This window comes from Cnephaeus nilssonii (assembly GCF_951640355.1).
Source record: "Cnephaeus nilssonii genome assembly, chromosome: 10".
In the NCBI taxonomy this organism is placed as follows: Eukaryota; Metazoa; Chordata; class Mammalia; order Chiroptera; family Vespertilionidae; genus Cnephaeus; species Cnephaeus nilssonii.
In genome coordinates this window covers 53115262-53237157 of record NC_137081.1, presented here as the reverse complement: position 1 = coordinate 53237157, position 121896 = coordinate 53115262, and the positions used below count along the sequence as shown (strand labels likewise).

Below are 121896 nucleotides of genomic sequence, written 5' to 3'. Positions count from 1 at the left end.
TACATGGAATGAAACCTTTTGTTTCTTATTTGAGTTTTACATGTTATCTCAAAATTAATGAGTGATAAAAATAAAATACTAAACTAAGTTGTTTATTACAAAATTTATGGAACCATCACTGATCTTTCCCATGAGCTTAGTGGCTTTCAAAAAAAAAACTATTTAAACTAAACACAAGAAACATCAATGTGTTAGAGAAATTTTTTGGATTCATTTATCTAATGAAATAAATCCTTTGAAAGTTATAAGTTGAAATTTTAAAATCAAGAGGTTATTGATATTTAGTATGAATTGTGCAAAGTAAAGTCATGCAATTATATACCTGGGTCAAATGTTATGAAAAAAAGTAAATTTAGCAGTAGAAACCTTAGTGTGGTACTGAATTGATACTAATCTCTGGTGAGCAACCCCGTTCAAGTTAACAGTAAATCAGTTGTTTTGATCATTTTAGTATTATACAAATCCTTATAGCTTGATAAGTTACAATAATTTCCATGACCTGTTAAGATATTCAAAATGAAATAATTAACTATTCAGCAGTCCATTCATCCTATACATAGTCAATAAAATTCAAGCCCTCAGAAAAAAACAGCAGAAAACAGGAATAGCAGAAGGAGATATTTAAGTTGAAAAAATGTTCATCTTTGATTTATTATTATATATGTATATAACTAACTGAATTAAACATTTAAATTTATTTCGTGTCAAAATGTCCATTTTTTTAAATTATTATATAAAAAATAATATACTTCATCAGATTTATTCAGCTTAAATAGTGGCCCAAACATATCCTAATAACTGCATGGTTATCTATTACTTCCTATAATCAGTCTGTCCCTCTTCCCACACTCCCACATAGGATCTGGCCTTTAACTTGGATATAAAAATAATGTACTAAGAGGGCTCACCATTGTCCAATTTCATCTTCAAATGAAATGCATATGGAATGATAAATTTTGTGTCAAGGGGAACTTAGTAATATTCTGTGAAAATTTTCTAAAAATTATTATTATTAGTTTAATATATTTTTATTGATTTCAGAGAGGAAGGGAGAGGGAGATAGAAACATCAATGATGAGAGAGAATCATTGATCAGTTGCCTCCTGCATGCCCCCAGCCTGCAACCTGGGCATGTGCCCTTGACTGGAATTGAACCCGGTGCCCTTCAGTCCACAGGCCTATGCTCTCTCCACTAGCCAAGCCAGCTAGGGAAAAATATCTAAAAAATATATAAAAAATATCTGCAGTGCTTTCCATATGTATTCTATATTTTATAACCTGTGACCTGAGGGGAAAAGTTTAGGGAATTAGAAACAAATAAAAGGCAACCACCTCTTATGCTGGACCAAAATTCCTGGACATTAAATCCTCATTGTAGCTACACCGAACACATATTCATAGTGCTCGTGTTTCATTACAACCACTATTTACTTCTTGGGATAAACCATCTAGGCTAAATATTGGATGTGGGGGCTTTTTATTATCAAGTGTAGGTCTAAAAATTTTCTGTTGTTATGCTATACCTACAGCTGTGTTACAACTGCTGCTGCTTTTCTGACCACTCTTACTACTACATTCCATACATTAATGCCTACTAAGTGCCAACTGCTGGGTACGTTCCAGGCCATACCTAAATTCTCATGCCAGTCCCTCTAGGTTGGTATTAGTTCCCTACAGTCCCTGAGAGGTTACGTGACTTGCCCAAGTCACAAAGCCAGTGAGGATTCTCTCCCCACAAAAACTAAGTTACAAAATTGTATCTCTAGTACAACTAATTAAGGAGAATTTCACAAACGGAATAAAACAAAAGCTTATAGTCATTCCAAATTAACTTCATAACTCTTAGAAGAAAATAAAATAATTTTCTTATTTTTTCTTTATTACTATGACTCATGTAATTGTTTACCAGATTTTGGAAACGAGCACTTTATCATGCTCAGAGTGAGTGAGCATCACTTTCCTTGTATGTTCTCTCCACTCCAGTTCTGAAAAAGTGAACTATGTTAGATGTTGGGAGGTGACACAGGGGTTTTGTTTTTGAAGAACATAAAGGAAGGCTGCTGACGAGGTGGTGAAGAAGGACTTCTAACCATGTGCAAAGGACCACATTTGAGAATGGATCAGGGTGACAAGAAAAGACTGTAGCAAGAGCATTTGGTAGAAAATATCAGTAACACCCAGTAAGCAATTTACTTTGAGGTTGAACATTACTCATATTTCTCACTTTCTTCCTCATCAGCACATAAGTGTGTTCAAGTCTCTCACGCCTTCAAAGCAACAATGATGAGAAACTCCAAATCCTCTTTGGCTTTACATTCAACTGAATTGAAAGCATTTCCCTAAGGCATGACTCTCTGATGTGGGAAATATTAAATTGCAGGGAGAAAAATACCTCTCTTCTAGCATTTTTCACTTTCAGCAATTGCTTATGACATGCACTAAAATCAAGCTATTTATATAAACCGTGAGTTACTGTATTTTAATTTCATATGGTCTCCAATGATCTCAAACTTTTGGTATAAACTTTTTACATTTCTTATTCACAAGGTTTACTTGGAAATACATGTTGTTCTAAAATTTCCTGACTTTCAGGCCTTTCAAACCTGCTTTGAGACATGTGACTCTAGCTAGCGTATCTGTTTTGTGAGACCCCTTTAGCTGCCTTCATACTCAGCAAGTGTTAGACAAACAAGGACTTAAAATAAAGACGCCAGGGAGCCAGAAGCATGGACTAGGAGAATGGCGGAGTTATAAGAGACCGTCGAAATCATTTAATCCAATCTCATTTTCCAGGAGAGGAAGCACAGGTCCTATGAGATGAGGTTGAAACAGAGGCCCTGTGACTGGAAGTTGCTCAACGTCAACTAACTAGTTTTATGGTGACAAAAACTTGGGAATTCCAACTGCAGGCTGATGTCTGCATGTCATGAGCACATTCTGTAAATGACCGTAACATATTATAGGTAGTAAACTGTTCAATAACAATCAATCAAAATGCTACAATTAGCAATTGTTTTTTAATGAAATACGTTGCACCATGGTTTGAGTTTCAGGTACCATCACATATTAAGTTTTATACTATTCAAAACATATATTTTAAAACTTTGAAGTAGAAATAACACTTATTTAAAAATTAGTGGAAAACATAGATGAAAAATCCCTGATATTTGTTGACACCTTAAAAACCGTCTACATATGTTACAGTAGTACATTTAGCTATGTTATGCATTTGGTTTCTTGCATAGTTTTCAAAGTGTTTTAGAAGACAGCAATACTTTAAGTGGAGTCAGCTGGAGTTTTAAAAGGTATTTTAAGAAACCACAATCTTCTTTTGCCCTCTTGCATTCCCAAGAGCTCTGACTGGTTAATATTCACCATTGCTTATGTCCTCTTAAGATTCAAAGTTACTGTTAGACTGAATTTAATGAACCCATCAAAATCACAGAAGAATTTTCTTTTGCCTCCTCCTACACCTTGTTTCTCCTTAGTCAATGGAGATAAATGCTTCTGTGCAGCAGAACACGGGTGAGACTGGGTAAGTGTGGTTGAAATGGTCAGCTGTGGCTTTGTCTCAATCATGTAGCTCTTCTATGCCTAAAGAGGCTGCTTGTCTACTAGGAGAACATTCTAGAGTGCTAGACCTTGCATCCATCAACTAATGGGCACACTTCATTCAGAAACACTGAAAATGTCACAGCACAAGAGTTTACTCTTCTGTCTTGGGCTAGGGGTGGGGTGATGAAAGTAGACATTTTTACTTTATTCCCTAATAACATCCAGCATCTGCTCCTTGCTAAATCCTTTGTGAACCCTGGACATCTCTATTGACACAGGTGATCTTGCAGGTTTTAATAACTGGTCTGCATTTAACCACCATTCCTGTGATTAGGTAATTTTTGAGCATAGTGTCATGTTCATGGAGGGAAAACTGAGGAAGCAAGTCTTAAAACACCTGATGCCACATCATTTTTTTAATATATTTTATTGATTTTTTATAGAGAGGAAGGGAGAGGGATAGAGAGTCAGAAACATCGATGAGAGAGAAACATCGATGAGAGGGAAACATCAATTCAGCTGCCTCCTGCATGCCCCCTACTGGGGATGTGCCCGCAACCAAGGTACATGCCCTTGACCAGAATAGAACCTGGGATCCTTCAGTCCGCAGGCCGATGCTCTATCCACTGAGCCAAACCGGTTAGGGCCAGATGCCACATCTTAATAATATCTTGCCTTTTATGGCTTTTCAAAGTGCTTTATATGTATACATATATCACTTATTAACAAAAACTGGGCAAGTGGTGTGGGAGGCAGAATTCTAGGATGGCCTCCAAGATTTCTGCCTACTGCTACATATGCCCTGGACAATCCCCTCACCTCAAGTGTGGGCAGGACCTGGGGATGGGATGAGATAGTAAGCCATGTGATTACAGTTAAGACTTCATCTTAGCAGATGAGAGAGAGAGAGAGAGAGAGAGAGAGAGAGAGAGAGAGAGAGATTGATTCTCCTGCTGGCCTTGAAGAAGCAATAGCTGTGCTGTGAAAGGGCCACGTGGTGAGGGAGGCCCTCGCTCAGAGTGCTCCCAGAGGACAGTTAGTAAGGAAACAGGAATCCCACTCTACAGCTGCAAGCAAGCAACAGCCAACAACTTGAAAGAGCTTGGAAGTGATTCTTCCTGACTGTGTTCAGATGAGAACATCGCCTGGCTGACACCTTGTGAGACCCTGAGCAGAAGACCCTGCTCAGATCTCTGAGCTACACAACACCTGCACTAATAAATGGGCATTGTTTTAAGTCACTAACCTTGTGGTAATTTTTATGCAACAATAGAAAACTAATAAAAGCAAAGACAGACAATGTTACAACCATTTCACCAATAAGAAGACTTGTTCAGAAAGATGACTGGTTTGCTTAATTTTATTTTGAAAATTAGTGATAGGACTGAAATTGGTACCTTAGACCCTCATTTATACTCTGACATTTTTTCCACAGTACTCCCCACCCTACTGCTCCACACTAATGAATATTATTGATAGAATTTCTTTACCCCTGCCCATAAATAAGATAAATAATGAAAAGTATGATATATTGTTTTACTCCATACAGCTCATCTCAAAGTACAATTATTTTATTAAATTTTCCCATCAGTTCTTTAGTAAAATAAAAAACATTAATCAAAATCTTATTAAGTGTTACGTTGACAATGTTTTAAAAGAATCTTCAACCAAATGTCAATCTTCATCACTAAACAAACAATATTCTGAATAGTCAAGATCAGGAAATGTGATAGGTAATTCTACCCATTTTTTGTATTGTTTCTTTGTTGCATTACTTTTGAAAGACACTACAAAATTCTTTATTTTGAGACAAGGCAAATCTAAGCCTTTGTGCACCATCATCGTTCCCCAAGCCTGGAAAACAAAAAAGAGAACAAAAAGCAAAATTAGAGAGGAATCGGCAGGACTACTCCAGCCATGAAGACAGAAGAGAAGCAGTCCAGAGATGGAAGACTCTGATGTGGCCTTCCCATACTAGGAGTTAGCAGCTGTGCATCACTGCAGGTTGCGCAGGACCAAACCAGACAGAGTCGGACCTGCATTACCACCATTTGTCCACCATCCAGAACTGAAATGTCAGTGCTGACATGTACACATAAGGAACTGTTGGACATTGAAATTGGGTCTCAAAAGAACTGTTGGCCCAGAAAGAAACTCACTACACATTGATTCATTTGCCTGTCACCATAACCATTATTGCTTGTCTCATTTTCGGTTCTTATAAGTGTATTTCTAATAGCACATGATCTCAGTCATCTAGGGGAAATAATGAACAACATAGACTGATGAACAAGAACAGAACCAGAAACAAGGAGGCATGGATCAGACTGTCGGGCCTCGGGGGGAGGGTAGGGAAGGGTGGGGGTAAAGGGGGAGATCAACCAAAGGACTTGTGTGCAGGCATATGAGCCTAACTGGCGGTTAAGGACAACAGGGGGGTGGGGGCATGTGTGGGGAGGGGGGTGGGATGGGAATGGGGGGACGAGGACAAATATGTGATACCTTAATCAATAAAGAAATTTAAAAAAAAGCAAAATTAAATTTACATTAAATTAAGAATTCCTTTTGGCCAAAGTAGGAATGAACTCACAGCTATATACTCACCTGGCCACATGTTTTGCAGATAATCTCGCCATTTGTTTGATAGTCTGCAAACTTCTTTTGCAGTGCTTTGTTTTCTCTCACAATGTAGAGTTCCCTAAAATTATCAAGGCGTAAGAAACATCCCTGAGAATTTGCAAATGACCACTATGCAGCCCACAGGTGCATGTTGCTGAACTTGACACTCATCCTCAGCCAGATGCCCCTTCCACATCCACCTCTCCAGGGGCATGTTGCCTTTTGTGGCTTCTTTCAATCTGTTAATTATTTTAACTTGATTTAAGTTGTTCAAAACTTTGAGAACAAATATAAACATACACACACTGACATGCCTTGGATCAAAATGGCTTGAAGTACATATTACACTTCTCCCTCCCTCCCCAGTGCAGTATATTTGAAAAGTAGACATTTGAAATAGAGATACAACTTGGGGAAGTTAAAAGAAAAAAGTTCTGAAAAATAATAGATTCAATTTGTACTATTTTGGAAGAACATTTACAATACAACCTGCTTCACATGCTATAAGGAAATGTAAATGGACTCTCCTTGAACTTACTTGAATTCTGGTGTCATATTGACGTGGTGCATTTTCTCAATCACGTGGATGTAGTCTCCAGTGCAGGCGACCACACTGCAGTTTTTGCAGAGGAGACTTATTAACGATGGGTTTTCCTTGTAATGCTTTGCGATACTTCTCTTGACTTTCATTTTCTTTTCCATTATACTTTGCATCTGCAATTCCAAAATCTGCATCGAGAAAAGAATATTCTGTGGGTTTTTTTATTCATTGTCTCACTGAAGTAAGATCCTTGAATTTAGAGACCATAGATAGTTGTGAAAACATTCTCTTGGTTTATGTCCTAAAGTTGAAATAATGAGGCAATGGCCCACATACAACTTAGTATATAGACCTTCATGTAATCATGAAAATGTGGGACCCTCAAAAAACAACCCCTTCTATTTTTAAAAAAGTTCTATTGTGGGAAAGTCCTTAGCAATATTTGGCAAAAAAAACAAAAACAAACAAACAAAAAAACTCTCCATCTACCCACCTTGTTAGTTTTAATTGTTTCATAAAATAAATCTAAACTTTCTTCCATATGAATCTCTTTAAGAACTAAACATTGTTATTACATCACCATAGTCTTATCTATGACAAACCCTCCAGTTTCTTTTGTTGTTTCTCATTTAACTTCTAGACCCTTCGTTATCTTAGCAAATCTCCTTAGCGACATCTCTTCTTTTCATGTTTATAACAGAAACTACCAGTTTACAATCTAGTAGCCATTTTTCCTAGGAACAGAACCATAATTTTATTCTGGGTGGAAATATGCTAGCTAAATGATTATATTTCCAAGCCAGTGGTCAACGAGACATAAGAAAATGTTAAGTGGTGTTTCTCCTATGTATGTGTACTTTTGCCTTTTCCATTTCTTCCTCCTTCCTGCCTAGAATGAGGATGTGGCAGCTAAAATTCTAAAAGCTATCTTTGACCCTGAGAATGGAAGCCAAGTACTAAAGGGTGGAGAAGACAGAGAAGAGGCCTGAGGTCCTCCTAACATCATGAAGCTATCATATGACTTTAGATTGTCCACATTCTTGATTCGAGAGAATAAGCCGTTATGCCATGCATTCCAGGCTCTGTGACTAGAGGCCAAACTTATTTCATCACATAAACCATCTAGTTTATCAAAGGCAGAAAACTTGAAGTAGGGACTGGTTAGTTCTCACACTTACACAACTTCACAGGAGAAAAATGTGGTTCTTAAATAATTTACCTCCAAACTGAATCTCTTCTAAATGGCCAAAATGTATTAAATTGTGGAGGAAACCATTGTTTTCCTTAAAACTTAGCGAAAACTTTTAATTTTCAGTAAAAGTAAAGTATCAGTGCTGATGAACGAAGCTGAATAGCCCATCTCTTTGGTTCTTGCCTCTGTTTTAGGCCTTGACTCAGGGTAGCCATATTTGGCACAGAGAACAACTCCTTGCAAGCAAACCTACAGGCTATAGAATAGTTTAATCAGACAAATACAAAGACTAATTTCCTATGCAAATTACAACAATATAATAAATTAGCCTGGCTGGTGTGGCTCAATAGTTGAATATTGACTTATGAACCAGGAGGTCACAGTTGGAATCTGGTCAGGGCACATGCCTGGGTTGTGGGCTCGAATCCCCAGTAGGGGACGTGCAGGAGGCAATGAATCAATGATTATCATCATCCATGTTTCTCTCTCTCCCTCTCCCTTCCTCTCTGAAATCAATAAAAATATATTTTTAAAATAACATAATAAATTAAAGTACTCTGATTCCAGTTGTTCTTGAGAGTTATCTATGGTTTAGTGAGCTGATTAAATGATGATCTGGCATAGGACCACATATATATGGGCAATTAAGACACACCTATGAGTTCAATGGGAAAAATAAAAGTAAAACCAAGATCAATGTATGGATATGTAACCAGGACACCAGAAACTAAAAGATTAGCCCTAAAATAGTAAAGCATATAAAATAATTAGAGGGGGAAAATTATGATAACTATGACAGGCACAGCTACAATCAGACTGTCTGTTGAACCTCAGAGGGAAGGCAGGGGAGGGTGGGTGGGAAGAGATCAACCAATGAACTTGTATGCATATATGCATAATCCATGGACACAGACACTAGGGTGGTGAAGGCCTGGAGGGTGGGGGGCTAGAAGTCAATGGGGGAGTGAAGGGGAATTATGTAATACTTTTAGCAATAAAGATTTTTTTTAAAAGTCCAAATAAAATGTAATAATGTAGTAAAAGTTGTTGGGTCAATGACAGGGAAAAGTTTAACATCTCCATTTTTAGAAGCTTTCAATTATGTATAAACTCTGCATCAGACATGGGAACTCACCTACGCGTCAGCTCTTACCATTAATTTGCAGTTACCCAGCACTGAGTAAACACGGAGGATTCCCAAATTAGAGGAAAGGAGAGCTGTGACCTACTAGTAACATCTACTATGGGCTTTGAACAGAGAGTGGTGGCAGGTGCCTCACATCATTTGCCATCCCTGCTCTGAGTTCATCCACCTGAAGTGGTTTTAGGAGAGCGGATCACTTAGTCAAAAGAGACCTAAAAAGACAGTCCATTCTGGAGTCCCTAAAGGGACTGTGTCTTCTTCTAGATATTGTCTGGACAAAACTGACTCAAACTCCAGATTCTGTTCTAGAGTTTACCCAATACAACTAGTCTCGAAACATCAATTTTTGAAAACAGCCACTTGGTCTCACTCATTTAGGATGTTAAATGTAAGACAATGACTTTCCAGTGACATTATTTGGCCACAAATGCTTGATTTGACACTACAGCATGTTTGGTTTGCCTTGTATTTTAAAAGGGTTTTAAAATACACGTTGTGTGTAGAAACCTGGCCAGGAAACCTTGGAGTTGGTTATAGCAGTGCACACCAATGTGAAAGCAACCCTTTCGTGAAACTCTATTTAGGGTAGAGCCAATTCCAATGTTAAGAAACTAACATTCACACCCATATGCAAGGGTGTGAATTTTCTTCTAAATGGATTGTTTGCTATTATAGTACTTACAGTCTTTAATTCAGTGGTATGGGGGATTTCCTGAAATATTGCAGAAATACTTTCTTCTTTCACGGCATTCTTCTCACCACCCAAATAACTCTATGTTAGTAAACTGAGATGCTGCTCGATGACATAATATGTATTTTCTTTTTATTGAGATGTAGCCTAGACTCACTCCCTCTAAGAGGCCTTTCCCAGCTATTCCGTCTAAAGTACCTATCTAGTGACTTTTTCCACATCATCCCTTCCTAATTTTCCAGCACTTGTTTCTACATGGTATAGTTCTTGCTTCATTTCTGTTTAGTATTTCTCCTCTTCAAATCCTCAAATCTCACCATGTACACATTAGAATATAAGCTTCATGCTGCAGGGGCCTATCTTCGTTGTTTGTCTATCTGTTTTCTATTTCTAGAACGTTCCCTGGCACACAGGAGGCATTTCATAAATATTACTGGAATGAAAAAAAAAATGCCTGTGCAACCATATTGAACCAAACCAGAATTACCAGGTTGTGTTGAATGGATGAGTTACACTAGTCCTTCCGGATCGAGGGCAGCTTAAATTTATATTACCAAAGTTTATGGCTGGTTCCACTGGAATGGCTCCCTGACAATTCCTGCCCAATATAAATCCTGATTCTTTGTATGTGAATCTGGACTAAGCGTAGCTCATCAAACTGGAACTCATACTTTGGCACATTTTCTGTCTGGAGACTCGGCCACAAAGACATCGATGGTCAACCACATGCAGCCATTTTAAAGTGAAAACTAAATTCAGAGAGGCCCCCAAACAGTACCTTATGAGCATACTCCTCTGGCTTCATATTTTGAACACGGTCTATAGCTTTATACATCATTTGCTCTCGGAAGTCATTAACTGTCTCACGTTCAACAACTCCCGAGCCGCTGTGGGCAACCAGGACGTAGGTGCTCTCATCGGCTCTGGCTCGACCGCGGGCCTGAGGACAGAGGGAAATCACGTAAAAGAAAGGCTCTGCCTTGCTGAGATCTCTCCCTTTTTTGTCCTGGAATGATATTCACTGCTCAGTGTGCCAGCCTTCAAATGCTCTCTTAATTGTCAGTAATGTTTATAAGTCCATCATTCAAAACTCAAAATGCACTTGAATGCAGAAACAATGTTCTTGCATGATGATGGTTAGGTCCCCACACAACCCTTAAAAGCCTCAATAGCACAATACCATCCTGTCCAGCCTTTTGGTACCCTGGGGTCCCTCTCTCAAACCCTAGGAACCAGCAGCAGTGATTTGGACTAGGGGAGCCCACTCCCTCCCACCAGTGAGGATGGATGGATGAGCAGAAGGGGCCTCTCTGACCTTGACACCAGGGCCCTGGCGCGTGCAGCTCTGTTCCAGCACCTGACACTGGATTCTGAACACATTTCCCCATGAAAACACACTCAACACGGTGATAAACTTCCATAGCCTTCTTCATAAAGTGATATTCAGATACATTTCGAGTAACAGAAAATTGTGTGGCCTGGCCCAGGAACCTATCAACTCTCATACTAGACTCATGAAAAATGCATTCTGAGTAACAACTAACAAATCAACTCCTGCAATATAATTACGTCCTGATTTGGTGCCTGCTGAGAGATCTTAGTCCCCCAGGACTTATCTTCCATTCAAGATGCAACTTAAAGTATAAAACAACCCTTTTATTGCTTTTATGGGAAGAATATTAAGCACAGCTCCTATGCTTACTCAACAAAAGGTAACAATTGTATTGTTAACATAATGTGGGCAAAAGATAAAGTAAAATTGAATGAAAACTGGGACATTTCGCTTTTTTCTCTTTCTTTGCATATATATATATATATATATATATGTCTGCCTCCCACCCATCACCATTTTATTATGAAAAAAATTAAACGTACAGAAGTTGAAAGAATAAAAAAGGAAAATGCAGAAACAGCAGGGCTCCCTAAGGATTCACGTGTTACTTTGTTGGACATTCGTGGGATGCTGTGCTTTAGACTCCTGGCCCAGCTGGGAGCTCACAGACATCCTGGAAATAAGAAGGCCTACTTTGATTCTTCCAGATGGGGCCAGTGCCATGTTCCTAAAAAGTCTTAGGTCACAGAAATAACAACCAAAGAAGAGTTTCTGTTTAAAAAGACAACAGGTATCTGGCTGTGATATGAATTAAACAAAAGGCAGTAGTGCACAACCCTTCAAGATTTCTCTCTTTTTGTTTAATTGAGGTATAACTGACATGTATTACTTTTAGGTGTGCAACATAATGATTCGATATTTGTATACATTGTGAAATGATTTCTCTTTTCAGAGGAAAACAGCTATATTCAAAAAAAACCTATGTGTGCTGTTTTACTAAGTAGAACAACTAAAATAAAATAAGAACACACAATTTTAGAATGAACAGAAAACAAAGTTTAAAAATTAATAGATTAGAGGTATTTGAATGTACCTGGACCATGGCTATTTCATTAGTGACGAGACCATAACGGATAACGATATTGCATTCTTTAATATCCAGACCTTCTTCTGCCACGGTGGTAGCAATGAGCAGATTTATTTTTCCTGTGCGAAATTTACTAATGACTTCTTTTTGTTCATTCTGTAGAAACATTTTAATAAATTAAATTTTGTGATGCTAACCACATTAAAATCATCTAATTAGGAGAAGAAATAATAAATTGCAACTGGTCAGTGTAAATCAAAGGATTAGATCAGACACGGATTTGATGCCATCTGTTTTTGTCATTGAACAAAGACATGATGGTGAGACAACATTTGATTCCCAATCTGGGATTATCACACAATAACAAAAATATTTCCGTCTTCCAGTCTGGAGGTGGGAAGATCATTTATGCCAAGGAAATCAATTGATGGGCAACTTGGGAGGAAGAAAGGAAGAGATGGAGGAACTTAAAAGGGCTTTGCTTTTCACTACATTAACTTCAGAATCTTTAATATTCAAAGCATAGCATGCAGTGACACTTCTGAAAATGGCTGTGTCTTGAGTCACCAAGAAATACACACTGTACACATTTGATCACACTAAGAGGCATTCAAGCCAGAAACGTGTGGAATATTCCTGGAAGGACACGTGAGAAACTGAAAACATTGGATGCCTGCAAAAGAGGGAGCTAGAAAACTGGAGGACAGTGATGGGCCCTGTGCCTTATTAATTTTCAAAGAAGTAAATATAGTATCTGTTCAAAGGGATGACACAAATAAAAATGAAAGAATAAGTTATCAAAACACAATGAAAACAATTATATTTAAATTTAAAAACCGGAATTCTGAAAGTTAACATAAATACAGAAATTAATTATGCTTTCTGGCCCTTGCATCAGAGGAATGGGGGAGCATAAACCTCGCCCCATATGGCTAGCATAGTTTTATTTTCATAATCACTCTCATCAAAGCTGTTGGTCCAGTTTGCCTATGGTGCACATTCACACCATCTCTTGCCCCCATACTGCAAGCAAAAATAAACATGTCAGACTGACAGTGTTCTCCCGTCCCTTCCTTTCTTCTCAGAGGCAGCATGTGCCTTCATCTGACTCTTAACTGATGCAGAATCTGCAGAAAGCTCCCTACCCAGTCTTCGATAATTTCTCCCTCTTGCACATATGTCTACTGATAAAAACTTACATGTCCTTGGATTTTAACAGAAGATGTCTGTGCCTTAATTCAAAGGAGTAACTTTAATAAGAAGAATTTCAGACACAGTGTTAGACAACACCCCCCCCCCAAAAAAAAAAAGAAAAAACAACCATCAAGAGTTAGGAAACTTCTCTCCCAGTAAGTTCAGCTCAGTTTACAAGGGGAGGCTGTGGGGAGAGAGGAAAGGGGTGTGTGCTATATTCGCATGCAGCCCCCAAGTCCTAAATGAATCAGTAGCAAAAAGTAGCTTGAAAATATACTTTCCATTTGAACTTCACCCTTTTTTTCAAAGAGGAACTGAGGCCATATATGAAGTCATCGCACTCAAACTAATATAATAGAAACATAAAAACAGGACCAAAAGTGACCAACTATCGATGTAGTACTTGTAAGAATTAACACAGAGGCTGTGAGACTAAACTTCAGTTTTTCCTGTAAGATTCCTAGAATCTAGGGCAAAAAGAGACACATATTAACTAAACTAGCTCTCATCACTAAGAAGCAAGCTCCTTACCCATGAAAACCAATGCTTTCTCTGAAATTAATTTGAGAGGCAATTTTAACATGAGTCCATGTAGAGAGTATATTAAAAGTTATAGTGGACAATTTCAAGAACTTTTCAGCAAAGGCTGAAACAAATTTACTTTGCTCCATTGGACCAAATGGTGATGAGCATATCAGAATTGAAGTGCCCTGTTGTCCAGCAAGATTCAGGATTAATATGACTTTAGGAGAACATTTTACTCTAACAAAACACGTGCGTGTAACGTCTACAAGTGCCTTTTTTCTCTCCCAAGTGTTTTTTACTGTGCACATGATAAGTAGTATAATGAAATGACAACAAAACAAAACAAAAAAAATTAAAAAGGAAAAGCTCTCATAATCCCAAATCTCTAACACATTAAATGTCTTAAAATTTTCCAAGTTCCCTTACAGATCTCATCCTATGCAAACATATTTTACATAGTTCTAATTATAATGCACATATGTTTGAGGAGACTGGATTTTTCCACTTGATAATTATATTGCAACCATTTTTTCTATCTTGTTTCTAAGTTTAAGTGTCAATCATTTTTGCAAAGGAAACTCACTTTAGAAAGTTCCTTCAAGTATGTGGATTAAAAATGACTCCCAGGACAATGCTTAGCCTGTTGAATACCACAGGTTAGATTGCTATGAAACTCACATTTTACTTCAAGAACAAATGCTTCATTCCATAATATTATTTGTGGGTGGTGAGAGAATGGATGACAAAAAGGACAACACGTAGTTTGTGAAGAGTAATGACAATATAAGATTAGCAGTCCAAAAAGATGTTTATACCTGGGTCATGGGCTTAAACTCACTGCTGTGTCCAGCTCCAATCAGATGGTGGGCTTTGACTCCTACTTCTGCAAATTTTTCATTTTCAGTAATCCATTGGGAAAGGGCATATGCACTCTGTCGTGTTTTTGTGAAAATTATTCCTCTCGCTGTCCCCGCAGTCCTTGTATATTGTTCCATTATGGTATTTCTTAATTTGGTCAGCTTTTCATTTTCATAGTCTGGGTTTTCAGCCAGTTTCTTCAACATTTCCTTGTTATCTTTAAAAATAATTAGTTTAAATTAGTAAAATATATGAGTAGTTACAGTGGAAGATTTTATGTAACGATGCACTGAGTTCAACTATAGCTAATCTTTTATCTATATCTAGTTAATCAGGCTACTTAATAAATAAATGTGCCCAGCCAGCATGGCTCAGTGGTTGAGCATTGATCTATGAACCAGGAGGTCACGGTTCAATTCCCAGTCAGGGCACATGCCCAGTTTTCTGGCTCAATCATCAGTAGGGGGCATGCAGGGGGCAGCCTATCAATGATTCTCTTTCATCACTGATGTTTGTATCTCTCTCTCCCTCTCTCTTCATCTCTGAAATCAATAAAAACATATTTAAAATAAATAAATGTATTGCAGTCATCTTGACCAAAATTCACATGATCATATTATTGACTGTGATCATACAACTCATGGCTACTCTGGTCATATCAATTAGGAATAGCCCCAATATGAGTGGGAGTTCTTCTTTCAAAATGAAGTATGTTAAGAGGGCCTTTTGGAGAGCTCTTAAAAAGCAATAATTCACACCAAAGAGGTAAGATGCATGAGACCATGAAATAAATGTCACATTGATTCTTACCAAAAAATAAATCCATGAGAAATGTATCGGTCTCATCCAGTTTCAAAGGTTTCTTTCCATCATTCTCATCTTCATCACCATCATCGCTATTGTCACCACTCTCATCACTATCATCTAGGACTGCAAACTTCTTTTCTCTCTCATCTTTATAGAAAGTTTCAAGGTGATTATAGGCATCAATCATTCGGATTGTGTCATTAATTTGCAGGGCCTCATTGTACTTCCTCAAATGCTCTGTGCAGAGACGGTCTTTGCGATTTCCTTCTCTTGCAGCTATGAAAGAATACATTATGTAGAGTGAAATAATGATCAAACACACCCCTTAATGCTGTGCTGTGGACTTAAATATGTTTAAATACAACTCTAAAATAGGTTTCACCTTATTTCTGAAATAAGAAAGCAAGACTCAAAATGTGCCGAGAGCTTAAAAAGGGGGCAAGTTTTCCAACTCCTACACTTGCTGTTTGAGTTCTGCATCAGTAAGAACACATACCTGATCCAAGCAGAGTCAGAGGAATTGCATAAAAAAACATATTAGTTGAGTTTGCAACTGGAGACAGAGTTGTTAATATTTATCTTAATATTTTAAATATACAATAAGCGAAAGACTGGTGATAAAAAGAAACTGGATGAATTGATGCCTCCTTCTTTAGATAAGGAACTAGGACATTTATCCTCGTCCTACTTAGAACACAGAAATTCCATTTGCTTTCAGTCTGCTTGGGAACATGTGACATAGTCATCTGAAATCTTGGCATAACCATGGGATAAACTAAATGTTATGTCAAAACCCCAATTACCTTTTTTTTCCATTTGAATGGCCCATTGTTCATAGGGTTGAGTTCCAAAATCTGACATTGGGCTCATTTGGCAAAAAGTTTGAATCTTTGTCATTATTTCCAGAAGTCTGTCTTTAAATGGATCCTAAAAATAAGTTATACACTTATTCTTATATTGTTAAAGGAATAACATTATCTTTGTGAAAATAATTCCCATCTATATATATAAAAGCACCCGGGGACAGATACTCAATGCAGAAGCTGGCCCCTGGTGGTCAGTGCACTCCCACAGCCAATCTCCGGTGGTTGGCCAGCAGCATCAGCATCCATTCCTTCCGCGCTTGGCCCCATGACCGTTGCCTCCTCTCCTGACCCCGCTGGGGCCTTTGGCCCAGGGCTGGGATGGGGAACGAGAGATGGGTGGCTCCTGTCCCAGGGGGGATGAGGGTCAACTCCCTCCTTGGGGCTGGCAGCCAACCTCCCATGCTTTGTCCCTCCTTCATCCCCCAGCAGCAGGCCCCAATAAGCCCACGGTCCCTCCCCCATCCCTCCCCCAAGCCAGCAGGCCCCGAATGCCAGCCAGGCCTATGGACCCCACACGTGCATGAATTCGTGCACCGGGCCTCTAGTGTTATAATAAATTTTATTCAGATTCTCTGTCTAGGCAAAGTAGTAAGTTAATCTCTGATCACATCTTTGTGCATTTATTTTTTATTGGTTTTTCTTTTAAGAGTCTCTATCTTAAGACACATCCACACCAACACCCTGTACCACTTCTGGAATTTCCAATTTAAAAATTTTATAAAAAAGCCCTAGCTGGTTTTGCTCAGTGGATAGAGCACTGGCCTGCAGACTGAAGGGTCCTTGGCTCAGTTCGGGTCAAGAGCACATGCCCGGATTGTGGGCTCAATCCCCAGTGCGGGGCGTGCAAGAGGCAGGCAATCAATGATTTTCTCTCATCATTGATGTTTCTATATCTCCCTCTCCCTTCCTCTCTGAAATCAATATTTTTAAAAATTTCACAAAAGAAAAATTAACGAGTGATAATATTGGATGCTAATACTAATTTTAAAAAACATTATAGTAATGCCACAATTATTTAGAAAGCCTACAATCCAATTTAAGAAACATTTCTCTTGGAAGAACTGGTTTTAGCATTATATCAGAATTAAAAGTGAAGAGAGTTTTAGAAAAAGATAGACACAGAAAATTGCTTACTGTATGATTTCATTCATATAAAGTTCAAAATCAGTCAAAATCCATCTTTAGTGTTAAAAGTCAGGATAGTAGTTATACTTGGGGTATAGTGACTGGAGGGGGCAATGACGAATTTCTGGGGTGCTGACAATGTTCTGTGTATTGATCTGGATTTTGGTTATACAAATGTGTTCTGTTTATGAAAATTCAGTGGTCTATATTAGACACTTAAAATTTGTACTTTCTTATGTGTGTTATAGTTCAATAAAAAGTATACTAAAAGTTAGGTGGCATATTTTTAAATATATATATATCCTAAGTCACATCCAGCAATTTAATCCCAGCCCATTTCCCTGAAAAATAAAATAAAATAAAATAAAATAAAAATGTCCTAAGACAGTAGAAAAGTGCATTTAAACTTATCAAGTAAAACTGAATAACAAAAGTGAAGGGAAAATGGACACAGACACTGGGGCAGTGGGGGCTAGCCCGGGGTGGGAATGGCTGGGGGGAGGTCAATGGGGGGGAAAGGAGACATATGTAAAACTTTAGACAATAAAGAAAAAAATCATAATAAAAAAAGTGAAGAGAAATAAAGTATATCAAATGTGCTAGTTCAGCTGGAATAGATAAGTACTCTTCCAGAATTAAAACACACACACACACACACACAAAACAAATCACAAAACTGATCAATGGACAATGGTCACCAATTAGTTTAGTGCCTACTACATTTCAAACACAGTATTATTTATTACGCATATTTCATGTAACTTAATCCTAATATCCTTATGAGGCATATTTTCAATGATTACACTTATTATCAAGTACATATAGGTAAAACTTATCATGCTTCATAAATTTTATGAAAGTATTGACATATGCACTGGTCATAGTCATCTAAAAAACACAATCAAAGTAAGTATTTCACTTCTTTGCCACATCAGTGTTTTCCTAAGAAAGTAAATATGCAAATTAGATAGGATTTCTATGATCATTGCCAACTGTAATCTGGTAACAACAAAATGGCTCTGTGGAATGTCAGAAAACCAATCCTGGAATTCACCACCCACCTCCCATGGCTCATATTAGTCAATCAATTACTGAGCTAGTCTCTGTAAACTGGAAAACTAAAAGAAGGATGGAAAATTAACAGCAGTGCTTTATGGCCTAACCTCAATAAACAAATACAAAACTGTAACTTCTTTGCTAAAAATTTAAAACAATATTATTCCGGTGGCCAATATACAACCATCTTTGCATCTTTCAATTGAGTATGATATCAGCAGTCAGTTAAAATGACATTTTAAACACATACTTCTCTGGTGTCATCTGCAATGACAAACTTTTTGCATGGCTCTTTTATTTGGTCTTTAAGTTGACAGATGTTTTCTTTCACTGTTTTAATAGTAAATGCATCAAGATTGGCACATATCTGGAAAAGAAACATTTTTCAATATTTAAATAATTAGTTTTCTCCCTCACAATTGATTCAATGTAGGTCTGTGTGTGTGTGTGTGTGTGTGTGTGTGTGTGTGTGTGTGTGTGTGTAGCATTTTAGTATTGCTTTACTGTGGATCTGAATAACCAATAATCAATAACATTTGTCCTGATAAAGTAAAAAGGAGCTTCTAAATCAAGTTGGTGGATAATACCAGAAAAGCGTGTTTATTTTAATTCTTTACATTCTATTTTCTAGCTGGAAAAACTGACATGGAAGGAGTGTAGCAACTTGCAGAGATTAGCAGAGAATGTTAATGAGAAAACCATATTGCATGAGGCATTTTAAAGGTCATTTTGACATCCGTGGATCATATTACCACCCTCTTCTACAGTATGAAGCTAGGAGCAGCTGAAGCCCATGTGCCCGGATCTAGATTAGAATTTGTCCTTAATCCCAGCAATAAAATATATCTTGGAGCCAATAATTGTACCTCTGTCTACTCTACATGATTTTTGCTGTATCCAACTTAAAATAGGGACTTAAAAATACAAATGCAATTGACCTTGATGCCAACACACTTCTTGGGTTATTTTGAATTCATTTAACACTTGAGATCAACAAGAGTACTTTATGTGTTGTTACTATTTGGGGGCAGCTGATGAATAATACATTTTTAATTACAGATCTGCATATCCCCAGTTTCCCATTTAATTTGGATTATCCAGAATCTGAGAATTACATAGAACAAAAAAGTTAGCAGCAAAGACATAATTTGAAATAATCATTGAGTATGAAAATAAGAAACATTTATAGCTTTATTTATATTCCAATATCAAATACATCATTAACTTTTACACTAGGAGGAGATATTTAAAAGAAGGTATTCAATTTGCCCCCACATTTCATTAATTATATCAGCTTTCCATAATCTTTGTGATTTGTTCTGTCATAATTGTTTATTAAGGCATATTACTGTTTTGTAGAAAACTGAATATACTTACTTTAACTAAAGCAAATAGATTTTATTTAACTGATGATTCTGGAATACCTCCTTGAATGCACTTGAACCTGAACTTACTTAAAAAAACCAAGAAAGCCCAGCTGGTGTGACTCAGTAGTTGAGCATCAACACATGAACAAGAAGGTCACAGTTCAATTCCTGGGCAGGACACATGCCCAGGTTGGGGGCTGGATCCCCAGTATGGGGCTTGCAGGAGGCAGCCGATCTATGATTCTCTCTCATCGTTGATGTTTCTCTCTCTCTCCTTTGCCCTTCCTCTCTCTGAAATCAATTAAAACACACACATTAAAATAATAAAGCCCAAGAAGTACTGGTATTTTTTTAAACTTTGGTTTTCTTGTTTATCCATAAAGTTAATCACTCACTTTTAAAATGTGTTCTTCAGCTTTGGCTTGCTTGGTGGCCCCTCCAACACCCGGTGAGGCTGTTAGTCCCAGGATCTGAGGTAGAGGAACCACTGGCTTGTTTTCTTTCCTGAGCTTATTGTTTTTCAACTTCTGTTTCAAATAACGCCTCATGATGTTATTGTAGACTGCTTCTTTGTTGGTGTGATGGCATTCATCAATGATGATGAGGGAAAAGTCTTCAAAGAAAATTCAAATGGTTCATTTGTCCATACCAACAAGGTACGGTAAAGAAAAACAAACAAAAAAACCCCACTAAGTTTATTGTCCAAAATTCTCAAGATTATGCTTTTGTTCTTTAATATAACGTTTAATTTTAAGTGGGTGAATTTTGCATTTATTATGCCAAATTAAAACTACACTATTCAAAGAGGGAAAATTTGGGCATGTTTTAACATTGCATTTAATTATTGTGATTATTTGTACTTATTTCCCTTCCTCTCTCACCTTCTCTTCTAATTCCTCACCAAAAAAAGAAAAGATTACATATTTGTTCTATGGAGCAGAAGGCAGATCTAACAGGATACACTAGCATATAAAAAGAACTCGTCAGAACCTAGAGTAAAGAAGTAAATGGAAAGTCTAGTGGTTACTTGATGTAATAATGATATTCTTATGCAGAACAGTGATCTACAGTAATTAAAAACTTTTCAAATTTTTGTCTCCACAAAGAAGTAAAAGGGTTTTAATAAAAACTTACAAGAATAAAAGACAATATAAACCAAAGTTAATCTTTTTAAATCAACATTTACACAGCCTCTATTACTATCATTAATATTAATACTAATTAATATTAATTAATTTTTTCAAAAATAAACACTTCAACCAACCTGACAACTGGACACCATCATCTTCTCCTTTTTCTGAGTTTAAAAGGGAGTTTTCAAGAATTTGAGCTGTACTGATAATAATGTCATAGGATTTGACAAATTTTGGAAATGATATTTTCATTTGGGTATCACCACTTAATCTCGTAATGCGATACCATTTCTTCAAAAATTTTTGAAACTCTTTACGGAAGAGCTGTTCAACTAGTGGTACCTTTAAAAATGCCAAAAGTAAAAGAGAGAGAGAGAGAGATTCGTCAAAGCAAAAGGAGTATTGATCAAAGGCCTACTATGCGTTAAGCATTAACAAAGGTGTTTACATAATCAGTTCATTAGACATAACAACCTATTCATCATTCCATTCATTCATCTGGTAATAAGCACTTATTGAATGCCTATTAGGTGTAGACATTGTGTCTGGGACACAACTATATTTAAGATATATTCACAACTTTCAGGAACTCAGTCTAGCCGAGTTCACAGACCAAGACTGAAAATAAAACAAATAAATACAACACCATGTAATAATTCTCTGATGGAAACACATTCAGAGTGACAGCAATGAGAAAGAAGTAATTGACTGCTCAAAAGAAGGGCTTAGATGGAATTTTAATATTGTAAGCCATGGGTCAGTGAAGAGATAAATTAAAACTGAGGCTGGAGAAGAAATAAATTTTGAATTGATGGAGAAGGACCAGGCTAAAAAGGGCTGTGAACACCAAGCAGAGTATTTTAAATTTAGTGTAACAGTTTACAGAACCTTTGTGAGTTGTGTTACATTTAGGGTTGATTTATTACAGTTGTTTGGGGATCAGGCAGAGGCAACACGCCTGAAGAATTGGAGCAGGGAGGGAAAGTGAGAAGGTAAGGCATTGCCCAGGAGAGTGGATGTGAAGTGAAGAATGAACTGCTGGAATAGCTTTGGTGGCTGAGAAAGAACAAAACAACAGAGAGATTTGGCATAAAAGGTGCAACTCTTTCAGAGACAACTGGCATTGTCTAGTGAGAGTGTGTTGGCTTTGAGGTGACTTGATTTGACTGGTGATTTACAGTATCTTCTCCTTCACTAACACATCAAAAGGCAAATCCTCTGAAGGCCTTGAGCTGCAAGACCATCAACATGGAACCCACTGATGCCATGGATAACGTGAGGGCCAGTGCCAGGATGAAGAAGGCATCCCCGGCCTGGCCAACAGAGCTCATCTTTGCAGGCCAGCAGCTGGAAGATGGTGTCACTCTTTAAGACTACAGCCTCCAGAGTCAACCCTGCACCTGGGCCTCTGTCTGAGGAGTGGCTGTATTCTTACGATAAAGTAAGCGAAAGAAAATGTTAATAAGAAAACCATAAGAAAGAGAAATACATTTACAGTATTTATTGAAAAAAATCTGTGTATAAGTGGACTCATGCAGTTCAACCTCCTATTCTTCAAGGGTCAACTGTGTTTTTTTTTCATTCCACTAATGCAGACAGAGGTGATAATCTAAGAAGGAAGTATCCTGAGGAAGAGACTGGGGATTAAATTGAATGAAAAGAGAGCGCAATCCATAGCAAAGAAAGTCAGCTCTGAAAACAACTACAGCAGCTACTTGCTTATTATGTGATCTTGGACAAGTTACTTAATCATCTCAATTTCCACACTAATAAAGCGGGGGTAATATCAACCAGTGGTGAGGTCACTGTGAAAAATTAAATAACAGCTGACATATTGCTGGTACTCAGGAAAAAAACTTTCCTTTTATTCTAGCAGTGAGTATGGTGGAAAGAGACCAGTTGACTTCAGAAGAAAAAGGTTCAAGTCTCAGATCTGCTGATAATTGGCTGGATGACCCCTGGGACTAATTAAAGCCTCTGAGTCTCAGTTTTCTGATGGGTAAAAAGGGGATAATTACAGTTACTTCAAAAAATAGCCAGGTGGTTTTAATGAGATAATATAAAGTACAATACCATATTATTATATTATTAATATATATCTTCATCTCCTAGACTGTAATTCCTTGGAGACATGATCTGTATTTCATTTGTTTTTATTTTTTTAAATATATTTTTATTGATTTCAGAGAGAAAGGGAGAGGGAGAGAGAGATGGAAACATCAATGATGAGAGAGAATCATTGATCAGCTGCCTCCTGCATGCCCCACACTGGGGACTGAACCCGAAACCCTGGCATACGCCCTGACCGGAAATTGAACCATGACCTCCTGGTTCATAGTTTGATGCTCAATCACAAAGCCACACCAGCTGGGCTCATTTGTCTTTAAATACCCTCATGCTACCAAGAAATTTAATATTCTTTGTTCCATGAAATGACATAGAGAACTAAGATTCTATCCATAAAGGGTGAGTCAAAGCATCAGCATCTTTTCCTCTACAGAACAAAAAGAAGCTGTCACAGGAGGAAGCAGGTGTTGGAAATCCTGATACTCACTCCGGTTGGCAATGACTTCCTGTTGAAGGACAAGAGAAAGCCAGATGCAAGTCTGACATGGCTAATTGGGAGATGTGTGGTCCTTTTGGAGCTTGTTCCTGAGATGTGACAGAGTGCCTGCCAAGACCAATCAAACCCAACTGCTACCCACTTCTGCTGAATCATATGGGCTGCACCACGGCATCTGAAGGAACCTGGGATTTATCTCTCATGATGTGGAAGCCCTAGATAGGAAATAGAAAGTCTGGAAACACAGGTGGTGTTTTCATTTCTCCCTGCATTTGAAGGCGATAACTTTGGAAAGGATGGAGAAAGGAAGATGAAAGTAAATGGTATTAGGGAACAGGATTTTTCCTTTCTAGATCAAGGGTTATAATACCTTGTTCTTAGGCCAAATACAGAATGCAGGTTAGGTTGACTTACTGGGCCACAGATTTCCTGACTCAATAAAAAATAATTAAAATTACATTACATTAAAATTCAAAGAAATGGGATAATAAAGGAAAACATTATGACATAGATGAAAGAACTAATGAAGGAATTTCTAGTAATTCTTAAAGAAAAAGAGTAGGGAAACAGGAATTAGATTCACATCTTTAAATATCTGCAGAACAGTGCAACTGGATATGAATAATTAATTATGATAATTTAACATTTAAACATGGCTACAAATTTGATTTCATACGAATCACCTAGGTCCAGTGGGATGAAAGATTTGTAACAAGAACTTAGCACTGAGAGGACAAGTAATTACTACAAAAAGGAAGATGCAGTAGATGCATACAAGAACACAAATCCTGAAATGACCAATTAACATAATATCTATATATCTCTATATATATAAAAGCCTAAGTGACCATTATGACCTAGCGACCGGAACAACCGGAACTACTGGAAGGACTGGTCGACCAGTCACTATGACGTGCACTGACCACCAGGGGGCAGATGCTCAATGCAGGAGCTGCCCCCTGCTGGTTAGTGCACTACCACAGCCAACCTCCTACAGCTGGCCAACCTCCCGCAGTCCCTCCCCATGGCCAGCCCCAATCACCAGCCAGGTCTAGGGACCCCACCCGTGCACAAATTTATGCACCAGGCCTCTAGTGAAGAAATAAATATAAGTAATTGTATTTAGGCTCAAAAATTAACTGCACAAACATAACTTAAGAGGTCTAGTCTAACAGCTTTTTCAAATGAACTTAGGCTTTTTAGGTTATAGCAAGCACAGATGAGTCTCTGGGTGACAAAGGCAGACCCAGTCACGAGCTAGGTGTTACATCTCATCTCTCCTAAACTCTGCACTGTAAGACTATATCTATAGCATTTTGTTTAACACTGGACACTGTGTGTTAAGAGGGTCTGAGATAAAAGTCTGGAAAAGTATGAGCACACAGGATGATGGAAAGTCTGGAAACCATGATATATAAAGAACAGTGACAGGAACTGGGGATATTTATCCCAGAGAACAAGAAGAAAAATAATGTAAATGCTGCGTGATGCTTGCTGTCTTCTCTATGTGGAGGACTGTAATAAGACAAGAGAATTACAACTTAATTTACTCTTTATCATCACAGATGAAAGAACTCTAACCAATGAGAGTGGATTCCAGAGAACCAGATTTTGATGAATACATGTTAGGCTTTCTAACAGTTTCAGCTGTTCAAAGAATATATGGTGATATCTTATTAGGAGGAAGACATCCTTGATGTTAGAAGTTACTCAGCAGAGGTGAGGGAACCACTTGGCAATGGATGAAAGCTGGATTCTAAAGTCCTCCTTCAACTCTAGTACAGTAGTCTATGACACTGAGCCTGATAAGGGAAGTGAAGGAAGCAGATAAAGAAAAAATAACTCCTAGCTTTTGAGGCTATAGGCTTTGGAGGAGGTGGTATAACAGATAAGTAGAGTAGAAGAGCTCTTTGGAAGGGTAGATGGGACTTAACTTAAGTAAATGGTGAAGTTCAAATGATATTAAGAACATCAACTGAAGTGGTTTTGAATTCAGTTAACTTTTTTTGTTTTGTTTTGTTTTTCTGGGCCTGACACTGCTCACTGGTTAAAGAATACGAAATTTCATTTCATTCATTATGAAGGTGAAGAAGAAGGAGAGGGAGAAAGATCTAATATTCACTAAGTTATTCCTAGGCTTTAGATAGATCATCAAATTTAAACTTCTAAACATCTATACAGGGTAGTGTTATTTTGTTCCTTTTATAGATGAGGAAACTAAAGTCAGAGAAATTAGTAATTTGTCCAAGATCAAACACTAAATTTATTGTATTCCAAAAGACGATAGCCGTAATAAAGGGAATATATGAAAAGCTATATGAAAATTTTAATTTATCACCATTACCACAAAAGAAATCAAACTGTTCTAATTATGTGCATACAAGTATAAAGGAGAGGTCGTTAGGCATAGCACATATGCATATAAAATGCATTTGGAATGACATAATGGAAATCATTCAGATCATGGATTCTGAGTATGTTTCTTTAATACTGAAAAGCAGGTTGCATCTAAAACTGTTATCATAATAGAACTACAAAAAGATATGGTAAATTTGCATAGCCTATTGCTACATTTTCTATAAAGAAATAATTGAAAATCTAGTTATAACTAATGGAATAAAAAGACTTTCTGATAATGGAAAAATATTCTCAATTTTACTCCATAAAATGATAAAGATTACTATCCACAATTTATAAGTTTATAAATTAATAAACTGTCATTTACCTGAATAAAGCTTAATAACTACACTGGTTTAAACTGGAGACTTATACCTGTATATAAAGATGGCTTTCAAATGCCCCAAGATATAAATTATTAAAGACCTGTGTTGCATTTAATAATATATATATTTAATATATATTAAATCTTTGAAAACTATTTACCTATTTAACTTGATATAAATCAGTCAAATATTAATTTTCTCTTTCTCTAAAAATTATATATATATATATATATATATATATATATATATATATATATATATACACACACACACACACACACACACACACACACAAACACACTGGATAGAGAGCACTTGCCACCTTTGACTAAGAGCCAATGGTTAGAGACTCTAGAGGACAATATTTGATCCTAGATTCCAGTAATGTTTTGGGGTCATTTATGTTCACATGCAATGATAACTTAACATAGTACCAGTCAATCTTAAAGAATATGTGGGTAAATATATTTTTATACATAAGTTATAGCTAATTGACTTAATCTGGTTTTATAGAAAAATTCTATTTTAATGGCTAATAACCAAAATTTTACTTATAACTTGAAAAGCAAAGATTTAAGATAAAATAACTAGACATTTTCCCTAATAAAACTAAATCTGTGTGGTCTATGGTTACAAATGTCACTATGCAAATGTTTCAAAATAATAAAATGAAAATAGAGAATGTTATTTTATATGCCACTTGAATACCTTATTGACAAGGACGATAACTTTTCTCAGTTCAGATGCTTTTTTCTTGTCCAAGTGATCCTTGGCAATGTAAACGGCCACCCTGGTTTTCCCACTCCCAGTAGGGAGGCATATAATGATATTCTTTCCCTCCAAAGCAGGCTGGGCAACTTCCATTTGGTATGGCCTGAGATTCAGTTCTGGCTCAGGAGATGCTCTTCCTGCCCTTTTCTCTTCATCTGAAAGAGGTGAAAAGAAAGAAAAATAAGGGAAATCCTATATAATAAAAGCCTAATATTCTAAGTGTCCAGTTGTCCGTCATTCAGTCAACCAATCAAAGCGTAATATGCTAATGATATGCTAAAGTAGCTCAACTGCTCACTATGACATGCACTGACCACTAGGGGGCAGATGCTCCGACTGGTAGGTTAGTTTGCTGCTGTGGTTCAGCCAATCAGGACTGGGCAAGATGGGCTGGACATGCCCTGGAGCCTTCCTGCAGTCCCTCTCCAGCTGGCCAACCTCCCAGGTTCCTCCATGGCCCCGATCGTGCACTGGTGGAGTCCCTCCACCTGGCCTGTGCCCTCTCACAATCCAGGACCCCTCGGGGGATGTCAGAGAGCTGGTTTCAGCCTGATCCCACAGGCCAGGCCGAGGGACCCCACTGGTGCATGAATTCGTGCACAGGGCCTCCAGTAAATAAATAAAGGAATGGGCAACAAAATGACTAAAGCTAAGAAGCCCTCATACTGAACATATGTCTCTGTGTTTAAATTGCTTTTCATGTATGGTCCAAACCAATTCATTTTCTAATGTCTGTACCAAATGGGCATAGCTCTGTTTGTATTTGCAGGATTCAGCCCAGGCCCTCTGTCCTGGGGTGCAGAGGGAGTGAATTAACAGGGTAGAGGACTGGAAGGGGGCAGCATCCGGAGTCAAGGGCAAAGTACAGAAAGGTGCAATATTTGCAGTTATGGTTCTTAATGCATCACACTTTCCATCTCTTTGTTGGGCCATTATGCCTTACATGTTTCTATTAGGTCTTCCACCTACAAATCAAGAGGACTGGGTAAGTGGGAACCATCAGTCCTCCTTATTCTGTATCCCTCTTAATTTTTACTGCAAAAATATATTATAGCTGAAGCTACTTCCCTTCATTTGAAAAACTTTGTTTGACAACCAAACACCCAAAAAAAAAGCCTGCACATTGATCTATCCACTTATCTATCTATCTCAAATATCTAAAAATGGCAGCCTGGCTGGTGTGGCTCAGTGGTTGGGTGTCAATCTATGAACCAGCAGGTCACAGTTCAATTCCCAGTCAGGGCATATGCCCAGGTTGAGGGCTCAATGTGGGGCATGCAGGAGACAGCAGATCACTGATTCTTCCTCATCATTGATGTTTCTATATCCCTCTCCCTTTCCCTTCTTTTCTGAAATCAATAAAATATATATTTTAAAAATATGTAAATAAATAAATTAAATTAAAATGGCAAAAAAAATCAAATTTTGGGCATTTGAACCAACCAGATTAAGCAGAATCAATATTTATGCAGAAAGGGAAAAACTCCTCCCATACTAGCCTTTAATGTATAGATTTTCATTGAATGACAAAAAAATTTTGTTAGTTTAAACTGCACTGTGACTACTTTTTTTTTTTAAATATATTTTATTGATTTTTTACAGAGAGGAAGAGAGAGGGATAGAGAGCTAGAAACATCGATGATAGAGAAACATCGATCAGCTGCCTCTTGCACAACCCCTACAGGGGATGTGCCCGCAACCAAGGTACATGCCCTTGACCAGAATCGAACCTGGGACCTTTCAGTCCACAGGCCAAGGCTCTATCCACTGAGCCAAACTGGTTTCGGCTGTGACTACTTTTGCTATTTAGTTTTGAACTGTGATCTTTATTGCTTCTTTATTGTGTATGTCTCTATATATTCTCATTCTCCTGAAACTCAAAGCACAGTAAATTTTTAAAAATTCTAATAACATTTCTAAATTTAAAATACTGATAAAGTACTAACGCACATGGATTTTATAGACATTTGGATAAAATTATTATACCATATCTTGGTTTAAATATGTTTGGTTAGAAGTGACCATATTTATCCATATTAACCAGGGAGGAAAAGATCTAAAAATGTATAACTTATCAGTGGAATGCAGAAAAGTAAATATTATATCAATTTAAAAGCCTAACTTATGCTTTATGTAAGCATAAGAAAAAAATGACATGACAGCAATTATCAGTATTTCATGACACATGAAGTAAGTGTTCTTTCTCTTATCAATGATCGTAATAAAACTAAGCTAACATAATCCCATTAACTTCAAAAAGGTTGCTGATGGTTCCATTTCGGCAAAGGGATGGTTCCACTTAACTGCGTTTTAACTTGTTGTGATAGTACCATCTGAACAGGTAGGAAAATTCACACCAAACACCACTTAGCAAGAGTCATCTACTAACCTGGCAGGAAATTTGCCTTCTGTATGGTTGAGTAAACACAGATGCAATATATTTAAGATATCATTGGATCAGGTGCTGATTCATCTAATATGATTTTCAGAAAAAATCTTTCAAAATCACCAACATTTAAAAATATTCATTTACAAGTTTTCTCCCCATCTTACTTTTGAACTCTATATCAATTATAGTATTTCAACTTCTATTGTATTTATGAAAGCCTCAAATTTATTTAAGGATATCATTACTTCTCCTAAATGGCTTTTATAGATTATCAAAATATTAATATTCCACCTATATTACAAGCATTTATCACATAACTTTTCTAAAAGAGCCACAATATTTGCAAAGGAAGATGTATTTTAAATTATGTGTAACACCACCATTCAGAAATTTACTTTTGCTAAATTGCTTTTTAATCTAGAAAGTTTGTCAAATGATATTAGCAAATTCCCTGTTTTTAATTTCACTTTAGGTACACTTTTGCATAAATTTGAAAAATAATAATAAAATTCTGCTTTCCTCAGAATAGCTGCATGTACTTTTAAAAATTATTATTTCCCTTTTGTTTTTCATGCTTATTAGTAAAATCTTGGGTAACAAAAATTTCAAAAAAAACTTAGAAAAATTTCCAGAGTCTCTATCTGAGGAATCTAAAACTAAATCAAGTGCATAGAACATCAATATCTCTTATGCATATTAATATTGTACTAATAAATTTAAGAAAATTTAGACAACAGAAAGGGCTGGCATGTTCAAATTTAAGTCTAGAATCAAAGTATGACATTTCATTGCTATTTAACTAGTCATGTACTATTAATTCATTCTGCAGTAATTATTTACTGGGTGCCTATTATACTCATGTGCTCTCAAGAATACAGTCCTTGTCCTCAAGGAATTCAGTGTCTAGGAAAACTATACTGCTGCCACAAAAAATATCTGGGTATTAGATAGATAGTTTAATTATCTTCCACATTTTTTAGTCAAGTCTAAGAAACTTGATGGGTGTCCTCAAGTTTAACAGAGAAGTACAAAGTGAATATGGAAAAAATTAGAGTTGGATTCACTGTGAAAATAGCATCCAAAGAAAAAGGGCTGGGTGAGTGCTAAATATTCAACCTGATTCTTGCCTTATCACATCCTCTGACATAGGGATAGAAGAATTTATCCACATAAGCAATAAAAAGAGAATTTTCTCTTTTCTGACACCAGAAGGAGAGAACTGGACTCGTGTCAATGAGCCAGGAGCCAATTTCCTTTATAAAAAAAAAAATGTTTGGGTTTTGTTTGTTTGTTGTTGGTTTCTTTTTGGCTCTCTTTGAAAAGAAAAATCCATTAAATGCAATGATAAAAATGGTATTTAAAATATGCACAGGTTTTGAATTACTTTGCACCCTTCCTCTACAACAAATACTGATTAAGGACCTTAAAATTATACTATTCATATAAATGGTCAAAAAAAATGAAACAAAATAGGGCTTAAATAATAACATTCTATTGGAACTACACCATGTGGCAAATTTCATTCTCACATTGATTTTGACAGCTGAGTTATTCTTGGAGAGAAAAGGTCTGTCACTGCATGTGTTTGAAATTGAAAAAGTACTCCTTTACCTATAGTATATCACCACAAAAACATGCCATTCCAGCTGGACAAATATTAATAGGTATTACCTTGAAATAGTAAGGAAACACTTTCTACATATCAGGCCAATGTGTATTCCAAAAAAAAAAAAATTGCTACTTTATGTTCAGCAGTACATCTCTCTGAAAATGAGAAACAGAAAAACAAAATGCCTCCCATAGTATAATTAGTATATTAAAACTTAAAAATCATCAATAATTATCTTTTGCTATGGCATAATAGTTTACAAAGAAACATGTTACGATATTGGGTCATGTCCATGATCCTATGGCCCATTATGTAACCTTGGAAAATGGACAAAGGACAAGTAAGTGGAAGAACATCCCTTGGATGTCAGCCTCAAAGGTGAAAATAGAATCCCAAACATTGTAATTAATGCTTTTCAGTGATTCCATATGTGTTTAACAATTAGCAATTCATCCAAACCTTTTTTAAAAATTGATTTCTATTTCATCCTATATCATGTACTTAAGGGGAAATATTTTCATTATTTTATAATTTCAAAATTCTACTACCCATTATGCAAAGTAATTCTTTGTCCTAAGCACTGACCCCATCTAAAACGTCAATGGATAGCCTTTGAAAATGTGTTTGTCTTCACATGTATTTGCCTTTGAAAATGTATTTGCTTTTTAAAAGTAGGTTGCATTTAGATTTATCACGTCTTACATGCCACACTGAGCACTGAAAATCAGTAAACAGTTACATTTGCTAACAGCTCGAACTAGACAAAATGCCCTGCACAGAGAGGATGGCCATGAAATATTTATTGAATGAATGCTCTTGAAAAGCCCTTACATAGACAAACAAAAATTAGGACTAGTTCCAGAAGTTTAAAACTACCCATAAAATGATACATATTAGCTAGATTATACTTTGAGTTCTAGAATCAATAGCATTTAATTTTAAAATCATAATTAAATTAAACAATTGGATAATAGGCATACAAAAAACTAAATATAATCCACAGAAATAAGCACATGACAAGAACTTCATAAACACTGACTGAATTGAACAGAAAATGAATTAACCCTTTTTAGTTAATGTTAATGTTATGACTGACATTTGATGAATTGGGTTTCCTCAAACCAACTTGTTTGTGACAAGGGATTCAGAAGTCTTATTGAGAGAAGTGATACACTTCAATTTGGAAAGCTTTTAGGGCAGCTGACCATCTTATGTAAATTATTTTGACCCTTTAGATCTATTGTGGACCTAAATTTCTATAATTCTTCTGAGGACGGAGGACAATCTGAAGTACACAGTATTTTCTAAGTGTTTACTACAACTCAACCACAAAACAAACAAAGACTAAAATAATTTGTTTCTTAATTTGCCAATTCTCTACTGCTTCTTAGCTGGCCACATTGCAAAGCATTTTTAAGAATTTGTTAGTTTTAATGATGATATGTTGTAAACATATAGACAAATATAGAAAGGTGGGTAACAGACATCTAGGGCCCATCACCCATTTTGAAAAGATGTTACCATTAGCTCAGTAATAATAATGGAAACACACATTCAAAGAACAGAGATTTGAAATTGATCAGATGGGCAAAAGTTAGGAGATCTGACAACAGAAGGTGTTGCTCACGTGTGCTGAGACAGTTATTTATTGCTGGGGGGACATTCAACTAACGCGGAGAGAAATTTGGGAAACACCTAGTAAAATTCTCATTTAGTGACAAGAACATTTGCAAACTCTGCTCCTATGCAAGAGATATTCATACAAATTGGAACTCTTTAACTGCATATGTAATTTCTAGTTCTTCATTTAAAGAAGAGCTCTTAAAGTTTTTATTTAAAATGTATTTTAATTAAAAAAAGATTAGGGTTTGGGAATAAATGTACCAAATTGCATACAGATTTTAAAACAGTCAAATTAATTGAAACAGATTTCATAAATAAACTAGATAACATGATTCTATGGAATGTGGCATATGCCAGACCAAAAAGCTATGTACTAGATCAAAATTAGAGAGCTTGATTCTAAGACTTTTGTAAGTTGTACTTTTAAAGGATGTGAATGGCAAAGTTCCAAAACTCCTTCACTGTAGAAAAGAATTGCTTTAATTGCATAAATACATTAGGGAGGGTATGAACAGCCCCCATGCTTTCCACTATATGGTGTCTTATTTCACACTTGTTAAGGTTTACACAACAGTGAGGCAGTACCTGAATCACTTCCCATGGTGCCTGAATCACTGCCCATGTTGCTGTTATGTCCAAGACTTTCATCTAAGCAGTTGACACTTCCTTCTGCCAAACTTGTGTCTGATTCTGCAAAGGAAAACATTTTAAAATATTTTAAAAATATTTCTGAGAATAAACATATTTTAACTACACACCTCTACAGCACACAGTACATACAGTTCAGTGCAAGTAAGGAAGGCACACCCAGATAATTATGCACAAAAGGTAAGAGTTTCTGGCAAGCTACATTTAAACACTCCACTGTGGATGAGAAGCTGCGGGTAGTGAATCGAGTACATATATCTACTTAAAGTAGCATACATCCAATATGAGAGCTAATGCAAATTGGTAAGGATTTATGATTTTTGTCAGCCCCCCCCCTTCTTATAAATTTCGTCCAAGAAAAGGTCTAGGCTTGACAATGTCATTTAAACAAAAATTTGTTTTATAGAAACCATTGAGTTATTTTCACCTAAAATGGTAGGTAATGAATAATGAAATTAATAAAGAACGTGGATTTACTCGTTAGTTATGAAAACAGCAGTTCAGTAACAAACATAACTGTAAAATATTAGAAACAATTGGCTCGGGAAGAATATCATTAAAGCCTGGCACTGCAGTTATACTGGAGCTTATGTGAGGTTGCAAATAATTTTTTTTTACTGTAATTAAACTGTGCTTCTGTCAATGGGTTGCAGTTGATGTGAGTGGCAAGGGCACACCATTCATGTGTTAATCCCAACGTTCTGTTTTCAGTACTCAGTATCAGTTCTATTTGGAAATCTTTCCAAGGGAAGACTTCCCTCCTTGCAGTTTATCCCCAAGGATGTTTGTAGTCCAGTCCTCAAGGATCAGAGCTATTGCTACACTGGTAACAGCACAGGAAAGATGGTTGCAAATGTTGGCTTTGGAATCCGAAGGATCTGTGACATTTGCTGTTGCAGTTGCTCTGTTTAAAATGAGGCTAGTACAATTTCCCTCATCGGGCTGGATAGTCATTCACTAATGTAGGCACAGTCAGCTCTGAGCACTTTAGCTAAATTCTGATGATTAGAAAATGAAATAAAATTCAAGCATCTGTCGTACTACTAGGGCAAGAGTTTCATTTAATAATGTTCTTATGATTAATAACATTTCACAATACTTACAATTGCTAGATAGCTATGATTTCATGCTAAAGCTGCTAAATGCACTAAATAAATTACGTATATGAATGTAGTCTTTACCCACTGAAAGGAGTCTGGGTGTCACACATTTGGGCTGGAAATAGAAATGGGTGAAAAACATACACATAGGATGTTATCGACAAAACTTCTCTGGAAGGAGACACTATACAACTCTCTCAAACTATACGTACCTTCTCTTACTTTAGCCATTTATATTTTTAAAGTCAGGTGTCGTCAATTTTACTTACACACTGGAAGTGACTCTTTTTAGGTATATAGTTTGACAAATGTATACAGTTTGTCACCACCATCACCGTCAATATTTTCCCATCATCTATGAAGACCCCTCACCCGCCTCTGTAGTCAGCTCCCTCCTGCTGTCCTCCAGCAGTCGCGGGCTTGGTTTCTGTCCCTACACGTTTGTCTTTCCAAAATATCACATCAATAGATCTATGGAGTGTGTAGCCTTTACATTTGGCTTTAACTTAGCGTAGGCAGTTCGAGATGCACCCATGTTGTTCTTTCTATCGGTAATGTGTGCCTTTTTATTGCCGGCTAGTATTCCGTTGAGCATCTGTGACATCTATGACCTCCTCCTTGCAACCTAGGTAAGCCCATTTAGCTTAGGAAAGAATGGAATTACAGCCAATGCCAATCAGAGGTATCTCCCTTCAAAGTTAAGAGAATGCTATTAAGAAATTTGTAGGAAAATTCTCAATGGACACACATACTGTTTAAGTACATTAGCACAACATAAATATACTAATGTGAAAATACTGTGCTTATCAGTTGTTGTAGATTAGCTCTAAAACTCGGATTTGAGGAATCCCTTATGATCACACGGGGAAACCTGTACATCTCACTGAGAGATTTTAAATATGGCACTTTGCAATTCCCAGAGGTATGCCTTGTTAGGAGCTCGGAGGCGAGTGCGGGATAGAGCTGTCAAGGAGAACAGTGTTTTGGGCAGATGTACTGATGAAAAGAGAATGTGATTTATAAGAAAAAGGCAAGGTGTAAAATGAGATGGGGAAAATACCATTGCAAGGATAACTCCCAATCTTAGATATATAGACCAAGATATTAGAGACAAAAAAATTAATTTTGACATGCTTTTCATTTGCTGTATTAAATGTGGTACTGAGACCTGAAAACAATACCAAAAATATGGATAAATACTAATAAATATTATCAAAAATCTAACACTGTAAAGTTTCCAACTAAGTGTAATCCAAGTGGAAATTACATTTGATTTCTATTTTGTTTTCTAATCACTAACAGTTAAACCATAAACTTAAACCTGCTCCATGTAAGTGTATAGTCAAGATTTTTCCCCAAGCTTTGTTCTAACATGCACATGATTGGGGGAACCTATTTAATGCAATGCATGCAAATAATTAGTGAATATTAAAGACAGCTTCTACCAAAAATAGGGTATGATTAATTAAGTTTGTGATTTGGATTATTTTCATCTAATCAATAAATCTGCAATGTGTCACTGAGCTTTGTGCTTTCACAGATGTAATATAAATTACACTTTAAACTCTCAGCATCCTATGTGGTACATACCCGTTATCACCTCCATTTTATAGGTGAGAAACCACAGCTCAGAGAGGCTCAATCATTGATTCAGATCACACAGCTGGAATAGGGCAGAGCTGGAAGCCCCTATTATCTGATTCTATGTCCAGTATCCCAGTGCCTTTACCCAACACTAGGCATGGCTGATAATCTGAGCGACGCTTTGTAAACAGGCAGACAATCCTGTAGCCATACTTCTAAGTGAAATAAAGTTGTTTTTTTAAGCATCTAGACATTTTCACTGTAATGTCAAATTTTCTATCAATCTTGAAACAGCTTGTCTTTGCAAGAAAAGTTAGATTGTTTTATTTTGCTAATATTTCTGATTTCATCCATAGACTTTTGTTTACTTTACATTGAAATATCCACATTTATGTTGAAACTATTTTCTGCACATAAATAAAAGAAGAATACTTGCATCCAGTTGAAAAAATTAATTGCAATAATTCTGCTAGAGAACATTATGAAAGCGAAAGGGAATATCAGAGGTCTATTTGTTTGTCATTTTAAGGATATATGTTTCCAGTTTCTCAGTACAAAAATAAGTCTGTTTCCTAGACTGCAAATGCTTAAGCATTTGACATATTTTTATTTCATAGACATATAAGTACTCTAGGAAGTAACTTTAATAATAGAAGAAAGCATATTGTATCTCCTATAACATTGAGAATTTCTTCCCCAGAGATTTTCTTCCTGTATTCATTTTTAAAAGTTATATTATACACACACACGCACACACACACACATACACACACACACCCCAAAAAGCCAGATCGAGAAAGTGCTTAAGTGATACCAAAATTAAACCAACCTATTGAGTTTATAAGCCAAGAATTCCTGCAATGGACTATATAGGAATATCTTGTTTCACTCTGTGCTTTTCACAGTGTGTCAATCTGAACTGATGTCCTAATGGATAAAGTCATGTGTCTATGATTTTAAAATAGATTAGATAAAATCGAGGCAATTGGAGACTGAGGATTGCCATGAAAAGAGTACATGCTATGGAGTCAGACAGATCGGTCTCCAGATCTACTCTCAGCCACTGCTAACAAGTGATTTAACCTTTTAAAAATTTGCAATACAAATACTAGTTTCTACTTTCTCATTTATTGTGAGAATTTATCAAGAAATAAATCACGAAGAGAAGCATCTGAAACTTTTGTGAAGTTGCAGCTTAAAGAGGCTTTGAATATTGGAGTTTTCTTACATAATACATTTAGCTAACTTTTATATAGGTCTTATTTCCTCTAGGAAAAATACCAAAGCTAGTTATGAAACAGATAAGAAAATGCTGGTTATTTCTGTTAAAGAATAGCAGTTATTCATATCAAACTGTATGGAAATGAAGGAAAGTGTTACTCATCCAGTTAGAAGATAGGATTGTCTGTAATAATTTTGTAAACAACACAAAAAGGAACAGCTTTGCTCATGGCGATAGTGTCTATGACCAGTCCATAAGCCATAAGAAAAACTGCTTCTCTGCCAGCAGAACTTGAACATTTTTATTACTAAGAAGGCAGAAATATTAACTGGAATCTGATAAATTTCACATTTAATATCCTCTGGACCTTAAATACTTTGAAAATATTTAAAACCCATTTAGAAACCAAATATTTTGAAGTTAAAAAAAAATCTATTAAAAAGCTCTTGATGGAAGGCCTTTCTCGATTTATTTCAATGTAAAGTCTGCCCTCTGCTGGAAGATGCTATTATAACAATTTGTTGATAAGGGACATTGTGTTTTGAACCTAAGACCTAAGTCTCATTAGGTAAGATACAAATTACTTCTCACTTCTACTCCTACGGGTGGTGCCCCTCCTATTTTCAGCCTCGATGCACCTGTCAGTCCACAGACTATTTCTCTCTGACCGCTGGCCTAGGCCGTCCGGCGTTCTCTTTGTTGGGACGTGGTTTTGCATCACAGCAGGAAGCGGTGCAAGGGGCCGTGTGCCCACCGAGGAAGAAGGTCATCAACAGACCCCGTTCTCCTGAGAGGCAGTGCTGCCAGGGTCTGCAAATAGTCTAGTTCCACTTGTCACGGTCACTTTATATTTATCCTGGTTCTGACCTCCTGATGCATGTGAGCTTCAGGTCCTTGGCCATTCCTCCCTCCAGTTGCCTACCCCCGCAGCCTAGCCTGTCCAAGACCACCCCTAAGACTTCCGACATGTGCACACAGGGGCACTCACACAGAGCCAGCGTGGACTTCTGGAGTGGGCTTGACTTTCTCGCTACTAATAATACATATTTCCTTTTCTTTTGACATAATCTTTTTTGAGAGGAAATAGATGACTTTTATTTTCAGCTAGCTCTATGTATATGGATGTGTGCGTGAGTGCGCGCGCGCGCGCACACACACGCTCACATTTTGGTCTGTCAGATTTTGCTCTCCATGCCAGGGAACATGTGTTCCCACAGAATGGAGAGAAGCCACCTCCACCCACCTTGCATATTCTCTCCTGGATCCAAGCTTCTAGGAAATGAGTTTCCCAAAGAGAAAGAGAGAGAAAAACACACATACAAAAGCACTCCTAGAACCTTAGCCCACATGGCTATCCGAGGAGCTCCTTGCTCCCGTTTATAGAATTATAAAATTTATACGCTGAAATGTTCCAGTCAGAATTAAATTTGAGTTGTGTGTAAGGACATTGGCGTACATTGCATCTCTATGCCCTTTAGCCTTTAGAGTTGGGTCTCAGATAGAAAGATCGTGATTAAAGTACGGGGTTGTGAGGATAACAAACCCACTGGAACAACCCATTCATTCACTGTCAGGCGAGACACAGGCAAAAGGTCCTAGGGCAGAGTCAGTTATGAGTGATGAGTCAGAAGACCACAGGGAAAGCAAGTCTTGGCAACAACAAGGTTTAGGGGTGGCAAGGTAGGAGGTGAATTGCAAAGTTCTTTAGCTGATAGGCACCCTTCAAGAGAAGCTGTGCAAGTGAAGCAGACATAAACAGACTCATGAGGAAAGTATGTGGAGAGATACAGTTATGGGTGTCCTGGTGAGTGTTCAGAATTTGGGCTCTTATTTTAGGAGGGGGGAAGCCACAATGTAAAAGTGTTAGCCAATGTCCAGTGTAAATATCCCCACCGAGGCTCATTTCAAGCTGCGGTGTGATGCCACAGTGTGGACTTAGGGAGTCATGTGCCTGTCTGGCTCCTACAAGCTGGTATCAGACACTTCCCACACCCCAGAGGAGGATACATTCCTCTAATTATGGGCTCTCCTACAAACATCATCTGAGATAATCACATATGCTTTATGCTAGTACTTGGTCATTGTTCAAGTGATGAAAGATAAACTTTTTAAAAATTGATTTTTGAGAGAGAGGAAGTGAGAGAGAGAAATGCCAATGTCCGTGCAAGCCCTACAGGAGCTTGAACACACAACCCACGGATGTGCTCCGACCGGGAATGGAACCGGCGACTATTCGGTGCACTTGTGAGGATGCTCCAACCAACTGAGTAGCCCCCGCCAGAGCATGAATGATAAACTTCTCAGTGTGTAGTTTTTTTTTAAAGCTGTGATACATTTACAAAATGGAATACTCCTCGGCCATAAAAAAAGAAGGAAATCTTGCCCAACAGCATGCATGGACCTGGAGAGCATTATGCTAAGTAAAATACGCCAGGCAGAAAAAAAAGACAAATACCACATCATTTCACTCATATGTAGACTCTAATGAACAAAATAAACTAACAAACCAAATAGAAACAGTCTCCTAGATAGACAACAGACTGACAGCTGTCAGAGGGCAGGGGGTTGTGAGGCTGGGTGAAAAAGGTGTAGGAATTAAGAAGAAAAAAAAAATAGACACAGGCAACAGTATGGTGATTACCAGAGGGGAAAAGGGTGGAGGGAGGAAGAGGAGATATGGGGGCGATAAATGGTGATGGAAGAAGACTTGACTTGGGGTGATGAACACACAATACAATATACAGATGATGTATTATAGAATTTGTATTAACCAATGTCACAACCAGTAAATTCAATAACAAATAGAAATAAAAGCGTCTTCTTTTGCCCTAGAAAAGCATTTGTAAAAATCAGAGAGAAACCCCTGAATTCTCAGTGATCTTCGAAATCTTCTCTGATACCACTCTCCTCCATAAACCCTCCCCTCTAATCAAACTGTCCCCCTGCACACATTTTGTTATGGCATTTTTCTGTGTTTAATACAGCTGGAGAATGATGCTCATTGTATATAATAAATATATTATATAACTGTATTAATTAATCTACTCCCTGCCCCCACACAGGCATAGCCTCCCTTGTTTTCCACATCTCCCACGCTGAACACATTTTGCACTCTGCTATACCTGCACTTTTGTTCATGATGTTTGTGCAACCTAAAATGCTGCCTGCCACTTCCGGTCACAAACCCAACACAGGACCTTCACGGCTCAGCCGAAATGTCTCATATTCCTACTCTGGTAAGCTTTCTCTGTCTTCCTTTTTTTCGCAAGTCTTCTCTCCTCATCCTTTAATACTTTCTATTTGGCTATAGATAGATTACTATGTCTCTTTGGGACCCTGTAACTTGTGTTCTTGAATTGTATTATAAACACTTTGAGGGTGAGGCCAATACCTCAGTGCTTGGTTCCTGACCAACTAACTCCTTTATTTCCACTGCGCCAGTTTCTAGTCCTCATTCACACACCAAAATAGAGAAGGTAAGGTCTAATAATCAAGTTAATATTAGAAGCATCATCTTTGTTAAAATGTGCTAAAATCCCCCACAAATAAACAAAAAATACATATTAGATTTGTAGCCATAAAAGGGATGTCATGAAAATAAATCTAGCATGTATTAGCTGAACACTAGGGAGATTTCTTTTCATCAAAATACCTTTGTCCTCATTTCTGAGAGATGAATGGTAAACCTCCTAGAGCTATTATGCAATTGTAAGTCATATAACAGACCTAGATGGCTCGTGGCAGGTTTCAAATAACATAAAAACCTATACTATTCTTTAAAAAACACCAATATCAACATCAGCATCTCTCTCTCAGCTCAAATTCTTATCTGCCTTTTGGATTGCCTCAATAGTATAACAAATTAATGTAACTAAAATTAGAAAAATATAGGCGTAAAGGAGAGCTGTCTCAATTCAAACCAATGCTGCAATCGGATAGGCAAGTCTGACACAATATTACTGCATCCTTTTCTTTCCCACTAAGATCCCAACTGCTATATGGTATTTATTTGTAGAGATTCTAAGAATTTCTAAATTTCTAGAGGTTAGTGCTATAGAACATTATTCTTGTCCTCAAGTGCAAGGATAAATTTTGTGGCATTTGAACAGAAAATAGTTTAGACCAAATCTAAGATTGGACTTCGGTCTATAAAAAGGCAAAACAAAACAACAACAACAAAAGTGCTGGAACAGATTGGGCCAGGGAGAAGGAGGCTGTTTTATAAAGGTCAATTTTTAAACCCCTCCTACAGAACATGATCTATGCAAAATATATCCACAATATATTCCAAAGCATAATGTCACCGGATAAACCTAAGGAGTGGAACATATGGGGGAATATGAAAAAGAAGGTATTAAAGTCTGAAAACAAGCAGGTTGGTAAGCTCATTAGCTGGGGTGGAATTTTAAAATCTTCACGTGAACGAATATGTAAATCAAAATATACACATGCATTCATAGTCATGCGCACCGTATATTCACACATGGCACCGTTACATTATACTGTTACATTATACTAGAACAGTGACATTCCAGTCTCGTTATAAATGTAAAAGCGCCCTCTGCTGGCCAATCTGGGGTATTTGCATTTTCTAGTTTGACAACAGGAAGATTCAACATAGTTTCTGCGAAACTCTGCATGACAGTAAACTTATTCCAAATACAATACTTTTTTTAGTTGTGAATCTTATTTACTTCACTTTTATTTTATTATAGAGCATTAATTTCTAAAATAGTATAATAAAAATATCGATGCAAAATAACTACTTACTTGCAAAAAGCAACAGTAGCAGACAACTAAAACTGATTGTAAGATTGATTTGATTGTACACTTAGAGAATTTTAAAAATCCAGATAAATATGTGCTTGCTCTAAATAAAATAGTTTTAATAGAAAAAAAGGAATGTAGGCTTTATGCCCCTCTGATGTTTTCTAGGGAAGTGTGATTTAGAGAAATATCAAAGTTTTTCAATATTTTCTTGTTATAAGATAACCAGTGACTTCAGAAAGCAGACCTACAACACCCAGCATTAAAATCATACTAATAGTCTGAGAACTATTCGAATATTCTTTAGAAATTATTGTGCTAACTTGGAAAAAGAAAGGACTTTTATTGACCACCTTTTTAATGGGAAGCCGTTGGAAGGAGGAAGGAAGAACTGCCAGCCCCCAACGTGGAGACCTGATGAAATCACCCTCCAGACCTACCCTGGGGAATTCTGACATACCGCTCCTAGGATGAAGGGGAGATGTGATTAAAACTGATTTCGGGACAGGCCACTGTTATTAATGGCAATCTGTCTCACCCATCAGATGTATTAAGGAGTAAAAGGAGCCAGAAAAATAATATATGAAGAATCTTTGCATTAAAATTATACAAAATTAACATTTGTATGCACTATACAAATATTTTAGAAACTGGTTCAGAAATAAAATTACAGAAGTCTTCATTTGAACTTGGAAATAATTCAAGTCAATTTTTTTCTTTCTGCATATGAAAATTCATATGTACAGATTATGTGCACCTTAAGTAAAAAGTTTCTTTTGATGCCATTTTGGTAACCGTATTTGAAACCTTAACACAATACATTAGAATTAAAAATAAAGATTATACATCATCAGTATCAATAAGATACACAAAACATAATTATGCAAATGCATATTAGAGACTATGGAACGCTTTCATATACTTTTTGATTGTTAATTCTCTCAAAGAATGCCAATGTAGGCAAAAATCCTTTCATAGTAAATTTTGCAACATAAAATTCAATCAACAGAGCTCCAACAACTTCTTTGGGTTACTGGTATTTTACAAGTAATTTATATCAGTACTTTCAGTTCTGTAGAGCAACAAGAAAATGAACAGACATTTGGATTAATCCACAGCAGCAGTGTCTATGCCCTAAAGCAAAGGCACTCTATTTTCATAGATAAGGGATTGTACAAATCTGCTCCCAAATCTACATCACAAAGATCTTCTAGACTAGAAGATTGTTAAAGTCTATGTATTGGATGGAGTCCTCAGATTTCTGTATATCTTATATATATAAAATATATTTTAATTGATTTTAGAGAAGAAAGGAGAGGGAGAGAGAGAAACATCAATGATGAGAGAATCACTGATCAGCTGCCTCCTGCACACCCCACACTGGGGATCAAGCCTGCAACCTGACTGGGAATGAAACTGACTTACTAGTTCATAGGTCAACGCTCAACCACTGAGCCATGCCTGCTGGATAACTATTATATATTTTAATTGTCTGTACTTTCCTTTCACAGCACTTACTATAGCAATATTGCATAGCACTTACTATGCAGCTAATATAGTAACTAATGTTTTCCCGACACACCCATCAGTTGAAAGCACCATAGGGCAGAATCAATTTCTGTTATTCCCCCACTGGATTTACATTCCTGGGACATGATCAGTATTTGTTAATGAAACAAGTGAAGGGAAGAGAGGAAGGGAGGAAACCCGAGAAGAAAAGAAAACCCATTCTGTTCCCTATGGCCATTATGAAGATCCAATTTTTTTTCCAAAAGATGTAGCTTTAAATTCTAAGAAAATAGAAATTAAAAAAAGTTTTGCTTTTAACTTTGTCCACTTAGAGACTCAGACCCCTCCATACATAAGGCACACTCTGATGAGATGCACTAGGCAACCTTTGAGGAAAAACCCTTATTTGAGATGCAGGATCATTTCCGAGTCTCTATCCTGTCTTCAATTCTTTCCAGTGTGAAATTAAAAAATAGCCACCGAGATGTCAGATAGCCTACCAAGGAAATGTAATAAAAGGTGAAAACCCTAAAGTCAGGTAGTGGGTATTGGCATTCCTACAGAATCAAGATTTCTGAAGGAAAACGCAACTGCTCAAATGAAAAAGGAAAAATCTTCTAGGGTGCAGGTTTGAAAGCTTTGCTCTTCTACACATTAAATCTCGCTGTTTAACGGGTGGTCTAGGACCAGCTGAGCAGCATTGGCTGGGAGCCAGTGAGAAAGGCAGAATCTCAGGTCCCACACAGGACCTACTGAATCAGAGTCTGCATTTCAACAAGACCCCCTTCTCCAGTTGACTCCTGGGGACATTCAAACTTCAGGTGCCTTGCATGAAAAAGCAAGCACCATGTACAAGCCTAAATAGCAGACAAACTAGAAAAAACATTGGTATTATTCAAGACAAAGGATAGCTATAGATAGTTCATATAAACCAGCAAGAAGATTATAAAGAACCTCTTAGAAAAACAGATAAGTGATTAAAAAAAACAACAACAAAAAAGAATGAACTTGTAAACATATTTTCCATTAGGAATTAAAAAATTCAAATTGAAATAATAAAATATTTGAAAATATTACCCACTCTGGTAGAAGAGATTTCAGGGCAATAGGTACTCTCTATATTGTTGGAGGACATGTAAATTGATACTAGTTCCTGGTGTAAAATTTGATATTACTGAATGTCTTAAAATTATAGAAATCATTTGATCCAGAAAATTCAATTATGTCATATGTTTATAAGAATCAAACTGAGACATGTAGAAATTTGGAAGCACCTTAAATGTTCAATAATTAAATAATCTATTTTAATGCATCCAGTGGATGCAATTATTATTCTGCTTTTATAAGTCATTCTGTAGAAGAACATCGAATGAACACAGGAGAAATGTCCTTGTAAGTAAACATCCAGGTGTGTACACCGACCAGAAGGCTACACATCCAACTGTTAAGAGTGATCTATATTGCAGGAGAATGGGCCACTTTCTTTGTATGTTTCTATGTTTTCAAGTTTGCTGCAATGCAGCCATATTACTTTTCTGAGTCAAAAATAGTAAACTTTGCTAGTGGTACACTGGAGTCAGCTTAATACCAGCTCACAATAGCCAACTATTAAATTTTGAGAAATTTTGTGAGCCAGCTGTTAAGCACAGCACTTTAAAAAATTAAATTACATAAACTTACAATTAAATAAATTACATTAAAACCAAGGCAATAAATACTTAAAACCCACCATTTCCTGATCATTTTACTGTATTATCTAAGCCTATTGCATCTGTATGGTGGAAATGTTACCTAATGGTGTGCTGCTGCACATCTCTCCCCAACTTTGTACTCAGTGACATTATGATGGAGGCTTAAAATCAGCCTTATTGAGAGCATTTACACCAGGGACATTGGTATACACTGCCAATCAGGGCTTTTTGTTTCTTTTCCCCAGAGAGCTACTTGTTAAAAATTTATCAGCACACCACAGACTTTACATATTTCTTGAGAAAATAGAACGTGGCCCTTTTGAGGAGGTAGGGGAGGAGAGAAAAATCCTATCATGAGAAAATTAGGGAGAGGAACAAAATTAAATTGGTTTGATCCTTCCAGGGTTGTTTCATATAAAAAGGTGGCCATGAATGCTCTCCCTCCCTGAGAGCATACCCACGCCTTTCTTCCCTCGGAGGCCTGCATCTCTTCTTTTCTCTCTTAAACCCAGGAGACTTGCAACCAGGGGAGCAGAGGGCAGCGGCAGCTCACCCCGCACTAACCCCCTGAACCTGTCTCCAAGGCCTCCTTTTCTCTGAGTTTTCGGTGAGCCAAAGCAGCCCAGCCTAGGCTCTCTCCTGTTGCTTCTTCTATCCTAAGCCCTTCCTTGTTACACTGTCCCCAGCTTTAATAAACATACTCTCAAAATAAATAAAAATAAAAAGGTGATCGATCAGATGCTCAAACCTCAGAGGGAAGTGGGAGCGATCAACTTGTATGCATGCATATAAGCATAAGCGATGGACGCAGACAATAAAGGTTGAGGGTGAGGATGAGGGTGAGGGCAGGACTGGGGGGACAAGGGGACAATTGGGGGATAATTATTTCTTTATTAATAGTATAAAAATAAAGTTAAAAAGTTTAAAAAATAAAATAGAAAGGTGGATATAGTGGTATCAGTTCTCACACCAATTAAATATTGCAATTCAAGCCAACACCATTTTAGCACCTGTTCATCTTCCTTCCTACAGCCTTGGTTTTATGCTACAATCCAGCTGAACCGGTCTGTAAAGTAGGGAAAAAGGTAATGGCCTTACTTAATTATCAGAGCTTTGCATGAAACAAGCTGCTCAACAAATGGGACATGTTCTGAGAAATGACTGTAGGTGATTTTGTTGTTGTGTGAACATTATAGCGTTCACTTACACAAATCTGGATGGGATAGCCTACTACACACCTAGGCTGTATGGTGTAGTCTATTGCTACCAGACTACAAGCCTTTATAGCATGTTACCATACAAAACAACAGAAGACTAAATCAAGCACAAGGGACAATGATGCAATCTAGAGATGCAGTAAAATGAGATGTATGAGGCTACTGCCAGGATAACGCGGCATACTGTTTTAAAGTAAACTGTTTTATTTCCAAGTAGAAAGAATACACTCTAAAATAATGATAAAAAGTATAGTACAGTAAATATGTAAAACAGTAACATAATCGTTTGTGTGTTGTTTTTTTATCCTCACCTAAGGATATTTTTCCCATTGATTCTTTAGAGAGAGTGGAAGGAAGGGGGAGAGGCAGAGAGAGAGAAACATCAATGTGAAGACATGAGAGAGAGACACATCCACTGGTTGCCTCCCGCATGCATCCTGATCAGGGCCATCCAGACCAGGGCCAGGGATCGAGCCTGCAACCAGGTATGTGCCCTTGACTGGAATCGAGCCCAGGATGCTTCAGTCCATAGGCCAACACTCTATCCACTGAGCCAAACCGGCTAGGACACAGTCATTTTTTAACGTGTTATGTACTGTCCGTAATTGTGTATGTTACACCTTCAGATGACTGGCAGCTTTTTGTTTCCAAGAGCATCATCACAAATACCTGAGCAGCGCATTGCACTACCACCTTACAACAGCTAGGACTAAGACGTCACTAGGCAATAGGAGTTTTTCAGCTCCATTATGATGTAGTGAGACCTCTGTCATATGTGCGGTCTGTCATTGACCAAAATGTCCTTATGTGGCACATGGCTATAATGTATTTGAAAGAACTTTGAAAACCATGAAAATATGGGACATGCTTATGATATTTATCACATTAAAAGGCCCACAGATGTCTTATAAAGTAAAATTAGAACCAAATGTGTTCATATTCATAACATATTAATATTGCATTAGTTTTGAAAACATTTTTAACCACCAAGAGGAATTATTCTAATTTAATCTCTTCTAAAAATATTATTTTAATAAAAATGTTCACAAGACCCCAAAAGCCCAAATTTTATCCCTCTGCTTAACAGACCCCAATATCATCGATGCCCCAATTGATTTTTTTGTGATGTAGTAGTTAGTGTACAAAACGTACGCATGTGTTCCAAGTACCTGAAACTACAGAAGAATCCGTAAAAGATGATTCCACTGAATGGCTGTGTAGGTCCCAGGCATCTTTCTCTGGACTTGACTGATCTGTGGCCAAAAGAGGTGGCTCTTTATCTTCAGGACCATCTTCTTGTGATAAATTCTCATTTTCTAGGAATAAAAGCATTAGAATGTAAAACATAGCACAATGCAAGTTTTTATACCATGTACATAAGACCATTACTGTTATTTTGAAAATGAAATGGGGGTTCCTAATAGAGATTTGCTTGAATATGCATCAATACCTCGAAATTCTAATCAGAATGTAAATTGTATTGCAATGGCAAGCTTTTGTACACTATAAATGCCTGTTATTGTTACTCTGAAAACCAAGTGGGTGTTTCTCTTAAAGATTTGCCCAAATGTACTTCAGTACTTTCACATTTTGAAAGGCTCGGGATATGTTTTTTGTTCTTTTATTATTAATATGGACATAATGAGTAATTCTTTGCAATGATCAAATTTTGTCTAAGAAGACTACATAACATTATACTAGTCACAGGAAAAGTGTGTGACGATTTCCTATCTGATCATCACCTTTAGGGAGTAAGCCACTTACTCAGGGATGCAAAGCCACATTTAAGGCTGAATTAATGAAAATGCAAATTGGGTGGTGGTTTTTCTTTAGCTTGTGCTCTTGCCATTTTGTTCCCTCGCTGTGTGTTTTACAGGAGATGTACATATGCTTTAATGTCAGCCTAAATGCATGTATTCTGAATTTCTGGAGATATTTAAAAATTCAATAAAATATTCTACATCCTTTCTTTCTTCTTTCCTTTATTTCCAATGTCTGGCCTTGCTTCCTTCAACCAACATATATTGAGCATTTTCTTATGGGACTACATGTTTACAAATAAAAACAAGATTTTCTGTCCTTCTGAAGCTGCAATCTGTCAGAGAAGACTGGTCCCATAAAGAAAAAAATTAAGTATCATTTTGGATGAGGTCATCTTACAAAATAAGGGGCAAATGAGTCATGTGTATAAAGAATTTCCTGAAAAACTGTTCTGTCTTTGGACTTTGTCTTTGGCCAGACAGCTTGGCAATGTATACAGCTACATATTAAGTATGTTTGTAGTTTATAATCATAACAGTCAATTGTTTTGGGCTTACTATATAAGCACTTTGCATAGGTTAAATAATTTAATCCTCAAAATAACCTTAATAAATAAGTAACATTATCATCACCATTTCACAAGAGAAGTAAACTGAGGCACAGAGAGGGCAAGTACCTGGCCAAAGTCACACATTCAGGGACATAAAGGAGCAAGAACTCAATAAGCATAAGGATTCAGAGCCTAGGCCACCATAACAAAATGTTATAGATTGAGTGGCTTGAACAACAGAATTTCATTTTCTCACAGTTCTGGAGATTGGAAGTCCAAGATCAATGTGCTAGCGAAGTTGGTGACTGGTGAGAGCTCTTGCTCTTTATTTAGGTTGCAAAAGGTCACCTTCTTACTATGCCATCAGAAGAAGAAGAAGAAGAAGAAGAAGAAGAAGAAGAAGAAGGAGGAGGAGGAGGAGGAGGAGGAGGAGGAGGAGGAGGAGGAGGAGGCCACAGTCTTATTGGATAAGGGCCCACCATTTTTACCTAATTTAACCTTAATTATCTCCTTAAAAACCCTATATCCTGATACAGTCTCATTGGGAGTTATGAGAATATGAATTCAGTCCATAGCCACTCTTACCACAAGAATAATTACAGCTAACTTTCTGGTCACCAAGACCTATAAGAAAAATGCTTAGATTCCCATGATAAGATGTACTGCTTAGCAAACAACACTGAAATTCCTGATCTGCTGATTAGATTTCCTTAAGAAATAAAAATTAAGTCCTACTTGTTTGGAATGAGTTGGTGGGGGGGTAGAAGAATGCTGAGCCCCAGAAAGAGATCAGTATTTGCCATTTGACCTTCGAAAAGAAGCTTAGAGATCCATGTCTCTTCTCCTTGCCCTCATAAGAGCCCATGTACCTGAGTCAACATCCATCATCACCCACTTTGGTCAAAAGAGGGAGAAATCCCAGCTGTGAGAGGACCCTGCCATGGGCCCAGGGAGGGATAGAAGGGAGAATTGGTGTCACTGTTTTTCTCTTCACAAGGACTCTCCAATTTTATCAATGTTTGGCCTGGCCAACCAGGATACTAGTATATACATGAGCTGACAGAATCTGGATAAACTAGTCCCTAAGTCATTCTGAAAGAGGCATCAAGACAAGGTTATTGCATATAATGAGGACAGTAACGAGGGAGGTATGTGAATATTAGCTGTATGTGATGAGGTGTATTATAACACAGGTATTACATGAGATTTACTATATATACTCTCCATAGACTGTTATTGTTCAAAGAACTATAATTTGAAAAATTATGTTAAACTTCTAACAAGGCACTTTGTAAAGTAGAATTTTAAAAAGATCTTAGCAAGAAATATTGCCAGACATGCTGTCTATGTCCGGAGAAATCTAGAAGACACTTTGTAGCAAATCTTCTAGACCCCTTCCTAAACAATTATGTCACTGAACACAGCTGCAAAATGGAGAGTACCCTCTAATTTGGGGGATGGATATGAGAAGGTCTTTTGTGATTTTAAAGGCTGCCCTTTCTAATATCCTTTGATACACTGAGGCCAAAATTTCCCTGGAGGTGAAAGCCAAACTGTAGTCATTTTTTTGAAGTTTAAGTCCTAGAATGTTTGTCCTGAATGGAAGTGTTTGCATGGGGTCTTGAAGGAAACTCATCATGAGATGGGTGCTCTGGACTGGGGTCCAGCTCATCCATGAGGTGTGTAGGAAAAAAATGGCGCCATCGTTGTATGTAGCTTTGGTTGGAAGTATCTTTAGACTTAGAAAACTGGCCTTGGAGATATGCTATGGAAACAATGGCTGGGCTTTAATGTATAAGTGCAAAAAAATGTAATCTTTATGTTGCAACTGAGGCCACTTCAGAGAACTGAAGCAAAGTAAAGATGCTTCTGACTGAGAAGAAAAATTTTTTTAACCAGTTGACAGTCTCGATTTGGTTCTTGGGTTATAGTGTTCCAACCCTGACCAATTTTCTATACCAGATCATAGACTTTTTTATTTTATTTTTTATTTTTTTTTTTTTTTACTGTCTACTGAAGAGCTTTTTTTTTTTTTAATTTTTTTAAAGTATTACAAATAGTAGTACATATGTCTCCTTTTCCCCCCCATTCACCTCTTCCTGGTCTCCCCAACCCCCCAGCACATGCCCTCACCCCCCTAGTGTCTATGTCCATTGGTTATGCTTATATGCATGCATACAAGTCCTTTGGTTGATCACTTAACCCCACCCCCACCCACCAACCCTCCCCTGCCTTCCTGCTGAAGTTTGACAGTCTGTTCGATGCTTCTTTGTCTCTGTATCTATTTTTGTTTATCAGTTTATGATGTTCATTATATTTCACAAATGAGTGAGATCATATGATATTTATCTTTCTCTGACTGGCTTATTTCACTTAGCATAATGTTCTCCAATTCCATCCATTCTGTTGCAAATGGTAAGAATTCCTCTTTTTTACAGCAGTATAGTATTCCATTGTGTAGATGTACCACAGTTTTCTAATCTACTCATCTGCTGATGAGCACTTAGGCTGTTTCCAAATCTTAGCTATTGTAAATTGTGCTGCTATGAACATATGTCCTTTCTGATTGGTTTTTCTGTTTTCTAAATAAAAGACTTAAACGTAAGATGGAAAACCATAAAAATCCTAGAAGAAGCCATAGGCAACAAAATAGCAGACATTTATCGTGGCAATATCTTTACCAATACAGCTCCTAGGGCAATGGAAACTAAGGAGAAAATAAACTAATGGGACTACATCAAAATAAAAAGCTTCTGCACAGCAAAAGAAACCATCAACAAAACAACAATATGTTCTGCATGGGAGAACATATTTGCCAATGTTATCTCTGATAATGGTTTAATCTCCAAAATTTATAGGGAACTCATACAACTTAACAAAAGGAAGATAAACAATCCAATAAAAAATGGGCAAAGGACCTAAATAGACACTTTTCGAAAAAGGACATACAGAAGGCCAAGAGATATATGAAAACATGCTCAAAGTCACTAATCATCTGAGAGATGCAAATCAAAATGACAATGAGGTACTATCTCACACCTGTCAGAATGGCTATCATCAACAAATCAACAAACAAGAGCTGGAGAGGATGTGGAGAAAAAGGAACCCTCCTGCACTGTTGGTGGGAATGCAGACTGGTGCAGCCACTGTGGCAAACAGTATGGAGTTTCCTCAAAAAATTAAAAATGGAACTCCCATTTGAACCAGTAATCCCACTTCTAGACTCTTCTTTTTTTTCAAATATGCTTCCATTCATTCTAGAAAGAGAAGAAGGGAGAGGCAGAGAGAGAGAGAGAAGCATTGATGTGAGAGAGAAACATTCATGGGCTTCCTCCTGCACACCCCCTACTAGGGATCAAGCCTGAAACCTGGTCATGTGCCCCAACCCGGAATCAAACCAGCAACCCTTTGGTGCACAGGAGACCGCTCAACCAACCGAGCCACACCATCCAGGGCTGAGAAGAACTTTTTATACAGTTAAGCTTTGCTGTGGAAACAGAAGCAATGACAGTAGAAACCCTGGATCCTGCTTGTGGACAGATCATGGAGTTACAGCCTGGATTTTGAAAGCTGGATTGACTAAGTTTGACTGAGCAAGCACTCTCCCCACCACTTATTCCTTCAATAATTCAAGATAGAAGGGATAGCTTCAAGGCCTCTTGAGATTTTCATTTTGTGGCAGTCTTGAACATATGACACTGCAAAGCACTGGGGTGAAGATAAAAGAACTTACCCACAAATTTTTAGAGCTTTTTAATACCTCATAGTAAAAAAATATTGTTATTTTCTCTTTCTCTGTCTCTCTTTATATATGTAGATAGATAGATATAGATATATATATACATCTTTATGTATATGTATATCTGTGTGTGTATTTCAAACCACTGGGCAGTATTAAGCAATTTACTTCATCCTATCTAATAAAGAGGGAATATTCTAATTGACCCTCACACCATTGCAACGATGGCGGCGCCCACAGCCAATAAGGAGGGAATATGCTGACTGCCCTGCCCTCAAAGATGGCAGCACCCACAGCTACAAGATGGCAGCGCCCAGTCCCTTTAGCCCCCCCAGCCACCCAGGGCCGGCCTGAGGCACAGACAAGCCTCGGATGGTGGCTGCCCAGCCGCCCAGGGCTGCCCGAGGCTCAGGTAACCAGGGCTGGCTGAGGCTTGTGCTGCCGGCAGTGGCAGCAGCAGAGGTGTGATGGGGGTGTCACCTTCTCCTGATCGCCGGGTCACCTCCTGCCCCTGAGGGCTCCCAAACTGTGAAGGGGACTGGGCTGAGGGAACCCACTCCAGTGCATGAATTTTCATGCACCAGGACTCTAGTATAATATAAACATATAACATACTGTTAATGATTTAGTAACTATACTTTTATTTTGCATAGATAACTTAGAAAATAGTTTACTGGGTATCTTATTCCATTAGAAAGTGTGGTATATGGGGGTAGGGAATTTGTATGTCTCTTTGAAGTCATGTTCTAGCCCCTACAACAGTGTCTGGCTTATACTTGAAGTGTTAGTTGAATGGCTGACTAAATGACTGAATGAGTTCACATGAGCTTGAAGTGGTTCTAAGTCATCTGTATCAGTTAATTCCAATTAACTTTCAATTTGTTTTACATGTATTTTTTGAAAACATAGGATATATACTCTCAAAAAATATGGCAGTTTAAGTTTTACAAATAATACATATAAAATGCTATAAAATGTTAACTCCTGTTATTATAATTGAGTAATTTTAAAAACTCACATGAAGTGATATTGAAATATTTTAGTTATTATAGACATTTTATCAAGTATTTAATAAATTCCTTTAAAATGTATATAAATACTCAAGAGACTGTGTGGCAGAGTTGTAATACCATTACAACATTTTCTTCCCATTTATGTGTGTACTAGAGGCCCGGTGCACGAAATTCGTGAATGCGGGTATGTGTCCCTCAGCCCAGCCTGCACCCTCTCCAATCTGGGACATCCCTCTCACAATCCAGGACTGCTGGCTCCCAACAAGCACTGCCTGCCTTCCTGATTGCCCCTAACTGCTTCTTCCTGCCAGCCTGATCACACCCTAACCATTCCCCTGACAGCCTGATTGATGCCTAACTGCTCCCCTGACAGCTTGTTTGCCCCTAACTGCCCTCTCCTGCAGGCCTGGTCCCCCCCAACTGCTCTCCCCTGCAGGCCTGGGTCCCCCCCAACTGCCCTTCCCTGTAGGCCCAGTTGCCCCCAACTGCCCTCCCTTGCAGACCTGGTCCCTCCCAACTGCCCTCCCTTGCTGGCCATCTTGTGTCCACATGGGGCAGCCATCTTTGACCACATGGGGGCAGCCATATTGTGTGTTGGAGTGATGGTCAATTTGCATATTACTCTTTTATTAGATAGGATTAGATAGGTTAAAGGCCTGGTGCATGGGTGGGGGCCAGCTGGTTTGCCCTGAAGGGTGTCCCAGATCTGGGTGGGGGTTTCCTTGGGGTGTGGGGAGGCCTGGGTGAGGGGCCTGTGGTGGTTTGTAGGCCGGCCACGCCTCCTGGCGACCCAAGTGGAGGGCCTGGGATCTGGGATTTATTTATCTTCTACAATTGAAAGTTTGTAGCCTTGAGCGGAGGCCAAGGCAGGACAGGGCTGCTGGCTTCCTCCATTGCCAGGGAAACCCAAGCCTCCTGTTCTCTCCGTGGCCACAGCCATCTTGGTTGGGTTAATTTGCATACTCGTTCCTGATTGGCTGGTGTGTGTGGCTTGTGGGTGTAATGGAAGTGTGGTCAATTTGCATATTACTCTTTTATTATATAGGATGTTCAATGTTAAAAATGTCTCAATAAAAATTTCAGGCAATTGCCTCATTACTCAAATAAGATGGCTAGTGGAAAGAGTGTTGGACTGGGTGTCAGCTGCCAATATTCTCAACCATTTTGTTGATTTTGTGGTTTCTGTAAGTTAATCTTTTCCTCATTCGTAAAGAGGATAAAAGAGATGATCTCTCAAATCCCTTTCCGTTTTGAAATTTTGATTCTAAGTATCTTGGTGTTTGGCCTTGTGTCTACGAGCTTCATCAAACCCTTAATCACCAGGCAAAATGTGCAAACTCTTTCCTGTAGAACGAAATGTACCTGCATTGCTGTCGGTGCCTGTTAACTCCTGGGCAAGTGCTTCGTTCTCCGTTTGCCTCAGAACAGTCACAAACGCAGAAAACCAGTTTTCTTTCTGCACAATCCTTCTCAGTAGCTCTCTCACACCTGCCTCATTCCCATTCTTTTCTGCAGCAGAAACCTGTTTTAAGAGAAAAGCAGAATTAAAAAAGATCAAACATCCTCTTAATGAATTTAAAAAGGAACTAGCCTTTAGAAAAATTGAGCAATTAAGCATAAGTATAAATAAAGACTTATTTCAAACACTAAAACAGCAGGGCCACTTGTAGCAGTAAATATTTTGCCTCAGTTATTCTGAATAAGGGGTGCAAAAGAAAGGGCCTTTAATCTCTAGCCATTTTATGTCTGTTTGCATCAATCTCTGTCTGTATCTTTAGGGCCTGATTTTTCATTTTAACTCTCAGAGTCTGCAAATGGGAAATAAAACATGGTATTTATTTCATATCATGAGAACATTTTATTTCTATATCTATTCCTTTTTTTTAAGTAGGGAGCAGAATTATTTCTACATCTATTTGTTATAAACCTTAGCTTTCATTAAATTTCCCTTTCAGATTAATCTAAGCAAATCTTTCTACATGTGGATCATTTATGGAATGATTATCACAGTGCATCTCCCCAGTTCGTAATATAGCACCAAACATTTGGAGAAAAGAGTAATGCAAGCCACATTTAGACCAGAAAAACAATCAGACAGGACATTATCAGCTTGCTGTGCCATTAGGCAGGCTACTTTATCTCTCTGGGCCTCAGTTTCTACATGTGTAAACTGAAGCAACTGAAAAGAAATGTCAGGCATTCTCCACCCTTGATGTATTAGAATCACCTGGGGAGCTTGGAATCACCTGATGTCTGGGATCTACTCCCCAAAATTCTGATTTATTTTTGTCTATTCTGGGAAACTAGAAAAAAATTTTTTTTTTAATCCTCACCTGAGGATATTTTTTCATTGCTTTTTAGAGAGAGTGAAAGAGAGAGGGAAAGACAGAGAGAAATATCAATGTGAGAGAAACACTCAATTCGTTGCCTCCTGCACACGCCCCGACCAGGGTCCGGGCTGAGGAGGAGCCTACATTCCTTTGACCAGAATCGAACCTGGACCCTTCAGTCCTCAGGCCAACACTCTATCCACTCAGCCAAACTGGCTAAGGCTAGGAAATTTTTTAAAAAGCTGGTTTGGCTCAGTGGATAGCACGTTGGCCTGCAGACTGAAGGGTCCTGGGTTCGATTCCTGTCAAGGGCACATGCCTGGGTTGCGGGCTCCATCCCCAGTGTCGGGTGTACAGGAGGTAGATGATCAATGATTCTCTCTCATCATTGATGTTTCTCTCCCTCTCCCTTCCTCTTTGAAATCAATAAAGATATATTTTTTAAAAAAGCATTTAGTGATTCTAATCAGCAGCTTAGATAAGAAATACTGACCTAGATACTCTCAAAGGTCTTTTTCAAGATTTGCTTATCTTCTACTAGTACATATGTAATTTGGATTGTTTAGCTAGATTAGTTTTTCTACAAAATTTATGTCTTTCCTAGTCCCTATAAATATATGCATAAGCTTTTAAAGTCAGGGATTTGTACTCTTGGAACAATGTCTGGCACAAATTCAGCTATTGTTATGGATGACCAGGAAAAACACCTACCTTTACAAACATTTCACCAGCAAACACTACTTCGTACGTAAGTGTACAGCATAGTTTCTGAGGATATTTTAGTCTTATTAGCTAATAGTTAATAATCTACATATATAAAAGCCTAACATGCTAAGTGTCCGACCGATCGGTTGACCGGCTGGTGGACTGCTCGATCAGTCGCTATGACATGCACTGACCACCAGGGCGCAGATGCTTCGACCAGTAGGCTAGCTTGCTGCTGGGGTCCAGCTGATCGGGACTGGGCGAAATGGGCTGGACACGCCCTAGAGCCCTCCCTCGGTCCCTCCCCGGCCTGCCGGCCCCCATCGGCCCCAGGACTGGGCGAGATGCCTCAATCGCTGGCCAGGCCAAGAGACCCCACCCATGCATGAATTTGTGTACTGGACCTCTTATAAAGGCTTTGTATATATTAACCTAGCAACCCTAAAGAATGTAACAATATTAACCCATTTTACAGATTTAAAAAATCCAAGTTGCAAACAAGTCCAGTTACCTCCCCAGGGACACACAGCTAAGAAAATGACAGAGGTAGAAGTGGATCCCAGCAATTGACTTCAATGCTATCTTCCTGTACTATAATTATAGGCAATAGTTGTCTCTAATTTTAAGTTCATTTTCTGGCAAGAAGGTTTAAAATGCCTACTTTAATTTCAGAAATTGTAGGTGATTTCAGTTCATCTCTCCGACAGCATTTTCTAAGCAGATTATTGCTTATTTCTTACCTTTTTCTCTAACTTCATTAATCTCCTAATAAAAAATCTTTGTCTTTGATGGTGTTTGTAATCTCCTTATTATTATCAAGTAATTTAATCACAAAGAATTTCTCTAAAAACAAGTCAGGCACTGTAATAAATACTTTGATTAAAAACCTAAGCATTTTATATCCACTAAATTTTCTTTAACTGTTAATGAGTTGATTTTTACTGTAAAATTACATTTGTCAAACTTGCTTTGCCCTTACTGAGTTCAGGCATTTAAGGATCCTTATGTCATTATTTCCTATATGTATTTTTATTATCTGAATGTAGAGCTACATATATACCTGTGCAATTTTGTCACCTTCATCAAGATTCTTAGTTTTTAAGGAATATCCCCCTTTTGGGTGTTAGAAAAAACATCAATACCCTTTGAAGCAACCACCCATTTCTTTTAACTTAATCTGTTCTCCTAAAACACAGTAAAGATACTAGATTCCAACACATGATTGCTGAAATTCTTGGGAGGTAAATATTTAGCTTTGAAGCTGCAACAGGATTCCAATCTCCATACACTAGTCCTTCCTACCCATATATCACAGCTTGTAAAAATGGTCCTAGGTTTAACTTTGTGTCCCATGATTACCCAAAGAAACTTATGTAATTGATTTACTTATTCATTGATTTGGTTTAAATTTATAGACTGGCACAAAGGTAGTGAAAAGGTTGGAGACTAGTAAAGTTCGGTGTTTTTATGGAGCTTATGCTGCAGTGTTGATCAGTGTTCATTTTTCCAACAAATAGTGAAAGAATGTCTAGCTTATACTATACTAGAGGCCCAGTGCACAAAATTCATGCACGGGGGAGGGTGTCCCTCAGCCAAGCGGGACACCCTCCCCCGTGCATGAATTTCCTAGTCCCTATATGTCCGATCCTGGTAGGATTCGGCCTAAACTGGCAGTCGGACATCCCACTCACAGTCCAGGACTGCTGGCTCCCAACTGCTCACCTGCCTGCCTTCCTCATTGCCCCTAACCGCTTCTGCCTGCCAGCCTGATCAACCCATAACCACTCCCCTGCCATCCTGATTGATGCCTAACTGCTCCCCTGCCAGCCTGATTGCCCCTAACTGCCCTCCCCTGCAGGCCTGGTCACCCCTAACTGCCCTCCCCTGAAGGCCTGGTCACCCCTAACTGCCCTCCCCTATAGGCCTGGTCCCCCCAACTGCTCTCCCCTGCAGGCCTGAGTCCCCCCCAACTGCCCTTCCCTGCAGGTCCGGTTGCCCCCAACTTCCCTCCTATGCTGGCCTGGTCACCCCTAACTGCCTTCCCCTGCAGGCTTGATCACCCCCAACTGCCCTCCCTTGCAGACCTGGTCCCTTCTAACTGCCCTCCCCTGCTGGCCATCTTGTGGTGGCTATCTTGTGTCCACATGGGGGCAGCCATCTTTGACCACATGGGGGAAGCCATCTTGTGTGTTGGAGTGATGGTCAATTTGCACATTACTCTTTTATTAGATAGGATACTGTTGTGAATATTGGTGACTAAGCAATAAGTACAAGAGTCACTTTATGGATCATTATAATAGAACTAGAGGCCTAGTGCACAAAATTAGTGCATGGAAGGGGGAGTCCCTCAGCCCGGCCTGCACCCTCTCCAATCCAGGATCTCTCGGGAGATGTCCAACTGTCTCTTGCAATCCAGGACCGCTGGCTCCTAACTGCTCACCTGCCTGCCTGCCTGATCACCCCTAACCCCTCTGCCTGCCTGTCTGATTGCCCCTAACCACCTCTGCCTGCCTGGTCACCCCTAACCGCCTCTGCCTCACCCCGCACCTGGGACCCAGTATTCCCTCCTCCAGCTGGCCGCAGGCACCCAGACATGGTCCGGCTTTGCCCAGGCAGGCCACAGCCGCAGGGCACTGTGGGTGGGTGGCTTCGCCCAGGCCACAGCTGCAGGCACCCAGGACCTCGGGGCAGGCAGCTTGTCCCTCTCCCAGGCCACAGGTGCAGCTGCTAGCGCCCGGGACCATGGGATGGGAGGCTCGTCCCTCTCCCAGGCCACAGCCTGGCTGGTCCCCTTGCCACTCTCACAAGCTCATTTGTGCCTGGCTGGTCCCCATTCCTCTCTCCCTGTGTTGAGTGTCTGAGCCATTAAGGCGTGAAAGCATGAGGGTGTGATGACCATTTGCATATTAGCTCTTTATTATACAGGATGATAGCTAACTGTAGGGATTGCTCCTGTACTGATATACTTCTGTTTTAGGATGCTTATTGGACATTTTGGCCCATTCACTGACTTAGACAGCAATGAACTCTGGAAAAGCAGGAATCACATAAACATTTCCATAATGTCTTAATATCAGTCTGAACAGCTGAAGCGAGGTAAACTAAAAGGCCAAGTAAAATATGTCTACTGGAAAACAGGAAGAGAAATAAAAGAAAATATGATTTTTTAGAAGTTCTAACTACTTAGTTGAATGCTACTTTATGCTGTTCAAACATCAAATTTTGAATTCTTATGTTTATTATCCATCTATTCCCCAATGCCTAATATGATTCATCATATCGTATGTTTGTATCTCTTATTCCAGACACCTCTTTGGAAATAAATTGATCAATCACTTAAATATTAACCAATCACTATTTATTAAGCACCAACCCTATACCTCATCTTGGATAGGTTCTGGGAGCTTAAAGATCAAAGTTATAGTTTCTTTTTCAAATCACAGTTTAATCCAGGGACTTTAAAAGAAGCAGATCTCAATTTCAACATGGGAGATTTACCTAAATTCTCTAATTTCTCTAAATTCCCAAGGAAATATAACCAAATGAATGATAAAAAAGTCACCATCATCATCATAGTAAAATAGCTTTTTACAATTTATACAGCTTTTTCATAAACATGATTTTGTGTTCTCTAATATTCTGAGTGAGAGGATAAATTATTATTATATTAATTCTCATGGGTAATCTTAGGATCAGGGAACTTAAAAACTTGGTCCAAATTAATACATATGGTAAGAAACAAAGGTATTAAGTCCAGGTTTTTCCATTCCAAATTCCCATGCTTTTCTTATTGCACTTTGCCATCCTATGTAATAAAAGCCTACTATGCAAACGACCAAACAATGGAACGACCAGTGGAACAACTGTTCACCCTGACAGGCACTGACCACCAGGGGGCAGACGCTCAATGCAGGAGCTGCCCCCAGCCCGCAGGCCCCAGGCCAGCCAAGGTGGGTGCCAGCAGGGGCCCCCTGATCACCCCGTCAGTCGCCCCACAGATCGGCCCTGATTGCGGGCCAGGCCTAGGGACCCTACCCGTGCACGAATTTCGTGCATCGGGCCTCTAGTTTAAGATAAGCATTCATTAATGACCTCGGTACCAATAGATTCTTCTAAACCTAGAATGCCCTTCCCATCATCCACCATAGCTTATTTTTTATTCTGATGATACAATTGAAATTATGTTTACAAAAAAACATTCCAGAGATATCTCACAGAGACAGTATTCCTCTTTAGAGAGCCTCGAATGCATAGCTCCTCTGTCTTCCAGGGCCTCCTTTGAAATATGAACCTGGGGGAAGAGTCTGGATTGCTTTGGCCTCAACTGTTATCAGTACACCAATGTCCTTTTACTCTATATCTTCTTTGTGTCAACTCTCTTGCATTACTGCTAGCTGCCTCCAAGCTTGCCAGAATCAAGAACTTGGATAGAATCTAGCTGGAGGAAATTCAACCCAGGCAAGACAAAAGTGATGCTGATAGGCAGAAGTATTTAGAGTAAATAAGGAGAAGTGCTGTTTCACTGGCAATCGGGACACCATCCCCACCAAACATAAACAGCTTTGTGGTGTTACTGGACTCTGTTGCTTCTGGACTTCCTAACAGCTACTGTGGCTGGAAATGCCATCTTCCATCTCCAGCTGGCTTGAAGGCTGCATACTGTCTTCCAAATTAAGATTCTGCCACAGTGATGTACACATTTGTCATATCCAGCTGGACTACTATAATGCGTTCTAGCTGGTTCTCAATACACAACACTACATAAACGTTACAGACAACAGTGTAAAGTAATTTGCTTGTTGGGAAAACCAGCCATCAAAATTAGACGCTTGCTTAGGTCTTTGGACGGGCCGCATGGCTGTCAAGTCTGCAAAGGAACATTAACTTTAGTCACTGAAGACTAAGTCACATCATAGGCTGATATGAGTCCAAGGCCCAAAACTTTGTAATGAGGATAGAAACAAGTAATAAATCAAAAAGAAAGAGCGAATGAAAGAAAATGTCAAATTCATAGCACGGTAGACAAAGCCTTTGATTTTCAGTCATGGGTTTATTTCCCTGCTTGCTTTTCAAAATAAGACTTATGACCTATGACCGACCCTGAATACTAGTATGTCTGATTTAAATGGGTCATCATTTCTACACTTCCTGTAGTACATTCTTACTCATTGAAAAACAATGAACAATAAAACATTACATTAAGTGTAAAGTCACTTGAGAAATTCACCTGTCAAAACACCTAGAAAACCCACTACTCCTTCAGTAATATGAAACATTACAACTAGACACGTATTTTTTCAATAAATTATCTCCAATTACCATTCTCAGAGAATGTTGAAACTTTAGAGAAAAAAAAAAAAGCATGCGTATTATATGTAATTTCCCTATTTGGAACAATACTAAATGGCATAATGTATAATGTTAGCCAGAGATTGGCAAATATTTTCTCTAAAGGCCAGATAATAAATATTTAGGCTATGTGGGCTATATGGTCTCTGTCCAAATGCTCTTGAACTGCAAAAGCAGTCATAATATATAAATGGATGAGCATGACTGTGTTCTAATAAAGCTTTATAAACACTGAACATTTACCAGTATAAATCTAAAAACCATTCTTAGGTTTGGGGCCTGGCAAAAACCAGTAGCAATCTGGATTTAGCCCATGGGTCATATCTTCTGATCCCTGTTGTATGGAAGTATATTAAACAAGACATAAAATTCCACACCATCAGGCCATAAACCACTAGCTCTGCCACTATCTTCCTAAGAAACCTTGGGCAAGTTATTTAACCTGCCTCAGTTTTCTCATCTGTAAAACAGAGTTAATGACATTATACACCTCAGTGGATTATTCTGAGCATGAATTCCCATAATACATTTTGAAAAATATACTAACTGCACATAGTAAGTGTCCATTACATATTCTCTATTAGCACACATTGTTATTCTAGAATAAACTCTTTAGCTAATTTCAATGCAAGGATTAGAAAAAAAGCCTTTTTTGGTGTTTAAATGTCTAAAATTATGTTTTATGTGACTAGATCTTCTCTTCCAGAGGAAGGAGGGATCCAGATTCACCCAGAGATGTCCAGGAACGGTTTGGAATGGGGCAAATCAATCGACCAGCCACAGGTTGCAGAATCTGCCTAACAGGCCAGCCCCATCTGAACTGACACCTACCCGACTTCTGTCTTCAACTGTCAACAGCTCCTCCGCCACACACTTGTCCAGGACATCTCGGACCAGGAGCTTCTCCACCAGGGTGGGCTGGAGGAGGGTCAGCAGCTGGAAACACTCGTCATTCGCGTTCTCGCTGGAGGGAGAGGGCAGGTCTGTGAGCTCGGGGTCCATGTAGCGGGCCGCTAGCGGGTTGCCTGCTCTCCGGAGGGCCTCCACAAATACGCCGGTCCAGCCCGGGGGCCAGACCCCCTTCTCCAAGGTGCTCAGGAGCAGTTCAGCGGCGCCGATGTTCCCGTGGGTGGTGACCTTCGTCTGGATCTGCTCCTTCAGCTCCGCAGGCAGAAAGCTCAGGTAGTCCAGCACGGGCTCCACCTGGATGTACATTCTCACTCTGGCCCGGAAGCACGAGAGGAGATAATGGAAATTCTTGTCTGCAGAATGCCCGTTCGTCATCTTTCCTTCTCAGAAAAGCGGTAGGTTCTCCCAGGTAGACGGACAGGTGGCTGTTCTCTGCTCCAACAGGTGCTGTATGCCCCGTGCCTTGGAGTAGCAGGCGGTGCAGCAGGGTGCCTGGCAGCGACAGGGCAGCCCGCAGAGCCCCCGATGGTCCCGCGGTGAGGTCGCCCCTGGCAGGTGGGCAGGGGGGCAGGTGGGCAGGGGGGCGGGTGGGAGGGACGCGGCTGCGGATCAACAACGGAGCGGCCGCTTGGCCTCTGCAGTGCTCGCCGCCGGCCCAACCAGGCAGCTCCCCAGCGCATTCCAGCGGGAGCTTTAAGCCCAGTTTGTCAGGAGGTTTCTGTTTCGATTCTCCGCTCCGTCAGTTTCCAAACGTAAGGCGCAGGGCGGGGAGTGGCTGCCTGGTCCGAGAGGGACACCCTTTGGCGGGATCTGGCAAGGGCAGCGCTTTGGCCAAGCGCGCAGTGGGGCGTAGGAAAGGAAAGCGAACCCCCCCTTGGGCAAGGCCAGGGCGCCCAGCAATGCTCTCGCTGCGGGGATTCTGTCTCCCTTGCAGGATTCCGCCTCGTCAATCAGCCTTCTTTCCCACAGCCGGCTGCATCACCCCTTGTCAGCTAAAACGTGGGGGCTGGGAAAGCGCCGGATTCGGGACTTTCCAGCCTGTAGGTGAAGAGAAACTGATGCCCACAGGAAGGAGTTCGCCTTGGCTGGGGAATGCAGGCAGGTTCCGGCCCCGCCAGAGTGGTAAGGCTGCAAGGGACAGGTGGAGAGAGGAAGTTTCCAGAGAGGTGTAACCCCAGGACCCCAGGATGAAGGGACGTCTGTACCCTTCCTAGATATAAACCCGATGTCCTGCGGGTCCCCGAGAACGAAAGTTGTCCTCAGGGGATTTCTGGGTGGGTACGAAAAAGAGTGAGTCATTGATAAAGTTAACTTTAGTCCCTCATTTGTAGATTGCAGTGTTTAGTTTCTGCTTTGACCAGGGCCTGGTGATAGACAGAGAGGGACTTGAACCACCAACTCAGTTTAGGAGGGAGCCAAGATGGAAGGTTTCCCATCCCAGCATGGACATGCCCCCATTTTCTTTAATATACAACTTTCCTTTAATAAAACAAAACAAAATCCCCAGTAACTTATTTTTGACATAGCTGCCATTCTTTTCTTGGATTCAATACAGCAAGTTTTGGCTGAGGCAGCTAGGAACTTAATTAGCAACTAATGTACCAACTTGTAGTAAACATCAACATTTGTCTGTGTCATGAAGGGGAAAAAAAAAAAGACACCCACACTGAAAAATGGCAGCTTCCTTTTAGTGCAGAAGCCATATAAACATGAGCCCTTCAGGTGGCTGCTCAGGCGTTCTGCCGCCCTGGGTGACTGCAGGTGGTAGTATAGATGCTTCATAATGAGAACCCCATGTTTCAGAATTATGTGGAGGTTGGAGGAGGGGTCATTTAAGCTATGAAAAAAGATGTATTTAGGAAAAGTAATTTGTTAGCAAGCTCATTCAATGATGTTCGTCTAGGCCAGGGAAACCTGGCCATGCTTTCGTCTGTATAAAAGAAATACAGTAGGATGTGGAGAAAAGGGTACCCTTGTGCACTGTTGGTGGGAATGCAGACTGCTGCAGCTACTGTGGAAAACAGTATGGAGTTTCCTCAAAAAATTAAAAATGGAACTGCCTTTTGACTCAGTGATCTCACTTCTGGGAATATAGCCTAAGAATATGGAAACACCAATCAGAAAAAAATATATATATATATATATATGTGTGTGTGTGTGTGTGTGTGTGTGTGTGTGTGTGTGTCTATGTTTATAGCAGCTTTATTTACAATAGCCAAGATCTAGAAACAGCCCAAGTGCCCATCGATAGCTGAGTGGATAAAAAAGCCATGGTGCATCTATACCATGGAATACTACTCGGCTATAAAAGAGAAGGAACACTTATCCTTTGAGACAGCATGGATGGACCTGGAGAATAGTAAGCTAAGTGAAATAAGTCAGTCAGAGAAAGACAAATACCATATGATCTCACTAATATGTGGAATCTAAAGAACAAAATAAATTGATGAACAAAATGGAACTGGAAGCATGGAAACATGGAACAGACTGGCCGGTGCCTGAGGGGCGGTGACTGGATAAAGAAGGTGAAGGGATTGCCTAAAGAACATATATGCATACCCCATGGACAGGAACAATAGTTTGGTGAAGGCCAAGGGAGGGGGAGGGTAGAGGTAGACAAAGGGGAGAGAAAAGGGGGACACTTGAAATTATGTCATTTTTATTTATTGATTTTCAGAGAGAGAAAGGGGAGAGAGAAATATCGATATGGTGTTCTACTTATTTATGCATTCATTGGTTGATTCACATATGTGCCCAGACCAAGCAACCTATCACCACCTTGGGGTATGGGTATGACACTCAAACCAACTAAGCTACCCAGCCAGGGCAGAATCTACCACAACTTTATTTTTTTATCTTTAGTTATTTTTAATTGATTTTTTAGAGAGAGAGGAAGGGAGAGGGAGAGAGAGAGAGAGAGAGAGAAAATATTTATGTGAGAGAGAGAGAGAGTAATGAGCTGCTTCCTGCATGCCTCCCTCGTTCCCTTCCTGGGCATTTGGGTATGTGTCCAGATCAGGAATCGAACTGGCAACGTTTCAGTGCACAGGACAACACTCAACCAACTGAGCCACACCAGCCAGGGCTCTACCATAATCTTCATTGCACCTCTTCTGGAGGAAGAATGTTGAAGAGACAAAAGCCAAACCACAACATCTCGAATGTATCTTTTCTCTTTATCTACATTTTTGCATCATGATTTACTTTATTTTTGGCCTTTTGTTTGAATACTGGTTAGTTTCTTCTAACAGCTATCATTTTCATTTTTGTTTTCTAAATGTAAGTTTCTGTTTCCATTCTCCTTTGAGGTGGAAAATCCTGCTGATCTCTTTTTCTTTTTCCTAGACCTGCCTATTCTCTTTAAACTCAAAAGACACATCTCAGTCTCCATCAGTTTAAAAAGCCCCCCTTTAGCATTTTGTTCTTTAAGTAATATGTCAGGAATATACTAGATAATAGATTCCCACTGTTATCCAACTTTTCATTTGAGGTTTTTACAATTAAGAAATAGTAAAAATCATAGCTGCCACTTTTTTTTTTGACAAGCCAGAGCTACAATTTAATGGCCATACATAGCAGGAATGCCTTTTCCAAAGAAAATGACAACAAATTTAATTTAATGAGGGAATATTTTTAGAATTATTATTATTTTCCTTCATTAGTTTACTAATTGTATCAGTGAAGAGCCTACTCTGTGTAATTTCAAGTTAGCCTAGCAATATAGATTTGTGGTGAAGCATAGAGACTCTGAGCTCAGGATGCCAGAATTCATATCTCAGCACTGTCTACTAATTGCTGTGTGATCTTGAGAAAATCAACTCAAATTTCTCAGTTGTAAAATGAGAATGATACTAGTACCCTGGCATAAGGTTGTTAAAAGGATAGATTGTAAGCACTTAGCATCAAGCCAGGAATATTATATTTGCTCTATAAGTGACTGCCAACATTCTTACACAAACAATGGATAAGAGATGGTACTATCCCCCAAAGAATATACACTTTAATAACTAGCCATGAAATTAAGTTTCTAGACAGTACCCCTTTTTGCAAGAAACAGAAGTTGATATGCTGATTTAGCAGAAAAGTTTAGCAAAAGATACTGCCATAGCTTTATATCTCAAAAACATAAGTAGGCCCAAAATAGAAAGAGAAATTCTGACAATGTTTACCAGACCATGATATACATATCTTAATTGCTTCCTCCAATTCAGTAATAAAGTATGGTTTTAAAAGCTTTTCTATATGTCACTCCCACTCCCATCCCCAACCCCCCAAAAAATCAGGTATCAGTAGAAATTTTTTCCAAATGTCCATTTTTCCAAATACTTCCTCCACAGTTTCTCTTCAAAAACAGTTACTTGCACATGTTTTTTGTGAAAACAGTATCTTTACCTCAAAGGCACTGCCTGGCCTCAAAGGTACTTCTTTTACTTAATTTAAAATAAGTGCTTAAGAGCAAACTACAGTAAAATGTAATTAGAGTGCCATTGTCTTTTCCTTGAAACCCAGGTTGACATTTAGCTGGTAGACAATTTGGAGTTAGCTCTCTCAACCTGTGTCCATTCGAATTGAGGGAGAGCCTGTTCTACTTCTTAGTACCCACCCTATAGAATTAATTAAATATTTTAAAATACTTAATTAAATATTTAATTTAACCTCTGAAATGTTATAACTGACAAAGTTTTGAAGTAGGAGTAGGAGTGCTGTGGAATGAGTTATTGAAATCAAATATTAGGGTAAATCGAACCAAACTTTTGAATTGCTAAATCACAAAGGCTGGAACTAAAATTTTAAAAAATAACAAAACACTATCAATTTATAATATTTTTATGATTAATGCACTAAATTATATCAATTACATTTTAAAATCTTTCTTCATCTGATTCCTTAGTTTTTAATGTTTATTTGTATTTTATGTTGTTATTATAGTTGTACATGCAAAGATTTTCTAAATAAATAGGCAAATATTTATTAAGGTTCATGTTCAAAGATTTTACTGATAGGGGTCAAGAACAAAGTACTTGAAGACCACACTGCAGAGAACCTCCCAAAGGCTGGAGATTGTGATGAGTTTGAAGAGCAAGGTTATGAAGAATGGAGGAGGAAGATATGTAGGTGAAAGGAGAGAGAACTCTGGAAAGGGATGGGTAACTCAGCACCTAGATCTTGGAAGTACTAGAACATGCCAAGACTCTGGTGTTATTATTGCTTTATGACAAATGTCAGTAAGTCAACACATGGAACCTGAATATATTTTATTTCCTACTGTCAGACATGGTGTCCAGACATGTTCTTGAATTGAATATTTTAAATTTTTTATTTAAAAAAATACTTTATCCTGTAGACATTTCAGGCAGGATATCAAATAATATTGAAGAAGATTTATGAATTACTAATAATTCCATCATCCAGAGATGGGCATTTTTAATATTTTAATTGTATTCCCCTACCAATACTTTATTATGTGTGTGCATGCATGCACACACTCTGCATTTGTTCAACAGAGAATGAACTGCGATAGTCTCAACTCTGGAGAAGAGATCTCTAAGGAAGAGTTCTCTGTAGGGGGATGGTGTTAACCTGCCAAGAGGAGGAAGAACCTGTGAGAGCTTCCCTGTGGCAGGGATGGCCAGGATATTTGGGCAGCAATTCCTAATATTAAATAACAAGTTTATTCCTGTAGTGCACTTGTACTGACCTTTCTTAGTTCCAGATCTTTCATAAAAGTCTGCCAATATAAGAGGCTTGTGTTGTGGTGCTTTGGTTAATAAAGGAGGAGAGGGTGGTGGTGGCCCCGTGCTGTGAAGCAGAGCTGCACAGAAAGAAAGTGAATCTGAAGAAAGTGAGGCAAGAAGTTTGGATTGAGAATTTCATCCCAGGGAGACGAGGAGAGCACAGCCCTCTAGGGATCTTCTAACATGTGAGGAACTGTGCCAGACCTCCATGCTCTGAGGGATGGAAGGGGCCCTCTGAGGAGACGTGCTTTTGGTTGCAAGGAAAGCATGCCTGACTAAATGTGGCCCAACCAGAGGGACTGATTTTTCTCTCTTAAGAAGAGCCAGTGATTCATTGAGGTCAGAACTCGGATATGTTCTGTAATTTTCTTGGTTTTTCTCTCAGGGTTGCAAAATGGCCGCAACCACTCCAAACCTCATTTCTTCCTCCAACTTCAGTTAAAAGTTGGTTGGTTGCTATGCTCCCACTTACCTCCTCCCAACATTGATGTGGAAAAATATCCCAAGAGTCCCCCAGCTGAATTTCTTGTATATCTCATTGGCTGGGACTGGGCTGTGCCCACCTCCCCTAAAATAAAATGCTACTTGCTCAAAGCATATAAAATATCTAATTTCTAATAGTAAGGCAGTGTTTGTCACAGGAGCTCCAGCCATTTTATTTAAATACTAGAGGCCAGATGCATGAAATTTGTGCAAGAGTAGGCCTTCCTTTCCCGGCTGCTGGGATCAGCTTCCCTCTGGCACCTGGGATCTGGGCTTCCCTCTGGCTGCTGGCACCCAGGACCCGGGCTTCCCTTGCAGCCCTGGCTTCATCCGGAAGGTCGTCTGGAAGGATGTTTGGTCTAATTAGCATATTACGCTTTTATTATTATAGATTAAAATATAAAGATGATAATATAAAGATGGCTAGAAAACTTGTTCTTCAGGTAGTTTCCCTATTTGAGCACACTCATTACCCTGAAGAGTATCCCCAAAAGGAAGAACCAAAGCAGCCTTTCAGTTTTCTTGTGGCAGCAAAGTAAGCTAGGAAATGATCGCAAGCCTAGCTCCATATTAGATTCACATGGAAAGACGTACACACCTATTCAAAGCGTCAGAATCTCCATGACTGGAACTTTAATGTCAGTTATTTTTCCTGTCAATTCCACTTGTGATTCCACCCTTCAGCCAGAGTTGAGAACTAGAAATTAGGGCCTTCACTAACGTAGGGCCAGTGGAGTCTCATTACTCATAGCTGTTATCCTATCTAATAATAGACAAATATGCAAATTGACCATACCTCCGACACACCCACAAGCCACACCCACCATCCAATCAGAGCAAGTATGCAAATTAACCCAAACCAAGATGGCTACAGCCACAGAGAGTAAGCTTTCCTAGGTAACAGAGGAAGCCAAGCTTTCTGCCAGCCGTTGTAGGCCTAAGCCTCCACTCAAGTTACAAAGTTTCAATTATAGAAGGTAAACAAATTCAAACAAATGGCGGCAGAATGGAGCTTGAGAGAGCAGGCCAGGGTTGCCGCCGGCAACAGGGGAAGCAAAGCTTTCCGCACACCCTGGCCGGGCCCACCCACTTAAGGCAACAAAGTTTCAATTATAACCCCAACACAAATGAATGGCTGCAGGCCTCGGAGGGAGCCCCAGGCTTGGCTCTGCTCCAGGCTACAAAGTTTCAATTGTAGAAGGAAAATAAATTCCAGATACCAGGGCCTCCGCTTGCGTTGCCAGGGGGCGTGGCCCACCTGCAAACCACCACAGGCCCCTTGCTCAGGCCGCCCCACGCCCCAAGGGAACTCCACCCTGATCAGGGACACCCTTCAGGGCAAACCAGCTAGCCCCCACCCCTGTACCAGGCCTCTATCCTATCTAATAAAAGAGTAATATGCAGATTGATCATCACTGCAACACACAATATAGCTGCCCCCATGTGGTCAAAGATCCTGCCCCCATGTGGACACAAGATGGCCACCACAAGATGGCCAGCAGGAGAGGGCAGTTGGGAGGCACCCGGCCTGCAAGGGAGGGCAGTTGGAGGTGATCAACCCTGCAGGAGAGGGCAGTTAGGGGTAACCAGGCCGGCAGAGGAGGGAAGTTGGGGGCAAACAGGCTGGCAGCAGAGTGGTTAGGGGGTGATCAGGCTGGCAGGCAGAAGCAGTTAGGGGCAATCAGGAAGGCAGGCAGGCAGGCAAGCAGTTGGGAGCCAGCAGTCCTGGATTGTGAGAGGGATGTCCGACTGCCCGTTTAGGCCCGATCCCAGGGATCGGGCCTAAACGGGCAGTCGGACATCCTTTGAGGGGTCCCAGATTGGAGAGGGTACAGGCTGGGCTGAGGGACAAGCCCCCTCCATGCACGAATTTCGTGCACCGGGCCTCTAGTGTTCTATAAAGTTGTAGGGAGCACTGAATTAGAGAAGACTGAACCATGGCTCCTGGAGAAATCCAGAATTAGGTTCCTACAAGCTTCTGGTCACAATATTTCTAAAATCAATTCAAACATAACCCTGCTTTCATATGGGTGTTTCTGTTTAAAGACACCTTATTTAATATATGTTGATTCATTAACATTGAACTCACGGTTAGCAACACTGTAACATAACTGAATGAAGCTTATCTGACATTCTCTCTGTGACATTCTCTCTGAAGGGTTATCTAGTGTTTTCCTGTGCTTAGAAACACTAGATAACTCTTCAGAACTATTCATTTTTAAACAGTAAAACCACCAACAAAAAGCACAAAATGCAAAAAAAAAAAAAATGGCAGCAAATATACCATGAAAAGGACACGTGTTTACAGTATTAGAGCTGAAATTAAAAGGCAGAGTATCGCCTTGTTCAACCTTAGCTGGGAACATGCACATCAGATGACTCAAATTTTCACTGCTCTGCACATATCCACCAATGACTGTGAAAGCACAAAAACTAATGATTTGGGGGTTAGAAAACAAATTTTAGCGAGCAGGTTGATAGTTTCTTGGTCTAACCAGGAAGCTTTAGGAAATTCAATTGTGCTTTTTAGACATATTCCTGAATCATTCATACTAGCTCAGTTTAGCTAAAGCTATAGTATAAATGAACATACATTTTCAACTATTTATTTAAAATGATGCTGTAGTTTGGAACATTTATCCACCAAATCCATTGACCTAGGCATTGTCAGATATTTGCTGAGGACAAATGAAATCTATTATGCATCATAGGAAATATAGATCTTCATGGCCGTAACACCGTGGACACTTCAGAATGTAAATCTCTAACTTATGTTTGGAAAAATTTGACCACATATGAATTCAACTTAAAAGGTCATCTAATGTCTGTAAAAAGAGAAAGTAACAGGGAAATCTGACTCTGAGTGACTGGAAAATTTTTTACTTATCTCATGCCTCACTGTTACCCAGATCCTTGATAGTTCTCCAACCTATGGTTTAACAAAGAGAAAGAGGAACAGAGGGGGAAGCTCTATATCACGAATACTGTCTTGTTTATAGTAAATCAATGAAATTTCTCATACTTTACCGACCATGAAGAGGGAAGTAAGAAAGATTATCTGGAAATTCATATTCCATGCAACATTAAGCTCAACTGCACAGCCACTGTTATTGCAAGTTTATTATGCCCTAGGTGACCAATATTCTAACGACTTTGAGGAAACTTAATGCAACATGGTGATACTATAGAAGGTGATGGAGAGGCTAAATGGGCTAGGAGGCTTTGGGCCCGAATTCAACTCCAAAGAGAGCAGGTCAAGTTTTATTTGCTATATATTTTGGAGTTCCATATTTTTGGGAAGATGTTTGAAAACTTCTGTGCTAGGAGATCAGAACATCATTCATGTGTGAAGAATTTTTTTAAATCCTCACCTGAAGATATGCTTGGAGAGAGGAAAAGGGAGAGAAAGAAAAACTTGGGATCAAACCCACAACCCATGTATGGTGCACAGAATAATGCTCAACCCACTGAGCCACTCCAGCCTGGCAAGAATTCTTAAAAACTAGAACTGTTGTATCAGAGGCTTCTCAGACTGTCTCACACTTATATTGGCCCAACCAGTAGCAATATGAATTCTGGATAGTCAGCTGCCTTCACCCCATCAATTTTTCATAGAACCAAATAAATATTAGAGAAGCTGGGCAAGTTCTAGAACGAGTATACCATATTGTTGAGGGATGGAAAGGGACTTTAATTATATTATGTGCTATTGTTATAAATGGAAGAATGCATGAGTAAAATCAGTAAAAGAATGAAAAGATGACAGACTGATTTATTGAGGTTCCAAATTATATCACATTGTATAAAATATTATATTAAATTGTATCATTTAAATTTATAATTAAAATTAAATAAATTTAAATGTTATAATACTTCAAAACACTTTGAAAATATTTTATAAAAATGCATCTTGATTGTGCCTAAAAAACTAATTCCCCCCCCTCTGAATTTCTAATTAGAATGTGTGTGTATATCTGTTTTGCATTTTCACATCTGTATGCATATTTGTGTTGAGAGTGCATAGATTTAACAGCTCCAGGGGAGCTTGCATAGTTCTTCCCACCCCTTGGATCTGGTACAAAATTTTAGAACTTTAGTGTAAATGGTCATTTCATTGATTCTTTCTCCCTCAAATGCAGTAAAAACATCAAGAGGGACATATTTTCCCATGAGATAGATTTTTTTTTTTAAATTATAGCGGTGTCTAAATTACTTTATTACTATAAATGATCTACTTAAAATACTTCAAGATGACGGATGATGATTTTTATAGTTTGATTAATGTAAGTAAGGCTATAAGCATGGGCTGAGTGAAATCTGATTTTATACATTTCAGAAATGCTTTGTTTTTCAGGAATAGACTGCCTATGTATACGTACATATGCAGCATGTTGTTAATTAGGGATTAAAAAGAATACTAACATTTAATATTTGTGGAACACCACGGTGAATTATAGAGAACACCTGAGCTTCCTCACAAAATGAATTCTGAAAGCTAGACCTGCTTCTCCGGGAGGGATGGGCAAGCTCTGTCTGTGGCTCATTATATTCCCTGAAACCTTAGCGACAGTGTCTCCTCTGGAGAGCCCTCACACACAAAGCAGCCCAGGGCAGTCTCAGACGTTCCGCTGTAGTCATTCCCTCCTCAGAAAGGAACTCAGTGAGAAAGCCTCCCCTTGAGTTCTTCCTCAGGCTCTTCTCTGCAGCAGCGGCCTGCGGGCGATGGTGTTGCCTCTGCCGCCACCTTGTGGAGTTTTACTGTTAAATCTTAACTATGTCAAACTGGTTGGGTTGGTTTTCAAGTAAGTAAAATTGTAATTATGTACAACTATAAATTTTTTGACAGGTAACAGAAAAAAGAGGCAATCTATATATCTCAATGGAAGAAAAAACCATGGCTATAATTAAGTATAAACTTTATTCTATTTTATAAAAGCAGAAAACATCATACAGAGAACTAATTGATTTTCTAGTAGGGAATATCCCCATTGTGCAAAGGAAGAACCAAGATTCATAGAAGTTGTAGTATGTTGCCCAGTGTCACACAGTCAACAGATGAACTAACTTGGAGTCAAGCATCAACCTCTAAAATATTCATTGCATAGTTTCTTTGCGTTAGCACAGACAATAATGAAGAACCAATTGTTTTAAAATGTAGGCTTTATTATTCCAGTGTGATTTGGACAATAGCTCAGGAGATGACTGCCATTGAAAAAACAGTTTGTGATTGGGTCCAAGACGAGGGGACACACCAAATCAGGCATGGCCACAAGGGGAAGCACCAGAGTCAGTCAAGAGGCAGAAGAATCAAGAGGAAGCTGGGCCAGAGCCTTTATTTTAGTTTCCATGGGAACAGCAAGGTAAAGGGGGCTAGCATTGGCTAGTTTGCATAAGTTCAGCAGGCTCTGGGGCATACAGGCTCTCCATAGTTGCCTGGTCTCTGGCCCTGGGGAGAGTAGTGTAGAGGAATACTGCCTCTTGGAGTGTAAGAGCCAAAATGAAGAGAGATAGTTCAGGGTATTGGGCTCTGGGTTGGATAGTTTACCTGTACAAGAGCACACTCCTTGGTGATTCTTTTGCTCTCCAAGAATTGGTTAGTCATGGGAGGGGAAGTCTCTTTTTTTCCAGGCAGCTTTCTTATTTATTTATTTATTTATTTATTTATTTATTTATTTATTTATCTAAATTTTTATTGATTTGAGAGAGAAACATTGATTTGTTGTCCCACTTATTTATGCATTAATTCATTGGTTGATTTTGGTATGTGCCCTAACCAGGGTTTGAACCCACAACCTTGGCTTATCAGGATGATGCTCTAACCAACTGAGCTACCAGGCCAAGACAGGCAGTAACTTTCCAGTCAGCCAGGCCCCAGATGCTAGATCATCAAGAACACACAAAAAAAGAAAATATAGTTAATACACCAGTTAACATACTTTTTTTGAAATAGAGAGCATATGTGAATGAATGAAATCAGTGGAGTTAATAAAGAGAAATTGTCCTAACTCTGATAGTGGTATTACTTTACTATCTGCATGATATGGTTAGCTGACAGTTTTCTACATGATTGTTTCCCAAATATCAGTCAGGAAGAAATATCAAAGGCGATCTAAAAGCTATGATAGGTTTGTAAGCTTGAAGATACAGGTTTTGCTTACTTAATCCTTTCAAGGTTAAGATCATTATCATTTAATTTTCAACATTATACTGAAAAGGCTATATTTTAGGCACATGGTTTTCTAATAGAAATCAGTTTTGTTTCCTTATAAACAGTTTTCACCTTATGTGCACATTTATTTAAAATAATGTATAGAAAGACATTTTACACAGGAACTGAGATTTAAATATTTGATTTTTATTACCCACATGCTCAGATATTTTCTATGCCCCAACACATCCCTTTTTGGTACTTTTTCTTCATTTAATTATGTTTTCTGATATCACTAACTACCATTTCTGCAATTTATGAACAAACTGTGTCCTAAAGATTCTGTTGCTAGGTTACATCCTCCTTTCTCCCACCTTCCCATTCCTTTTCCCTGGATTGGTTGCCATAGTGCCTCTTGTAATGGGTGGCTCTGTTGTAGTGTACCCCGAATCTCACAAAGGACGCCTCAAAAAAAGTCGAATTATGGAGTCATTTATTAAAAGCCGGCGGCTGACGAGGGACAAAAGCGCTCCAGACCTCGCAGCCTCGAACAGCTCCCCACATCAGGCTTATATTGGCAGGATATCACAAAAGCATTGATTACATCTTTGGGTCTGGAATGAGGAAACTGTTTCGCGAAAAAGCATTTTTTACAGAAGCGAAATTGAGCAACTTGGTTATCTAAAGTATCTACGAATCACTGAATCAACAGAAACACATTATCTGGGACCACGGGGACAATTTGGAATAATTGTGCTGTCCAGATTCTGGGATCACTGAGTCAACAGGAATGCAGTATCTGTAGCTATTGAGACAATTTAGGATAATTGAGCTGTTCTGATTCCGGGACTACTGAGTCAACCGAAACTCAGTTATCTGTAGCTACTGAGACAATTTGGGATAATTGAGCTGTCCTGGGTCCCAGAAGAATGTGCTTAGATGACCAGTGAGATCACAATCAATGGGATATTCAAACCGCCATCAAGGGAGTATTCAATTATACATAAGTTCAGGAAATCAAAATAACTCTTCTATTATTTTAGCAAGCAAATGAATACAGAAGCCAAAATAGCAGGTTAAGTTAAGATTAAAAACTGCAGTTTCTACCTGAGGTAATTGCTACCATACTTCAGCTCAAGTCTGTATTGGAATAATGGTGGCTGAATAAAAGTCTAGGTTCTCTCTCATTCTTTTTTGTCTATATAACCTAGTTAGTTGCTCAATCAAGTATTGAAATTTAATTAAACAGAGAGTCACCATTCAGTAAAATTATTCTGTATTTACTTTATACAATGGATGTGGATTTTGGCCATACAGAAAAATTACATAGGTTGACTCTCTAATTGAAGAGTTGTTAAATTTTGGCAGGATTGTGAGTGTATGTATGTTTCTTCATTGTATTTGATATTTTCCACTAGCCTCTGAAGATCCATGATCTATTCTCCTCTACGTTCTCCTGTTCCTTGGGAGGCTGACCTTTATGGATGTAATCCACAAACTCCCTTTTCCTCTGGCTTCTGAGATCAGACTATGGAAACACTGGCAGGAGATCAGAGGCAGGAATGAGGGTGAGGTTATAGTATTCCTTTCCTCAGCTCCCTTCCCTTTTAATTCATTTGCAACACAAAGAGAGTTCTCTCCAGATACTGATCTTGCTGAAACCTTGATCTCAGACTTTTTTAGTCTCCACAACTGTAAGAAATAAATTTCTGTAGTTTAAGCCACCCAAACTCTGGTATTTTGTTATGGTAGCAAGCTGGCTAAGACATTGTGTATAGTTTCTCAAGCTACACGGATTTAAAAATTGCCAGAACCATTTGCAAATATAACAAGTTACACTTTTAATGCACTAGGTCATAAAGCTACTTCTACTACTATTCATTACTTTTTATGAACAATGATGTCAAAGAGGCAGTAATTTCTTTGGCCACTTTCACTTTCATTACCAGCATTACCAATTAATTTTCATTTTAGGTCCACTTTGGAGCAATACCTTCCACTAAGTTCTCTACTGCTTCTCTACAGGTGCTGCATATGTATCAAGTGGAGAATAACAAGGTTCATCAAAATGCAGATGCCGGGTGGTTGGTAGGCACCCTTACTAGCTAAACTATTTACTCTAGCTAGCCTCTTAGATCAACAACCTACCTGACGTTGTCACCAAGTCTCACAGATGTCTCAAATCTAACATGTCCCATATTGATTTTTTATTTGGCCATCCCAAACATTCCTCCATTCTTCACCATTGACAAAGATAAACAAAAACGTTAGTTAAAGTGATAAGGATGATTTTAATCAGTAATATACTATTAGTAATAGGGAAATAATAATACTAATAAAAAGAGTCCAGTGTGAACTGAACTGAATTTTGATTTGTATAGAGGAAATGAGGTATTTTAAAGGGAGAAACAGGAATAGAGAAAGGCAAGTTGGGGCTCTGTAGAGTGAGGGAAGTGAAAAACTACAAAAAGCAGGAAGCGGGGCTTAGTCCTGTGAAACCCACCTGGGTCTCCTAACTGGTGCTTATTGCAGTGAGGCTCCTACCCTCTCACAAAAACCAGGAGACAGGACCCTGTCTTCAGGTCTTGGCTGGAACAAACAGTAAAGTCTTTCGGAAGCCTTGAGTTTTGTCAGGTAGGCATTTTAAGGGAGCGAGGGTCGTCCTGGGAATGCACCCTTGAGCTGTCAGAAACCATGTCAGTGTTCGTCCAAGCCTTCATAGGCAAGGATTAAGGCCTGATCAAGAAGAGAGCTCAGAAGAACCTGGCTAAAGTTTGGTCAAGGAGAGAATCTTTGTCACCATGTCATTAAAGGGCAAATCCAAAACAAACAGTAATCCCTGATAGTCTATCTTAAAAATAGAAAATAATCTCACCTTTTCTTACCATGTTAACTGCAGCACCCTGGTGACTACCAACATTTCTAAATTACCAACAGATGGCTAAGAGATCCCCTTGTCTCTACACTAACCCCTTCAGTCTACTGTCCACAGAGTTGGGTGATCCTTTAAAAATAAGTTATACCATATCTCACTAAGGCTCCAACCTTTAAGTGTCTTCTTATCTCACCAGAGTATAAAATAAAGTCCTTACAATGACCCATAAAGGCTCTACTGATCTGCCCCAATATTCCTGCACTGTAACCACTCTTATGGCTTCCACTCTAGCTCAATCCTCACCAGATGCACTGACCTCATTCCTGTTTCTTAAACAGGTCAGCAGCCTTCTGCCTTAGGACCATAACTCTAGTTCTGCCTAACTCATTCGTGTCCTTTAAGTCTTTGCTCAAACCTGACCTTCATAAAGAGGTTACTTTCAGCATCCTGTTTAGTACTGCAACTTACTCTGTCACCTCTCTAACCCTACCCCTGTTTTTATTTTCTTTTTGTTCCATAGCTTTTCTCACCTTCTAACATACTATACAATGTACTTATTATCTTTACTTACTATTGTCTGTTCTTCCTGTTAGACTATAAGCTCCACCAGGGCAAGAGCATCTCCCCAACCCTACTGATGGATTTTTTTCTTCTCTAAACTAGTTTTACATTGTAGATGTTCAATAGGTATTTGTTGAATAAATAAATTAGTTGACCTAAGTAAACTTTCTTAGTGATATAAAATAAGCTCCATGAATGTTGTTTTGCATTAGCTGGGTATAGTTATATGTCTTGTTATAGTATTTGGCATAGAACATAGAAATTATTTCTATGACATAGGTAGGCTCTGGCTCTGAAGCTGAAGTTTGCTGAGGAGCAGTACATTTTACTCTTGTCTCTCATGGCCCTGTTTCCCCACCTGTAAACAGAGGGAGAAAGAAAATGTTCACATAGAGGGAAAAGGATAATGAGGTGGCAACAAATAGAAAAGGGGACCATAGTTACATCAGTGATTATATTGTACTGATAAATGTACTGGATAATCAAATATATAGACTTATAATAAGACCAAAGACCACCAAGAACTGGAAGAAATATCACAAGTAGATATAATCATAAAAACTTTGTAGTGATCAGAAAGCATGGATCCTGTGTAAGAGAAATAATTACATTGGTAAATCTTAGTAAAAAACATGCATTTTCATGTCTATTTCTCTACTTATTGATGTGCCATTTTCTACTCTTTAAACCCTTTCCTCTTATAATGTAAACTAGGAGCCCAGTGCACGAAATTCATGCACGGGTGGGGTGCCTAGGCCTGGCCTGCGATCAGGGCCGATCAGGTTCCCTGCCTCCCTGCCTCTTCCTCCTCCTTTCACTCCCTCAGTGCCCCACCGCTGCAGCTGGTCCCCACCATGTTCTGTGCCACCCCCTGGTGGTCAGCGCACATCATAGCAAGCGATCGAACTCCCAGTCTCCCAGTCAAACTCCCGAGGGGACAATTTGCATATTAGCCTTTTATTATATAGGATAATTTTTATTGTATTTTAAAATGGTATGGTGGGGTTAGTGAGGGAAGCAGAAATGCATTGCTTAATAGACCACATTCTGCAGCCAAACTTCCTGGGCTTTAATCTCAGCTTTGCTATTAACTGTGCAACTATGGGCAAGTGATTACAACTCTTGACCTTATTTTATGCATTTATACAGTGGAGATAATAATAGTATATAACTGCTGGAGTTATTTTGAGGAATAATACCTCACAACCCACAGTTCCTGTTATATAGTATTCACTCTATAGTTATTTTTATATAATAATGTATTTTCTGAAAAGAAAAATATATAATTTAAAATTGTATACACTACATTTTTATAAAATCATATTGTTCATACAATACTAACTGAATCATGGAGGCAAATTTTCATTACTAATATTTTTTTAAAACTCTTTGTACACTCATTTGAATTTTCAAATTCCTATGCTAGAAAATTTATAATTTGAAATACTAGGTTTAGAGAGAGAGATACCGCAGACTGGGGTGTTAAAAATCCTTTCTGTATCTCATATGGTCGTGTACTGGAGGTAAAATAATTTCCCCTTTACTCTTTTGAGTTCTGGATTGAGATCAATCTCTGTAATAAAAAAAACACACACAACAAAAACAGATTAACAAGAGAAAAGGCTCAGAAGTTTATTGGCATGTATCCTCATGTATACATTGGTGATACCCAGGGAAAAATGAGTAACTCTCAGAGGTGAATTAGAACTTTATCTTAAATACCATCTTCAGCTAAAGAGAAAAGAAAAAGTGTGGGGAAGACTATAGAAAGTCTACTAGAAAAAGCAGAATAAATAAGTGCAATATTTGTTATGTAGATTTAAGTCTCTACTTTCTCCATTTCTAATGGTGTCTTGCAGTATGAGGAGGGGCACTTTTATAAACCTATGTCCTGCTTTTAGGCAAATAGCGGGAGAGCAGAGAGTTTTTCTTATTTCTTTTCAATTGCCTTCAATTAAAAAAAAATCATTATGTGAAAGTGACATATTGGGGAGTGGCATATTCTGTTACCCTTTAATAGAAACTCTGGGTAGCTCTTTGTCTAAGAGATAAATTGCTAAGAACTATGAAGGATCTGGTATTTTGTCTTACTTGCAAGCTACTAAGTAGCCTGCTACAGTTTCATAGAAGTTGACAGAAGGCATGAGATTCCTCTGTAGGAGACAAAGGACTTGATTGCTCACAGCACAATAGGGAGCATGAACTTCAGACTCTCTTAGATTCCTCTGGCTCCCAAATTCTAGGAGGCAAATTGGAGCGGCTAGGCAGGTGCTGCACCAGCATTGGGTGTGTATTAGAATGGAGGAATTTCATGCTTAGGAAAGTCCTGCTAGCAAACTTACCCAAACTTTAACATGGAGGGAGAGATGATCTGCTATCTTGCAACAATCTCTCTGCCCTTGAAGGAAATACTATCCCTATCTTGGAAACTAGAACTTGTAAAAGTGCAAGAGGGCCATGGAGATTGGACTCCCACTATAACACAAATATAATGCATCCGAAAGGCTATTGTGCTGAAGAGAAGATGCACAAAAATTCTGACCAGAGATTTAGACTAACATTGTAAATACAAAACCCTCGGTGCTTTCTAAGTCTTTGAATATACAGTTAATCAATTAGAATAAAACGTTACAACCATTTGTCTTGCTTAGTACTGCTTTATTGCTTAATACTTTTATAAATCATGTGTTCTTTCCTCTTATAAGTTTTACCACACCCCTCTATACTTATTTGTGCCAATAATTTAATCTTATCGGCTAAGGTATTTTTTGTGTTAGAAGAAGTAACACACACTTTCTTAAGAGTGGCAATCTTCCTTTCTCTCTGCCTCTTCCTGATAAAATTAGGTTTCACAAGGTTCAACGTGTTCCTCCTCTGTAGTGTAGCTGAGCAATATTTACTCAGCTTTGCAAGGTTTATTTCCTCTGCTAATAATCAACACTTTGCCCCAAAAAAGTATTTTTAAAATCTTTTTTTTTTTTTTTTGTGGTTGTCTTATACAGAAATAACTCAAAATAACGTCACCCTGGTCTTTTGCCTTTTTTTTTTTTTTTTTTTTTTTTTTTTTAAGCAAAAGCTACAGCTGTCCTTGTACTGTGTGTGTCTTGTCCTTTTAAAGCTGGGGCTACAAAATTCATTTGAATTCCAGAGAAAAGCACAACTGTCAACTACTATTACTTAATAAACCAAGTAATTGAGCATTTAAGTTTTTGCCGGAGTGAAGACCTCTCATGTAATATTTGAGACATTTATAACAATTCCTTGTTCACGAGAAAATGAAATTTAACTGGATTTCCTATGTTTTTATTCCCTGAATCTGGCAGCTCTAGTTACTGTTCATCTACTAAACAAACTACAAATAACCTTCGGGTAAAATTTGCCATCAAGTGGGTGTTAGCACAGAAGCACTCCCCTTGGGCGCAGAGGTAAAGGTTTCAAAATTTTGATTGTGACATCCACGCTATTCAAAAATAAATGTGAGTAACTCTACGAGGTTTTTAGATTCATCGATGTATCTGAAGTCCGGCTCAAAAACGGAGGCTAAAAGAAGTAATGACCAGTGTGGGGTTTCTAAAGGAACTTAGGTCCGGAGAGCTTTTCCAAAGAGGGTGCAGGAACCGCGGCAGTTTTCTCCGGGGTTCAGGGAGGAGAGCGCGACACCTGAGCGAGCCAATAGGAGCCGAGCAGGAAAGAGCTGGGCGCGTGAAGCCAATCAGAGACGAGATGGGTGGGACTAAGACTCCGGAAAGGGGCGTGCTCCCCAGGGCGGGACGCAGCCAATCGGAACCGAGTGGGGCGGGGCTGGATTCCGGCAGTGGGCGGTCTCCGGGAAGCCAAGGACGCTGCGAGTACGCCTGTCAGTCTCACCTGCACCTGCACCTGCACCTGCACCTACGCTTTTCACCAGCAGGGCGGACGCAGAGTCGAAGGGTGACGGGTGACGGGGTGACACTGGATCCGCTCGTCATGGCCTATCCGGGATACGGAGGAGGGGTGAGTCCTGTCCTCTTCACGCGGCCACCGCTCCTGCCGGGTGTGGCGCCCCTGCTGGCGGCGCCGAGGGACCTGGTCCGCCTTCGGCCCCTGGATTTTCGCCGCCTCTTATTCTGCCTCTTGGACCCGCAGTCATAGGTGCTGGAGGCCGGCCGGCCCGGCCGAGCGTTCTGGTCCCCGAGGCGTGTTCTTGTGTAGCCAAGAGTGTGATGTGTTTTTAGGAATATCTTTCCTGGAACTGCGGGGAGAAAGCACCCTTTTCTTGTTCCATCTCATCTTTTGTGCCCCGCCCCCAATGTGTCAGTCAGTTTTGCTAGACATCCTCTTTCTGAATTTTTTGACCACTTATTTTCCGTCCTTATGAATAAATTAAGATATGCTAAATGTCTCCTAATCTTTACTATTCTGCTAAAATCAGTCTGTTCTAGACTTTTTTCTGGGGGGGGGGGGAGTGAAAGGGTTACTCTTTTCTTACATAACTTTATTTTGCATCACCTTTGAGAGCTGGAAATTAAAATTGCAATATCCTGGTGGCTAGCTGGCCAGCTTTTTCTTTTCAGAAAGTAGCACAACCTTCAGTATTTATGTCAGTGATCTCCAAAGTGGGGGAGCACACTTTGTATTAACATGTGCATGAGGGATAATCTATTGGGCTGTGGGTAGAAAATAATATTCCAACTTTAATTGTACTTGTTTTTACCCAGAAGGAGAAATTGAGCTTTACTAATATTTAATATAGGTTTTAGCACTGTCATATGGCAGTTTTGAAAACTTGGCCTAAGTTCCTCCTGGCCCCTTCTACTTTAAGGTAACGCCTAAGGAAGGTAACGCCTTCTTCAACAGTTATTCCAGGGAACACAAACCCGTGGGGCTTTGACGATGTTCACTCTGATAGAAAATACGGGGAGTAAACTGAGGGATGAAGTGGAGACATTGGCTTCTCAACTTGTTTGTTCCTTTCAGCTTATTGTGATATATTACAGTTTATATGTACAGAGTTCTCTGGCGTTGCAGATTATATAATCTAGTTTAACTAAAATGACCCAAACTGGACCCGTAGTTTGAACATTTCTGGGAAGAAACTAGGAATCCAAGATAATATTAAGGATTCAAAAATGTGCAAAACAACGTGAAAACGACATTGCCAACGCTTTTAAGTCCAAGCTGTTCTTCAGTCACGTTACCAGATAACAACTCTGACCATGTAACAGTCAGTGTTGACTCATTTGACACTACCAAGAAGACAACTTGAAATATGAATTTTTAAACTATTTTTATGGATTGGCCTTAATGACTAAGGAGCTCCAGTTCTCCATGTGGATCCTTCTACGTGAGTCTTGGGCTTCCTTATGCTGGCTTTACTCTAAGAGAGAGACAGAAACTGCCTCTTGAAGTCTTTAGCCTGGAATGGACCTTGGTGCAATTTCTGCTGTATTCTGTCAGTGAAAGCTGAAACAGGCCCAGCTTGGATTCAAGGGGATGGAGAAAGTCTGCCTTGCATAGGGGAGATAGCAAAGAATTTTCAGTCATCTTTACTCTGACCACTACCAGCTCTCATGTTTTTGGATTTGGGGGACTGAATGCTGCATGTCAGGAAGGAAAGAGAGGTAGAAGGTTATTCATAAGGCCAGGTTCTTCATGTAATATAGCTTGCCTGACTTTAGTTTAAAAAAAAAATGTGTTCAACTCTCAAGGAACAAATGGAGATGCTATAGTAAAGGGTTCATAGTCATCTTTTGGCATCACCTCAACATTAGCTTTTCACTAATATGCTTAGATTTAGTGTGACCTCGTTTCTTATGAAATATTTTTAGTTTTTCTTCCTTATGTGAATCTTACAGTGGTGAGGGTCTCCAGTAAGCCCTAAATTCTTGGCTATGCCCTAAGACTTGTTTTCACTCCTTGTCCTTGGAGGCCTTGGACAATGCCTAAGTGCTGGTTATTTCTACATGCCCAAAGAGCAAAAGCTTTAGGAGTTTTGCTAAGCTGTTCACCTCAGGGTTTAGATTTGTCCTCAAATATTGGCCTGGAAATTTCCTTCCATCAGTAAGATGATTTAAAAATAATATTTTTGCAACATTTTGATTATTTTTATTACTAAGGTTGATTAAATTATCCTAGCCTGCATTATTAGAAATAGGAAGATTTTTTTCTCCCTTGAGTCAACATTTATAATTTATATAATTTTAGAAGGGCCATTTCATCTACATTTTCAAATATATTGGTAAAAAGGTATTCATAGCATTGTTAATATATATTTTTTAATTTAAATTCTATTTGTGGTTAAATACTCTCCTTTTCTTTATTTTAAATATATTTTTATTGATTTCAGAGAGGAAGGGAGAGGGAGAGATAGAAACATCAATGATGAGAGACTCATTGATTGGCTGTCTCCTGCATGCCCCCTACTGGGGATCGAGCCCACAACCCGGGCATTGGCCAATGCTCTATCCACTGAGCCAGCCCTACTAGGGCCCTTTTACTATTTGTCAACCTGGTCTGTCCATCTCTTCTTTTCAAAGAAGCAACTTTTAGCCGAAACCGGTTTGGCTCAGTGGATAGAGCATCGGCCTGTGGACTGAAAGGTCCCAAGTTCGATTCCGGTCAGGGGCATGTACCTTGGTTGCGGGCACATCCCCAGTGGGGGGTGTGCAAGAGGCAGCTGATCGATGTTTCTCTATCATTGATGTTTCTAACTCTCTATCCCTCTTTCTTCCTCTCTGTAAAAAATCAATGAAATATATTAAAACAAACAAACAAACAAAAAACACAAAGAAGCAACTTTTAAGCAATCACATCTATTTTTTTGCTAATATTTTTTTACTGTTTCCTTTCTTGTACTTCATTGCTTCAGAATCTATATATGTTTTCATCACCTCCTGAGGACATTTCTTGGAACTCTAGTACTTCCTCCATACTTTTGCTCTTACCACATCCCTGCCCAAGGCTTTTCAGAGCACTGCAAAAAGTCTCTATCTTTTATCTTCTTTGCCCTTTATCTTAATATTTTTTTTGCCTCTGGCAATCTCTACTGACCCTTAAAGAATGCAAGTGAAGTTACAAACTAGCAGTTGCAAAATACAGTCATGGGAATGTGAAGCTCAGCATAGGGTATATTATCACTAATATTGTAATAATTATATGTGGTGTCTCCGGGGTAGTAGACTTATCTGAGAGATCACTTCGTAAGTTATATAAATATCTAAGCACTATGCTGTACACCTGAAACCAATATAATATTAAATGTCAACTGCAATTTAAAAAATTTCAAGGCAACACTATATGAAAAAAGAATGTAAGTGAAAAATATTTTTGTTCAAGTACCATATGATTCTGGAATCTAATGAACAAAATGAACTAACAAGCAAAATAGTGACAGACTCACAGACAGACATCTGGCTGACGGGCTGTGGCGGAGGGAGCTAGGTGTGGAGGAGGGTGGAGGGACCGAGCAAAAAAGAAAGGGGAAAAAACTCTTGGACGCAGACCACAATGTGGTAAGTCCCCGGGGGTAGAGGTCAGGGGATGGAGGAAGGTAGAGGGGGGTATGGGGGGATAAATGGACGGAAACTTTTCTTGAGATGGTAAATACAAAATACAGTGTACAGATGATGTATTGTAGAATTGTGCATCTGAAACCTGTATAATTTTGTTAACCAGTGTCACCCCAATAAGTTCAATAAAAAGGAAAAAAAAACACACCCAAAATGGAATAATGGACAATCTTTATACTTCTTTCTCCTTCACACTAAAAAAATACTGAGTAAAGTTATCTTTTTAAAGTTATTAATAATGTGTACCAAGTTCCAACTGAAAAGAAAAGAGGAACCACAGATATAGCAGGAGACAAACAGTAGGTAGCCTCTGGGGTCATACTGTCTATTTTTGAATCATGATCTACTTCTTACTAGTTATCTGACCTTAACCGATTCAGGAACCCTCCTGAAGTTTCAGGTCCTCAATTGCAAAAAGGACATAGTACTTTTATTCCTCATAGAGTTGGAAAATCAAATCACATAATAGATGGAAAGTACTTAGAACAGTAGTACCTGGGATATGAAAAGCTCTCAAAAATATTAGCTGCATATTATTATTAGTATTCTTGTTGTTATTCTTAGTTTTGAAAAGGACCATGGTTACAATGATCAATTTATTGATCTGTTCATTGATTTCTTCCTTTAAAAATTTTTTTTGATGGAGCGGGTATTTCAGTCCTAAGCTGTTTCCCTTGATTTATTCACAATTTCATTGTATTTTACCATATATTCTTCTAAGTATGTGTCTTGAGTTATACTAGTTAGTTTTTCTGTAGGTGAATTTTCTCAGTTTTTATGTTTATTTTAGTGTTGGTTATGGTAAACACTTTTTCAAATTGTGCGTCATGTCCAACTATTAGATTAAGTTCTTAGTGGCTGGAGATTTTTTTTTTCTTTCACAGTTCTTTTAATTCTGGATAACATGTTAATGAATGGAGTTAGGTCCAATTACGGAACATCTAGCATTTTGGAGCTAACAGCTTTTGTGATAGTGAATTTGGAAGCTTGCAGTAACTATTTCTGTACTGCAATGGACTGCTCATAAATATTTCCTTTTAAACCAATGTTAGTGGATAATAGGTAGCATTTTGTGACAATACCTTTCTCCTTTTTCACTCTTCTAGTTTGGAAGTTTTATTGGTCAGATGCCAGGAATGCAGATGCAGATGGGACAGCCAGTACCCGTGCTCCCTGGTGGATACCCCGGGCACCCCGCTTACTTGAACAATTACTCCTCAGCCGAAGACCCCATGTGGACATACTTTGCTGCTGTTGCTGGACAGGTGAGATGCTAAATACGTTGCACAAATGTCAGTTAAAAATTATTGCTGTTTAAAAGACATGCCCACTTTTTTATTTACTTAGTGTATCATTTAAAATGCATATCAAATTTGTATTTTAAGCTTTTCTAGACTAATTTTCTTCCTGAGATCAGAGATGAGGGTAGTCATTTTATTTTAAAAAGCCTGCTAGCATGATCCCTGACACATAGTTCATTTAACTAAAAGTGGAACCAGGGAGCCAGAGAGGATTTGGAAAAAGATATCTACAAGTACAGACTGGTGACATCTCTAAGTTGCCATACCGTCAAGTTCTATCTTGCTCCAGACTTCTTGTATAAAACAATAAACCCTTAGTTGTTTAAGCCCCTTTAATAGCATTTTTTATTTTTGCAGCTAAATGCAATCCTGTTACATTATACCATCCTTATCTGCAATGAAGTTTTGAGTGGTATTACTGAGAATAAACATATTATCTATAACTGACTATATAATAAATTCATTTTATAAAATTATTACTTAAAACAGGAACTGGACATATATATTTAGAGACTTATTTGACTTCTGACTTATTACAGTGTATCAGTTTTCAACAATGATTTTCTATGTTTGTACTGTTTGATACTTGCCTCAATTTTTCCATAGTCTTGTGCTTTTGTGTAGTTAAACTCCATGAAGACATGGCTCTTGCAATATTATCCCTTACCAAGTTGACACTAGGAATATATTAGTCATTAAATACATGTGTTGAATGGGTACATAAACTATTTAATTTTTAATTTTTTAATTCAAATATTTAGATAATTCTTTTATATGTTGAATTTTGCCTAGCTTTAGGATCAGGTGTAATATCAGACTTACATATTATGGTTCTACAACCCAATTACTGAACTCACCTCTATAGCTGTATTCTTTTTTTAATAGGCCATATAATTTATGATGCTCTACAAGAAATGCCCAGTTAAAGCTTTCTACAGTGTTCCTTTTTATAGGATGTTTTCTGAACAGTGATGATTCACTCATCAGTTGATTTGAGGAAATTCTGGTTTGTACCTTTGTAAACACACAACATACACACATGCATACACACACACACACACAGAGATCATGTATTTTAATAATAGAAACACCTTTAACTTTAGTGTGCACACTGCTTCAACTTCTGAAGTGGATGAGGAAGAACTTCAGAAATGTTTGACACAGTCTGGAATTAGTGGAACTTATTCTCATGAGATCTTTTTTACTCCACAGGCCCATGCACACATTCCTCATTACCTTTACTCTGCTGTATTTTTCCCTTATCACTTAATATCATCAAATTAATTTCTTCTTTATTGTCTCTCTCCCACCATTAACATGTAAACTGTATGAAGGTGAAGAATTTGTTTTGAACAATGTTAGATAACTAGTCCTATTAATGGTGCTTGTACATAGTAGGTTGCTTAATAAATATTGGTTAAATGAATTCCTTATTCTTTCTAAATGGAAGATATTTGTTTAGTTATTTTTCTTCATTTTCTTAACATACTGGATTTAATGATTGCTCTATAAAATTAATTTCATCTTGTATGGATTTGTTTGAAAATAGTTAATTTTTGTTGGTTGTCTTTTTGACCATTAGATTTTTCCATATACTTTCGACTTTTGGTTCATAAACTTATTTTGCTTGGAGTTCTGTGTATTTCCTCCCTTCTTCTTTTGGTCCCCCTTCTATGTTATCCCTTTCCTTCCCCATGTCATCCTTCCTTGTGTAGTGGTTTTGTGATTGTCCCTACCTCGATTGTGTCCACAGTTTAAAATATGGCTGATTTTTTAAAAGAACTATTTTCTAACTACAGAATTTAATTTTTTAAATGTATTTTTAATTGAATTTTTTTTGGTGACATTGGTTAATACAATTATATAGATTTCAGGTATGCAGTTCTACAATACATTTAAAATTATGTAAACAAAATTACGAAAACATGCATGACAGACATCCACTTAGATGCTGTGTAGTACTAAATAGTACTACATGGTTGGTTCATTGAGAAGAAGTTTTCTTATAAGGAAATCTAAGCTAAAGATCAGAATATGAGTGTTTGTAATAATTCTTAGCCATAGTTTTTCTTTCAAAGTTTTTTTGTTGTCGTTTCTTTGGTCTCTTACAAAGTACAATTTTAAATTTGTCCCCTTGATCCTTTCTCAGAGCTATTGTTTTGCATTTGGACAATGTATTTGATGCCTCCAAGTAAATTATTCTCCTCTGTATTTTTAAAAAAATAGAAAATAGGATGAGGTACTGAAACCTGAGACTCCTCAACCTGTTTCACTTCCAAAATAAAAACATATTTTCCATAAGTTCAAACCAAGAATGTTTGGGCAATAATCAGAAGATTACTAACAAAATGTACGGAACTCTAAAATTTTGCTGGGGGTAATGGTGTTGGAGGGAAAATGTATTTTCTCCTTCAATATTCATTAGAAATAATCTCCCCCCAAAATAGGCATGAAAGGAAAGTTTTCAGATTTTTCTTAAAAATCCCATTGTAGGTATTTTTTCCAACAAATTTAAGTAGAGGTTCAGTGTTTCTCTCAAGTATTACTTTGAGCTATTACTGTATAGAATGATTATGCTGTTTTCCAGAAGTAGAAAAAAATTATATTTGAGATGCTTGAAAAGTTAATAGATTATAATTCGATTGTGAAAAATTATTTATAGTTCATGATGTTCTATAATATGCCTTTGCTATAAAAGTCATCTGTTATTTTGTAGTTGGTAATAGAGTAATATTTTGAAGAACGCATATTTATCGGTTGGTCTAGATTGACAGCATTTTACTATGCATTTATACAACTGTACATTAAATCAAGTTATAATTATTTTAACAGGATGGTGAAGTGGATGCAGAAGAACTTCAGAAATGTTTGACACAGTCTGGAATTAGTGGAACTTATTCTCGTGAGATCTTTTCCCCCCTCTGTTGAAATTGGAATAGGAAATTCATACCCTAACATTTTGCACCCATATTTATACTACTTTACAATTTTTTTATCACAGATATACATGCACGTAGTTTAAAGAGTCAAATAATTCTTCAAAGCTTGTTATGAAAATAGCTGTTCATTGTTCATTGCTATCTCCCCAGTGTTAACCACTCACAGAAGAAATACCTTTCAACTTTCTCAGCTGATTGTTTTGAAATTTGCCTCCAGATCTCAAAAATTGCATGCTTTTTAAATCACTGTTGCTTTTCAGTTTTAATGATTATCAGTACAGGTCTACTATGGAGCATGAGGATTTAACTCTCAACCTTTAACTCACCCTTGGCCCTGCCCTCCACACAGGAGCCCTGCTCATCCTCCCATCCATTCAGCACAGCTATATAATAATTTACATTAGGTCAATAATCAGCATTTGCCTTTTTGTTACTATCTAAATGCTCTCCTTGTGTCTTGTGATAGGTATGATTAATTTTCCATTTTACGTAACTTCCCTTTCCTGAAATTAATCATCATCTTGGAGCTTTCTGTTGTGCTCTACTCTGCAGAGCTGTCACACGGGCATCCCATCACCATCGTTCGGGACTGTCTTTCTCTCTCTGGAGGTGGATCTTCCCTTTATTTCATCTCTTGTCATCTTTTTTAATTCTATAAAGTATAAACATTAGCATCCTATTAAAAGAGTACATGGGAGGTAAATTTTTTGAGGCTTCGTCTGAAAATGCTTTCATTCTGTCCTCAGAATTAAATGAATGGCCAGGAGTAGAATGCTGTTACAAATAATTTTCACTTAGAATCTTAAAGGTACCGTTGTTTCTAGCTTCCATTGTTGCTCTGTCTTTCTGTTTGCTGCCTATATGTCATTTGTTTTTCCTCTCTTGAGGCCTGTGAAATGCTTTTCCTAGTCTGGTGGTTCACCGTGATGTGCCTAGTTGTGTAGGGAACTCAGTAAGTACCCCCAGTCTGGGACTCATTTGCTTTAGTTCTGGGACATTTTCTTCAGTCATGTTTTCTCTCTTTTTTCTTTCTAGAATGCCTGTAATTTGGAATGGATCACTTATTTTCTCCTACTTCTTCTTTTCCTCTATTTTGGGAGGACATTTCCATATCTTTATTTTCTAAACTTTCTATTGAGTCTTATTTACTGCCATCTTCTTAAAATCCAAGAGCATCTGTGTGTTTTTTTCTTCATGAATGTATTATCTTCCATGATCTCTCTGAGACTTAAAGTTTCTTTCTTTCTACATAACCTTTGTTTCTAACAGATTGCTGCCCCCTGCTTCCCGTTTGTTTGTCTTTTATATTAGATGCTTTTCTCAGGTGTCTGGTGATCCTGGGATGCTCATATTTAACTAAAAGGCTGGTTAGAAGCTGTGAGATCATGGTTAGGTGTTGATTGTAGAGTTCTGTGTCTGATGGTTAGGCTGGGCAGTTTGTTGTGCAACACTGGCTGTTAATATCTTTAGGGTTTCATTTTGGTCTGGTTGTCCAGCTGATCTTCTGTCTGGAAAGGAGGGGGAAAGAATCAGCAGGGCTCTCAGTCTTTTGTAAATTGTCATTTAATTGCCAGCTAGGTAGCCCTGTTCTGGAATCCTACAATCTAGAGACTTCTCCAGGGAATAAAACCCCAGACTTCTGCTGAGGTGGGAGCAGACATAGCCTTCCACTGAACTGAGGCCAGGAGGCGATTTAGAGCTCTAAATGCTCCTTAAGTAGACATTTAATCACTCCTGTTTTTATCTTATCTTCACCCATTTACAGAAGTATTGCCAATTCTTAAACTTTTGGGGTCTTTTCCAGGATAAATAGGCTGCTTCTCAGCTGTTCTTATTGCAAGTTCAGGAAAACACTTTCTCAGAACTAGGTTAGTTAACTCACATCCAACTTGCAAAATTTGGTTCTTCTCTCATTCTCTTTTTCTCTAAAGGTTTATGACTTAAAAAAAAATCAATTTACTCTCTATTCTAATGGAATGTGGTGTGAGAGAGAGAGGAGCTCCTGTCAATTTTCCTGAAAATTCTCTCTTCATTCTTTGTCAAAATATTTAATCTGATTAAATATTTATGTGTATGTGATATCACAAAACACAGACTATTTGGCTCATAGTAAATGCTCATTGAGTATCTTTTGAAATTGTGAGACTGAAAATACTGTAACCATCTATTCTAACATTGATTAAACATTTAAAGAAAATCAGCTATTAAAGTTTGTGGGATGTTTTACATTTTTTTTCTTAATGGATCTAAAATTTAGCTGAAATCATTTGTTTCTTTATAGAATTTCAAAAATATCAAATAGCATAAAATAAGCCAACTTAATTTTAAGTATTTTTATATATTTATTTTTATTTTAATGAGCTATTAGCTATGAGAACTTTGTAAGCTTAACTGCTGATATAATGTTTTCTTTATCAGGGCTATGATATATTGTTGAGATAAATCACATACTAATTGAATGAAATGACAGTAAGGATTTGAGAAATTAAATTCTACTTAGTGAGTCCTCAGTTATGGTTCTGTAATTACAAAAGTGTTAATATTTCTAATAAACCCTAATTTTAAGATAGTTTTATATATTCCTTCTTTCCTTTTTTACCCCATTCCTCCTCCCCAAGGGGCGGGGGGGGGGGGGGACATTTGCTTCAGTTTAGAAACTTCCCTTTTCTTACTTAGTCAAATTGCAATAAAACTATCAAATGATTTACTTACATCCATTTTCATCTCACTTTACAGTCTGTTCATGGTAAACTAATGTTTCTGAAATGAAGATTTTAGAATTGTCCCTCTGCTTCTTAAAATACTTCAGTGACTTACATTGGTCTAAATCTTTAGGTTGGCATTTAAGACTTTCATGATCTAGCCCTCAGCTATCTTTCTGATGTCATCATATGCAACTCCCTCACATATACCCCAAGCTTTAACCAAATTGCTAACTCCTTTAAGTTTTGTGATTTCAGTATATGTCAAATGCCTACTTAAACTCCACTTGTCATTTGTATTAGGAAGACTAAAGCCCTCCTTCTCCTGTGATAGCAATTTTCAGTTACTTTATGATTACTTATTTAATTATCTAAATCCCCTTATTAGATATGACTAGTTTGAAGGTAGCAATTTTTATTATTATTATTATGGATGGCTAACGTCCTAAGTTTGCTGATTAGGATGACTGTATATTTTTGGCAATTTTGATTTTTTTAAGTTGACAACAGAAATTGTCATAATCTTACATAGATAAAATTGGGAAGACTCTAATTCAAATAATAAATATGTTTTATAGCCTTCAGTTTGGAAACCTGCCGAATTATGATTGCCATGTTGGATGTATCCTTGAATAAAAATAGAAAATACTATTGAATAGTTGCTTTTTCATATTAAGGCAATTGTTGATTATAGATCACCACAGTAAGCCAGAGTTTAAAAATGCTTTGTAAGATTCTGTTTAAATTCCATACTTTTCCAGTTTTACATAGAAATCTATTCATATGCCGAATTTAGCTAACTCTTGCAGAAGCATCCTAACTTTTTTTTTGTGTGTGTGTGTGAAAGATTTGGAGTTTTGGGTTAAGTAAATTCTCTTTGGTATCAATTTTATTTTTGTTAATAAAACTGTCAGAGAGATTACACAGGAAAAATGGGATTTAACGAATTCAAAGAACTTTGGACAGCTCTTACTGCCTGGAAACAAAATTTCATAACTATTGATCAAGACCGAAGTGGCACAGTGGAGCATTATGAGTTGAATCAAGCCATTGCTGCTATGGGTAAGAATATTAAAATTCTTTAGCATCCATCCAGGTTATCTTTGTTCTTTGATCAGATGAATCTTAATTGTTTTAATTTTTTAAGTAATAAAGGGATATATTATTTCACCTAGATTGATTTCAAGGTTGTAGGTAAATTCTGACTAAGGACCTTTAACAACAATAAAAACCATTTTATTCATTATTTTTTCAAAAGATGAACTTTCATACATTCTGGATGATAAAATAACTTCTGAATTTTCTCTGTTGAGTATACTTAAATTTATTCCTCTAATTATTCTCACTTAATATTTATAGTATTCTTTGGTATCATGGTAAGACTTCCAATTTAATAATCTAGCTTTTCAGCAGTAAACACCATGGTTTTTGTTTTTGTTTTTTTCTTAAGTAGTAGAGAATACACAGTAGGTCCCAAAATACCTCCAAATTAGAAGTATGCATTTTAGAATATTTTTAAATAATTTAACTTTATTTTTTTAATCTCTGATAAGCTAAGGTTCTAAGTCTACTTTCTTTCAAAAAGTGATTATATACAATGGTGTGTAACTTGCTTACAGTTAATGACAGTTTTCAGTAGATTTAAGTGTGTTTCTCTTTAGGATTTTATTTATACTCATTTCTAAACAAAATACATTTGTAAGAAAATTAACTTCTTGAAAGTTAAAATCTGAACCCGATGTACATTATTTCAAATTCTAATTTAAATAAGTAAAAACTGTTGACTTTCTTTGTTTTATAAATGGACATTTTAATTTAATAAATAGTGATTTTAGGGACAATCCTGGCTATATAAACATGTACTATAGTTTATAGATCCTTAATAATTAATGGATTAAACTTGTTCCTTAATTCAGCATAATGTTGGAAATTTAATATAACCTTTTGCAAAAAAAGAAAATAGCCAAACAATTCACATAGGCATTTGAATATAACAAAGAGGTATTCTGGATTATTCAAATTTAAGATCTTCAGATATATTTAAAATATTAAATTTATTTTGCCAAGAATGTTATGGGAAATCTTAAGAATTTTATCAATACTGCATTCAGATCATAACTCTCTAATTGAAAGCTCAAAATGGATTTATATATAATTAAATTAGTCTGCATGTTTTATTTGCTTCTATTAATTTATACCTTTCATTTTATTTTATTTAAGCAAGTTTCCTGCATTACATTTTATTATAGCTACACATAGAGTTTTCTCCAATTGCATTTATTTTTTTGTTTTCCCCTTTGAATGAATTAGTGTAGTTTGTTGAAATCTACTAAACCCAAGTAATAATAAAGACAATACTTGTAGGCTATCATTCTTCATAATAAAGTGCACATATCTCATTAAATACATTAAGATAATCTCTACAGATGCAGAAAGTATAATATATTGATTTATATTTCTAATTATTTTTATTATTTTTAAATTTTAATTTTAGATATATTTTAAAATGTGAATAATCAAACAGTAATACATGTATAGAATTTATAACTAAATACACATATAATGATCCAAAACTTTTTACTGATAGGAGTATACAATAAAAAACCTAGATAAAAAAAGATCCAAGGAAGTAGTGATAAAAGTCTGAAGAAACAGATTAAGAGTTATGGAACTTAAAGGTGTAACATTTTCCATTTTTCCCCTCTGAATAACCATGTTGATCTTCAAATTTTCTCTGGCTGTAAAAGATACTTGTAAGTAAAATATTCAATGGAAACTATAGGATTTGAATGCTAGCAAAGATCACTGTGTAAATTTTGCTCTGATGTTCTTTAAAGATCCATAATTCACAGAATTGATAGGTGAAGGGGGTCAAAAGTACAGATTTCCAATTATAAAGTAACTCATGGGGATGTAATATGCAGCATGGTGACCCTAGTTAATAATATTGTAATTGCATTTTTGAAAGTTGCTGAGAAAGTAGATCTTAAAAGTTCTTATCATAAGAAAAATGAATTTGTATTATGTGTTGTGACAGAAGTTAACTAGACTTATTATGGTGATCATTTTGCAATATATACAAATATCAGAGCATTATATTGTACTCCTGAAGTATAATGTTGTCAGTTATACCTAATAAAAAATAAAATAAAAAATAAAAAGATACCTAAAGGGTAAAAAGATAAAATAAAATTGAAATATTGAAGCATTAAAATCCATTAAATACCCTAGACGTTATTTCAAAATCAAATATATGTACACTAGATGCCGGGTGCACGAATTCATGCAAATTGAAAGGAAATTAATTAGAAGAAATATTTTAATATCGCTATTCGCCCTTTCTCTATAATGGAAGTGTCAACCAAATTCATGATTGACAATGACAGATTGAAACACACATGTGCGATTGGCGTTAGAGAGAGCTTTATATCCTATATAATAAAAGCCTAATATGCTAAGTGTCCAGTCCTCTGGTCGTCCGTTCAACCAATCAAAGTGTAATATGCTAATGATATGCTAAGGCCGCTCAACTGCTCGCTATGACATGCACTGACCACCAGGGGGCAGACAGTCAACTGGTCGAGCAGTTGCTATGACATGCACTGACTACCAAGGGGCAGACCCTCTGACTAGTAGGTTAGCTGGCTTCTGGGGTCTGGCCAATTGGGACTGAGCAAGATGGGCTGGACACACTCTGGGGCCTTTCCGCAGTCCCTCCCCAGCTGGCCAACCTCCCATGTCCCTCCCTGGCCTGACTGTGCACCAGTGGGGTCCCTCGGCCTGGCCTGCACCCTCTCGCAATCCAGGACCCCTCAGGGGAAGTTGAAGAGCCGGTTTCGGCCCAATCCTGCAGGCCAGGCTGAGGGATCCCACTGGTACATGAATTCATGCACTGGGCTTCTAGTATATAGATAAACTTGCTTAATTAGACCTGTTTTCTGATTTAGCTAAACTTTTTTCAGCCCAAAAGTTTAGCACCTCAACTTCTCTTTCAGGTAATTGTCAGCAACATGCAGTAAATATTAACATGAAGCAGATTATTATTATAGATCCCACAGGGAGAACAAAGGGTAAAATATTTAACTGCAGCAGTGTTTGACTATATTCTTCGCAGTGAGAAAACCTGAAGTCATTTTCAAGGTCCACCATTTCTTTCTTCTTTTCAGTCAGGTCAAGTTTCTAAGCTTTCTAAATCTCTGTTTTTCGGCTAATGAAAAGAAAATAGGATTCCACCTAGTCTCCTATCTACCTACTCCAGGACTTCTGTGAGGATCAAATGAGATGAGGCATGGGAAAATGCTTCACAGACATTTGGTTAAAGTGTAAAATGTTTCCACCTGGCTATAAAGCAAGTCGTGTTCCTGGCTGAAGAAACTGCAAGGAGGCTAGTCGCTAGGGAGAGGAAGCTGGGCATTGCTATGTGATGTCATTTCCCGGCACCCACAGCCACCGTTTCTGGGCGGGGCTGTGGACCACATTTTGCGCCATGGGGTCTCGGCAGCGTCGGCTGCGATTTGGTGGGCTGTCACTCCGGGGTGGTGGTGGGGCCTGTGTCCCACTTGGGGGAAGCCGAGTGTTGCTTTGTGGATGCCAGGTCTGTGGTGGTGTTTCTCTGTAAATGGCCAGTGCACGTCACAGCAGCTCCTGCATTGAGCGTCTGCCCCCTGGTGGTCAGTGCGTGTCATAGTGACTGGTTGGACTGTCAGACACTTACCATATTAGCCTTTTATATATATAGAATATATATTTTAATTCTCACCCAAGGATATTTTTCCCCATTAATTTTTAGAGTGGAAGGGAGGGGGGAAGACAGAGAGAAACATCAATCTGAGAGAGACACATCGATTGGTTGCCTCCTGCACGCACCCTACTGGGGATAGAGCCACAACCCAGGCATGTGCCCTTGACCAGAATCGAACCCGGGGCCTTTCAGTCTCCAGGCTGATGCTCTATCCACTGAGCCAAACCAGCTAGGGCTGTACCACTATTAATTAACAGTTGCTTTGATCAATTTCAGTATGAATGTGTTCTGTTTCTAACATTGTGGTTTGTTTTTAACATGTTTTTTATGGAATGCACTTTGAAAGCTAATTTATTTATGACTATTAACAAGAATGCAGTGTTTGTTGTGGTCTTATGTGTTTAGTATTAGAAGGTGTAATTTATCAATCTCTTTTTTTTTTAGGTTATCGGTTGAGTCCTCAAACCTTAAGTGCTATTGTTAAACGTTATAGCAAGAATGGCAGGATCTTCTTCGATGATTATGTTGCTTGCTGTGTGAAGCTTCGGGCTTTGACAGGTATAGACCATTTAAAAGTGGGTACAGCTATTTTTCTTAAGTAATGTCTGTTGCTTTCTCTAGCAAGTTTATATTATGTTTTCCCCTTTATTCACTATTAAATCTAATCAGAGTGTTAAGGCTTTAAATTTTTGGAGTATACGTAGTGAAAAATTGTTATAGCTCAGTTTCGGAGGTTTTTTTCTTGTCTGAGATGCATAATCAAGATTTAATTGAGTATGAAATTATTAATATTTTAATACATGGAGACACTGAGTATTTGAAACTATAGATTTTTCAATTATAATAAAAAAGTAATTTGTTTGTTTAAAGATTTCTTTAGGAGAAGAGACCACTTGCAACAAGGGGTTGTGAATTTCATATATGATGATGTGAGTATCTTGTGTAAACTTTTGATATTTACACTATTCTAGAAGTGTTCATAGTTATCAAAAACTGTAAAGTGATCCCTGGTACCAATACTGTGATCATATATTTTGTAGGCCATGTTCTTTTTCTATAAGATTACAATATTGGTACAAATACCAACTTGACTTTATAGTAAACATAAAATATATTTTAAAACTTTATTACAGGTTTCTGGCAGTTTTTCTTCCAAATCATTTTTAAGGATAAAACTACCATTATTTTTATGAAGAGTAGTTTACTTGCGGTGATCTTTCTTAGTTCTAATAAAGATAGGAAATTTTCATATATGATAGATTATAAAGCTATTCATTTCTCATTTCAAATAATTCCTATTAACCTGAATCCAGGTTTTTAAAAAATTGATACTATAAGAAAGTTATATTTAAAATGTGTTCCAATGTTTTAGTGTTTTTGTTTTGTTTTTATGTGGAAGTTATAAGGTCAACATTACCCTACTAGCATATACTGGTTGAATTATAAATCTTGGAAAATCAGAGTTTCTCATCTTGTGAAAATACTTTTATGGAATATAAGTATTAAAAAACAAACACCATTTTATTGTTACCAGCTGATGATTTTGCTTATTTATTAGTTTTTGCAGGGCACGATGGCAATTTGAATACTAAAGAAATACTGTGAATGTTTCTGCTTGGAAGAAATGAACTGAACTACTTTAAATTAAAGCTTTTGGGGCTTTTCATGTTTCTACCTATTAAGTCTATTCCTTTTATAATATACACACACACATATATATATATATTATACATCTAGTAAAATGTGTTTTTATTTTAATGAACAATTCAAAGCAATAAAAGAGATGTTTTTGTATTTGGGATGTTTTTGCTTTTAGAAAAGTTTTCCCTTGATGAATATCTATAATGTCATCAAATATTGGTATATGATTAATTGATGTTTATATCTCTTTGCCTTAATTTGAACAATATAAACTTGGAGAAATGTACTTATGAGATTATATAAGAAGCCAAATGATGAAAGCCTAGATAACACTGATTTAAACTTATCTGAAGGTTACAGATTTTGCTTTCAGGTTTTGTTTGTAGTTGTTGGTGTTTGAAGGCAAGCTAGAGGGGCAGTCCTGGATTTTGTGCCATATTTGTCAAAGGGTTTGTTCTTACTCACATTATCAGAGAACAAACTCCAAGGTCTTTATCTGTGAAGAATAAAATTGTAGTTCCTAAAATTTTATCTTAAATCACCTCAGGAGGAGCATAAAATAACCTACAGTGAAATAAGACTACAGGAGGCATCATTTTTCTTTTTTTATTCTTTATATTGTATATTTTTCTTCGACATGTTTTATTGTTTTCTATGGAAAAAAAGTTCTTAATAAACAACTTTTCTCTCTGAACTTTATTTTGTTACTAAAGACATAGATAACCTCAAATGATATCTTTTTCTACATCTAGATTTTTCTGGAAATGACATTTTTTAATGAAATATCAACATTTAAATTTATTCTGTTAAACTAAATTATTGTTTGTACATAATGCCAATGGTATATAAAGTTAAAAAATTAGATAATTTTTCACTTTGTTTAAATGTTCAGAAATTATAAATTTGACTTTCTTGACAACCTTAACTGCTGGTTTTGGCATTAGTAAACCAATATGTCTTTTGAGCGCATCTGTGTAATGTGGGGTACAGAGCATGATAGACACCACAGCAATATTTCTGTGTGGTATTACTATGGAAATTGCAAAGTTGGGTCACCAGGTTTTTATCATTTAAAGTCCCTGGTATAAGCTGCTATAATGAAGCTAGCCCCTTTTTTGGCAACACCTTAAGTCTTTCTCAATGAAGATTGAATAAACATACTTTAACTGAATCTCTTTTCCTCAGCTTAAAGGTAAATACAGTAGTCCCCCCTGATCCAGAGTGATACATCCCAAGATCCCCAGAGAATGCCTGAAACCACAGATAGTACCTAAATCTTAAATATACTATTTTTTTTCTATACACACATACTTGTGTTAAATTTCATTTATAAATTAAGCACAGTAAAAGATTAACCAGAGTAAATATAAAATAGAATATTATAGCAATATACTGTATTAAAAGTTATGTGAATGTGGTCTCTGTCTCTCTTAAAATATCCTACTGTATTGCACGTCCCAGGGGGGATGATCTGGGACGACTTGAGATTTCTTCACACTACTCAGAACAGACGCAATTTAAAACTTATGAATTGTTTATTTCTGGAACTTTCTATTTTATATTTTCAGACCATAGCTGACTTCAGGTACTAAAACCATGGATTCGGGGGCAGTACTGTACAAATTGACTTAATTTTAGTATGGCAAATGACCAAGTTAATATATAGTTTTTATAAAACTGTTTTTTTAAAAAAATATATCTTTATTGATTTCAGAGAGGAAGGGAGAGGGAGAGATAGAAACATCAATGATGAGAGAGTCATTGATTGGCTGCCTTCTGCACGTCCCCCACTGGGGATCAAGCCCACCACTCAGGCATGTGCTCTGACTGGAAATCGAACAGTGACCTCCTGGTTCATAGGTCGATGTGCAACCACTGAGCCACACCAGCCAGGCCAAAACTATGTTTCTTAAAAAATGGAGAATTAACAGTAGTATCTTGGGAAAAAAAAAAACATTTTATAAACGTATAGAATTCTAAATCAACTTTCACTTGAAAAATCCTGGAAAGGATGTAATTATAGTCATTTAATTATGTAAATGATAATTTTACATAATTAGCTATCAAATTCATTTGGTCAGTTTTATAAAAATATATGTATAAATAACCCATAATTTATCCTCTAGCTGTTAATTTTTTTTTCTTGAGCATATATTTGATAATGTGAGAGGGCATTAACTGAGCCATAGAAAATACAGAATTTTAATAAAATAAATTGAAGTTAATATTGAAAAAAATACAGAATTTTAAATAGAAGTATTGTAGTAAAAGCTAATGTAAACACACTGTAAATCATTCCCATACAATAAAGATGATAATATGACTCAGCAGTCTAGAATCTTAATATCCCGCTTACAGGTGGTCAAGTTACAATGCTCTTCTGAGGTAAATTACAGTTCTCCTCACTTGGAGTCTCCTAGTTGAGGTAAAACTTTTAAAATGACATGTGATGTTCGCGTAAATTTCTGCCAAATGACATTTAGTATCAGAAGTCTTTACAAAGCCCCCTAACTCCAATTTTTGACCTTTTTCATCTCATGGCACATACAAACTATTCAAATTCTGTGGCACACCAAAAAATATATATTTTTTGCCTATCTGACAATAAAAATAGGCATAATTCTGATTCATTTATACTGGACAATGTTGGCTGTTGTCATTTTTTTATTTGACACGCTAAGGCAGGGCAAAGGCCAGCCAGCGAGCCGTATAAGACCTGTAAATTCATCTGGTCTGGCCCTGCCAGGCATTAGGGGTGAGTTAATTAAATGTTTGACCAAATATAGCAGCCTAATTGTGAAGTTGATAATTTTGTAAGGTCTGAGAATGATGTTATAAACATCCAAATGGCCCTTGGCGGAGAAAAGGTTCCCCAGCCCTGCTCTAAGGGGAAAGAGGTCAGTGCCCTGACTAGATAGTCAGGTATTGCATGTTTTTAAAAATTCTTGTGGCACACTGACCAAAAATTGCTGCTCTAACTCATCCTTTTCTATAGGTGTCCCCAGGTCTGTAGGGATGAGTTTCCATGGACAGACATAGTTTAGAAATTCTCCTCCTCCTCAGGGAACTGGAGAAATCCCAAGGTACATAAAATCCTGTTAATTTTATTTGACCCCGTTTATTCCAAACTCTTTTGCACACAGAACCCCTTTTCCTGGGAAAATAATTTTCCAGCCAATCCAACTTCATTGTGAGACAACCCTTTGCATTTTAATTAAATAGATAATCTTTTAAAAACATTAGGCATAGAGAATATTTTACTGGGATTTTTACACTGAAATGCAATTCACTCAATTCAATGTTTTAAGATAATGTATGTAAACCGACATCCATCACTAAAGTAATAAATAGTTTTATGATAAACATGACTGGAATATTAATATGTCATATTAATATAATAGATTGTACTGGTTAATTCATGCCCGGTTTTCTTATGATATAAATTATTGAATAATGTACACTCTTAATTCTAAGTGCTTTTATTTATACAGTACACATGTTTCCATGTCATTTGAGAATTTTTTAAATAAACATTCAAATAGCTTGCTGTAAATTTTAGTATCATACAAAATCTGTTACATATATATTATGAGATGCTTCGATTCAAATAACAGTGCAGTAATTCACCTATGCCTAAAAAACTGACAAATAATTAAATGTCAGGTATTCCACTTCTATTTTCGGTGCCAGTTTACACATTTTAAGTTACATAAAAGGGAAATCAATACTATTAGTGTGTTAATTTGGTCCACTGTAAATGTAATCTTAAGGACTGTGCTCATTTGATCTATTTAAGCATGCATTCAGAAACAAAAAGTCATACAAATATCAAGTGATATGTTTATTTCCAGAAAAGACATTTACCCTGGAAGAGAGTAGAATTTATGAATGTAGTTTAAAGTCTGTGCAATTAAAAAAGTAACAAAAACATCAATTTGTGATTATTTCTTTAAATAAAATATACAAATCAAGTTCACTTGTAATCTTTGGGCATTACTAAACTGGACAAACAAAATAGTTTGTCAAAAATGTGCTTTTCTTTCTCTTTTTATGTTTGACAACTTCATAGATGATATGTATTCTCCTATTTGTAGCAGTTTTCTGAGAAATTAAGAGCAATAAATTTGTGGAAAATCTGGTAAATTAAATCTATTAAGTAAAAACTTTATAATGCAACCATGGGTGTTTTATTACCTTAAAACTTGTATTAAAAGATCACAATTCTTTTTTTGGTCTTAATGCAGTCATGTACACAGTAAATTAAGCACTTTGAAATAAATGTACAATGTTAGGGTATCTAAGAGTATGTCTAGATTTCATAATAATAGTAGGTGATGCAAAAAAAACCATTTTGAACTGTTACAGTGATGAATGCAAAAAGGATCTTAAATGAATACTTTTCAGATATTTGTGGTCTAGAATAAGGTCATGATGTCACATATGTACATATATTAAAATCATTTTGTAATTTAGAATACTGAGCACAAAATTTCCAGCAAAACACCGGAAAACATATGAAAAATTTCTGCCTGCCTCACTATCAGCTCATTATTGAATACTGGGAAATCTTGTGCTTTTATTTCTTGCCATCTTTTTCTACTTATTTTTAAAAACATATTTTACTGGCATATAAAAGAAGAGCCTTATATTACTTAACATTCCTTTTACCCAAGTTGCTTGGTAATATGCAGCTTTGTATATTTGCGAGCATTCAAAACTCAGATGTGCTTCTATATATCTGAATAGATAGTAAGTAGACATTGGCAGCACTTCTACATAACTATGATGTGCGTAGAGTTAGGGAAGGAGAGGGGTCCTTGCCTATGTGCTACTTATTGTATTAAGGTGTACCCCTTTTGCAATATCAGAGATGGTGGCAATTTGGAAAGTTTACAGGGAATGAGAAGAATTGAGTTTAGGTCATCATGTAATAGCTTGCCAGGAATGAGTACCTTCTGATGACATTGTGGGGGAGGAGAAGGGAGTGTCCAACTTTTTCTATTAAGCATAATCATATAAATATGCACTTTACAGATGCATGCATACAGTCACTTGCATTTTAGTTGACCATATTTAATCACATTTTATCTTGCTATGATTACTGAAATTTCAAAGGATAACCTGAACAGTGCTAGTATGATTATTCTAGAAACATATTAACTAAAGATCCATATTCTTTTGAAAATTATAGGCCATTTTAATGATTTTAGGTCCATTGGTTATGCTTATATGCATGCATGCAAGTCCTTCGGTTGATCTCTTACCTCCCCCCCCCCCCCCCCAAGACACTGGGGCGGAGGGTGAGGGCATGTGTGGGGCGGCGGGGGGGTGGGGGGGTTTAACGGGAGGCTGGGGGAAGGTCAATGGGGAAAAAAAAGAGACATGCGTACTACTATTTATAATACTTTAAACAATAAAATAAATTTTAAAAAATGATTTTAGGATTAATTGAACTTTTGGATACATATATCATTCCCAATGCTATCTAAATGTAGGACTCCCCAATTTGTTCTTATAACAAAAGACTTTGTTTTTAAATATTAAGCTTTTTCATACTTTGAATCTTATTTTATAATCAGCCTCACTTATCAATACAGCTTTCTTCTAAACTGTATTTGGTTTATTTTTTCACTTATCAAATAGGAAATGTTCTCTTGGATTTTTAAACCTTAAAAATGAATGGTAGGGATTCTAAACCACTAAACAGACTAAACAATCCTTAGCTTAGAAATTTCCACATCATGACCAACAAGTTTTATTTAAAAGTTTTACTTGAAGATAGTTTGATGTTTTTCTTAAATAACAGATTAATGATTCCGGGGTGGGGGGAGGGGAATTAAGAATGTATGAAACTTAAGCAAATGAAAATAATATTCTCTGGATATTTTCTTCTTAATGCAAAAAAAAAAAAAAAATGAACCAAGCATACATTATAATAATTTTGTTTCACATGTAAGTTAATTTCTTTAGCCATCATAAGTTTTAAGTAATCAAATGTTTTAGTAAATAACTATGTTATTCTTGATAGCAGTAATAAAAGTAAAATGTTTTTGTTTCTTTAATTTTGATTTAATGCTTTTAACTACTCAGTCCAACTTACTAGTGTCCTAGTGGAACTCAATAAAACTGTACTGGTAGATGCACTGTTGCAATTATGTGATATCAAATTTTACTCCTAATTTTACCACCATGCCCATCCCTAGTACTGTGCCTAGTGAAATGTTGGAAATAGTTGGCTTCTCTAATAAAAGTATCCTAACTAGCTATTGAGATTTACTTTCTTTTTCCCCAAAATAATTTGTTTTTACAAATTCTTGAATTTTCATGTATAAATAGATGAGAAATTATATGCTTCATTCTTAAATTATGTATATATGCTATATTTTCAATACAGCTTGTACACTTGTAGTTACCAAAAATTTGCAATCATTTTTACACAAAATTTACATTTTTCATATTTACAGTTATTTGTAGAAGGTTATTGCAAAACTAGTTGTGCAAGTAGATTACATTGTCAATACTACATACCAATCTTTGAAGAAAATATTTGCTAAAAAATAAATATTTCTGCACAGAGTATTTGAAAAGCATCATGATTTCATGCTACATTATGTGCATAAAGACTAGGAAATAGTATGTGTTTTGGTAGATTGTTTCATTATGTTCAAAGCATTCCAAGGAACTTACTATGCAAGTGAGCTTCTTTATACCAGGTAATTGATATTTTCAAGAGATCATACATTATTTTTTGAAATATATTCCTTAACTGGCAAACATTCTGTTACACATTTTCTATCAAAATTCTAGAAATGCAGATTTCAGCTAATTAAAATCAGTAGGTGCCTAGGAGATAAAAACTAGGAATCCCTCAATATTTTTATCTTAATATTTGAAAAAAGGGTGTCTTGTCATTTTAAAGCTTTTGCAGTTATGGGGACATTTTGATGAAGCTGTGGAGGAGTTTATTATAAGATTACTGATCCTTGAATTTTACTCCTAAATAAAATAAGGATGATGGAATGGTATGGAGTATTTTTGTAATGTAAATAATGTAATGTCAACATGAAAAAATATATAGTTTAAATGCTAACAGTTGTGATTATTTTCAACTTAAAACAGGAAGTACAAAGAATATAGATTAAATATATAGCACTTTAAAATCATAGGTGCCCCAAATTATTTTGTATTGCTCAAAATATAAATTATAACTAATGGAAGTCACGGATGTCATGACTACAACATAGGAATTTAAGTTTTGACATTACTAGTAGCTTTTCAAGAATAACCATGTTAATGTTGCCACTTTATATAAATAACAATATTTTTTGGGATAATTTCTATAATAATTCTTGCTATTCCCATTTAAAAGTTTGATTATGATTGTAGAACAATTAAATTGGTCAGTTGATTGTATTCTTAACATACGTGTCCTTAACACTATATTTATGTAGATGCTTTATTCTTCTATTCATAGTAACAACTTGTTAGTTTTATTTTATTTTTTATTTATATATTTTAATAGAGTCCAGAGAGAGGAAGGGGGAAAGAGAGAGAGAAACATCGATGTGAGAAAGGAACATCCATCTGTTGCTTCCCACACATGCCCCGACCTGGGATCGAACCCACACTCTGGGTATGTGACCTGACCGGGAATTGAACCCATCATCTTTTGGTGCACAGGGCAATGCTCCAACCCAGCCACACCAGCAAGGCTAATTTGTTAGTTTTAAATAACTTCCTGTTAATAATCTATTTCAAACCCCCCACTTAATGGTTTATATGAATAAGCTTTGTGATCATTTCATTTCATGCTGCCAGTTATTAATAATTCATGCCTTCCTGTGAATTTTCTATGTTGCATATTCTTAAAACAAAGTGAATTTGTACCATAAAAGCAAGTATCTATTCTAAGCTGGGCACTGGTCAATCACAATGCCTAATTCTTTATAAAGCATTTAAAAAAATGATCCTTTTAGTTTTGAAATATTAATATCACTTCATTATAAGTTAATAGAAACACAAAAAAAACAGCTTTGAATGAGAATACGTGAGAAGTGAAGGGGAGAGCTACTGCCTACCTAGAAAACAATTGCAATATAAATAAATGTAGAATTTTATGAATGTTGGACAAGCCAATATTTGACAAATATTGGGATGTTGTAGCAGAGGAAATATCCCTAACACTGGCATTCTCCTGCTCTGAGCAAATGGATCTTTGCGAGTTGTGTGAGAATCTTTTCATAGATTTTTAAAAAAATTGTTCAGTTAAATTGGTTAATATCTTGCGTAGATTTTTGTCATAGGGTGTAAATGCGATCAGTGTTGAGTAGGGGAAAACAATGGAAGGTTTTCAGAAGACCTGCATGGTTCTACTGCACTTCCACCATAATACCACTACCTCCTTGATCGTGGACAAGTCACATGATGATCTCCAGTTTTATAATGCTTTATGGTTTGCCAAGCACTTTCACGTAATATATATGGTGTCCCCAAAAATATATACACACTTTAAGTAATTATTCCAATGTTCTTTTTCAGACTTAACCCTTTGGAATGAATAATTATTCAAGGTGGGTATATATTTTTGGGGGACATCTAATTCATCTCTTGAAGATATTTAGGATATTACCTCCAGTTTTATAGTTTTGGATACTGGGGCCCATTGAGAGTTTATCTTGAGAGTAGGTGGAGAAGGTCACATTTGAATTCAGATTTATCATATCGTATCTTGCCATTTGCACCATTTCACACGAGAGCTTAGGCTGTCTAAAGCTGTATAATACAGCTGTGTCGTGAGGGAGCAGGCCTAGTTGCCTGAAAAAAAAAATTGTAACTTGAAAATTCTATCTTATGAAAAAAAATAGAGAGTGTATTTTCTTTCAAAATTGTACTTTGAAAATGTCTTTTCAAACATCCATTTGGGAACGATATCCCATGAATGTAAAGAGGTGCTTCCACGGTGAAGCAGCCTTCCAGAATCCATTCTGGTAGCACTGAATTCGACGGATGGCCTTTGTACCCTGGGCCTTGACTACCAATTCAGCATAGCTGCGTTTGTAACCATGAGAATCATACTCTATTATTGTACATAATAAGTATTACTTTAAAGCTTTAGACCTAATTAGTACAAAACACAATTAAGAGAGATGAAACAATAGCTACATTTGCATTTTTCTGAATCAAAAACTTCAGTCTTGGTAACAGCTGTTTAGTTGGAGACAGCACATTGTGCAAAAGCTAAATTAAAAATTATTTGTTTTCCTGATTTAAATGTCATGTTCCTGGATGAGAACCAAAGAATCTAACATTTTTGAGCACCTACTATGTGCCAGAAACTTGAATATATGGTGTCTAATTTTCTCCTCAAGCTTCCCCAAGGTAGGTCCCATCATCTCGTTTTTACAGATTTAGAGAAAAGACTTGGGGACATCAATTAACTTGCTCAGGGTCACACAGCTATGAATGAAAGAACTCACACTGATCCCCAAGATGGTCTGACTGCAGAGCCCATGCTTTCATTGTTCATTCTTAAAGTTTTCATGTGCATCCGGATTTTATGGGGAAGGCCTTCTTAAAAAGATTGCTGGGCCCCACCACCTGAGTGTCTGATTTAGTAGGTCTGGGAGGGCCCAAGAATGTGCATTTCTCTAAATTTCCAGGTTGTTGGTGCTAGTGCTGCTAATTTGAGGACCACACATAATGTTATCTCATCTTGTCTTCCTAGTGACTCTGAACTCACCTGATAGACACATTTGTTTTACCACAAAAATGTAATTAGAAACCTAATAACATTTGAATTATTTAGTAATTTATAAATGTTTTTATTTGAAATAAGAAACCTGATTAAATATAGTGATCTAGTTTTGATTTTAACCACAGATAAGCAACCTAAAGACTACACTATATTAAATTAGTCAATGTTGTAATTCATGTTTAGCAACTAGATCTACTGCATTCGATTTCCTAACCATGGAAAGTGTTCAGGAGAAAAAATTCTGTCAACTATTATTTTATTTTATTTATTTATTTATTTATTTATTTATTTATTTATTTATTTATTTTATAATTCTTTATTGATTTCAGAGAGGAAGGGAGAAGGAGAGAGAGAGAGAGAAACATCCATGATGAGAGAGAATCATGGATCGGCTGCCTCCTGCACGCCCCTGACTGGGGATCGAGCCTGCAACCCAGGCAGGTGCCCTTGGCTGGAATCGAACCCGGGACCTTTCAGTCCGCAGGCCGACGCTCTATCCACTGAGCCAAGCCGGCCAGGGCTCAACTATTATTTTAGATATGCTGACGAGGTGATACATTCTCTTAGACAATATATGATGGGGCTTTAAAATAGCATTTGGATAGGACGTTGTTCTTTTGGGCATTTTGGAACCATTGCTAGAGATCAAATTCCAAAAGGACCTTGTAAGCAACTGTTATACACGCATATTAAACGAGACACCACATGCCCCTCTGCCCTGACTGGGTTTCTGTAGCCCCTGATTTGGAGGATTGGAAAGGTCAGCTGTGATGACCAGCCATTATAATGGACTTGAGAAACTATGTCCCAAATGTGCCTCTACCTTCCTATGCTTGTTGAATGAGTGGTTATTAATTTTAAAACCCTGCAAGAATATTGCTTCAGCACTTTTCACTCTGGGTTTTCTTGTTAACTAATTAGAGCATGGGACTCCCCTGCAGGGTAAAATTATAAGTCTAAGTATTAACACTCTGCCCAGCAATTAATAACAGTAGGAAACATCTAACCCAAATAATGTTTAGATTTTAGATGGCATTTTATTCAGGCCTGGGGACCAGGTAGCAATATTTTTAGGTGGGAAGCAAAAGGTGTTATGTGAGCGCTTTTAGTTACCAAAAGGGAGAGCAGTTGCTATCCTGCCCTTAGCATTGGTTGTAGCAGGTAAACCCTGCTTTCTGTAGGGTCCCACGATGGAGGGGGCAGACTGTTTTTGCTACATCCCATGAAGAAAGTGACAGTGATTTTAGGCATTAGGTCTTCGGCTGGGACAAAGGGATGAATTTTGTAAATTAAGATAACTGCATTGGCATTTGAACTATTGAGTCTTCTGACATTGATGACTGAGTAATGGCATCATTATGTTGTTCGGGCTCTTTTTAAGCTAATGCCTTGTGGGACGGGATCTTCCTAATCCTAACTCTTGACTTAGATTTTAATATCAAGCAATGGATTTCTATAAAGGCTAACAAAAAAAGGTTTGTGTCATGCTACAGTTTAAAAAAGTTGGATGCTTGCACGCTGTCCCCCATCTTCCCATTCCTTCACGCTCAGTTTTTATAGAGAAGGACAGGGGCTGTATGTGGAAGGGTGGATTTTATGCATGTCACACCAAATGTGGCCACTGAAGCATTCACTAATCAAACAATCAGATCTAAATGCCTCACCTGCCAAATTCTCTCTCCCTACAAATGAACAGTCTCCTGTGAATTTATTTTGAATTTCCCTGGAGCTCAGGCTGGCAATCCTTATGAAATTTGTTGCAGCTGCAAAAATGTGCCTAAATATGGAAATAAAATCCCTAAACCATCCTCTGAATTAGAGTTAGCCTTTTCTCTCTCCCCTGTTTGGCACCCACTAATGTTCGTTGAATGAGGAAATAAAAGCAGCAGTTAGTCCCTAAGTTTTTATCTGCAAAACACCAAATGGTTTGGGAAGCTGGCTAAAATTGTTATACTTCTACTGAATTGACTGGTCATGTTGCCATCCGTACTTGATTACAAGTGTTTTGGTGTTTCAAAAATTAAGCAGGGATTAACATGCTCATGCCTATAGATTGTCTCCCACACAGATTAGCAGTTTATGTGACCATTTAAAAATATATAGGGAACCATTTAAGGTTACTTTAATCATATTTTAAGAAGAGCAATAGTTTTTGTTAATGTAAACAAATTGCTTGTGTTTGACAAGCATAGATAGGATAGAAATATATTTAATAATGTGCACAGGTATAATATTTCTTTAAAACTATATGAGTATAAGAATTAGTGAAGGACTAAGAAAACTTCAACAAATTTCAAATTTTTGTCCAGAAGAAATGAATATAATGCTTGAACTCATAATATGTTTAAACTTGTACTCAAAAGAATTGAAAAATAAAGCATCTTAACTAGAACTTGACTAATCAGAGTTCTAAATTAACTTGCACATTTTTCTGTACCTTGATTTTAAAAGTGGTTTAGGCCAAAAGAAAATCTAACAGTTAAAAATGTTAAAACATTGCATTATGAATATATTTTAATATTCTGATGGAATATTAAATGGAATATATTCATATGTTCCAATATTCTAGGGTCAATATATATTCATTTAATCTTTGATTAGCAAATGTGTGTGCAATAAAACTGAAATTTTACTGTTGGTGGGTGTGCATTTCCTTCATAGGCAAGTAAATGCACATTGTTTTTCCACAGCTGGGGTTAGAAAGCCATAGAATAACTTATACTCAATGAAAACTAGTTTTGTCATGCAAATGCATTAAAATTGCACTATTTTTTTGAAAATAAAACTATGTACCTTCACTCTTTTGATCAAGATTGCCCTAAAATATATATTAGAAGAAAGCTGTGGGTATCAGTTTTTGTCGGTCACTCGTTAGTAGTTCTCCCTTCCCACCCCCCCAAAAATAGAAAATTAGAGAAACCTGCTTGTAATCATTCAAGGAAATGTGCCAGTGGAAAGCATTTTAGGTAGTAAATGCAGTCAGTGACAGAATTTTAAACAAAAAGGCCTTTTTGTCTTCATTAATACTTGCCTATATTTATGTATTTAGTACTAGTATATAGTCAGAGATTTCTAACTCTAAAACTGCATTTTTTTTGGCCAGTGTGGGGTGGAATGAATGTAATTAACTATGAATATCAGTTCTCAAAAGTGACTAAGTTCCCTTTTTCCTCCTTGAACTTCCTTGAGTTGAGGATCATCTGAGTTGCATCCGTGAACAAATTTTATCCCTTGGTTTCTAATTGAAGGCATTTTCATAACAAAGTACTGATTTAGTGAAAGCAGGAAACAGGAGTCTCCATGCAAGAGAAATTGGAGTTTCCTAACATGCACATGATTTAAAAAATAAAAATAAAAAATAAGGTGCCTTGAGATGCTGGCAGTTTTAACATTTGGAACAAAAGAGTTCATATGTATATTTACATCCTAACTGCTCAATTTTACCACACAAGCTTCAGTTTAGGAAAATATACAGTACTTTTGCATATAATGGTACCTTTGAGCCCCTGAGTCAAGTAGAGAGGATTTAAATACAAAAAGGAAAACAGCCATTAAAAGCACTTACATTGTATGTGGAATAAATAGTACAAAATGATTATTTCCCCGGAAGACCAGGATCAGAAACATGCCTATGAAGACCCAAGATTCCTACAGTGCTCGGGGAGGAATCTGTTAAAGAAGGATGCCTAATTGGATGAAGGTAAGTTTTTCTTTGCCTCGAGTGAAGTTCTAGAGAGAGCTCACTGTCTTGTTTTAAACGTGAAGGCAAGTTGTCTTCCGAAGCTGTGTTCAGATGCACACCACTTGAGAGCGATTCTTTGGATTTAAGTTTAGATTTGTCAAGGTCTAGAAATTCAGGACACTGATAGAAAGAAAAGAAAAGATGTTTTTGTAATTTATTTGGGCAGATTCCTAAAATTACACTTATGAAATCTAAATATGTTTTCTTCTCCCCCCCCCCACCCCCCAATCTGTATTTGATTAGTAATATTAGCCAACCTTTCCCTCCCAAAGATGGGTCAAGACATTGCAGGTTAGGTGTTAGGTTAGGTAATCCTGAACAATCACTCCAAGAACTTTAGTTTTACTCTGAAGTCAGAACAGAATTTATTTATTATTCATTACACAAATGACCCACAGGAGTTTTTCAGATGAGTTTTAACTCAAAATTCAAGACAAAACTGGGATAGGAAATGTGGGTCATTTGTGAGGAGGGAAAAGAAAAAAGGAAGGAAAATCACCCATCCCTGCTCAGAAAATATTGTCTAAATCCACTGAAAGCAAAGAACAAAGCTCGTGGTTTTGCGTGTTTCCTAGCCATTCACAACTAGGGATAAATTAATTTCTACTTCCATATTTTAGAAAGATTGCATTATTTTCCTTTTGCACATTTCCTCCTGTTACTAATCTTGTTTCTGTTGAAAAAAGAAAGGGGGGGGGGAGGTTTCTATGTAAAGTAACTGATAGGGGCAGAAATAGAATACTGGGGACCAGCTATAATTGTAAGAAATATTAATCCTGCTCTATTGATTACCCGTGATTATTTTATTCTGATTAAAGAAGGCACATTCTAACCTGGCTGAGAGCTCACCTGGAAATGCAGTCCATTCTCTCCATCAGGAGCTGCCTATTATCATGGAAAGATTAACAGCCTTGTTGCAGAAACCAGAATCGCCAGCCCTTTGAAGACCCCCAGCCTTTGCATACCCATAGGCCTTTGCAAATCACCAGACCTGTAAAATGCCCATTGCGCATGCCTTTTGCCTACTTCCCCATGTAATCTTTGTCCTTCTATCCATTATAAGCAGCTGGTTTATGGTGGGCTGCAGAGCAGATTTTTGTGGATGACCTGCTTCTCTCCCATACTGCCGGTAGTTGGAATAAACACTCACATATGATTCAACCCTATCTCTGCTTAATTGGCTCAAGTAGTGACAGGCAGCATGGACTCTTGATTGGCCAGTTACATAATCTCATTGGGTGATTCTGATTATGAATTCACCCTGTGGTAATTGGGCAGGTCATGGTGGGTACTCATGCCCCAGGCATATAACGTCTTTAGTAAAAGGTTTGTCTTTGCCTTGTTCATTGCTTCCGTGCATCCAGGTTAACATACCTTTGAAATGAAACATGACCATCCTCAATAGAGCACATAATCTTGTTAACTATCCTGTACTCCAATCCCGGCCTTGCTTTCTTCCACCTCCATGGAATGTTCCTACCTTTCCTCCTTAATTTTAAATGCATAAATGAAGCTGCAAAACTTATTCCTGGAGCATTTGAGATCTTGCTCCTTGACATATGTTGTCAGTTTGGCTCAAATAAACTCTTCTAAAAATTCTCTATAGGTTTGGATGTTTCTTATGTCGTTATTTCATTTCCCAGAATATTTTGCACTAAATTCCCAAACTTTAAAGAAAGTTTTACACGATTGTTCTGTACACCCTTATTTAAATCACCATTCTTAGATGCAATTTGGCCCTAGTGCTTAAGTAATTAAGAATGCTTTCCAAAATAGAATTCCAAGGGAATTTGACTTTCAAATTAACATAATTCAAAGGGGTTAATTTGGAGGGCTTCAGAGGCAAAATGAGGGACTCCTCCTCTTCCCATTCTCCAGGGAAAGAAAAAGGATAGAGATCTTTGGTGATGGTAGGGTACAGATATCTAAGATTACTAATTTGACTGCTCTTGAACCTCAGGTCTTCTGTGTCCAGCTGCTATTTTTCTTCCACTTCCTTCCTGAGACCCTGTCCAAGAATTCATCTGGTCACTAGAGTAAATTACAGACTTGTCTCTGAAGAGCTTTCGGACCAGGGCTACCTTAGCTTTCAAAGCTCTGCCATATACACCCTTAAGTAGATTGACTCTTGAAAAAAACTTTTTCTTAAAAAAAAAGTATTGTTTAAAATCAATCTTCTAGGTCAGTGGTCGGCAAACTCATTAGTCAACAGAGCCAAATATCAACAGTACAATGATTGAAATTTCTTTTGAGAGCCAAATTTTTTAAACTTAAACTTCTTCTAACGCCACTTCTTCAAAATAAACTTGCCCAGGCCGTGGTATTTTGTGGAAGAGCCACACTCAAGGGGCCAAAGAGCCGCATGTGGCTCATGAGCTGCAGTTTGCCGACCACGGTTCTAGGTCCATTGTTCTTAAACTTTAAATGGGCATAAAAATAGCAGGGGGTGTGGAGGGGTAGAGGTGTGTAAAATGTGGATTACAGGGTCCATTCCCAGGACTGAGTAGAATGAGAATCTGCATTTTCCACAGCACCCCAGGTGGTTTTGATCCAGGTGGTCCCTAAAACACACTTTTATACCCTATCTACACTCACTTGTGAGGAAGGACTAAAACTTCGATCCGTCTTGATGGATGCTCTCAGATGACTGCTTCTCATCAGGTGGATGGTGGGTCTCTGATACTCGGCTCCTGCAGTTACCATACTGTAGGCTGGGGGAACCACAGTGGTTTGTTTCTGCAGCAACTGTAAGATGGTCTGGATGTCTGCAGTCATTTGGGATTCAAGTCTGCGGGACAGACAGAAATGGAGGAAGACAGTCCTGAAATAGTTCCTCATCGCAAAGAATTTGAGAAAATCTCAGCACCACTACTGTGTATTGGTTTAATATGATTTTAAATCCACTTGTTAATGACGTAAGTGAATTTGATCCACCTGTTTATGACAAAGACAAACAAAGTTGTAGAAATGAAGTTGTTTTGACATGAGAATGAAGTTGTGTGAGGAAGATGCCATCTCCTCTGTTGTCATCGATAACATGTGGAGAAGCAATGATGGCAAGGGGATATTTAAACTACAAATACTGAGAGTTTGTGGGGACAACCCCAGTGTTTTGGTCTCGGCCAGCGGACACCTTGCTGGCCAAAATAGCTCTCGAAGGCCTTGAGGCATTTGCTCCTGCTGTGGCCAAGGAGACTGGTCAGCAGCGAAGCTCAGAGTGCAGCAGTCTCAGGAAGAGAAGGCCCTCCCTGTGGGCGGAGGTGCACAGCCATGCAGAGGCCCTGCCACAATTCCCGAAGCAGCTCTGAATGTCCATCAGCACTGCTGTCTCCGTTCCCTAGCAATGTGCTCGAGCAACAGGGGCCTCTCGTTTTTGTGCTGGCCGCGGGATGTCAGCTCTTGGTTGGCCAAGTGCCTCTCCCAAGTGCCTGCTCGTATCAAAGGTTCCTCATCTACATTTGTAGTTTATTTCTCTTATTCCTCCTCCTTTTACCTGGGACAATAATGTAATTAACCTATCATTGCTGTGGAATATGTTCTTTATTTGGCTTATTAAGAGATATTATCCTGTATGCTATTCTCTTGTGAAATGATAATTCCCAAGGCAAACCTCTATTAAATAAATTGCTGGCAAAGACAAAATCAGTCTCGGAGCATAATTTTGCCGCCCAAACAAAACAACCACCAACAAACAGAATTATGGGCCTGCTTTAAACAAGAAGAACAGGAGAGGGAGCATGGAGATTCTCTCCTGGCTGTTGCTAGCTTTCTGTCTCACTAATGGTTCTGATAAAGACCATTGCTTTTCTGCTTATTTAATAATATCTTATCAGGAAAATAGCTGAATGGAATAGACTATATTTTTACAATGTACTTTGTATTACATTTCTACGATGAAGCTTTATTGTTTTCAAAATGTAAAACACACTGAGAATCTATTTTTAATCAATAATTGTCTTTTCTTTTTAATCAGGCTTTGCTCAGTTTCTTGTGAAAGTCTATCTACTCTATAAAAAAAAGAGATTTGGGGATCACATTTCATTTTTTATTTTATTTTTTAAAATATTTTAAAATTGATTTTTTCGAGGGAGAAGAAGGGAGAGGGAAAGAGAGAGAGAGAGACAGAAAAAAAAAAAATCTATGTGAGAGCATAACATCCCAATCAGCTGCCTCCTGCATGCCCCCTACTGAGGATCAATTCTACAACCCAGGCATGTGCCCTGACCAGGAATGGAACCGGCAACCCTTTGGTGCATGGGAGGACGCCGAGCCACACTGGCCAGGGCATGGTTAGCACATTTCATAGTTACAACAACTGGATAATTTCTTATTTGTTTCAAATTTATATTACCTTTATTTTACTTTGCCTGTCTCCTATTCACATCAAGGCTTGTATATTATTCATTAGTATAGTCTTTCTGTAATGTGAAATTCTGTTAATGTTAATGTTAATGTTAAATTCCTTTCCAGTCTAAGTTCAGGGCCTTTGACATTTCTGAAACAAACCAATGTAAAAGTTTACTTGCTTCTATGATCCATCTGGCTTGCAAAATACTAATCTGATCATTTTTAACCCAAAGCTCAAAGTAGCCAACTGGCTTGTTAATTTTGTTCTCATTTTAAATTAAAATTCAAGGGAAAATACAAAATACAATAGGGCTGATTCCCCTCCTTTGCATGTGTTAACACCTTTTAAAAAAGGAATTATGTGGGCATAAGAACAGAAAATTTGGACCATATGCCTCTTTAGACAACTCAATTCTCTTAACTCTTTACTGACTTGTCTCTAAATGAAAAATGCAAAGGAAAGCTAAATCTTACAAAAAATATTAAAATCAGAAAACTAATTTTGCTCAATTATATACATTCTATATTTATTGAAGAGAACTTAGCCTTTGATTTAAAAAAAGAATAGAATAAACCTGGAAAACATGAGAAAATATTGTTTCTTTTTAACTCTTAATATTAATTGATACTTCAAATCTTTCTTCTGAGAAACATTATTCTATACCAAATATAGAAAAAATATAGCTTATTGTCTTCTAAACCAATAGCTATAAATTATACATGATTCTGCCGTGTAAATGACATAAGCTCACATTGAAAAAAGAAAAATTGAGCCATCAACTAGTTTATTTATCTACTTGTTACCTACAGGAATGATTTAATTTTTTATGGTGTCAACTAAATTGGGTAGACTAGTTATTTTATTGTTGTACATCATTTTGTTTTCACTCCTCAAGGTCCAGCTCAAATTTAATCTGCAACCAAAAATCTTCCCTTATCTGACTCACTCAGAATTAATTTCTCTCTCTTCTGAGCCTCCAAAGAAAATTTTGCATTCAGTCTTCATTGTAAATATTTCTGTACAAATTTGTCCTATCACTAACAACATTTAATGTTTACCAAGTGGCTTACACATGTTTATTTCATTGAATTTAAAAGGATTTGGAAATAGAGCATGCAATAAAAACTTCACCAATAAGGAGGATTCAAGCCCCAATAGACAGTCAAAAATTAGGGTAATATTTGTGAGTCATCTGAAACCTTCGTTAAACAGCTATGGTCTCAGAAACAAGATCTCTATACCATGGATTCTATCTATTTGAATCGATCCTCGGAGGAAAAACTCTATTGGAATGTGGAGTTTTACTGATTGAAACATGCTGCCATGAATGGGACTCACTTCACCTTCAAATGTGCTTATCAAACAAGTTTTATTTATCTAGGCTTGCTTCAAGAGCCTTACCTCACTGTGTCCAACAATTCTGAGCTATTATGTCATGAACTTTGGCCATTTCCAATCAGTTCCCTACCTTGAAAGGCCCAGACTCTAAAATCCTCTCAATATCCTACTTCTAATCCCCTTCTGAGATATCACTTAGGCTCTGTCAAGATGGTAGTCCCTTCCTGCAGTGATTTTGAATACTTGGTTTTGTTTCATTAACTGGTGATCATCTGATATTTTGGGTAGTTCAATGCAATGATTAAATGTTGCCCCCACCCCCCTCTGGCCCCATTCATATGTTGAAGCTCCAACCCCCAGTGTGATGGTATTAAAATGTGGTGCCTTTGGGAGGTGATTAGGTCATAAGGGTAGAGCCCTCATGAATGGGATTAATGCTCTTTTAAAAGATCCGAAAGAGCTTTCCTTTTTCTAATTGTGAGGACACAGGGAGAAACAATCATCTGTGAACCAGGAACCTAGCTCTCACCAGAAACAGAATCTTCTGGCACCTTGATCTTGGACTTCCCAGCCTCCGGAATTGTGAGAAATAAATATTTGCTGTATATAAGCCACCATTCTATGGTGTTTTTGTTATAGCAGCCTGGACAGACTAAGACATTCAATGAAGGGGAGCATTAGTGAAGAATTTCTTTACTATACATGGATTATATTTTCATGTCTTATGTCTAGGGTATACTGGCTTTATTGGAAAAGACTTCTACTGAGACAAAATAATCTGCTTTACTCAGGAGGAATAACAACAATTTTTAAAAGTCTAGCTTAGCCTTTAAAACAGAAAAGAACAACCCAGTTTTAAAACTTTTTTTGGTCAGTGAAGGGTACCAGAATATGCCACCCCAAAATATGCCATTTTGGCATACTGATTATTTTGAGTTGCAGGCACTTGAAAAACAGCAAATACAGGGAGAGGCTTTCTCTGAACCCCCATTATCTGCCTAAAAGCAGATTCCCCCAAATGAATTCACTTGTCATGAATCCCCTCCCTGGGAGTTTTAGCTACCAGGGAAGACTGACTCTTGTCACAGGAGAGGAGACTGGAAGTTCCACACCCAGGCAAACTTTGTCACAAACTATCGATACCTCCCATCTCTTTTCCTATGGTCTGTTCATCTTTCCTCAAAAGCATTCACTCTCCTCTAAGAGGCCTACGGCCTACATCCCCCTTCCCCTTGCTCTATTTTAAAATGGTATTTAATCTTAAATTCTAAGCCACCTTGGAAGTTACTCATTTTTCCTGGATATTTCCCAAATACACATGAGGTATACATGTTACTAAACATATGTTTGTTTCTCCCTTGTTAACTTGTCTTTTATTACAGGGGTCTCAGCTAAGAAGTCAGAGTAGAGGGAAAATTATTTTTCTTTCCCTACATCAGCAAACTGCACTGCTGTGTAAAATGAATGTTTTTATCCACTTATTCAAAGACTCACAATGCATCAGGCACTGTGTTAAGGAGGAAGGAGTAGAAAGGACATGATGACAAAAGAAAAGGACTCTGATCTGGGGTGCCTACTGGAGCTGACTACCTAAGATGGAAAAATGAAAGAAGTGCATAAAAAGCCACAACAGTAGGTGATGCAAGTGCTCAATACTATAATGAAGGCAACAGATAAATTGCTCTGGGTGTTCTGAAAGGGATAAAATAATTACTAAAAGCTCTACTCTCTAGGGCCTCCCCACTCAAAGTGTGGTCAAAGCTGGGAGCTAGTTAGAATGTGAATCTCCAGAACTACTGACTTAGAATCTGCATTTGAACAGGATCCCCAGGTGTTTTACATGCACTTTGAAGTTTGAGAAGCACTGCTTTGGGATCAAGTGTTAATGATTTCCCTAAATATGTAGCTTATCTATAGGCATAATATATAAGTACATAGGAATATTTCTTATATGAACCTTTACTGCAAATATAGTTTAATTGGCCATTAAAGCAGAAAAGCAACAGCAGCAAGGACATTTGAAGATACAACATTTAAGTTTGCTTTCATTGCATTATGTTCTTAATATGTGCATTTGGATGAGACAAATGGGGGTAGAAATTCATGGTTCTACATTTGAACAGAATGCTGAAGCTAAGTGGGATACACCCAACTCTAGAAAGTGCCCCAGGATTCTCACCTCACAAAGTTAAAGACTGAATTGGGTTGCCCTCTGCAAAATTTCTTTTGCCTTCTAGAGTAAAGTGGAGGAAAGAGGTTGTTGGAGATGGCAGTATAGTAAAAATGTAATATTTTGAATTTTATGTTTTAGGTTTCAAAGGGGCTAAGCTGAGTTAGGCAATAAAGTATTTGTGAAAATATTCAGAAATAGAAAGAAGTTAGTCAAAGGAAAAAAAGTATGTCTAAGGACATACAGATGCTGGGAATATATAAAAACAGATTTAATTGTTCTTTGGCTGTGGAAAAGTTTCTAATAATAACAATAATAGTAGTAGTAATAATAATAATTATTATTATAGTGTAAGAAAATAACAATTATTATTACTAACTAGAGTCCTGGTGCATAAAATTTGTGCATGGGGTGTGTGTCTCTCAGCCCAGCCTGCAACCGCTCCAATCTTGGACCCCTCGAGGGATGTCCGACTGCCCGTTTAGGCCCGATCCTGGTAGGGGGGGTCCCAGATTTAGGATTGGGCCTAAACGAGCAGTTGGACATCCCTCTCACAATCCAGGACTGCTGACTCCCAACTGCTTGCCTGTCTGCCTTCCTGATTGTCCCTAACCACTTCTGCCTGCCAGCCTGATCACCCCCTAACCACTCCCCTGCCAGCCTGATTGATGCCTAACTGCTCCCCTGCCAGCCTGATTGCCCCTAACTGCCCTCCCCTGCAGGCCTGGTCACCCCTAACTGCTCTCCCCTTCAGGCCTGCGCTCCCCCCCCCCAATTGCCCTTTCCTGCAGGCCCGGTCGCCCCCAACTTCCCTCCTCTGCCGGCCTGGTTACCCCTAACTGCCCTCCCTTGCAGGCTTGATCACCCCGAACTGCCCTCCCTTGCAGACCTGGTCCCTCCCAACTTCCCTCTCCTGCTGGCCATCTTGTGGTGGCCATCTTTTGTCCACATGGGGGCAGGATCTTTGACCACATGGGGGCAGCCATCTTGTGTGTTGGAGTGATGG

The 121896-nt window shown here is 37.7% G+C and overlaps 3 protein-coding genes across 4 annotated transcripts in view; 1 reads left to right on the top strand and 2 right to left on the bottom strand.

The window, feature by feature from the left end:
- Positions 1-5077: 5077 nt before the first annotated feature.
- IFIH1 (interferon induced with helicase C domain 1) lies at positions 5078-63853 on the bottom strand. Its single transcript, XM_079781971.1, has 16 exons — positions 62788-63853; positions 54935-55094; positions 47679-47825; positions 33357-33461; positions 27088-27305; positions 21225-21435; positions 20356-20573; positions 18844-18960; positions 16350-16473; positions 15550-15822; positions 14697-14956; positions 12169-12318; positions 10521-10682; positions 6713-6903; positions 6160-6253; positions 5078-5409 (listed from the first exon to the last, which is right to left on the bottom strand). Exons 1-16 carry the CDS (start codon positions 63238-63240, stop codon positions 5230-5232), a joined length of 3063 nt encoding a protein of 1020 aa, XP_079638097.1. The 5' UTR covers positions 63241-63853; the 3' UTR covers positions 5078-5229.
- Positions 63854-81957: 18104 nt separating this feature from the next.
- Positions 81958-100232, top strand: GCA (grancalcin). The gene is made up of 8 exons (XM_079783238.1): positions 81958-82660; positions 87321-87479; positions 90348-90417; positions 93735-93778; positions 94071-94218; positions 98342-98455; positions 98768-98826; positions 99456-100232. Exons 1-8 carry the CDS (start codon positions 82220-82222, stop codon positions 99480-99482), a joined length of 1062 nt encoding a protein of 353 aa, XP_079639364.1. The 5' UTR covers positions 81958-82219; the 3' UTR covers positions 99483-100232.
- A 12655-nt stretch (positions 100233-112887) lies between these two features.
- The window catches only part of KCNH7 (potassium voltage-gated channel subfamily H member 7), a gene marked incomplete at both ends in the record, with an annotated part of 421921 nt that continues 412912 nt past the window's right edge, over positions 112888-121896 (bottom strand). For both annotated transcript variants that reach the window (XM_079783286.1, XM_079783285.1), the window contains 2 exons: positions 112888-113154; positions 115630-115822. In XM_079783286.1, coding sequence (XP_079639412.1) covers positions 112888-113154; positions 115630-115822 — 460 coding nt within the window. The remainder of the gene's footprint in view (positions 113155-115629; positions 115823-121896) is intronic.

Coding starts and splice junctions, on each gene's coding strand:
- GCA (XM_079783238.1), top strand. CDS start 82,220: ATGACCAGTGTGGGGTTTCTAAAGGAACTTAGGTCCGGAGAGCTTTTC. Junction 82,661..87,320: donor ATCCGGGATACGGAGGAGGG/GTGAGTCCTGTC, acceptor TCACTCTTCTAG/TTTGGAAGTTTTATTGGTCA. Junction 87,480..90,347: donor TTGCTGCTGTTGCTGGACAG/GTGAGATGCTAA, acceptor TTATTTTAACAG/GATGGTGAAGTGGATGCAGA.
- IFIH1 (XM_079781971.1), bottom strand. CDS start 63,240: ATGACGAACGGGCATTCTGCAGACAAGAATTTCCATTATCTCCTCTCG. Junction 14,957..15,549: donor TCTCATGGATTTATTTTTTG/GTAAGAATCAAT, acceptor TTATTTTTAAAG/ATAACAAGGAAATGTTGAAG. Junction 6,254..6,712: donor AATATGACACCAGAATTCAA/GTAAGTTCAAGG, acceptor TGATAATTTTAG/GGAACTCTACATTGTGAGAG.